Consider the following 115,000-nt stretch of genomic DNA (forward strand, 5'->3'; position numbering starts at 1 on the left):
TTCTCCGCCAGCTGCCACCTTATTCTTGCTTGCCCCGGGATTATCAAAATGTTCCGCTTGATTTGGTTTCTCACTTGCTTGGGGTCAGTACATGCACTCGTATTTTTTTTTCTCATCCGACAACGAGAAAAAGGATCCTCATTTGTTCGTGTTATGACAGATCTCACTATCCGGCATTCTGTCTGGTCTTGGCCTTAGTTGTGTTCCTCTTCATCTTCCGAATAGTTCCCCGAAAGGGGTTCGATCAGTTGTGGTTCTTTTTGGCAAAATAACGAAAACATACAATGCGACCACATACATGCATAAAGAATAAATATAACCAGTACGTGTAAAGAAAAAACAAATTCCGAGAGCTCTACATTTTCTGGGGTGTTTTTCCAAAAGAATGAAACCAATGCGCAAAAACCAACTTCCGTGTTCCGCAGCGGCGATTCATTTGCAGGACGTCCCCAATAAACCACCAAACGGAGATGATTAAAAACATTGTCCCTGCCACAGTATGGCCTATGAACCTTCTCATCATAGTGGCAGTGCTGAAATGAAGTTGGCTAAATCTCAGTCTCGAATACTTTAAAATACTCAGTCGTTATTACCGTGTCATTCAAATGCTTGTTCACATTATTGAGCTGAAGTGTCCTATCGACTGATGAGAGATATAACATTAATTTTCAGTAATCACAATATTTGTTTATTTTAATTATATGTAATTAATCACTTCCTATCAAGAATTAAAAGGAGTTTTCAAAGTAGTAATTTTCTGTTAGTTTTTTCTTTCAGTATTGTTGGATTGCCTTGTAACCAATGCGTACTTAGTAACTAATGACTGCCGTATTCTCTGTGAGCACCCTAATTCAGCTGGCTGCTTCCTCAAATGTTCACTTGATGTTGTTTCCAAGGTGATCAAAGGAACCGTTATCTATGCCGTATTTTTTGGCTTCAAAGAATATCAGCACGAACGTAATCAAAGGCTCCTATTACTGCCTCTTCACTTGCCTCGTCAAAGTCAGCCACACTTATAGCTCGTAGCAAGTTCACTGTCACTGAGTTTTAGGCAAACTTCATTCCAGCTCCGGAAACAAGATGGGAGGGTTCATAGGCCATGCTGTGGCAGGAACAATGTTTTTAACCATCTCCGTGTGGTGGTTTATTGGAGACGTCCTGCAAATGAACCTCCGCAGCGGAACACTCCGAGCTAAAGATAAACAGAACAGGAGAAGGCGATCCAACAGATTCCAACTCGTGTGGTATCGCTGCCCGGGTCCGACGCTCTCTAAAATTCCACTGGAGCCAATGATAAAAGTGGTCTTATCAGCAATCGGAATCTTGGTTGAAATGCCTTTTAACAACTCAGCGAAATTATATGACGAACAAGGCGAACTCATAACCAAGAACTTACGCAATCACGGACACGCACTTATGTACGGTTTCTTTGGGTTGAGCGGTATCGTAGATCTCATAATGTGGTATCGCTTTCTACCCCTTCCACCAAAATTCGACTTTCGAATTGCTTTTTTCTCCCTGTTTTACTTTTAAATTGCGAAATGACGGTAATTCATTTATTATGCATGCAGCAATTTCATACTCATTATTTCACACAAATAGTTTTTCAGTTTATGAATAGAGTCAGAACCTGTATCTTGCATAATAAATGTATGAGGCTGTAATGAAGTCTTACCGAAATAAATTACTTATTCCACTATTACTTAGTTTTTAGCCAGTGAAGTAGCGGGGCGAGGGGTAAGCAAATGAGACTGAACAAAGTCAATCGATTGATCGAATTATTTTATAAATGCAAATCTCGTGAATGATATTCTCAGGAAGAGAAGAAGTGTCTTTTGGCCAGTTTTGGAAGCTTTGTGAAGAATTTGAGAGGCATTTGCCGGATTTTCCTTTTTAATGTTTAATAAATAGAGCAATAACAAATTTCACCTGGCTCCCTTATTACAAATTCTCCAGGCCATGATTATCACAGTCCTCTCAAAACGACAAATGCATTCTCGAAAAAATGTACGGTCAAAAGGAAGGTTGGATACACTTGAATTGAGTGAGCCATAATTCGTGATATTTCTTCGGTGGAAGAAGAGTTAACTTGAGAAACAGGGAAAATATATACTTTTGCCTAAGATCGGCCTCTCTTCATTTTTGAATGATCACACGCTCACAGCTATGGTCATATACTGAAGAGGGAAAATGAGTTGTAAAGTCGATTTTTTTCCTTTTTCATTTTTTTTTCAGTCCTAGAGTCAAAATTAAATAGAAAAAAAATTGATAGGCACTGTTCTTGAAAATCTAGAGGCTTTACAGTGCAGTTCTTTAGTTTATTTAGGTATTTTTTGTTATTTTACATGCACTTATCATCCAAAAAGTAATTGGGTGATGTTAGGGCTAATACACTTGTTTGATATTTGGAAATCTAGATTCTTACTAGATTATTTCAGAGATCACTCTGTAAGTCAACAAACTTGACGAGATTTACCGTAAAAGCCAGCAATAATTCACTTGTTTACTGTAGGCCAGGGAGAGTCTACCCTCAGTATAGTAGCCGAAACTCCAAAATGTCAACCGTAACTTATTACCGTGAAGTTTTCATGGCTTTTTTTAAAATGACATTACTGAGCGGAACTTTACTATTGATGAGAGAATTAACATTCATTTTCAGTTAACAATTATTCCTCGAACCCGAATGGTCAATAGCCTATTAGGCCTTAGGCCCTTTTGGGCTATTGACTCAGAGGCCATGAGGGCGAGAGGAATAATTGTTTTAGTAAAATCCAACTAGGTGGTCAAAAATATCGAGAATAAAAAAATTTTAGCTAGTTAAAAGGTAGACTTTAATGCTTTTTTGCCGCCATAAAGCCGGCGCTTTTCGCAACTAGGGGGTTATAACATATAGCCTAGTAGTAGTCAACCAATCAGAACGCAGTATTGATAACAGACCACTAGTTGGATTTTACTAATATCAGATATTATTTGTCTACTTTGATCATATCGAGTCACGAGATAAACTAGATAATTATTCAGACTGGCAATTTTCTATTAATTTTTTCTTTCAGTATTTTGGTTAGATGTGTATAATGCCTTATACAGCAATGAGTACTTCATGAACACCCTAATTCGGTTGCTCGGCTGGTTACTCAATGCGCACACGTGCACATAGCTGTTTCCAAGGCGATCAAAGAGACCTTTAATCTATGCCATATTTTTTTGATTGAAAGATTATCTAAACATGCCCAAATGAATGCACTTTTGACTCGTTATTTGCCTCGTCATGGCCGGGCAAACTTATAGCTTGTAGCAAAGCTAAGAACCTCTTCTGGATACGCAGATCAACTGAACCGAATATATAGGTCACTCAAGTCAGAACAACTTCTTGCTTCACCTGTGACATACAGCAATTGGAATATAACAACAATAACTTTATTAACTTTATCTTCGACATGAAGATTTCAGTACCAAAACAATCTCAAATGAAAAAAGTAAAATAAAAGTTAAGTAAGAAAGAAAGAAAGGAACAATTGATAAAATATTATCATAAAAGAAAAATTACTTGGCTATCATACGCTACTCGTATGATAAGAAAGTTTTATTAGAGTTTGGATGTATAACAATTTAGAATAATTTCAATATAAGAGGTACTCAGATTTATGATGTTTTCATCGCTTATAGACATGATATATAAAAATAGTGCCTTGCAAGACATACTCATAAAATTACTGTTTATCGAGTATAGGCTCTCCAAGAAGATACCCCTAAATGAGAAAGTGATGAGTGGGTACATTTCAACAAATAGTGGAATTCATCGCCGATTTCGGATCTATTACAAAGGGGACAAAGCCTCTCAACTCTGGGTATCTTCTTGTAGCGCCCAGATTCAATAGGTAGCAAGTGGAATATAAGACACCCGGTGCACTAGTCATTTAAAAAATAGAAACCTTTTCCTGAATCCTCGCTGATTCTTGTCTCCAAATTGGATTATCCTATCTCAATATGACTGTACCTACCATATTTTTTTATATATATATTTCTTACACTTCAAAGAAAGCCGAAACAAAAGTAAAAATTCATTGAAAAACCCAGCTACATACACCACAAGCTCATAGCCCTAGCTATACCCTTTTTTTTCAGAAAGTAGAGACAAATAGCGGTTCTTTTTACTGTATATCAACAAATGTCTTGACCTTAGTAATCGAGGGGTTCGATCGAACCCCCTGAATTAAAACAGCTGACGTCTAAAACTTGTAAAAATATTGAATAATTGCTTACAGTCAATCTTAAATGCAATAAATTCTAACCAAGTTAAGCCTCTGCTGCTCAATAAAGCCCGTTGACTACGATGCGCTGGTTCAGCCTTTTGCGGGTAGATACCCCGAAGAATGTTTCTTGTTGATCCCGTCTTTGATGAAACACAAAATTGAAATAAGATGAAATGCAGTATATTTTTATCATACGTTTATAAATGCAAATCTGCATCAGGTTTACGCAGCTTTGTTATATTTTGATGCAAAAGGAATGGCATTTTAACATTAAAAAACGAGGTATCAAAACACGCTGACTTTGCCTCAGAATGGCGGAAATCGCGTTTCCGAGGCTTGAAATTTCAAAAATTTTTGGGCGAGGATGCCCTCGAACCCCCCTGCTAAAAACCTGGATCCACCCCACATAACCCCCATCGTTATTTAGGGTTAGTCCGCTCGGATTTTCTGATGATGTCCACCGTCTCCTGTTCAAGAATCTTTACCCCCTCCCATGCAGTCGATCGCATGGTTGACTTTGGACTGATTTTCCCAGACTGCTGGTGTTGTTTGTTTTTAGTGTTCGCCCACTCTAGTATATTACAGTATGTCAACTGTTAAACTATCCCTTTTTATATCAAACTATTATGGTTAAAGAAACGTTACTGTATTGTTTCAAGAGTTAATTGATCTCATTGTTTCTACTTTACTTTTCCACGCACACCCCCTTGGGGCTTAGTCACAAACCCTTCCCCACAAGAATTGCGTGACGAACCAATAGAACGTCTGCGTGGAAGGCTAACTAATTGTTAGCCTATGTTTTAGAATTTTATTTTATTCAGTTTTTAATAATTTTTTTAAACGACAACTACCACCTTTCCATTCAGGGGACGCTTGCCTACAAAAGCCACAGCAATGTGACCTTCCATGCTCACTGTAATTCCATGCACTGACGATACTCCTTCATCAAGCTGAATTATTCGAACGAGTTCGCCTTTTACGGTGTATATAGCCAGCTCCAGGAGGTCTCTTCGTTCGTAAGCAATAACTACGTGATCACCTACAGGGTGATGTGCGATGAAATAATTGGCTAAGAGTGCGTGGGTGCTGATATGAAATTCGGCAAGCTGTTGTCCCTCTTCAGTGAAAAGGTGAACACATGAATCCCGTGGGTCTACTATCATGACGCGACCATCACATGTAGCGGCGATATCTGTTGCACGCATGCGCAATTCTTCGCCAAATCTGCAAACGAACTCGCCACTCAGCTCATGAACATCAACAACGTCATCAGAAAGCATCAGCACTTTATTTCTGGTCACTCTTAGTCTGTTACGCCAAAGCCAAACCCTCCTCACAGGAAACTTGTGCTGCAGTTCAGCGGTCTTGTTAAAAACCTGCACTTCACTCTTCTCATTCTTCTTGCCCTTCAGTTCAACGTTAACTAGTAAATAGATCTGGTCGTCCATGTCCGAAGTGGCAACGCTCCAAATTATTACTGTTGCATCAGCGTCTTCAGATTTAGGTTTAAAATTGAAAACAAACTTTCCGTTGCTATCAAACACCTCCACGGTGTAAGTATCAAGATCTGGATCAACGACTACCATAAGGAACTGTTGCTTGGCGTTTATAGATATATCAATCGGCCACTTAAGCTTGTCCGGCTTCTCTTGTCCCTTGACCAGACCAAATGACCATTGTAAACAACAATTCTCTAGGCCTTGTTTCATCAGTGCGTCAACAACTCTCCCGTCGCGGAGTGGATCTACTTTCTCTTTCCCCGTATCAACCACAGGCAACGTCCACAGATTTCGAATGCCGCACATTTGCATGACATCATGGATCACACGATTCGCGTGACAGACTGAATAAATTATTTGCCTTCGTTCGTCTTTCTTAAAAAGAGCCCTCAATCTTAGTCCTCTCTCCAACTCAACTTTGAAACACTCTTTAACTGCTGGTACTTGGTGTAACTCAGCAAGGCAGACTCTACAAGCTGCTAATGCGTCGGTAGGATTGTCAATTGTCCTCAATATCGTCGCCATCAGGCGATATTGCATAGCTAACAGGCGATCAGGTAATTCCAAAGCTTCATTACTAAAAGCCTTTATTGCTTCCAATCGAGCTTCATTAGAAGTCTCCATCACTTTACTAAGCCTCCTCGTAGCGGATTCATCCAAGGCAATCAGTTCCAGTTTTCCCATTTCTTCCAGCGAGATAAAATTTGTTTTATCAATTCTGGTTTCGGCTGCAGCTTGGGTTTGTGCAGTTATCGTGCGATACTCGGTGCTAGATCTGACACTTTCAAACACTTCATATAACATCTCGATTCCTTCTTTAAAAAGACTGATACTTGCTAATAAATCCTTTCTTGCCAGCCCATCCAACTTCGACTTTATTTCATCGATTTCACGGATGATCAGTCCACGGAACTTCTGATCTGTAACATCACCCTCAGTCAACTTTTCTGCCAGTTTGTCTCTTCCTTTATTCACCAACAGGCCGATAGTGGCTTTAAATACGGCAGTTATCAGCGAAGACATGCTGAATGCTTTCGATAAAGGTCTTCGCCTGCGCTGATATGTGACTTGACTGTTTGGAATTTCAGTGAAACTGAACAGGAGGCAAAACAGAGAAATCGACTTACTTTCTTGCACGACGTCTTGCACGTAGGTAGTTCTGACGTGTTACATTTAGCTACAGACGTGACCGCTCTACGTTTTTATGCGCATGGATTGCAAACATTCCTAAGCACAGGTAGCTACGCCCCTGACCTTGACGATCTACGCACTGTACGCACGTACGTACCTGAAAACTTTGAGGCTAAAAAATAAAATGAAACAAAATAAAATAAAAAAGGGAATAATTAAAAAAAAGAAACCATAATAATTTAAAAAAACAACGACGGCAAAATTTCCTGAAATAAGTCATTTTTTTAACCTACATGACAGCTTTCTTGGCCGTCATGTAAATGACGCGTCACGCAAAAGCTTAGAAATTCAAGCGTACTCTATCACAAAACCAAGAACCCTTTTGAAGCGAAAATTTGTATGAAAATTAGTTTTCAGCTGCTGTAATGCATCGTGAAAGTAAAATTATGGTAGGATCGATAGTTTTAGGGTTGAATTTTAGTTACGTCATGTGAAACCAACAATTCTGTTTAACTCTACTTGATTCTTTGTAGTATTTTTTCTAAACCAACGTACAGTTTTTTTTTTTTTCACACCCGAATGTCGGTTTTTAAAACAACGGACTCTTTTTCCCACATCAGAAAGTCAGTTTTCATTTGAATCTTGAATGATATACTTGAAGGTACGTGCAGATAGCAAGCGAGATGGTATAAAACGTGTACGTGTTCCCAGCCCTGTCTTCGCAGTAGACAAAGTAGAGCGCTGGTGCTTCTGTCGGTCAAAAACAATGTTGCAAACAGCGGTAAAAAAGAGTCGCTCATTTGTAAATAAAAGTCTGAGATACTACCGTAGCTTGTTGGCTTAATTCAGTGTTAATTTATAAGACCATATTGATTGCTTTAGTCAATGAACCCAAAAAGGAGACAAAATCTTTTATAAAAAGACGCAAGTCAGTTCAAATACAGGTTTGAAATATAGGTTTTTGTTCATTATGCGCTTGATTATCCACTAAAATGCTCAACCGTAATGCTCCGTTGTTTCCACTGAGATGCTGGGTCTCCCCCAAAAACATAGGGCGCGGTCGAGTTATTAGTGACGTTAATTGTAGTTAAATTTTACAGTTGATACTGCGAATCGCCTTTGTTTTACTGTAGAATCGAGCAACAAGTCATACTCCAATGGGTGATCCTATAATGCTCCGGAAAACCGCTGAAGGAAATGATCGCGGACTAATAACAGCGGCTTGGCTCAGAGAGCTTCGCCTTTCAAATGCGTCGCCCTTTGGGAGACTACGTGCAGTCTCTCTTTTTTCTTAGTCCGTCAAGCAAAACGCGAGACATGCAAATGACCACGCGCGTATCTGAAGGCGCGAGACGGGGGAGGCATGAAAAAAGAGAGACTACCCGCCAAGCCGAGAGAATGGTCTTTCACGGTCTAGTGATTTTTTAGCACTCTTTCCAGCCCGCCCGGGAATAGGAGACTTACATGCGCAACATTGGGAACCTGCGCCACAGACGAAGCTAAACTCTGGTTAAAGATCAATGATTCCATCAAATTTTAAAACCATAATGTTCTAATTTAGGACACAATAACACGATCATGCATGAATCAGTACCAATAAGAGATGTCGGTATCTGTATCCAGTGGGGACTCCCCAATGGCACGGAACCCCCTCGCACCCCACCCTCAATCCCTAGGCCTCTAACTAAAAAAAGGCGCCTTACTCAGGTGACCAGCAACTAGGCAAATTGACAGCACCAAAAGAAGGGTTTTACATATGAAAACAGCTTACCTCCCACAGGCCTGTTTTGGCGGACTTGACGTCATGTATAACGCTCTATATCTTTTATTTTCCGTACACCCCCCCCTCCCCCCCCGCCTCCCCCCTTGTCCCTACCGCGAGGGATAGTTTAATAGCAAAGTGAAAAGAACATTTTCTACACTGGTACGATCTTCATATTTAGTTTCCTTGGGGATAAAGTCGACTCGCGTCAGAGTTCAAGTTCGCTAAAACCTAGCTACTCCTCCCTATAATCCATATAGGTGTATGCTGTCCTCCCAAACAGTACGGGTTTTGTGCCGTTTCGGTCTGAAAACGCCGGGGTGTAGGGTTTGCCCATTTTGGTCTAGAATCGGGTATGGTTTTCGAGGGAACTACGCGATGACGTATGAATATTCAGAAAGAAATAATACATGCAAATTTAGTACGATGGAATTGTAAGAAATCTTTTAGTTTGTGTTCTTATCTAAACAATGATGACAGGATTCCTGCCTATGCTTGGTTTGAAAATGGGAATGGATTTTAGTGGACAGATCTGAAAACAGGTGTGGAAAATGACATTTTTCTGTCTGAAATAGGGTCAGGACACTCGGAGCTGCTGGAGAAACCGGAGGCACATCCCAACCAAGAATTCCCAGGCGAAACTCTTCCTAGGGGTCCCCTGTCATTCACAAAATGATATTTTGTATCTACCCTGCGAAAGTAGGTTTCTCTCTTGCATGGCTTCTAACGTATACGAAGTCGTTCACGTCGCTTGTTAGTCTCGTATAAAAAGCACCACCAACGCGAATTACAACTACTAAAAGCCATGCACTGAGAGAGAAACCTCGGCTCGCACATGGGGTATTTAGTATCAAAAGAGAAGTCTTGACTTGTTTTTCTATTTTAATAAAGTTACATTTAGTTTCTTCTATTACGTTTCTTGAAATTCGAACCAAAAGCTAACAAAAACTAAAATAAATACTTTTTACTTAAAAGCACAGTGCTTGTCTGAGAAGAGCGCGATTGTTAAAGGAAGAGAAACAAAAATGAAAAGATAAACATTTTTCATCAAAATGTCTAGATTTGGTAATTCTGAAAGATTTTCTTTCTAATATAATGACAGGTTATTTGCTTCGTGGAAGAAAAGAAACCATTAACAGTTTACAGGATACGGCGGATTATTGAATCTACAACATTGGCGAGAGTAAATTATGAAACTTTTTCTTGTCATCAGAAACTGATTAAAAGTGCATGTGGACATGCGCTGGATGAGTTGCTTTTGCTCTGTTTCGTTTATTCGGCAAGTAGTGAATCTAAAACAAAGGAAAAAAGGGAGAATAAGTCTTTGCAATATGTATGATCCTCCTAAATTTTGACTACGATAAAACGGCTTTACATACAAGTAGTATTTTCATTGTTACAATAAAAACGGATTCTGCCTGCACGCAATTTGGTATTCTCGTAGCACCCCAGGACATTGTAGACAATCGAGTGGAAGTCTCGGGGGAGTCCTTTTGCCTAAGTAAGCCAGCTATCCCTTGATTTCAGTCTCTTTTGCCAAGTAACCCCGTTCTTAACCGGGGTTACAATTTTTTACCCTCCCACCTCCCCTTCGGAGACGCGTGTCCCCCTCTTCGTTCTCTGTCTTACGACCCTCTGCCTTTGCAAAATCTCGCTTCCTATAACTTAGTTTCGCGAAGGCAGTAAGTGTTGTTCTGAATGTGAAAATGGTTCTGACTATTTTCTTCCTGTTTCGTGGGATTTCAGGCGCGCACTATTTTCACACTGACTGATTTGATGTTGATGTTTTAATAAAATTTGGTATCCTTAACTAGGGGTCTGGAAAAGGGGGTCCTAAACTTCTGTCACATTCCCAATATCGTTTTCTTTCCCAATCTCACATCCGTTCCCAAATTTTATCGAATCCCGCTGCTCGGGTAGCAGCCAAATCCCGTGACCCGATAACGTTTCCCAAATCCCGCTCTGTATTTTGGCCAAATCCCGTATCCCGATAATGATCTCCGAATCCCGCACTGTATTTCAGTCAAATCCAGTGTCATGATAACGTTTCCCGAACCCGCTCTGTATTTCAGTCAAATCTTGTGTCACGATAACGTTTCCCGAGTCCCGCACTGTATTTTGCCCAAATCCCAGTCACATTTCCTTCGAATTCTTTCAAACAAAGTACATTTTTATTTTTCAACCCGTTCCTTTTCGTGCACCCCCCGCTTACTAGACTCTCACTATTACACGTTAATAAGAAGACCTCGTTACTTATGAAGCAAGAGAGAGCAAGATTTCAGATCTCATGTCCCGACGGTGGTCTTGTAAATGAAGGCTCTGTACGTTAAAAAAAGAAACAGAACGAAGAAGATTGAAGATAGAACGACTTGCCTGCTTCTCGCCCGTTAAACCAGAGTAAGAAGCAAATGAAATATCAAAATCCTTGGCAGCAGATCTCGTCGATGCGCAAGCATCAGAAATCGCAAATGAGTTCTTTGTTGAAGAGCAGAAGTCCTTCTCACATCTGTCGTGTTTGACGGGGCATTTAGACTTGAAGGATAACAATTTTCTGTAAATTGAAAAATCAAGGAAAGCTTGTAAAGTTAGGGATTTCACTAGTTTACAAAATGTTAAAAGTCGAGAAATTCCTCTGCTTTTCTTATGTTTTTCATATTTACGAGACAGTGCAATTCGAGCAGTTAAATAAGGCTGCTAAAAGTTCTAAACTAGGTATGTGAAAGGAGCATCATTTGTCAATAAGGGTATACGAAAGGGGTACATTTTCGGTCAAAAATTGTATATATTAGCAAGTGGTTGAACCTCAGGGCAGGGCCTTTCTGTATAAACCTTTATTGAGTAGCCCCTCCTCCCCCACCCTCCCCTCCTTCCCGGGACTTATAGCACTCCTATTGTCCCCCTTTGCTGCGCCGATTGACAGATATTCAACTAGCATGTTCATGTCTGACTTCTTTAGATACACTAATGCAAATCATTCAGCTCACCTGGGAAATTTAAAGAAACGTGAGCCACGTGACTTCTGTCTGTGTTTTTCACAGTATTTGCACAGGCATCCCACTTGTGGGTTTGTTTTGTGATCACAGTAACTGAGTTCGTCGCCGAGCGGAGGAGTTAGGTTGGTTTCAAATGCAGCTGGCTTCAATCCCTTGCGTTTCTTTTGCTTTTCATTCTGCTTTCTCTGTTTCTCCTAAAGAAAATTTAAAGTTAAGTCTATAAATTTAACCTCATATAAAAGAATTTTGATCTGTCATAAGGAGGTATAACGCCGTGGAACTGTGACGAGCAAGAATTTTGTTGAAATGTTACTTTGAGTTACGAAGATGAAAAGCGTTAGCCTAAATTTAAAAAAACAGCACCACTGCTTCCTCCCTCACAAAATGATATCTTAGGAATGAATGCAGGAGTTCCATACTTTAGACGATTCACTACCTAGATATAGGGTAGTTAATTACTGTGGTGCCGTATGGGGTAATATCAATAAGGGACTAGCAGACAAACTTCAAAAGCTGCAGAATAGGGCTGCTAGAATTCTCACCTTTTCTAACTATGACGTTCGCTCAAGTGTTTTGTTGGATGAGCTTGGCTGGGAAAGGCTAGAATATGTAAGACTTAAACAGCTGGCTGTGACAATGTATAAAATTCATAATAATCTTTCCCCATCGTATCTGAGGCGGATCTTTACCAACACCTCAAATGTACATTCACACAATCTTAGAAATTCTGAGTTAAATTATTATGTCCCCAGACCCAGAACTGAGTCTGCAAAAGGGAGCCTACACTACAGAGGATCTGTTCTGTGAAACAAGATTCCCTCAGAGATTAGAAAACTGCCTAGTTTAAATGTTTTTAAAACTTCAATTCATGGGAAAGATTTTTCTAATACACCATGACCCATTGTAACTCTTATTATTCATAATGTAAGTTTTTGTATTTTTAACATTATAGTCAATAGTTCTTAGAGTATTTTAGTTTAGTTTTAAACACGATTCCTAGGAAGACCATGTAAAATGATACGATTTCGTGTATAAATAAAGATTGATGATGATGATGATGATAGGTAGTGTTATTAATCGGATGAAAATTTGCCTTGACTAATCAGATGCACTTGACCCTGATGAGGGTACTAAGCAAAAATCAGCACCAAATATGGCTGTTTGTAGTCTACACTGGTTGACTGGTAGTCTACACTAACGCAAGAGTAAATTATTTCTGGAATAAACACCTACCATCAATTTTGCTCTATTCTTGTAAATTGAATTCCACTTATCATTTGCTTCTTTGCTGCATGATGAAGAACATTTCGCTCCCGCTCCCGCCGGGCTTGGAAGAAATTTCTTTTCCCCGATTTCTTCGATGCCAAGTTTGTTTTCTTCCGAAAACAGGGTAATTGTTGTTGAAGTCCCTTAAAGATTACAGAGGATGAGCTTTTGAGTTGAACAGCAAACTGAGTTAATTCGAATATCTTCTAAAAGCCTCGTTTCCCTTAGCTGTGTAAGTCATTAACATAACCTGTTTACGATAAGACGAGGACTCTTGTTCCCCATAGTTTGCGCGTTCAGTGTTAAAAAATTTCTCACTCGTCCCAGGTCCCGAATATCTCAGCCTCGTCCCCAGAACGAGGTCAGGAATATCTGAGAGCCTGTAACAGGTGGAATTGCGAATATTATTGAAGCCTTCATTCCGCGCACCGTTAAACACATTGACATTCATTTATTTCCTCTTTGACAAGGAAAGTAGTTACAGCGTGCGAGAACCTCGCTCCCAAATCAAGAGAAGCAAAAGAAAAAAAAGAAAAAGAGTGCGAAAAAAGGTTACGCTCACTATTCAAGTGCAGAGGCTGTGTGTAGTATCCTGTATTTTCACTGGAAATAAAAAACATCACCAAAAGACTTACCGCCGAGATCGGGTCCCATGGTCATCGTTAGGAGATTTTTATCGGCGCTAGTCAGGCCAGAAATCTCGAGTGTTGCGTTTTCGACTACCATCAAGCCATCCTTTCCCTCGCTGGTGACGTCAGAGATTTCAATAATCACCTCATCAACCTCTATCACGTCACTCTCCTTTTCACTTGCAGCCCCGGAAAGGTCAATAACGACATTTTCAAACTTCGTCACAACATCTTTGACTTCACCTCTCAGACCGTTTTCAGTGGTCACTTCCCAGTTATCCTTAACATCCCCAGTCAAACCGGAAGAATTTATGGTCACGCCAGGTGTGTCACTTGCAGTGCTTTCCACGAGCCGTGCAACGTGTCTTTCATTCTCTCCTTTCAACCTCATTGTTGTTGTTTCAGCTCTTGATTTCTTGCTTGCGTGGAGAACAACTTCATCTTCGTCGTCTTGAATTGTCAATATTACATCACCTGTTGCTGCCACAGGAGTTTTGCAAGACTCTCTGGATGAGCTACCACTCTCCGTTGCCAAGCAAACTGTCCGTGTTGATTTGTCAGAGGCAGAAGGACTCAAATCGGAGCTTGAAGAGAGCTTGGGCGTGGCCTGATATTTCAAGGGAGATGTTTCCAGGAGTGTCTGACTTTCTGCAGTGAGTAAAGAGGTCTCTGGTTCGATGGTCAGTGGAATCGAAGGCTCAGACGATGGAGCGTCAGTAACGACTTCCGGTTCAACGGTTGCTAAAGCTAGGTGGTGGTAGTTGAGTTCCGGTTTGGGCTCCAGAGCTTCCGTAGAAGTTCCTGTCGGTGAGGAGCAGTGGGTTTCAAGTTCTGTAATAATAAGAGATGAGGCTTCCGGTTCTGCTGAAGTCATATCGAGTGAGGAAACCGACGTCAAAGATGACGAAGATTGAGGAGTTCCAGAAAACAACGAAAACACATCAGATAAAGACGAACAGGTAAAGGACGTGTCCGGAGAGCTCAAGTCAGGTATATCAACATCAACACAGGGGTCGACTTCAGGAGCATCAATAACAAAAGAGACTGGACTGGGTTCAGAGAGATCAACAATGGTACGAGCAGTAGGTCCTTCAGAAACAGGATTTGAGTCAGGAATATCGATCACCACGCAGGAATTGTCCAAAGAACATCCAGAAACTGCCATCAAAGGTGTGGATTTTGGAGTGTCTGTTAAGGTCCATGGAGATTGGGCATCAAAGTGTGTTGCTGCCAGTTGGTAAGATGGCGGATTTGGTTTGGGTTTATAACTAGCAGAGTCCCTTGATGTCCGCATCCCGCAGTTCAGATTGGTCCTCTCAAAGATTATCTCTTCCTCGCTAAGCTGCTCGCTGAGGTTAGTCAGTGAATTGAAGTTCCAACCAAGGTCAGGATATTTTCTCCGCAAGCATCTTTTCTTACACATTCCCCTGCAATAACAGTTACGGAAAAAAAATAAGCTATTGTGGATGATGGCAAGTGTCAGGAGCCGGGTAAACAATACACTTGTAACAAACTGGTTGAGTAGACAGTGAGGGAGAGAATCAAACAGCTGCTAATTTCTCTAAACTGGGAAATAACACAGTGATAACACCTGGCGGAGGGGCTAGGAAAGAGATATTACAATTCCTTTTGTATATAAAGAATGCGCACGATCCTCGATATACAACATGCTATACCGTAGCGCAACCCTAGTTATAAAATCCGCCATTGAAGACGCGTGCAACACAAAACTATCAGCGACTTGATGCTCTTTCTTTTTGTTTGTAAGGCCATGACAATTTAGAATTAACTCATTGCTTCAGTAAACGGAATGTAAATATACAACTCCTACTGCTGAAATTGAGTGCATGGTGTGTTTAAAAAAAATTGCTGTTCATGAGAAATCAGTGCACTGTCAACTCGTCAATTCCTGTCTTAAACTACATCCTTATTAAACACTAGAAAACTGATAGGGAACAAGTCTCGACTAAGACAAATCTATAGAGAACCTCCAAATACGTCACACAAAGCGAAAAGTCGTTTAAATTCTCAACATACCACAGACGAGCTAGTCCAGCAAATATGAACAAAAACACCATTATAACAGCACCAACCGCCGCAAAATTGACAGAAGATCTCGACTCTCCTGGGTCATCGTCCTCCTCAGTATCTTCCTCGACATCGTCGGTACGCTGGGCCGCAGTTTTCTTCTTCTTGTAACGTTTTCGTTTTTCGTTTGGTGGTCCAGTCCTAGGATCATGCGCAGTCCAGCGGAGGCCAGGGGATGATATCTCATAATGCCCGCTTGGTTTGTGATGCTGCGCCTTGGAATCGGTGCCACTTTGTGTTGGGCGTTCATCCTCTGTCATCCGGGGTTTAGGAACATCGTGCGCATGCTCTGAATGATCGTTGTTTGTATTGCTTTTGTCTTTTTTATCGTGTTTTGCTGATTCAGCACCCTCTCCGTTAGTCTTCGAAAAGAACCTGTCATCATTCTCAGTCGACAAAGGTGTTAAGATCACGGGCAGTTTAACTTTCCTCTGAATTGGTACGTCTGGAAGGAAAAATACCATGTAGATATTATGTTAACAGCAGAAAAATTAATCACCACTTAGCGTTTTTTCAGGATAACACTTAAGACAGACAAAGGGAGGGAGGGTAAGAAAAATTTCCATTCAAATTCCAGTTACTGAAATAGTAGATAGCACTATCTACCTGATAAATAATTGTCCAGTGGATAAGTATTAGGAAAACCAATTGCGTTATCCCTTAGTTAGAGGTTTATCCAGGAAAAAGGTAAAGCGCTATCCTCCTTTGAAACAATTGGGGCCAGGGATCCTTTTCTCGAACGTCCCGATTACTGTAACGATCCTTTAAAGTTGTTGTTCTTGTTACCTTTAAGATAGTTTAATTAGTTTTTCATTTACAATGATAAAACTATCAGCTGGCTAAACAAAAAGACTGGTTTGTTAACTAGACCCGCGCGCGTTTCTATAGAGTTTTGATTTGAATATTTTATTTCGGGCCCGAAACTTTGGTCCCGTGTCGTCCTATCCATTTGAATCGTAAGTTATGGTTACAAGTTAAAGTATAGGTTACTCGTGTGTCATTAAGAAATGGCTCCTCACCCCTGTTCCTTATTGATTACTAGCTTTTACTCTCATTTTTTCTTCGTTTTGTTTCGCACTTCCTTCATCTCTGATTATAACAGAGCAGGGATGTAATTTTTGGTGCCGATGTTGCACCTTTTAAAGTCATATGAGCTTATTCAAATCTTTACATTTGGGAATTACATCACTTTTATAAAACTTCAAGTTCTCGATTTTTCTTTTATGGTCATTTAGTTTAAATCTAGTCATGTCAAATTAATCAGGGAATTATAAAGTCTTTCATTCCTTGGTAATAATTCAATGACTTTTCTCGCCTCAGTCTCTCTCTAAAAGCATTACAGTTCACAGAAAACAATTTATGTTCAAAAACCCCCATTCACTCCATACACCTTGTACTTAAAGTTCTAAATAGCAAACGGATTAAATCAAATCAAATGTCTTAAAAAGTGGTGTAAATTTAAATAAAAATAAATAGTAATGAAATTAATAGGTGTTACAAGTCACGCAATAAAGAGAATCCACCATTCAAAATGAAACTGACGTCCTTTTTTGACAAAGGAGACTCGCAAAGTTTTAAGTGAAAGGTTCAATCCCCTTTGAACCAGACCACCCCCCCCCCCTTACAAATTTCCTGAGACTCATTTCTTAATTCACCCGAGTAAGTAAAAGTATAAATCCATTAGTACTCCCCTTAAGAAAACAATTCTGAAAATATTTCTTGCCTGTAGCAGATGTTGCTCGCTCTCGATCGAACATAGACGTTTTCTTAAATGGCGCAGCTGAAGGTCTTACTCCGGTATGAGATAAAACACCAGCTTTATGCCTTTTGGCCAATCTTCGCATTGCGAGCTTGCCCATGGTCAAGATTTTCTCGATATTCCCGTTCCTGGGATCCATGTTTCCTCGTTCTTTACCAGTTGTTACTGAGCTCTTGGTGGAGCTGAGGTTGGTATGCCTGTGTCCTGCATACAGCGGAGTGGGACTCCATCTCTGAATAGACTCTTTATTGTCAGTACCCACAGAAACAGGATTCTTCCCTGCTGAAAATTTCAGAAGGCGTAAAAGAGTGAATATTTTTTGTGTATATACTGTACGATTAAGGCTCTTTAATATAGAAGTAACTTATTTATCGAAAATGCGCGAGGATGAAAGTTGGATTGGTAAGCCTTGTAACATGGTGCAACATTCATACGCACGTGCGCGATACTGAACCTCATGGTACCTATTTTAGACACAACAAAAGTTTTCTTGGGCAAGTCATTTTTCCAGAAAGTACTCCAAATAAACTATAATTTGTGCAGTAATTTCAGGGCTGGAAGGACATTTTGCCATTCAATACTGATGCTTTGCCATCTTATTTCAACGAACAAAACGTACAATACGTCGACAACAACGTCCTCGCACATCCAGCGCATTCAAAGTATCGATAAACGACATTTGTAAATTTGCACAATTAAATTAAAGGGAGAGTGACTCCTTATCGCTAAAAATTTTGCTGTTGAACAATAGGGCAAGATAAACCAATATGAATATCGTTTCCACTTCATCTTCGCTTTAGATTAAATTTAACGGAAAATCCAATGAAGTCTTGTAGAAGAATTACGTCATAGACTCGTGCGTATTCCATTTATGACGTCACGGCGGTTTAAACGCGCACAGGCGTCAATCTCGACCCCAGATCTCTTGTGCGGATAGTCGCCTGAAGTGTAAGCACTAGGGTCGAGAGTGAGCTCGCAAAGGATTAACTCGTAACTTAGCAACGGGACGGTATTAAACAAAGAAATAAATTGAGATTTCTTGTTTTCATTATTTCCTTGTAAGTTTCAAACTATCACATTGAAAAACAAGCTTATTTCATAAGCTCCTGCATTTGGCAACAGGTTCACCATTATGAGAATACCTCCATGAACTACATTGTTAAAGGGTCTGTAAGTTTGATTGATTGATTACAGTCGCTTATTTCCCCTCGGCGTCTCTTGTTATAAAATTACACATCCTACTATGTACTTCACGGTCTTATAAAAGGGAGAGTGACTCCTTACCGTTACAAATTTTGTTGTTGAACAGTGGAGCAAGAAAAGCCAATACGGATATGATTTTCCATTTCATCTTTGCTTTAGACTAAGATGAATATAGAATCCAATGAATTCTTGTAGAAGAATAAAAAACTAACGTCATAGACGCATACATGTTCTATTCTTGACGTCATTCTCGGTTTTGATCGCGCGCAGCGCCCTCAAGCTCGACCCCAGTTCTCTTGTGCACATAACCGCCGAAGCGTATAACCACTGGGTTCGAGAATGAGCTTGATCGCAAAGGAAGAACGCGTAACGTAGCAACGGGATGGTGTGAAACAAAGAAATAAATAAAGATTTCTTTTCTTCATTATTTCCCTTTTAACTTTCAAACCATCACATTGAAAAACTACTGTTATTTCATGGGCTTCTCAATTAGCAACAGGTTCACAATTACGAGAACTTCATGAACTGCATTGTTAAAAGGCCGTAAGTTTGTTTGATGATTGATTGCAGTCGCTTATTTCCCATTAGCTTCTCTTGTCATAAAAATTACACATCCTATTATACTCCACTATCTTAAAGGGAGAGTGACTCCTTACCGTTACAAATTTTGTTGCTGAACAGTAGAGCAAGAAAAGCCAATACGAATATGATTTTCCATTTCATCTTTGCTTTGGACTAAATTGAATTTAAAATCCAATAAATTCTTGTAGACGAATAAAAAACTAACGTCATAAACGCATACATGTTCTATCCTTGACGTCATTCTCGGTTTTGACCTCGCGCAGCGGCGCTCAATCTCGACCCCAGTTCTCTTGTGCACATAATCGCCAGAAGCGTATAAGCACTGTGTTCGAGAATGAGCTCGATCGCAAAGGATGAAAGCGTAACGTAGCAACGGGATGGTGTGAAACAAAGAAATAAATAAAGATTTCTTTTCTTCATTATTTCCCTTTTAACTTTCAAACCATCACATTGAAAAACTACTGTTATTTCATGGGCTTCTCAATTAGCAACAGGTTCACAATTACGAGAACTTCATGAACTGCATTGTTAAAAGGCCGTAAGTTTGATTGATTGATTGATTACAGTCGCTTATTTCCCATCAGCGTCTCTTGTTATAAAAATTACACATCCTATTATACTCCACTATCTTAAAGGGAGAGTGACTCCTTACCGTTACAAATTTTGTTGTTGAACAGTGGAGCAAGAAAAGCCAATACGAATATGATTTTCCATTTCATCTTTGCTTTAGACTAAATTGAATATAAAATCCAATGAATTCTTGTAGAAGAATAAAAAACTGACGTCATAGACGCATACATGTTCTTTTCTTGACGTCATGCTCGGTTTTGATCGCGCGCACCCGCGCTCAATCTCGACCTAGATCTCTTGTGCATATAATCACCAGAAGCATAAGCACTGGGGTCGAGAATGAGCTCGCAAAGGATGAACACGTAACGTAGCAACGGGATCGGAATGGTGTGAAACTAACAAATGAATGGAGTTAGTTTTTCTTTTTTTATCTTTTTTTCATTATTTTCCTTTTAAATTCAAAAGATTAAATTAAAAACTAGTGTTGCTTTATGGGCTTGCACTTTTACGCACTTGGTTTACAATATTATTATATGCATGGTGAAAAGGCCTGTAAGGTTGATTGAACTCAGGCGTTAATTTTTCTAAAGCGTCATCTGTTAGATAGTTTTACATCTTATCTGCCTGCGCTACAGCTATTTCAAATATTTCAAGGACGACGTAACGATGAGCACGGAATGAAATTTTTTAATAAATAAAATAATAATTACTTGTCAGTACTTAGACATCAAGACAAACTCGTCGGAAATTTATGCGTGTTGTAAACGCCAACAAAAAAGCGTTCATATACAGAAAAGACAAGGTTGGATTTAGAATAAGATTCGCGCTTACCTTTACAATCTTTGCTTTTCAATAGAATGAGTAGCAAAACCAACGAAAATATCGTTTTCCGTTTCATTTCTACTTTGGAAATCCAACGCATTCTTTTCTAAAGAATGGAAATTAAAGCAAACGTCACAAAAGCCGGTTTAATTATTGGGACTTCGATCGATTTTGCTCGCGCGCACCGTTACGCGCGCGTTGAAAAACTTATTTTCATGAGAACATGGTGTTGCTCTGGGCCCAGTTGTTCGAAGGCCGATTAGCGATTAACTCGGGGTTAAATTTAACCCGGGTTTCTTTCTCTTGTGTTCAAAAGCATTTTCTCGGATAATTTTCCCTGTTATTTTTAGAGCTTCCAATGATCAACTTGTAGACAAAACGAATTAAAACTGAAATACTTTTTAAGCTTTCAAATCTGAATTCAAATCTCGCACTAACCCTGGGTTATCTTAACCCTACTTATGAACAACTCGGCCCTGATCTTTACCGTATGAATTTTGAAAGGGCGGCTTGGCTGACGACGAGATCGAAGGGATTGGAACTAAACGTTTCGAACGTTAGCCCTTTCACTTTTAACTGTGCCTTTAATACATTTTCTTTACCACGCAACCTACTTTTTGCACGCGAATTTAGCAATTTCGGTTAGCTTAGAATTTCAAAAACGACAGGCTGGCTTAGTCATCCCAGTCAGTCCGAGGAAGAGCTTTGCCGCCCTGTTTTTCGTATGATCAAAAAGTTTACAATTAAGAATTCGGAAAACCAGCTAAGAACCTGCTTTCTCCGTGTCTCTACTGACTGGCACTTTACGTCATTCTCGTCTACCCTTTTTATATGTTATTTAGAATAAGGCTATTTTTACACCGGACCGGATAGCTTTTGCGCTGGCGCGAAAACCATGCCGTTATCAAGAACAGTGATTTTAGCGCGATTTTCTGTAACCGCATGGAGATGCACCGCGCCGATCTCGAATGAGGAGCGTCACATATCTGATTAGCCTGAGAAAACAGCCGACTTTTCACGACGCCACCACGAGTTTCCCCGCGAAATGACGTCTGAGAAACGAGCGCAGAAACTCTGTACTGATGACGTGTTACTACCCAGATCTGGGTACGCGGCACGACCAATCAGAAGCACCACTACTCAGATCTGGGTGAGATCTGAGTTCTCGAACTCTTGAAATTCACATTATTCCAAATGGTAGACTGGTCGTTTCCCTGTCTCTCCAATTATACTCTCTTGCAGTGTACCCAGCCTGCACTGACGGTAAGTTTTATACTTATACTTTTAAATAACAACTACTTTTCCAGTGTACCGATTTTCCATAAAAGCCACTGCAATGTTACCCTTCACGGTCACTGTAATTCCTTTTAGTTCGCGTACTGTTTCATCAAGTTGAATTGGAATTTTTCGAACGAGTTCGCCCTTTACAGTGTATATAGCCAGCGTCAGGCGATTTGTCTTTTGTTTAAAGGAAGCCACGACGAGGTGCTCACCCGTAGGGTGATGTGCAGTGAAATAATCGTCATCTTCATTGATGCCGATATTAAATTTGGCAAGCTGTTGACCCTCTTCAGTGAAAACGTAAACGCTGGAATCACCTTGGTCTAAAACCGTGATGCGACCATCACAAGTAGCACTGATATCCGTTGCATCCTTGAATACTCCATCGCCAAATCTACCAAGGAACTCGCCACTGAGCTCATAAACATCAATAGCGTTTGCTGTCAACATCAGCGCTTTTTTCCTGCTCACTGTCAGTTGAAGTCTGCACCGCAGAGATAAAACTGAACTGTTCCTCACCAGAAACTTGTGCTGCAGTTCAGCGGTATTATTAAAAACCTGAACTTCCATCTTTTGTTCAAGAGCCACACGCTTCTTCAGCGTGACGAGTAGATAGATCTTGTCGTCCATGTCCTCCGAGCAAGTGGCGATATCCCAAACATTTACTTCTACTTCTACATCAGCGTAATCAAATCTAGGTAAAAAACTGAAAACATACTTTCCGTTGTTATCAAACACCTTCACATGAGTACACGTATTAACCCAAGACAGGGTACGGCCTGGCCAATTGTCTGCTATAAGGAAGTGTTGCTTGGTGTTCGTAGCAATACCAACCGGCTCGTTCAGCCTGTCCTCCTCTTGACCAAATGACCATCGTACAGAAGAGTGCTTCAGGCCTTGTTTCGTCAGTGCGTCAACAACTCTTCCATCCCGCAGTGGATCCACTTCCTCTTTCCCCGTATCAACCAAAGGCAACGTCCACAGATTTCGAATTCCAAGCACTTGCATGGCATCATGGATCACACGATTTACGTGACAGACGGAAAAAATTATTTGCCTTCGTTTTTCTTTATTAAATCGAGCTCTTAATCTTACTCCTCTTTCCAACTCAACTTTGAAATATTCTTTAACAGCTGGCAGTTGGTGCAACTCGTCAAGGCACACTCTGCAAGCTGCTAATGCGTCAGTAGGATTGTCAACTGCGCTCAGTATCGTAGCCATCAGTCGATATTGCATAGCTAACAGGCGATCAGGTAAGTCCAAAGCTTCATCACTAAAAGCTTTCATTGCTTCCAGACGAGCTTCATTAAATTTCTCCAACGCTTTGCTAAGCTTCTTCGTAGCTGATTCATCCAATGCAGTAAGCTCCAATTTACTACTCATTTCTTCAGTTTCATCAATTCTGGTTTCGGCTGTAGCTTGTGTTTGTGAAGTTATCGCGCGATGCACGCTACTGGATCTGGCACTTTCAAACAGTTCATACAACAGAACGATTCCTTCTTTAAAAAGACTGATACTTGCTAATAAATCCTTTCTTGCTAGACCATCCAACTTCGACTTAAGTTCATCGATTTCACGGACGACCAGGCCGCGGAATTTCTGATCTGTAACATCACCCTCATTCAATTTTTCTGCCAGTTTATCTCTTCCTTTACTCACCAACAGGCCGATAGTGGCTTTAAATACAGCAGTTATTGGTGAAGAGTATGTTGCAGCTGAATGCCTTCGGTGAAGGCCTAAGCCTGCGCTCATACCGGTACCTGACTTGACTGTTCGGATTTTACTGAAACCTGACCGGGAAGCGAGACGTACACTTGATGGGGCCTGACGTGACCTCTCTGTAAATCATCGATCAGCCTCGTTCCCAGTCTTGCTCGGCGATTTCGGATGTGAAACTCTGATATATATAGCACGCACTGGCCTGGGTACGAGGCTGTGCCAACATATATTCACGCCACGCCTAGCTCAGAGGGTGTTTTTTAAAAGTCTTAGGCTGGTCTTAGGGCTGTATTCAAATTGACAGGGCAAACCTCTTTTCCTTGTCACGGACCAAAATTCCAGAAATCATTCTTGAGCAGCCTCTCCTAAGCGTTGACAATAGTAACCGGAAAATAATAATAACAACATAAACAACAACAACAACCACAATAACAATAACAATAATTTATATAGCGCTATTCAGCTACTCTTTCTTGCGCTTTATAATGACAGTCTGCTAACGTAAGAACCAACAGCTTAAAATACCGATATAAATATTGTAACTGATACCGTTGTTTTTCCTTTTTGCGGTTTTTTATGTGTAAATTTCTTTCTTTTTAACTAACAATTAACAGTTGTTTTCAGTCAAACACACTGGGAAGAGGAGCCTTTATATTATAGCTCACAAACGTTAATGATCGGCAAAGATCGTCATGGCAAGTATTCTTTGCCACCTTACTGAACCCAGGAGCCGGTTCCTGCTGAATCCCTTTCCCCGGGGAGGGGGTACCTGACCAATATTTGATGGGCATAGGTGAGCCGCTGAGGGTTGGAAACCCTGACCCTCGTTCTCTCTAAGAGGCTAGCCGCGCATAAACGAAGTTTTTTAAATCTCCTGAGAAAAAATGGCCAATGGCCGCGTGACCAAGATCTATCGGATGAGGTTGTTGTGATATCCAGACTTAATCAAGGTCGAGGTAACATCCGAGACCTTGATTATTTAGGATATCACAAAAACCGAATCTAGTAACTGTTTTATTATATATTGTTCTGAAGAAAATAACGACAAACACACCGTCGCAAGGAAAGTGATATTCAGGTATTTTTTATTGGAAATCATGCATTGCGCGCGCAACCTACAGATTAGTCAAACAAAACCAAGAGCCATTACGGCTCTTGACAAAACTGAACGCAAGGCTGGCTCTACAGCGAAGGGCTGATTTATTATAGGCCAATATTTCGGCTAATAAAATTAGCCTTCCTCAGGGCCAGAGTTATACCGAGACAAAATATTATAAGATTAGCAAGTTATCTGCTTGTACAGTAACTAATCTGTAGGTTGCGCTACTTTCTAAAATTAGCTGCATATACAGTAAACACCCTCCCCCTTCCATTTTTTTGCTCCCACTCCACCTTTTCGCGCTATAACTCGACTGGAAACGCTTGCTACGCAGTCTAAGTAAGAACTCAATCAGCCTGACCTCCGAAATCGTGTGTTCTTATATGTGGGTGTTTCCTGTATAGGCTCTTAGCCAATGAGAGAACAGATATTGAGTACAATGTATGACAACAATCGTTAGCAGGATTCTGGATTTCTTGAGCTAATTTCCAGATTTAAAAGTCCAGGATTCCAGATTCCACAAGCAAAAATTTCCTGGGTTCAGGAGCGATATTTGATGTTTATTTTGTTTTCATTCATTTCCGTTAGGGAGTGCGATTCTTAGCTTCTTTGATTTTTTCATAAAAAATAAAGAAAAAGTATATCTTTGCCTTATTATTCCCGGTGTAAATAGTTTTCACACAGTTTTTAATTATTAAGCCCCACACTACAAGATAGCAAATCACTAGTTGTGGTGACGTAGCGTCTTTTAAATTATGCTTTAACGGCCTGGAGAGCCACTCGATCTGTAGCCTGTTTTTGATGTTCAGATAGTGTAGTGTGACACGAAGTCAAAGAGAAGGAAAAACAAGCAGAAATGAGAGGGAGAGAACACTTTCACACCCTACCCCACCCCTCCCTGTTTTTCTTATTCGCATAACCTTGGCACCATCCCCACAATTTGAACGCCTGAAACAGACTACCGACCTAGAAAGCAGTGCAAACCATAGCAAGCTAAACACCCGATTTTAATGGGAAAGCGCCGTTGAACGGCGCGTTCATGGCCCGATTCACCGTGGAAAAATGGCCTGGGACAGGCCTTGGGGTTAGGGGATGAGCTTGAATGGAATTGACAGCGAGCCATGTCGCATTTATTTATCTATCGCATCTCGTCTCTATTATTTACTATTTTTGGTTAGGATCGAAAACCAAATAAAATTATTTAGTAAAACCTCTTTTAATGAAAGACTTTGGGAAATATCGTCTTTCTTGCTCTGCTTATTTCGCACAAAAGGTTTTGGAGGAAGTCAGCTCCCCTTTGCGCTGAAACCAGTTCAATCCACGTTCAAGGCCGCGTTAGGGCGATCTTTAGACCTGCGTGAGAAGGCCATGATTAGTCATGATTCTCTCGTGATGTCGTGACTGCCCTGAGTACCTTTGACGCCTCTGAGAAGATCACGAAAACGGAGACTCGGCTAGCAGGGATTGTCGTGACCGACGGCCATCGTCTAATTGTAGATCACGCATGGAAGTTTAAGTCCAATGTCTGTTTTCCTCTGCTCTGCACTGTACAGCCGCTGGCTGTTAAAGAAACATAGGATCGTTTGTTCTTCTTTTCCATACATGTGAGCGTCAACAAGAGAGGACATCCTCTCTTGGCTTCAGTTAGAAGCTACTACACAAAAAAAGGTTGCGAACCCGAGTGCTAACCATGGTAGAAGCCTTTTTACGTTCGGTTGCGCGTTGCTTTGAAATCCTTCCAGATGTATTTGTGCAAACAAAATTTGCAAACAGTTTATTTTATGGGCTCCTGCAAAAACTGATAATTTAAAATTCTGAGATTGCGGCAAAAAATTGCTGCCAAAAAATAAAGAAAGTAATAAAACTGATCGCATACTGTTGTAATCACCAAAAAAATCACCAAAAAGCATTTCTGGGTAATCTAGCCTCAGTCAAAACCAAAGTTTCATGTATTTTTTTTTATATCTTTTATCGAAAGCTGTCAAGGAAAACGGATAGATGAATTTCTTCAGGTGGGCTGGTTTGGTTTGCGAACAGCTTGTTTTTCGGTTTGGTTTAAACACCAGGGCTCAATAACCGCGGGATTACTTCGTGATGATGTAAAATGCCCCTTCTCCTTTTGAAATCCTTTGTTTCGTGCCTTGACAGCCGGATAGCCATGTCCCTGTCGGTATTTTTATAGATTTTATACTAAATTTGTTCGTCTCTTTCGCGATGCCGCAGTTTCAATCCAGCAACTTCGTGTTGTTTGTAGCCATTTCAGGTCTGTACAGACACCCCCTCTCCTAAAAAATCGGAGAAAGAGAGAAATGTCTGTGTCACACAGACCTCTCTCTGAGGATTTTTTTTAAGGGAGGTGGCGTCTGTACACAGCCTGTGTCTTATGTCGCTGCGTCAAGGCCATGTCGCATGTAGGAATTTTACACTTTAATACAGGCACTTAAATTGATATTAGCAAGTAGACTGAACTATATCAAAAACGGAACTTTGAAAATCTGCCATAAAGCATGAAAACTGATATGAATATATCGAACTTCTGAATTCTTTTCTAAAAAGATCCCGTAAAAACACATGATCGATAGCTGTCGATAAACGTAAGCAATATAAGACAATACAAGTACTGGTAAAACTCAAGTTTTTCGAGATATTTTTAATTTTTTCAAGCACAGGTGAAAAGGACTTGGGTGCCAGGCGATTTTGATTGGTAGAGATTACGCGCCATTGTCACAGAGAGCGTTTTGATTGGTTAAAAAATGACAATATTTTTATTGTGAAATTGACGTTGCTCTGCAAATTTCTTAATCAAACTGAGCGAACTGGAACTTGGATCGAAATACCGGTCTAAAAGTATGGATGATTTATAGCTCAAACTTTGTACGAACATATCAAGGAAGCAAAACGTGGATGTTGTTTGTCATTTTGTGGTAAGCTAAGATCCCTTATGGACGCTTGTTTTTATCGTAATTTTTTGATCATTAGCGGACGAGTTTGCGGGTGACTAAACTTAGGCTTATTATATTTATTTGCCTCGTTTACATTACTGATGATATTTTCCTAAAGTCTTTCAATCATCTTCGTCGAAAACAACTGCTCGAAATTGGCTGCATATTTTTCAATTCCACTTCTTGAAAAGAAATTGTTTAACTTTCATCAAAACCAGTTGAGACATAAATTGAAAATGCAGTAACTTGTCGTCGATCGTCGAGCTCAGTATCAGGAAACCACAACACTGGAATAATCGTAAACAAATTGGTGGAAGTCTTACACTGCCAACTATAAAACCCACATTACCGTATTTTTTACAAACATAGACATTAAAATCATTTGCATTTTAAGGACAGCCAAAAGACAGGTTTTAAGATTCAATCGATGCCATTTCCTGTCCGTGTACTTTACGTATTTCCTTTCGTCTGACAAAGGTTCCAGTTGCTTGGCTTACATACATCACCTCAAGACACTGAGCAAATTGTAGCTTTATTCCACTAACGTAGCAGTGAGTTTGTTATGGTATGTTCAAGAATTTCATAAAGTATCTGCCTTTTATTTTTTCTTGAATTTTAGAAAACTAGCTGTGAATTTGATAGCGCTGCCGACGTGTACGAACGTTTACTTAGCAGATTGAGAATGTTGCTTAAAAGAGTTTTTAAAAGCTACTACAAAACTGTCCGCGATTTCGCTATTTTGGGGCTTTTATAAGACACCAGGTTCATAACATAGTTCACTGTTACTTCGCTTTGCACAAAAGCTTAGTTCATTGACTATTTTGGTTGCTTGGCAGAAGCGAAGCTCATTTGTGTATATTATCGACTTGCAGGTAAGCACTCCCACTGTGAGCTCGGCGATGGGAAAAAGACGGAAAAGATAGACAGCGTTTAAGTTTTATTCTTAGCCCAGGATGCCTGTAGAAGACAAACGAGAGAAAGGGCAAACGTTAAGGTTGGTTGATTGTTTCGAAGGTGTGGATTATAATGATGATTTTGTCTTAAAATCTTGATTTGAAACGTCGCGTTTTCGGTTAATTTGCGTGATCTTTTTCCCGCAGTTTTAATTTTGCGGTGTTTTCTATTGAGCATAATTTTCGCGGTGTTCCATTCAAATTTGATGGTCATGTTTTCCCCAACCTTAAGTTAAACTGCAGTCCTATTAAAAGAGAAAATGATTTATGAGACAATATCGATTCTTAAGTATATACAGCAGGTAAACTTAGTTAATTTCCCCTTTACGTTGACCTTTCCATGTCGCCGGGAACGTGCCATTCCCAATGGACTTTTTCGGTTGCTAGTCAAGTCTAACAAATCGATTATCGCTCAATTGATCCTTAATACCAGTTTAAAATACACTGTACATTAGGATAGAAAAGTCACCTCGATGGATAACATTTAAGCTTATAACCAGAGATACAGTTTGTGTACGGTGTGTATAAGTTTTTATAGCGGCGACCCTGCATTTAAATTTTTGATATTGTGTAAATTCATTGTATGTATTTATCAACAACCTGTACTATCGATATAACCTACAGTTAAGTGGCCACTGATAAAGTGGATCCGTCTGTTTCCTCAAGGGAAGAACAACATTTTTCTCAAGTATCAGAAAAAAAGGTTTTGTTCCTAAAACACTTAATCCTTGCATTGTGGTAAGCGAAACTGCATTCTACATATTCAACGCGGTTCGCCACAGTGAACCGATCGAGCAAAGTACGAGTTTAATATGGGTGGTGTCTAATATTTTAGTAAAGAAAAATATAATATTTGCCTAATGAGTCTTGTAAGATACAACGAGTTAATGATACCTAAAAATAAAAATAATATCCTAACTTAAATTTTCTTTCCGATGCAGAGCAAAACTCTAATCCCTGTTCGTCTACAATGTAGTAAATTGTCTGCATGTCTACTTCTATGAAGAAAAACTTTATTATTTCAATCAAGCTCGAAAGATTTTCTGATTTTTACCTAATTTTAAATTTCTTGAATTTCGTGAAAATATTTCTGATCGTTTGCAATTTCTATTATGTTGTAAATAAAATTAGCTATTATTTGGTCTCTATGGCTGACATTCTAGTGTTCTACATTCCAAAGAAAACAGGATAGGAAAAACGCTGTACTTCCTCGTAGTTTGCACAATGTACTTGGTCAACTATTGCTGGGGAGTTTTACCCAAATTCCACCTGATCGTAAATTGAATAACTGTTTCACCAAGGGGTCTGATTCTTTTGTTCTTAGGGTCACATAATCAAAAGAATCAATCATTTTTGCATATAATATTATGTCTGACAATAATATTAGGTTTTTGTTTCACCTAAGACTAGTAGAATGTTATAAAATTAATGATTACACAATAATATTATTGTAGGAGGCACATATAATACAGTGTACTGTGGGGATACATGTATACATGGCTATAATGCAAGCACCCTTAAATTTGTTTTCAGGTTAATTTTGATTTAATCTCGGTTGATTTGTTAATATTCTTTGTGTCCTAACCCAAGAAGACAAAGGAGATTGAGAGTCAACTTACTAGTTAAAACGTTTTAACTTTAAATCAAATTTTACCCCTAACATTAATAATGATAATTTTTATAATGTTACCAGTGACATTGGACACAACTGAGTAATAAACCTGACTGTCATCACGTCCAAATTATAACAATTTTACACATTAGTGCCATGACAAAGCATTGTGTTTAGGAGAGATTATTCAAACACCTCGAGGCTAAATTACCCATTTCCCAATAAAATGTGCACAAAATAACGTTCAAAATTTGCCTGGGTATGAACATGTATTTGGAATCAAGTCATATTTAAGTCTTTTCAATTTTTGTTGCTGGTATTGTAAGTTGTTCATTGTTGCTTCAAACTACATGTTTGGTGATGTGTTGTAATTGCATCCCACTACTTTATAATTTCATAAGCTGCATAGTCTGTTGAACTCATTGTTCATTGTTCATTGCATTGACACCTCAGTTTTTGAACCGTGACCCTACAACCACAGTAATACAGTTATTATTGACCCCCCGAAAGAATATGGAGTCACGTATTAGTAGCTATATTGTGGAGTCATGCAGCGTTGCATGGTTGCCAGTTACTGTATTTTATGCATCACTTTGTTGTCGTGAACCTGGTGCTAGTCAAAGTTTCCCTTCTATGTATATATTTATGCATGCAAACTTTAATAGTACAAGTTGTTTTTAATTTTCTTAATTTATTTCTTTGCCCTGTACATGTATACCTGTACAGTGACTAGTTCTCAGCTGTGGTATGGTTTCCCTTTTTTAAATTTTTTACAAGTATGAAATTAGTTTTTTATTCACTTTTTTTTTATTCATTCATGATCACTGTGGTAGATTAGCTAATTGTATAAGTGAGCTTTGATATGAATTTATTTGCCTTAAATTACAGCTTTGCTGAATGCAGACAGTGTTTATTGTCACATAAATAGTTGCTAAACTTTCCACCGTCAATAACCATTTTTAAAAGTTTTGCTGCTGTGGTTGTTGTTGTTCAGTCTGTCAGTTTATTATTATCATTATTATTTTATCCTTAACACATTTGCCCCTGAGCCGCCCGTAACCGCCCATGCGGATCCACATCCTTTCTACCGCTTGTGACGTCATCCGTTTTAATAATCAAGGATAACTTTGCCTGCTAACTAGTGCAGAGTGAAGAGATCTTTCAAACCATACCAGAATCAATGAGCACAATTCAGTCAAGGACACGGGAGAAAAAGGCAAAAAACCATGTAACATTAACCTGAACATTTCCATGAAAATCTTGTACCACTACCCACCTACCTTTCCTTTCATTTAATCCTAAGATCCTTAAGGTTTTTACTAAAACCTCTCCTGCCAAAATGAAGCCCACTAAATGCCCAGCAAGACAAAAAAAAAAATGAGGCAAGAAAGGTGAAAAAAGAGGGGAGGAGAGAAAGCGAAAAGTAAAAGTCAAGACTGCTGTGTCACTTTTAAACCCAAGACTATCTCGGAATTTTTGCTCTCTGTGCATGCCCAAACTTTGCAAGCTAATATTTTTCATCTGGATTAGAAGGCTGTGAAGTTTACGACCTGTAAACAGCTTTGTGGTAAGTTTTAGCTTTTTATAGCACGACAGTGACCAGAAAACCACTTGACTGGCTTCAAAATGTGTTTTTTGGCAAAATCTCCTGAGGCAAATTGGTTATCCTGTAATTTGCTTTGTAAGAGATAAACAGATAACCTTTACATGTGCTTTACAGGTACTTCTCTATTTCTATATTTATTTATAAATATATTTATTTATTCAGTGCACTTTTATTTAATTTTCTTTTCTCTGTAGAGACAATGAGATGAAAGATTTGTCTCGGTTGCTGGAGTTACTCAACACACCAGCAAGCAAGCAACAGGTACATTGTTACTGTAATTTCTTTGCCAGGGAGCACTTATTTTAAGAGTTCATGAGAACTCGTTGAAACATGTCCATGGGTTCCAGATCGAATTGGAATTTGCAAGTGTTGGTTTTTAACATGTTTTAAGGACAGGGGAAAACTGGAGTACCCGGAGAAAAACCCCTCAGAAGAAGGGAGAGAACCAACAACAACCTCAACCCACATATGGCGTCGACACCAGGATTCAAACCTGGGCCACATTGGTGGGAGGTGAGTGCTCTCACTACTGCACCACCCTTTCTGGACCCCTGTACATGTACTTGTACAATTGAGACATTTTGCCATATAGGGCCTTTATGACATTTTGTCAACCTTAACAAGGAAAAATCAGGCTTTCCCGTCCCTGATGATTTGTATTGTACCTTGAGAAAATGTATAACATTGTAGCTCTGTTGAAAATAGGTTAAATACAAGATTTATATTTAACTGTATAATACCAAATTCCTTTCCTAAATCCTGGGACTTTGAATGAGTTTCAGAAGATGCACAATGTGATGATAACCTATAACAAAGAGTCTTTTGATCATTTCTATGTGCAGTTAAGTTATCAAAATAATACAGCCATAATGTATGTCTGTGTGAAATATTTTGAATTTGGTTGGTATAAGACAACTGAGAAAATAAAATTAATTCCGTACCCTTTCATTGCTGTACAGTACTCTAACTTATGAAGTCCCAACCCTTTCATTCACCTTAAGTCTGAAAAAGTACCCACTTAGGTGCCCTAAAGAGTAGGGCACTCCCCATTTACATGGCCAGGCAAACTGGTGGGCTTACCATTTGCAAATGGAAAACAAAATCCATGAATAGTAAATATAATTTTAATTGGTTTCCCAAATCATGTGTGCCATTTGCACAAATGAGATCCATTTACTGAAAACGGGTGCCTTTAAAAGCCGGAAGCAGGTAAGCAAGGTGACTTTGCACAAGAGGCGAATTTCCATTTGGAACATTTTGTTTAGAAAAACAGGACTACATGTAACTTTTTTAGATGTTCTGTTCCCCCCCCCTTCCCCCCACTGAAAGCATGAGCATGTTGCCCAATAAATAAGACCATCTCTTGGCAACTCTAAAAACTCTTGTTTTTCTTTATTTTCCTGTTGATAGCTGCCATCCATCTCATGGATAACGGATGAAAACCAAAACTCGACCCCTAATCCTTGGGCTGCTCAAACTCATGCTTTACCACACCAACATCAGTCGACAGAAGCACTGGCCTTGGAAAAGTTCAGGTATACGTTGCAGTTCAAATTTGATTTCAGGTTAATTTTGATTTAACTTAAGTTGATTCTTAATTTCCTTTGTCTCCTAGCCCTAAGAGACAAGGGAAATTAATAATAATAATAATAATAATAATAATAGTAATAATAATAATAATAATAATAATAATAATAATAATAATTTATTATTTCTGTTAAATATGCAAACCAAAGGAACAAATGTTTTTTTTAAACGTCTCTTTATTTATTAATTATTTTAATAATTTGTATAGGTAATAGCATGATTTGTAGTGATATTTGGCATAAATACCACGAGTGATATTTCATAATTGTTATAAGTAATTTCATGAGCCGTTAGGCCAGTGAAATTTGAGACAATTTTGAAAGATCACAAGTGTTATGTTTAAGGAATAGACCACACTTTCTATGGGTTTACTGGCATGATAACCCACTTGGGATGCTTGTGATTTACAAGCTTTCCTCGTGTTCTCCCAACATCCCAAGTTGGTTATCACACTGGTAAACCCATAGAAAGTGTGATCTATTTCTTTTATAAAATAACTTTAAGTTTCGTATGAGTTTACCGCCACAATAAACCATAGGTTTTTAACCAATCAGAACGCATATACCATCTTAGTTATTTTATAAATGCCAAATATCACAACAAATCATGCTATTATTTGTTTGATACTACTACCCGCAAAGGTTTGTAATTTTCACATGTCGGTATTTCAAATTAAGCTGAAATACCACTGCTCTATTCTAAGCCAATCAATTGCAGAAATTTCTCATGTAGTATCTAACATGTTAAAGCCAAATATATAAAATGTTTCTAATATTATCTGTTGTTCTCTGTATACACAGTTCCAGGTACCAGAGTGTCAGGAATTTTAGCTCACACACTCATCAAACATATTTCACTCAGGTGTGTTTGCAAGCCTTTATGTTTGGATCATCTCCGGTGTAATATAATTTCCTTGTTTTCTTTGTTTTTTGAAATATTGTCAGGGCTAGGTTCATTGTTAAGGATGCCTTGCTTTCTTTGTTTTATGTCAGCTGTGACCCTTACTTTGTATGTTTTTGGAACATCTGTCCACATTGTACATACATGTATATTTCTAACTAGCAGTGGTAAGAATGTAGACTTCATCAGCTATAAAAGTACTCAGTGGAAAAATCAGAGCTGTAAATATATTTATAGTAGTAAGCTAATAAGTCATTTATTTGCTACTCCGAGTTTCATGCTTTGTACGAAGCAATCACATTGCTTCATAAGAAGCATGAAACTTGGAGTAGCAAATAAAGGACTTAGCCTACGGGTGCTACAAACATACATATATATACATATACATGCATATCAGTAATTTAAGCAATAGAAAATGTTTTCCATGTTTGCATAGCCTGATATAAACACGAGAAGGGTTGGGAGAATTTGAGACAGTTATGCAAACCCAAGACGAAGTCGAGGGTTTGCATAACTGTTGAGAATTCTCCCAACACCTCGAGTGTTTATATCAGGCTATGCAAATACAGGAAAAGAGTTTTCTATTGCTTTTATAAAATAAATTTCCAAGAAAAAATGCAAAACTCTTTGTATGGCACTGATTAAAAGAGAAATTCTTACCAGTTGCAAAGTCTTTTCCACAAAGTCTTGCATGCGTAATCAGTTCTTGTTTTGCAAAAAGATGGTTTCCAAAATACGGACTTTTCTCGCTTAAAATGTCAGCTTAAGTGAAAAAAAATTGACACACTCTCTTTGTAATGATTTTCCAAGTTTCACCCGACAAAGGAATGGGTAAATAAAGTAAACTTGTCGAGTTTTGAACTCAACAGCTTTTTCAAATTCATGCTTGCGTGATTAGCGTGCGAAAAGCAAAACATCTTGATGCCACAGCCATGTTTACATACTCTCATGCAAACACTCCTCTCAGCCAATCAGAGCGCGTATACTATCTGAGTTATTTTATAAAAGTGATTTATTATCGTTGTATTTTAGATCTTTACGTCCCTAGTAAAGCAAAGAGTCTGTTGCCTGTAAGTATTTTCAGTTGATTGTATCATGTATATCTACATGTAATAAACTGTAATATGACTTGTTGCATGTTTTAAAAAAGTTTTTTAATGTGTACATGTACAGGTAGTTTGCCCATCAGTAAGCCAAAGTTGTTTTTGATAATAATGTAGATTTTGTAAACATGCATGTACAAGTTTAAGGTCGAAACGAAATTCAGGTTGACATTATGTCAGCCATTCCTGGTTGTTCATCTTGGCAATTCTTTTTCTGTTTTGCTTTCTCCAGGGAATGGATTGAAAGAGTTCCTCCAGAAAACATCCTTAGAGTTTTGATATGCCTCAGAATGTTGATGAGGGACACTACATTCCAGGTACATAATTTTTACAGTCACACCCACTTTAATCCCTGATTGTCACTACTTCCATAGCTCTACATGTACAGGCTGTACATTGTCTACGGCAGCTTGGCCAGTACGGGGTGTAGGTGGGGAATTTTCTCACATGAGCATTACTTTGTGACGACATGGTTCTTCATTCTCTGATAAATTTTTTTATATTTATTCTTACTAAATTTCCTGTGTACTCCACTCATACAGTGTACTTAAAGTCAATAAATATTTAAATGTATAATTTTTGGGGAAAAGTGCAAAATTATTGAATATTACCAAAATACAGCAGAGTCTCTCAGTTTTGATTTTAAAATAAAATTGAGTGCAGTCACAATTCCCTATAGGAGGCACCATTACATATAGATCAGGAAGATTTAACAATGGCAATGGCAATGACAGCAAGATCGCCAAATAGGCAAGACGTTTCATAAGCAAACAACACTCTGGTTGCTCATCAGACTTTTTTGTACATTTCTTAGAAATTTTAAAATACTGTGTACAGTGCAACACACATTAACGCTCACAAAGCCACATGGGATTAATCAGGTTATCAAATGTGAATCAGACAAACAACTGGAAATGTTGTACCATCTTGTGTAACTATTTTCTAATGTTTTTGGATTTTGACACCCTGTAATCACTGAAGAAAATCCAGTGTAATTGTTTAATGTTTTTGTTTTTCTTTAAATAGTATGAACACTGTACATACTTGGCTAATCACCTGTGAGCTAGCTAATCATAAGAATGTGAAAAGTATGACTTACTTGTGCGGGTTTGTACTTTCAATGAATATTGAGTTGGTATGAAATTTTCATCATTTAAGGTGGAGTTTTTCAATCTTGGTGGAGTCAAGATTCTTTCAGAGGTAAATTTCATGTGCACTCTACATGTACATTCACTTAGCATTATATTATTGATGCATTGTGTGCTATAAGATGCAGTGATGCAGGTATTAAGGCAGTTCTGAGGCTGGTGCATATATATCAAGTTGAAGCCCCAAAAAATTACCTTTGGTTAACTATCAAAATTCTGTTTTTATCCACTGACTATAATCACATTCCCAGTTATAATTAGTTTCATCTCTTCTGTTTCATTACTTTTTTTTGGTTTGCAACTGTTAATTAACAATGATGTTTGACAAGACCTTTCTCTATAATCTGGGGAATTGAGGCAAACAAAACACTGATAATTTTGCCTGGATAATTTGGGTTTGAAATCATGAAATCAAGAAAATTATTTGAACTTCAACAGTACATTGTACATAATGTACATTTTGAATTCCTTTAAAACTGCTGGAAATCCTCATGTTCCTTCTTAATTTGTTACCTTTACAGCGCCTACAGCTTCTGACTGAAAGTTATCTTGAGAATGGAGAGGAACCCTTCACAGTTGACATTTTGAAGGAAATGACGAGTAAATTTAATCCTTCCTTAGTTATTGTTATTTTTTTTTGTGATACAGTACTGTGAAAATATTAGCATTTTTGTTTTACAAGCTTCCCATTTTTCTTATGGGTTTATTATCTTTTTCAGACATTTGTCAAAAGCTTTCTGCAGATGTCAAACAGAGGGAGTGGCTTGTTGCCTGTTGTACTCATAAGGTTTGTATATAGTCAAACCCCACCCTGTGAGCAACGACCCAAATTAAAGTGCAGAGTTAGTGGTCGCTTGCAGGAGGTGGTTGCTTAATTCAATAGTTGAACTGGAGGTCTTTTGCAATAGGAAGAATGGACACATGTACTCTCTGGAGAGAATGTATTGCATGCAATAATTATTATTATATATATAATTATGTTCATGTAATTAAAAATGTAGTTTAAATCCATGTTGTCTCTAAAAGTTTCTCGCATACTCTGAGGCATAGTACATACAGTGTACAGCAAACACAACGATCAGAACATTGTCTCAGGTGGTCGCTTAGAAGAGGTTAAAAACAATGGAAAATTCTAAAACTATTATCCTAGAGTAAAAAGACAGTCATGGTTGCTTACTAGAGGTGGTCATTTACAAAGTTTTCTACTATAAAGCTTTACCTGGGAAAATTTAAATGTGTTTTGGATTAGTGGTTGCTAATGGGAGTTGATCACTAAGAAGAGGTGTCACACATGGATGTTCAACTGTACAAAAATTCCCTTCTCAGAGCTATTAGAAGAGAAGTGTTCTGTCACTCTGAAAATTGTTATGTTTTGGCTAGAGCATTGTTACACAGTGTAATATATTTTTCATTTGCAGGCTCTTGTTTTACTTCTGTCAGCCAGTGATGTTATGGTTCTTCACTGTTCTTTGTATGCCCTGATTGGCTTGGCTCAAAGGTTGGTTAAACTACTTTTCAACTTTTAAACCACAAGTTTGATTCCCTCAGACAGAACTAGTTAGGGATGTTCCATTGTAACATAAAACGTTTATCAGGGCATGAAAAATGCTGTCCAATAAACAAGGACTAGTGATGTCACTAGGCTAGCATGTTTTTTTATGAGTTGTCCGACAAGCAAGTAACATGCATGTGTCAAGGCAAAGTACTATGTTAGTGAAAAGGGGGGTTGTTAGAACTGCTCTGGCATAGTTTACCTCAGCAACAGCCTGCCCGAAGGTCAAGCATTATTTTTATTTTCATCTCACGCTTTTTTTGTGGCTGTACACTGTTTTTATCCACCTGGCCCCAGTTGTTCAAATGTTGGATAGCACTATCCACGAGATAGAAATCTATTCAGTGGATAATGCAGTTGGTTCCCCTAGTACTTATCAGCTGGATGGAAATTTATCCGGTAGATAGCGCTATCCAACTTTTGAACAACCGGGGCCTGTACATTTTTCCTAACTCTTATATTTGTGTCAATTTAACTATACTTTATTTTTGGTCATTAGTGAAAGACCACGAGCCCTGATTGGTGAACTGAACAGCACTGAGATACTGTTAAGAATATTGCAAGAATATGATATGCTCTCCAAAACGTGAGTTGTTTGTTTGCTTTGTTTCAAGCCAATAACTGCTCCATTGATAAATTAATTACTAAGCCACACAGTTTCCCCCAGATCTAAATGAACATTATTTTTGTAAAGATTAGGGCCAGGAGACACCTTTGGTGCTGTTTAATTATCTGTAACATGGTGACCCATACTCTGACCTACATGTATGGAAAGTAACCTGCATTTTAGACCTGCCACAAACATAATTAACAATTATTCCATGAGTGCACTTTGGATGTGAGGTGGTAGATGGCCAACGAGGCGCATAGCGCAAAGTTGGCTATAATCATCTCAAATCCGACAAGTGCAAGTGGAATAATTGTTTTATGAAAAACGCCCACAAAATATTGAGAATTCTTCCCGACTTATTTTGTAAAAACAACCGATTTTCAGCTTGTTTTTAATTTTGAGCAGATGCGTACAGTTACCATATTTGGACAGCATGGTATAATGGCTCATATACCATGATGGCTAAGCCAATCAAAGCTCTAGAATTGCATTATCCAATGATTCAGTTTTTAATAACAAAAAATATACATGCACTTTAAGTGCGATAATAAATCCAAAGCATTTGTATCTTATTACACCTTTGCTTGATATTTAAAACAAACGTAATTCATGATATTCATGCATGAAATAAAGCTACTGTACGTACAATTAAATAAAGGAGCCATTCTCATGGCTAGAATAAGTTCTATGAAATGCACTCTTTAGTTTCCCCAAAATTGACATTCCCCATTGGAAGGAGGCCAAACCCCCCTCCAACAACTACCCCCCCCACATCTTCTTTTTTTGGCTGCTTCATATGATCTACACGCTGTATTGTTTTACTGCCTACTTTAACTTTTTTCTTTTAGTTGGCTTTTACATGTACCTTAAATTTTTCTGGAGAACCCTGTAATTTGGAAATACTATTTTAAAAATTTAAAATGCATTCATTTGACTTACATGATGCATGTTGATTTTGTACTGACTTTCTGGTTGTCAATACCACTATTTCAGTCTGGCAGCTGGACTGCTTAGAATTTTGTGTGCAGACAGTAACATTAGGGAACAAGTGAAAGTGTTTGATGGGATTCCAATATGTCTAAGGTGAGAGTCGCATTATTATTTTGTAAACTCCTGCAACATGTAAATGCAACAAGCTTTTCTTGCCTAAAGCCCCTTTGAATCTCTTTTCTTCGATTTTAGAAAGTAATAGTTTTTGGTTAATTTATTTGCAGCCTACTTCACTGTGATAATCAAAAGCTTTTGTGGAATGTGGTGAGTAAATATTTACTATTATTATTTATATTCTTCTTATTATTATCATCATCATCATCTTGTCACTTGTAATAGTTTTACTTTCACCAAGAATAAAGGGTTTTTATGAGCTTTGAATGATGATATTTATGTTATGAATTGTAACAGAGATTTGAAACAAATTCTTTCCTCATCAAAGTTCAGGGTCCACTCCCAAGTTGTTAATTTTTATGTAAGTGTGTGTGCCAGTTAATCACTAACTCTATCCTCATAGTTTCCTTTAATAAACTGATTGTTTGGAAAATTTGTATTAATTTTTTTTGTTTGGAGTCGAACAGTGTTGCAAACTTGCCATTGACAAAGTCAATAGTTTCTTGCATGTGGTACAATATCAGGGTTTGTACGAACCTTGAAAGTCGCCTTGAAAGTCCTTGAAAATTGCAGTCGGTGCTGGAAAGTCCTTGAATTTCAATGCTAACTTTATAGTTTAAGTAGAACTCCAAAGAAAGAGGAGGAAACACAAAAAGACCTTCGGGATAAAATTACTCATGTTATGGAAGAACTAGAAAAGACATCGACTCAAGACTCGTTTTTGGCACTGAATAGAGTCATTGCAAAAATGGCAAATGTGTCCTTGAAAGTCCTTGAAAAGTCCGGAAAGTTTTTGTTCAAAAAAGGATACGAACCCTGTAATATTGATACCTTCATAAACCGACACCCGACTGAGAAAAAGTATGTGCTTAGGAGAGGTTTCGTTCGTACATACATGAAGTGTTTGTACGTTACTGGGCAAACTATCTAAGGAGGGTTTCGCCTACAAGGGAGGTGTACATTTGAGGAATTTTACCGTAAGATTGAACTTTCCTTTTTGTGTGATATAGGTTTGGATCATTGTTCAACTGGCAGAAGATGCAGACTCCAGTAATGACATCAGACTACTTGGTGGAATTCCCCTTCTCCTTGCTTTACTGCAGTAAGTTGCTCAGCAACAATTTCATGTGATCTCACGGTTGTCTTGTTTTATTTCTTGACTGGAATTCATTTTACTTTTTCTTTTATATTTAAATTTGGTAATTCCAGTGGGTTAAAATGACAAAAGCCCTAATTTGCACAAAAAAATACCCTGAAGGACTCTGGTAGTAGAAGGAAATGACGCTACCATACAAGTGGCCTATTCTGAGAAAAGATGACGGCCACTATTAATGTACCACTGAAAATGTACTTCAGAGAATTGTTTTTTGTTGTTTGTTTGTTTTTTTAAAAGGGTTGTCTTGCACTTAGAATAAGCCTGCGAAAACAGCCGTCTTCTCCCGCTTCTCGCCGCTAGAGACCAAGAGCGAGGAGACACCGCGGCTGTTTTCGCAGGCCAACTTAGAATCTGTGTTGTAGGTAAAATCCGTGCTAAGGTTAAACCAGCTAGGTTAACGTCCAAGATGGCAGGAAAGCATTAGTATTATCGTGCGCACTACAAAATATGCCTGCTTTGCAAGCTAGTTCTAACTCGCTTTCGTATCTATTACAGAGATCGCAAGTCGAGCACTGACGTGTTATATCTTGGTTCTGACAGTTCAAAGGCATCTATCAGTGCTGATGTAAGTGACATCAACGCTTTGATTGCGTTACTTTAAAGCATAAAAGTAGATGATTATCTTCCTCATTCCTTCGATATATGAAACCATCAGGCCTGGAAGCATAATCCTTGAGCCTAGAGATTGTGTATAGTGTTGTACTCTGTGGTCATAGAAATTGTGACGATAATAAAGCCTTAGCTTTACTTTAGAGGTAAAATAAAAATTGTTGTTGATTTGCAGAGAACAATTGATTGAACTTGTAAGTTGTTGATCGAAAATCCATGGTACCATTTGTTTCCAGCATTAATTTTTGTAAATGAGAAATTTGTTTTCTTTTTTTTAATTTTTATTTTTTGAGCTCTTGGCGGAAAACTGGTTCTTTGAGATATAGTTAGCAAGTCAGGCACTTGAAACAGAATTTAGTTTTTTAATTTAATACATTTTATATGTTTGTACATGGTTTTAGCCCGCAGATGTCGAGATTGGTGAAGAAACATTGTCTTTGAAAACTGGTAAGTGAGGATTTTCATTGTCATTCGTTTACAGCAGAAGCATATGCTTCTGTTTATAGTTAATAAAAGTCAGTTAAACTGTGAAAGGATTGAACCCAGCAGTCATTTCATAAGTAAGTTTAGCATTATCATCCAGACAGACGACCAATAACATCGCGACTTAATAGACCAATCAAGCCAATAACGATAGTTTTAATACCATCAACTAACGTGATACAACTCACTTTGACTCTGAAGATGACTACCGCACAGGTTGTCGAAACGTCAGTCCCTGTCAACAACAGTCCTATTCAGGACTACGTTGACTACGTTCACCCGGACGGTCGTGCTCAACTTACTTGAAAAAGAAAAAGACAAAGATGAACTGGTCACCACTTTTCCTGCTGTCTATTACGACTATTACGCTTGTCGTTTCTCGCTGGCCGTTCGCAACGCAAAGATGAATGCTTTCATGTTTCATAAAAAGCGCGAGAAAGAACTTCTCCGATACATTATAAGTAATCGTACAACAACAATTAATAAGTATGCATCCTGTCGTTTCCCGTTTGTCTTTAACACGGTGCTTAGCTTCTCTTTTATACAAAAATAAAATCCGCTCATATACATGTATCTTTCTCTTTACCAATATTTTTTAGCTGTTTGCTCTGCTCTGACTGAACTCGTTGTCAATGATACCAATGGACAGCAAATTGTACAGGTTGGTAGACTGTAGATTGTTCCTTTTATCAGTTATTTTGCACTGTATACTTGTGTTGGAATTGGCTGCATTGCAGTTTGTTGCATGGTCGCTCAATGTGCTTTTTTCTAACCTTCAACATTTTCTGTTAGGTTCATTTTGAGATAACGGTGACTGCTTTAAAGCACCTGTTCCCTCAACACATATAAAAAACCCCGTTTTTCGCAACTCCGATACAAACTTAGTCTGCTACACAGCCGTTTTTAGTGTCGACACTAAAAACGGCTGTGTAGCAGGCTAAAACAAACTCTGTATTTTTAAGTTCCCATAAGCGGCCAGCTCCAGTACCGCGGGACACCTTTTTCCCGTCCCGAGAGTGTCCACTTACAAGGGCTTCCAATGTACTTACCATTTTAATATGCCCTACGTACAACACTCCATGTACACACACCCTCCCTATCTTCTATGTTACCCACTGTTTCAGTGGACTTGGGAACCCTTAAATTAGGGATTCTATACTTTTATATAACATGCACTTGTAACGCCACAATGGTCGCTGGGTGAATCTTTCATACAAAGCTATGGTAGGAAACTATAGATTGTCCTACAGTCAGTTATTTTTATCATCATCATGCAGTGTCCGCAACGCTGGGCAATTTTTTTGTGACTACCATTCTAAACGCGTAGAAATATGACCGTAAGCTTGGTAAAACGGTTTAACCCCTTTTATTAAGCAGACACCCCTTATTCAGCGGCCTGTCACCATAGGGCCAAAGTAATTGCAGAAACAAACCGAAACCTCTTTTAAGCGGTCATCAAGCGCTTGATACGCTTTGTTTGACTATATTTCAAGAATATTATGAAGGAAAATATAGTCCGAGATAGAAAGTGACGAGACCGATTGTGGACCAGTAATGCTGCTCCCGGCGCGTGTCTGTTGCAAAATAAAGAGATATTTCTGCTAAACATAATGCTCATGTTATGCTAATTTCTGACGATTCTCTATTGAGCGGGCAACCTCCCGAGCGGCCACTTGTCGGTACCCCGGCAGTGGCCGCTTAATGGAGGTTCAACTGTAATTCCGTAGGCTCCCATTGGGTTCTTCGTGTGTAAATGACCTGCAAAACCTCTCATCATCTTAAAAAGGTGTTTCGACAAATCGGATTTGTAGTATAAAGAAACTCATGATCCTTTTCTTAACTTTCAGTCCAATGGTATTTATCTTCTGGGTTTGCTGATTTTGCCGCAAGAAACGTCTTCTTCAGAAGAAGCCGCTACTGTTGAACATCTGCAGGTACTACTTCCCTCTGTGGAGGTCGACATATCATATGTTGCCCAGGGCTTCATGTGTGTCCCGAATATTTGGCCTTATTAACTGAGATATTGAAGTTAATATACCGCTGTAAAAGGATTGAAAAGCTCAATATCTGCATTTTCCCAAATATCCACCTTTCAAAAAAAAATAATAATAATAAAGAAAATTATTGTATTCCATGCAGAAGGAAGGGGTAACTCAAAAATTTTTGATACAGCCAGGCTCCGCCCGAGATCTGACCCCTTACCCTTTTATATACCATTTTCACTTTCCACAGAGAAGCTACCCTTAATTCATATACTTTCTATTGACAAATGGTACCCCTTTAACATACTAATTTAGGACACTGCATCCCTTTTAATTGCTGTAAATGCACCGTCTTTTGGTTTAAATATTCGAAATAAATCACTAAACCAGGAATTTTTCTCGTCTTTTGCACCGACAAAAAATACGGCTGTTAGCACTTTTAGTTCTTTCCACAGACCGCGCTGACAGTTCTTATACTTCAACTAGTGAAATCCCTACCCTTTTATATACCTGAAGCCTGGAAAAGGTATCCCTCTCGGGCGGAGCCTCCCCAAATAGGCCATTATAGGGAGTACCTCTCCCCCCCCCCCCCCCCCCCCTGGATTGTATCTTCCCCATTTTTAAAACTGTTTGTTACTTTTTTTTTTTTTTGCAGAAAAGTGCTTTCAGAGCGTTGAGGTGAGTCTTTTTCTTTTTGTCAAGCTGAATGTTGGATCCACTGTGAACCTTTTTCACAGCATGATCAGCAGTCACTCTTGACTCGTATTCACTAAGAGCAAATTAGAGGATGTTAGCATCGACAACGAGTACGAGTTCTACAACGAGATCAGCGATTTTGCGTACTGCGCATCCGTTCTGCGCATCTCCACGTTTTCAAGTCGTCCTGTCAAGTTGCACTACGACGAGTTCTCACCAAAAACTCGAAGTGGGTAGAACGACTGGGAAGAGCTGGTTTTCAAAGGTAAATTCCGATCTTTTAATGCAGTTTCTTTTCGTTTCTAGCCTCTCTTTATCATCTTGAACATTCCTTATATTATGTTTTATGTAAAATACTGCTTTTGAAGTCGAGGAAAAGCAACCGAACGCAATATTTCCTACACAGTTCCATGAACTCGAACTTGGTGTCATCGCTAACATAGAAGCTGAGAAAACGACTTCGAGTACGTTGAAGTCGTTCTCGTTCTCGTACTCGTACTCGTTGTTGATGCTAACATCCTCTATTAATACCACCTGGAAAACAGGACCACGGAGGAATTCTGTTCAGTAAATGCATGAAATTTATGGTTGAATGTGAACAGATAACTAAGACTGATTGATTTCTCTGTAGGTTTCTTTTCAGCATGGAAAGAAATCGCCAGTTATTTAAACGGTAAGTATGGCATTGAAAGTTATTAAAAAATTTACACCCGACTTGAGTTAGAAATTAAGGACGACACGAAGTGATGTTCTGATTCTGAAATAATAATTTTTTTCTTCAGTCACAATAGATCGAGAGCGCGTGCATAACGCGTTCATAATTTTTATTTTTTCGCTCACCGCGCGTGACCGCTCGTGGTCTAAGCTAAGTGTGGTTTGAGAGGTTTTTTTCATTTTATTCTCGGTTTTCAGGTTGTTTCCCCCTGACTTGTTTGAGAAATTCATCGATGTTGGACATTATGTGAGAGAACTAAACAGCTACAAAGTCCTCGTCGACAAGATTTCAGCATTAACGGTAAATTTCAAGCACTATATTTACTAAATCTTGCTCGGTGCCTCAGCGATGCGTTGAAGAACTTTACCATAAAGGGCCATAGTAGTTATTCAATTACCCCGAATAAGCGCCTATCCCCTTGGCCATTGTATCAAACAAGCGCTCCTTTAGAATAAGGGCCTCCCTCCCCTCCCCCTCAAATTCTTAAATAGTTGGATACAAGAAGAATGCGAAGATGTGCTTATCATTGACGAGGAAGATCTCGAGGATGATGAGATCATCAGTTTTTTTTGGAGCCTAGTAGTCGACTCCTGATATTTTATGAATGCACATACCGATACAGCTATGTGTTAAGTGTTGAATGGAACAACGGTACGCTTGATTATTAAGCGATGTTTGAACAAACGAAAGACTATTAACATTAACTCGACATTTCTGTTAAAGATTTAGCCAAAAACAAAGTTACACTGCATTGAAAGGAAAACTGAATAAGCCCCTCCTCGATCAAGCGTCCTCCTTCCAATAAGCGCCGCTCCTTTTAGCCGTCATTTTGAATAAGCGCCCGTGCGCTTGTTCGGGTAAATACGGTATTTCCGAAATCGTGATTAGATAGATGGGCATGGGTGTTTTAAAATAAGTAACATTTGTAGGAAAACAAGACAGGACATCGAAGAAACTTGAATTCAATCTTGTCCTTTGTGCAAGCCGTTTGCTTGCTTGTGTGTTTGAGGATGATCTGCCTGGACTCTTACTCATTCGGCAAGTAGTCTTTTGTAGAACAAAGTTAAAGCAATTCAGTATCCTTTACCGAGGACCTAAAATCTGGAATTCGTTGCCTATTTCACTAATTAGCTCTCCTTCTATATTTTTTTTTTTAAAAAAAATTTAAAGAATCATCTCACTGATAGCCGATCTGTCGCTTAGTTTCCTGATCTTGCTCACTCTGCACTCAGCCATGAATTTAGTTCATTAGGTAGTTGAAGGAAGCCTTTTAATATAAGCTTCAAGCTTCGTTAGGCTTCCTTGTCACATTAATTTTATAATTTAATTAACAACTTTTGCTCATGTTGTGTAAGGTTTTGTGAGTGACTAAATGAATAAAAAAAATAAAAAATAAAATTACTTGAATGTTGAACGTAGCTTAGCTATGTTTTCGCTTTAAAGGAGGAGGACATCTCAGTGATAAGGAACAATATATTGGCAACCAATCAGAACAAAGCTCCCAGCCATTCCATTGGTTCGTATGAAGTGTTAGAGCTGCTTGGGTCAGGAGCTTTTGGCAGCGTGTATAAAGTGAGTAGGAAGTGCCCAGTCCTTACCAAAAATAAATAGCACGCGTGCTCACGCGTGCAGGCTCCGTTTTCCTCGCCCCCTTCTTCTCGCCGACGTTGTCGGCTCGCCCCGCCAAAAGGCATAATCTTCAAGAATTTTATTTTTTTCTTGCACTCTTCGAGTAGTCATCCTCTAAACGTTTTTATTCTTTTCCGCTGTTAGGTCAGAAAGAAGAATGCCGGTCATTTCCTGGCCATGAAAGAGGTATTAGTTAAATTTTTGTGTCATTTTGTGTGAAAGACAGTCATTTTAGTGCCATATTTGATTTCTCTATTTATTCTTTGTAGTTGTCTGTCAATAACCCCGCTCTTGGAAAAACAGCTAAGGACAGAGGAAAGAGCGTGGGAGAGATTCTTAATGAGACAACCATCATGAAAGAACAGGTACGAGTTCCACATCTGTTTACATTACTGAGTAGACTACGAGTAGTCCCCCATTTTTCCTCAGGGATAGTAGAGCGAACGAAACGCGAGCGCGCGTGAAAATCACCCCACGCGAGAAAGGTTATACGTGGTGGGGAGAGAGAAAAAATGATCTCATTTTCTCTTTCGCGCCGCGTGTCGCCTTTTCTCGCGTGGGGTGACTTTCAGGCGCGCTCGCGTTTCGTTCCCTCTACTATCCCTGAGGAAAAATGGGGGACTATTTGTAGTCTAATTACTGAGGGGCCTTAAAGCTACTACGTCGATGAGGGGCGCGAAAAAGTCACTTATTACTTAGGTTTGATTAGAGTAATCAAAGAGAAAGTCGTGGTCGCAGCATGCAATGAAAATCATTTTTACAGAAGCCAGCATTTACGTCCTCCACTTGCGTTCACCTCCTCCACAAAACGTGAAAATAAGCATTTTCACGCCGTAGTAGTGCAGTAACGAAAAAGAAACGTACAACAAAGCGTGCCGCACGTGCGTGTTTTGACATTCTAAACCAATTGCTTTTTGCCGTTCTCGTTGACGTCGCTGTCGTCGTTGCTTAAGCTCCCTATTAAAACCCCTGCAGTAGAGAAGTCAGGTGTTAACAAAATCAGTTGGGTTGTTCGTAAGAGACTTATACAATGGGTAGCATTATGCGTATTTTGAACAACTTGATCAGCACTGTACTCTGGAGTTATATTGATGTGAATCTCAGTTTTGATGTTTTTTCATCCCTCAGCTAAGACACCCAAATGTCGTCAAGTACCACAAGGCCTTTCAAGAAAGTAAGTAGTTTTATAATTTTTAAAATTGACGGCCACACGTCTACTCTTTCCCCTTTTGTGTTCCGGGCTCTGAGAACGTAGAGATGAGGCGCAAATGTAAGGCAAGCGAAAATATCAGCTCTCGTTTTATTTTCACGTTTGCGCTTTCTCAATTTCGGGTACCCGACTATCTCGGAGCCTGAGGCGTGAAACGTTACTACGAAAGTACATGTTTTCAACATGTCTGCCTTGGTGAGGTAAAAATAATTCGTTAGTGGGCGTTTGCACTCCCCAAATCAGTAACTTTCTTGTCAGCGAACAACATTTCATGGTGTGACCACTGAAACGAATAAACCTCTTCTTCACTATTTTGACATGATGCTATTTCTAGCTTGAGAAAGCAGCCAACATTTCGCAATGCCATCACTGGTTTCCCTTTAAAATGAAGACTGAGAAACGACTGCAGAAATTCCATACTGATGACGTGTCACTCCCCAGATCTGGTTTGTGCTTTTGATTGGTTGAAGCAAATTCCTCTGGCGGCACGACCAATCAGAAGCACTACCGAGATCTAGGTAACCAGTGGTGACGTCGCGAGATGTCGGTTGTTTTCTCAGACTATGTGATTTCATAACTTGAATTGTTTAACATAAACTTTTGGATAAATTTTCGGTGTATACTATTTTACAGAGGATAAGCTGTACATTATTATGGAGTTAGTCGAAGGTGCTCCTCTTGGAGAACATTTCAATTCCTTAAAGGAAAAGGGAACACGATTTTCCGAAGAGAGAATATGGCACATTTTTATCCAGGTACGTTGTTAGAAATTTCTTGTTATCATATTTATCCTCTCACTAGTTCACTCTTGTATTCATTAATTTTGTCATTTCATTCCCGTCATTCGTTTGTTCAGTCTGCAGTTTTTACTATCGGGGACCCAGTTTTTTTGTTCTCTTTCCATTTACCCTTTTCCCTCTATGTCCTCCTTTTTCTTTGCTGTATTTATTTATCCATTTCCCTGTTCATCGCTGGGCCTGCTTGTTTTAAAGTTCTTGTTCTTTATCATCACCATCTCACTCATCCCTTCCATCCAAACTTTCATTCTACATTTTTGTGAAGCAAAGAGTTTTGGTTACGCCTCGTCAGTATGAGTTACGTGCTCAATGATAACGTTGTCATCGCTGTTGTCACGTGGCATATAAGTGCTAAATTTCTTTTTTGGGGTGGTGGGGGATTGTGGGAGGGAAAAAGGTTAACCTATATTATGAGGTCAGTAAGATTTTGTTCTTGAGGCGTTCGAGCTCCTTTTGATGGACAGCTATAGTTAGCTCTCTCCTAACGGACACTTCAATAAGACGGACACCTAGAGTTGGTGCCTGGGATGCCTTTCTTTACTCCTTTTAGCTGACTCTTTATAAGACGGACACTTAGTACTAGCCTCAAAGGTGTCCGCGTTTGAGAGAGTTGAGTGTACTTGCATGACTGTTTCTTGGACAGCCCCCTCCCCCCCCCCCCCCCAAACCGTTCGAAACGTCTCGATTTATATACACGTGAATGCAACGTTCGGTTAAAGATAATTGACCTTATTTTTATAGGACCCTTTTGTGATAACAACGTAACTTTTGTTAATTTCTATCTTAGATTGTTCTCGGATTACGGTACATTCACAAAGAGAAGTTCATCGTTCATAGAGATCTTACACCAAACAACATCATGTTAGGAGAAAATGATAAAGTCACTATAAGTAAGACAAGTGCTTTGGATTCTGTGCTCTTCATTGTTGTCGTTGTCTTCGTTGTTCCACTAGAGGTAAATAATTGGTTTCGTTCTGTCTTTTGCAGCTGACTTTGGCTTAGCAAAGCAGAAAAACCCAGAGGCAAGCAAAATGACGTCAATGGTTGGGACTATATTGTATTCGTGGTAAGTGGGTTATTGACTGCGGCGGGATAAGCTCAGTCGGCAAAGCACTGGACAGGTCGCGGGTTCGATTCCCGGGGCCGGACCAATACTAACGGAAAATGAAGGTGCTGCCTTTGCCCTGTAAACGGGTGGACCTTCTCGTGGCTCGGATGACCACGTAAAATGGCGGTCCCGTCTCCAGTAGGAAAATAGTACATGTCCTCAATTCAATAGTACTTTTGTGCTAAATGCATTGAGACTCAAATAAGGTCCCTTTTTCCCTCTTAGCATCGGTGCTAAGTGTTTATATTTCATCATTTGTTTCAGTCCTGAAGTTGTCCAAAGCCAGCCTTATGGCGAGAAAGCAGACGTTTGGGCCTCGGGATGTATTCTCTATCAAATGGCGACTCTCCAGCCACCATTTTATTCCTCAAACATGTTGGCGCTTGCCACAAAGGTAAGTCAAGGACTGCACCATGCATGAACATCTTTCACCTACAGATAGTAGGTACCGTAAGCAACGACAACGTTGACGTCCCGGACGTCAGAAATGGCAACCGGAAGTTGATATTTTCTCTCTTTGAGTGCTCTGACTCGGTACATTCGTACAGCGGGATTTAAAAAAAGGCATTCAGATTCACTGTGTGAGACAGAAGCGTTTCATCAAGGGAGACATTGCTATTCATGGCGTCCGGGACATCAGTCCATCGTTTATTGGAGAATCATGTAAACAAGCGACGACTAAATTTTCTTTCTCTTTCTATACTTGAATATGGTTCTTAGGAATTCGTCGGCTTAAAAAGAGTTCGCTTTCATTTGACATAGTAAATGAGTTGGAGTAATCACGATAGAGATTGGAAAAACGCAAATTCAATTTTTAAGTGAGGTTTTCGTGGCCGTCGCTGTCTTGGTATTTCAAACTACCTATTGTTGTTCCATGACGAATAAGGAAGCGTAGTTGGTAATACAGTCAACTCTCGCCTTGCGGACACCTCGCTATTACGGACACCCCGCAAATACGGACAGCCGCTGAATCCCCGTCGAAAATTACAGACATTTGACTGAAACAAACTCCCGCTATTACGGACTCTCCCTATTACAGACTTACGGACACCTCTTGGTTTCGACTGCCAATTTTATTGTTCTAATTCTCGTTGTAACGGACATCCGTCAGTATCTTTCGACATTTGGACAGAATTATCCCAGAATTGATTTCTCCTCATCTTCTCTTCATCTCTGTTACTTTGGTTGAAAAGTGAACATTCCGATTCCCGTTTAACATGATCGTTCTATGAAACTACCGTACTTACTTGCAAAAAACAGTCGTGATGTACTTAATGTACATAAATTGGATTTTGTAGTACCGTACTTTATGGTTTTTGTGTACTACGTATTTTTCAGTGCCTGTTGTGGTGAGATGCAAATTCTGTTGTGCTACGATTTGTTCTGACGCTCTTTATATGCGAAAACTACACTGCAATAATGGTTCTGGAGACAATACACAATATAAATAAATGTGATTCCTCTAATATCAAGACATATTTCTTATATCCTGTTATTACGAACTCTCGCTATTACAGACACTAAACCGCGGTACCGAGGGTGTCCGCAATAACGGGAATTGACTGTATTAATAAAATTATAACTAGACAACCGTGACACGGCCTCTTTAGGCACCTTAAGATCCGACAACGGCGACGGTCACGGGAACACCATAAAAGCAATAGGTTTAATTAGCAAGACAACAATTTTGTAGACTACGAGTAGTCTCCCATTTTTCCTCAGGGATAGTAGAGCGAGCAAAACGCGAGCTCGCGTGAAAATCAACCCACGCGAGAAAAGGCCACACGCCGCGTGTCGCCTTTTCTCGCGTGGGTTGATTTTCACGCGCGCTCGCGTTTTGCTCGCTCTACTATCCCTGAGGAGAAATGGGGGACTACTCGTATTCTAACAATTTTGCACGTGCATCACTCTTTCTTGTACATTTCTTTGCCGTCGCTGCACGACTACTACGTGAAAATGCCTAATTTCACGATGTACAGAGGAAGTACACAAGCGACGACGAGATTTCCTCTCTCTTTCTGAACTTGGATATGGTTGTTAGGAATTCAACTTTAGGAGGGTTCGCCTACATTTGACAAAGTTAGTGACTTGGAGTAATCGCGGTGAAGATTGAAAGAACACGAATTCACTTTTTCAGCGACGTTTTCACTGCCGTCGCCGTCCTCGGATCTTAAGATCCCTTTTAAGCATCCACGACGGCGACGGCAACGAGAACGGCAAAAAAGTAAAAGGTTTTAGATTAGCAAAACAATGAGACTGTGAACAGTTTAGTAAAATGCGTTTTTTTCTGTGGTACAGATCGTAGAAGCTCAGTATGATCCCATCCCTTCTGGTCTATACTCCAGGAAGGTGTCGGAGACTGTTACAAGGTAAGATGTATGGGCGTGTGCTTGTCCACGAAATATCTTTAGTTTTGCGTAAAGCGATTGTTTTTGTTTGCTGTTCTGGGTATGATCTTGACTGACTTTCTTTCATCTAGGTGTCTCAATCCGAATCCAGAAGAAAGACCAGATATTGTTGAGGTAAGATGCTGTGCAGAGTCTTTGCAGTGTCAAACATTGCACTTGTTAGGCGTAAGAATTGATAACGTCCCTTTTTGTAGTCCAATTTGTCATTTCGAGAGGATCAAAATAGCCTTTTTCATTCTGTAATCAAGCGAATCAGTTTGAGACCTATTCGTTAGCTCTCTTTACAGTGGCAAGAAGTTTTAATGTTCAAACTGACTGCACGGCAAATATATAATTGAACTGAAATATGTGAAATGAATCATACCGGTATTTTGAACTGCAGATAAAGATATGAAATTGAACATGATTCTCGCAGTTAAATGAACAACCAAGGTGGTTATTAAACACTATTTTTTTTAACTTAAGGAAAACAGTTAACCGTTATCCATGTAGACCAAAACAGTGATGTTGTTCTGAGAATCTAGCCAGAATGTTTTCACCCAATTAAAATGGTTAGTACACGTAGAAGCAAACTAATTGAAAACTGCCAGTTCAAAATTGTTAGTAAATTTATGTATTTATTTACTTTTCATTAGGTTGCTGCTAACATCAGTGAGATCATGCTGGTTTATGTGGACAAGCTGCGATCAAATGAGATCAGTTTGGAAAAGAAATTGGAGAGAGAAAGAAAAAGAACGCAAAGGTTGGCATTAGTTCTTTCATAGAATTGTTTTAACTCCTGTAAGTGATGGTTTAAAGTTGATAGTGTGCGAATGCAGTGTCTATCGATAAACTGTAAAATAATTTATTGAACCCGATTGGCTGAGAGCAATAACACAGTGCAAAAACGAGGAAATATACCGAAATGCAAATATCTCTGAGAATGGAGCACTGTGACTGGCCAATAAACAAATGAAATTAACAAGAACCTATCAGGTGTCGCAACTCACGCGCAATTTTAACATGTATGAGTGGGCGGTATAGTGTCTCGTGGGTGGCCGTTATAAACAGGTTCCACCAGTTTTGACTGGTAAATTTTTCATTTTATTATTAAGGGGCAATCATACGACTTTTCTTGTTCAAGTGGAATGTAGTTGCACTTGTGTGTTTTTCAACAAGCCTAAATTGCACGAGACCAAAATTTTGTTAAGTTTTGAAAAACACACTCGTGTAAATTAATCCTTAATTGAACTTGAAGTAGCATGATTACCTATATGCTTATTGGACACTCCCTAGACCAGCTAAAGGTGTTGCAGGTAATCATAGGAATTCGCTTTGGTGGTTGCCGCCTTGTAACGCTATATATAAACTCTAGCAGTGAGAAAAGAATGTGACCACGTGAGTTCACCTTTTTGGTTTGACAAACAAAGCCATGTGACCTAAGTCGTCAACGTCTGGCGCTAAAATCAACTGTGACGCGTATCTTTGAATTCGCGGTCTACCTGTTTTGGTGATACTCTCGCGAAACAAGAGTTCGCTTTGTAAGAGCTGACCATATCAGTAACAAGGCTCTTATCAAATTTTGAGTAATGGTACTCCCCCTTTTGTTGCATTTCAGACATTACATCGAGGCGACTCGCAACATGCAAAACTATCACCGTCTTTTTTATGCTTCACAAGAACGCTACGACAAACTGGTGAACTTGTCAAGTAGTGGAGGTGCCGCTGGCTTTAGGACCGTGGACGCCACAGAAGGCAGTGATACTGTGTTTGAAGCTGCAAACGCTTTAGCTGAACTGAACTTAAACAAAAACGGCGTTCACAAGAATGGAGAGACGGAGTATACGCCTCAGGTGGACTCTGGGATTGATGTTGGGGATATTCTTGCAAATGGGAACCTGGGTTCTAGTGCCCTAAACGGGGAACAAAATGGCAGCTCAAAACCAGGCGGTAGCTCGTCGCCAGGTTCTACGAGGCGTCAGAGAACGTTAAAGCCTGTTGTTGATAAGTCTAGTAAAGGAACAGGTGAAAAATTTACGAGTAACAGTAAGGAAAGAGATAAGACTTCGCAGAGCGTTAAAGGCGCAGATAAAGCGTCAAATGGTAGAACTATTGTCGATAAAACGAGTGCGAACACTTCCACGTCTAATTCGCACGTTTTCACCGTACCCAAGCCTCCGGGTCCGCGAAAAGGCCCACGAAGGCAGCTCCACGTTGAATTTGCTAGCAGCAGTAAGGCCGGCACATCGAATGGTACGAGCACCGGTGGCGTGACGCATGGCGTGACACCATCCGCGACTTCAGCGAGTGGTTTAAGTGATATTTCATCCAGAAGGACACAAAGCAGGTTTGTCTGCAGTCTTCTTGCTATCGGCAAGGTTAGGTTAAAGGTTTGTTCATATTGGAAAGTGCACTTCGCTTATCCAGCTAGTTTACAGACACTTAACTCAAATAATTAGCAACAAATAGTCCAAACAGGGCATAACAGGATTAAAAACCCCAACTGGCAGGAGGCAACCAGTTGGCTATTTACAAGCGTGGCCAAGGATTTGAACTCGGGACGACCGAGGACAAGTCCAGCAAGTGGTCAGAGCGGAACTCGTACCCAGGACCGCCGGATTGCGAGTACAACGTTCTGATCGCTTGGCCACGCTGCCTCCCTCTAAACATTGTACATCAAAATTGGTGACAAAACGCAAGGTGCTACAATAGCTCTGCTATAAGACAAACGAAAGCTCATGAATAAGAAATTTTCCCTTTTCTCGGACTTCTTGTTGAAACGGTCTTATTGTATTCTAGAAACCTTGCCTCGAGGAATTGCAATCGTAAATTTAATGTGTGTTTTTAAATGTCATTCTTTTTATGGCTGATTTTTAGTTCCTCCGTTGAGATGCAAAGACGTCAAGCTGGCGGCCAACTTAAAGCAAGACCACGTACGTTTAGTTTCTCCTCTAAACAATTTAACACGTTGTTAGCTAGCTTCAGGGATTAGCCAGACAAAAACACGCGGTGAAGCGTCATGCTTTTACCACCACACTCATGCTATCCAGTGTCTTTGGAGGGGTAGAGAACTACAATCTTTTCTTCTCCTCCCCGCCTCCCCACACCAGTACTTGTGTATAGGTCGAGGATCAGAAGAGAACTTAAGTGCACACAGATGGTCATTATAGTCAATCAAAGATAACACTTTTCTTTCGCGATATGAACTAGCAGCGAGAGACGCATGCTCAATGAGCATCCTGTATCGGAACATGACAGACAAACGTTTTTTCCGGTGTGTTTGCGTCATCTCGCTCTATACATGCTTTCTATGGCGCTTGCGTTGCTCGTATGAACCAATCCTTAGTAGAACGAGCGCAACGTGCGAGGGCCTGGGGACGATATTACGTGAGCCTGAGTGTTAAACTCACTGGTATCCCAATAGTAGCCTAGTTGATCCAGTGGTTATGCTCCTTTAGAATTAGGTGCAAAGGTTTCTTAATTCTCCTGAGCAATAATATGGTTTTATTTTCAGCCACTGCTGCCGCCACTCTGAGTATATCTCCTCGTAAAGTTCGTCAAATAATTGATCCCATCTCACAGATCCTCAATCAACTTCATAAAATTATCTTTATAACGCAGGTATGTCCACTTCATTTATTGAACGAGCTGAGAACAGATAACTGCAAAACAAAAATGAAAAGCGATTCAACAATAAAACGTCCGGAAAAAATCTGATTTTAACCGTTTTACTGGTCATCAGATAGTCATTACGTTTAAGACTGGAAATATTTCTTCTACACTTTTTCTTCAACTCTTGTAAAGGAAAAGCATCGCAGAAACATTCTACTTGGTTACTACTCAGTAGATTTCAACAAAGTTTATAGTCGTTAGAAATTTGTCCACATAAAAACGATTTCTAGAAGATCTCGAAGACGTGGGAAGTGTTTGCACAATCTTTCTTCCCCCTCCCTCCTCCCCTTGATCAGGGATGGGAAAAGGGTGCGTTTTGGCCTTCGCGGGGTTGATCTTTGTGTTTTTCGAGAAGGGGGTCTCTTCAGTCCATTTCATTCTGTCCAAGATTGTAGTTTACAGGCACTTCACGCAATTTATGCCATCAAGCAAGTTAAATCGTGAATAACAGCAAGACAACTAAACGTAACAGGGTTAGAAACCGCAACTGGCGGGAAGCAACCCTTTGGCTATTACAAGCATGACCGAGGGGTTAAACTCGGGCTTTTGAGGAAAATTCGAACCCAGACATTGCCGGATTGTCATTACGTCCTGTGTGTGTGTGTGTGTGTGTTTTTTTTAATTTTAAACGCTTCGAATTGTTGTTATTTTTGTCTCTTACAGTTACCTCCAACGTTATCACCGAATCCTCAGAGAAGAATCGTCGAACAGTTCAAAAGAGCGTTATTTTCACCTCAAAACAGCTATTTTGTCAATCTCAAAAGCGAAGTAAAAAAGGTAAGCCTTTTTTTGTTACCAGCAAATGCTTTGCAAAGTTCGGGCGACAAAAAGGTTATTTTACTGATAACTGACTGAGTGGCAACTACTTTTCTATTTGTGCTTTTTAAGATCAAGTTGTGACGAACTTCTGATTTGTACTAAATACAATATCACTGCTAAATCAAACTCAAAAATCGCGAAAATAAATGAAAGTGATCTCCCAAAAGAATGATGTGATTTTTGAAACAAATTCTCCTTACTCCATTTTGTAATAACACTTGTTGATATTGGGGCTAACTTGAAGGTTAAGTTGCTCGAATTTATGATTTGATGAAGAAGTGCGCGAAATTAATTGGACACGTGTCATGATTACAGGTGATCGAGGGCTCACAAGAAGTGATCGATCTCAAGTTTGGTTTTGGTGATCCCTTGTTCCTGCATCATCTAGAGGACACAGCTGACAAACTAGGTAAGACAAGGGAGGGGTGGGAGGGAGGAAACCTTTTTTCTAGCCCGCGAGCAAGCTGTGTAGCTGGCGGTATTGTGTGGGTGCGAGATTAAAGTTTTGGCAGCGGAGCCGTGTTCCAAAAAAAAGGAGTAGGGACGAGGCGGTTGAAATACCGCCTGCCAGAAAACCCCGGTATTTTGAATGGTCCGCACACCAGTGTGCGGGGAAACGGATTGGTCGAGGGCCATACATATGTCAATCATGTTAGATGAGCCTTCGCGTATATTTCCCAATTTAGGGAGCAGATGGCAAACTGGAGAATACGTACATCAGTGGTACATGTAAAGTGATTGTGATTTCCGCTTTAGAAAGAACATAATTGATGACCAAATTGCCGAAATGGCGTCTTTAAACTTCACTGCGCTGGAATTGTCTTAATTTAGCCGTAAGAAACAAAGGTCAAAGAAAATTAAAACACTTTACAACTGCATCTGAGATCAAATCCTATCAGGGACACCTACAGAAGAATAAACCACCGGAAATGGTTACTCAGTATGCATGTAACAAACCAGCTTCATGACCTTTTAATCTTAAGTCAGTGTTGCAAAAAAAGATTTACTCAGTCAAAGTTTAGAATGATACATGCACTGTGTAGTGCTAGTAACCTTCGAGCGAGAGCCGAGAAAATAAAAAAAACCTCTGTTCAAGCAAACTCACAAGGTCACGTTTCACATTGTCACGAGCTTAGGAGTCGTGTTTAGCCTGTCAACGCTTATTTCTAAACTGGTTTCTCTTTGATTGGCTGATTTAATTGGGAACAGCTAACGTGACAAAAGTGGGCGGCATTCGAAAAATCATGGTTCTCTGGCAGGCGGTATTTCTCGCGGCTTCGCCGCTCGTGACGGCTCCGCCGTCAAATCTCACTCGACTATATTACAACGGCTCCGCCGCCAAATCTCACTCGACTACTACACAATACCGCCAGCTACGCAGGCTAATTTTACCATTTTAAGGGGCTAGCCAAGCGAAGTGCGCGCGAGATTTCTCCCGCGAGATCTCCCAATAGAAAGCTAACTCGTAGACTAAGTTTTTCCCAACTTCTTCAAGGTAATTGTTGAATCCATCATTGTATTTAAAATTGATACACCGACATCCCATCCCTCTTCCTGACTTGAGATTGCTTATTGTCGTGTCACTAAACCTGAGTTGTCGACATGGTTTGTTTGAACCTGAAATTGTAATGGTCAGCAACGTGTTTCCAAGAAATGAATATTTGCATTCAACTTATGTCTGCATCAAAGATTGTAATACTCAGCAATATCTGCATACGTGAGTTGTTGTACTCTAAACCTGAATTGTGCTAGTCAGCAACCTGTATGTGCACCCGAAATGTTAATTTCCACCCCTGAAATCACAGGGCGCAAATCAAAAGAAGTAAGACAAAGTATTCACTTGAAAGCGAATGGAAGAACGCTGAAATTTTGTGCAATCATGTTGCACAATGCACGCGTGTTGATCCTAACCTTTTGCTGTTTCGCTTAAACAGTGAATGGGGTAAATCTTGAAACTGCGGATGCACAGGAGATCGGAATAACGTACGAAATGATGCAGGTAAGGAAGTGCTTGATATATTAACAGATCGTAACTGTAATGTCTACCAACATATCAGCGGCACCCAACGACGGTTTCCTCCTAAATACATTAAAAACTTTTTAAAGGCTATCCAGAGTACTTTTAGATCTCTCTTTTACAAGGGATTCAGTATTATATTCCCGAAAATCTTGAATGCAATATAACGTATTACGAAAGTGAGAATTTTACTGATTTCTTTCTCCATCACATTTCGCCCGCGCGGTGAAATGTGAAAAATTAAACTTCAGAAAATCGTAGGGAATTTATTAGGTAAGCATGGACAATTCAGGGGAACGCTCATCTAGACATTTTTCGCCGTTCTCAAGTTATAGAAAATTCTAGACAATAACTGAAAAGAACTGTAAAAGAACTCTAAAGAAATACTTGTTCAGCACTAATATTCAACTCGCTATAACGTGACCACGTCCCTAAGATGGACACTTGAGTGTCCCAGTGGCTTCCTTTCACGTAGCTTCAGATCCTTTGAAGTTTTGTTTTGAGAAAACTGATATTGACCGATGTTCAACCTTGCTTCTAATTTTGCAGAATATAATTGAAAATGTTCTTATGGAAAGTGGTTATTATGATATGTCACCATGTGCCAGGTGAGAGCAAGCATATTCTATCTTACTTTTACTACTGTTATAGACAGCAGGTAGAATTCTCGTCAGTTTGGTAATACTTACTGGCGACACCGATTATTTTTAACGTACTTTTTCTTTACATGGATCGATACGTTCTTCAGTGAAAACTACCTGTTTTTTTTTAAACAGCGCTTTGCACTAATCACCCTACTTCATTGCTAAAAACCTATCCTCAACTCGTTTTCTTGCTCAATTGGCTCTCTCTGATTTTCACACTTCCTCTATAAATTTGCCGAATAAATGGTTCTTGACCAGGAGTATTACGTTGAGTAATAATCACGAAGTGTCCAGACTGATTTAGGTGTATCCATTCTAGTCACTATAGTTCTTCCATTAGATAACCCCTCTAGGCTCAATATTTCGTCGATTTCATCCGCCATTGATATGATGGAAAGCCATTCTGCTCCGATAAGCCGGGAGTTTACTGTGCGCAAAAGATAACTCTTTAGATATCCTAAATATCTAAGCACTTTGTGAGTGAGGCCTTACATGGGAGAATGACGCTACCAGATGTCCTGCCTAGTACCGGCTTTGTTGGTGGTAGGCATTGGTCTGCCATGACTGGCACACAGTGGCTGCAGGTTTATTTAAGCGCGCATGCGCAATAGTTAGAAATTTCTCATTTTTCGCCTTATACCAAAAGTGTGGTAGGCTGAATTTCATAAGTCTGAGACGGCTGAAATTCAGGGTACAACGTTTGCACCTGGTTAATTTTTAAATTGATTTCTTTCAGGAACCGGACTGTTCCTCTGGGTCCTATCGGTACGGTGCCGGCACCTGGTGTAAATTTAGGTCCCTCCAAGAGGGGTACTACGTCGTAGTCGATTCGTTTTAAGCAACTAAAATGGTCAAAAAAAATTAAACATTTCTTCCCCGATTTCTGCATTTCAAGAACCGCACACATCACTGTTGTTTTGCTTTGTTGCTGTTGTTTGTTTTTAGTCTAAATAACGGCTAAAAAGAGTGGAAAACTTTGTTTGTTAACAAAGACACCAACTGGATGTGTGGGTCGATATACGAAATTGGCCACCCAAAAAATTGTGTGAATGCGAGAAAGGTTTCTGTCACAGGATTCTAATATGTTGATGCCATTTTAGCTGGAAAACGGATTGTATTAGTTGTAAAATTTTGTACATAAAGGAAAACTAAGTTATTTTTATAGAAGAGGTGTATTTAAAAGCAATAGTTGTAGTGTAACTTTTTATCTTGTATATTTTGTTCTCCCATTTTAGTTCACGTGATGAACGCCTAGTGAACTGTTTCTTTCAAATTGACCACTCCAGAAAATACCATAACATGCCATAATGCTTTTCGTTTGTCACCCCAAAATTTTGCATAAGAATTGTTTTCAGTTTCTCTTGGGACAATTTTAACTCCCAAGAGAAACTGAAGACAATTCTTATGCAAAATTTTGGGGTGGCAAACAAAGAGCATTATGGTATGTTATGGTATTTTCTGGAGTGGTCAATAGAGTCATTATAATGCACGTGCATCCACGTGCATAGGTGTGCATAATTTATTTAAAAGGCTAATTCCCTGGTGAACATCAAGGGGTCTGAATTGGGAAAGCAAATCGTACAAGCTAAAAAGGTCTATTGGAAACGAAAAAGAGGGAATCAAAAATCGGCATGATTGCGTGCAGTAAAACACGCAGCAAAAACGTGCAACTTGTTTTGCCACATTGCTGCAAAACGAGTTGATATATGATGTTGCGGGTTTTACCAGCAACCAATCAAACGTGTCTTGCAACAAAGTTGGGTGAGGGGTGAATACTGACTTCTGATCGGATAAGATTACTCGAGAATATCAACATACACGCGAGTTACGTTAGTTAAGCCGATAAGACGCTGAATATGAAGAGATTTTGTTTTCAAATGTAGAACTATTCTCTACTTTCAGCGACAACTTTTGGCAAGACAGATTTGATTCGTGGGTGGTAAAACGCGCAACATTGCTACTCAACCTGTCTTGCAGCAATTTTACAAAAATAGTTTCACGATAGGCCATTTCCGAGTTCCGAAAATTCTCTCTTTCGAAACAAGGCTAACAGCAAAAACCATTCTTGTGAAACTTACAATCATCATTTTAATGTCAATGGCTTTGCACTCAGCCTCGCATTGAAACAGAGACTTGGGACAACTCTGAAATGGCCTTTTTCGCCCGTTTTACCGTACCTTTAAGGCCGATACACACGAGGGATTTTGCTCCCGGAGCATGCTCCAGGCTCATTTTGCACTTGTCAGTACACACGAAGGAGCGTTTTCAAGTTCGCTCAATTTGCTCCAGGAGCTTGCTCCCAAATATTTAACCGGTTAAATATCGTGGGGCATTTTGCGGGGTGGAAATTCTGCTCCCGAGGATGAATTATACCCATGAAATTGTTGGTACACACTGGGGAGCTTTGCTCCCGGAGAGCGTGCACCTGGAGCATGCTCCGGGAGCAAAATCCCTCTCGTGTATTGGCCTTTAATGTTATCGGTACATTTTAGAAAGTGTTATTTATTCCCTCAATCTAGGCATCGTTCTTATACGCGTCGCTTTTTGAAAGATGGTATTTGCAGTTTAAATGTGGTTGTAAATGTATGCATATGAAAATAGTCGTGTAGCACATTTTAATTCAGTCTCGACGTCTTAAATATCGTGGAGCATTTTGCAGGGTGGAAATTCTGCTCCCGAGGATGAAGTATACCCATGAAATCGTTGGTACACACGGAGGAGCTTTGCTCCCGGAGCGTGCCCCTCGAGCATGCTCCGGGAGCAAAATCCGTCGTGCGTATCGGCCTTAAAAGGTCATTGAGGTGTTGCTACTGGCGATGACTCACTGGCGAATCTTCGAATTTTCCCGCGCTTTACACGGATGATATGTTTTTTCTTCGGCTCTTATTTGTTCAGCGAATCCCATGCGTCTGCTGTGATTGGCTGGAGCTGATGCCCGCCTAGTTTTGGTTGTATGAACACTCAGTTGAAGGCCGTACTTAATTAAAGCCCGTTTGCACAGTGATTTCTAGTCCGTAATAACAGATTGAATTGTAAGTGTGCATGAATCTATTTTGCAACAATTGAGTGTTAGAATATTCAAATGGTATGAATTTGAGAGATTTTTATCTTAGTTAAATCGAGAGAATTGAATAAGAAATAACACGAGTGGACCAACTGAATAAATCTGGTGTGAATTTTTAGTAACGACGAAGTCAATATTTTATTTTGTTACTAAAACTAACTTAAACACTTCCTGGCATTCTCCTTGCACCTTCTTGGACAACGACCTAAACAGTAATAAACGCACTGTCTTCCATGACGTCACATTTTTGAGGACGCTCTTCTCCTAAGGCCTGTTTACATGGAGGTGGGGAACCCCAGATAGGTGAGGTAACCCACAGCGGGTCACCCCCCCCCCCCCCCCCTATCATGTAAACGTCGTGATCAAATTAAAATAAGAGATTATTCTCTATTTTCCAATTCCCCATAATACACTCTGTTTGCCCCCCAAATGTTGCATAAACCATTGTTTTTAAATGCTCCTGGGAGTATTGCATTTTCCCAAGAGCATTTAAAAACAATGGTTTATGCAAAATTTGGGGGGCAAACAGAGTGTATTATGGGGAATTGGAAAATAGTCAATACGGAAGGGCGGGTTACCCCACCGAAGCGGTTTACCTCACCTACCTGGGGTCCCCCACCCCCATGTAAACAGACCTTTAGTCTCCCATGCAGACGTTCTTAGGGCTTTGTCATGCGTTTCTTTCCCACGAAAACTAAAAATAAGAGCACTTTATTTGAGTGTCAGTGTATTGAGCATGAAAGTATTAATTGGGGATACTATTTTTTCGTCTTCAAGTAGAAACTGGACCGCCATTTCACGTGGTCCTCCGAGTCACGCGAAAGTCTAGCCGCTTGCAGTGCAAAGGGAGTATCTTCATTTCTCAGTTATCTTAGCCTGAGGTTTGGTCCGGTCCTGGGAATCGAACCCGCGACCACCCGCTCTACATCAAGCGCACTACTGAGCTTATCCTGCCAAACGAACTTGGGGAAGGAAGGCTTGATTACTGACAAAGCCATAAGGACCTCTACCTAGGAGGCTACTCTTCTCTATGAAGCTATGAAAAACAACAATCATGCATTGGTCCTTCTATTTCTTCTCCCTGATTAGCCAAGAGTCTGTTAGTACCAATTTTTTCACCCTGAATTCGCGTCATGGTTTCGCTGTTCAGATAGATGCAGTTATGGTGTTGTCTACACAAGTTCTGATTCACTTCAAAAGGTGGATAGCGCTATCCACCGGATAAATGACTACCCACTGGATAGCGCAATTGATTTCCCTAGCACCTATCCTTTGGATAGTGATTTATCCGGTGGATAGCGTTATCCAACCTTTGAACAACTGGGGCCAGAAGGCTAAATCACCCTTGCCCCTTCTACTTTAAGATGGACACCCCAAAGGTGGACGCCTCTGAAAATCCTGAAATGTTTTTGACAAGGCAGTCGCGTGTTATCCGAAACAGCTGTAACAGACTTGTCGCCAATCTGGCTATTTATTTGTTTTGGGAGCTAGTCAGGGTTACAGTTTTCCAAGAGAAAAGCCCTGGGGTTGAAAGTTGATTAATATTACGTCGCTCAAGGGTGAAGGTGCATACGATTGCCGGAGTCATGAAACGGAAGGAGAACAAGTAAGGGTGTTGGACTGGGTCACTGACTAGACTTCGCCAAGTACATTGGAACTGCGCAAGTGCATTTTGAAATTTCAATCAGGCTTCGGTTTAGACAGTGAAATTCGTGAACTAACTAATAGTGACTGGTGCAGATGATTTACAGAAAAGATAACAGCACTTGCTGGTAGAAGAGTGAACGACAAATGAATGAAGAACTTAGTTTCGATCTAGCTAGCGTCTTACTCTATAGCCTTCAATGCCGCAAATATTTGCGACCACCTCTCTCTTGCGTTTGTTTACCAGTAACCGGCACACCAAATCATTCGGACCCTCATTCATAAGCATAAAAAAGAAAATCTCTGGCCCATCTGCTAGCTCCTTTCTTTTTCTTTTCCCCGGTATTTTTTTTTTATCATTTCCTTAATCAGTTATTATTTTCTCGTGCCCGTGGCTCGAAAAATGGACTAGATGCTTAGTATACCGTAAAATTCCGAAAATAAGCCCCGGGGCTTATATTTTTGAAAGGCCCTTTTTGAGGGGCTTATTTTTGGAGGGGCTTATATTCGGAGGGGCTTATCTATGGAGGGCAATTTGCGTTTCAAAATCGATTGCGCTAACCTTATAGTTGGAAGTAAATTTACCGTTTTTGCTTTTTTTACTTTGTAATTGACGGCAATTTTCCAAGTACAAGCCCCCGGGTGGCGTATATTTGTAGGGACGATTTAACGAAGGGTGTTTTGCGTTACAGGTGTGGGGGGGCTTATATTTGGAGGGGCTTATACATGAAGGGGCTTATTTTCGGAATTTTACGGTATTATAGAAAACTGCTCCTTTTACCAAAACAGTAGGAGCCTAGGGTGGGTGGTTATAGACATCTTTATAGGCGGTGCCGGCTCCCGTTTTCTCACTCTCGACAACTCATAGGCCCAGTATTTTCATCCACAGAGTGAAAAAATGTTGAAGATTTTTTGAAGAAAAGTTGTTAAAACCAATTCTAAAGCTCCCGGCCGGCTAGAGAAAATGGCTTTGTCATCTTACTTTTGGCAAAAAACATTAATATTGGCGCCATCTGGGCCAATTAATAATTGTCGTCGATTCTCAGAGGAAAAACCGCTTGCCAGGAGCACTTTTTGACAGATAAAAAGTATCGCTGGCTTAACCGCTGGCAAGCGGCCTTCCCGTGAAAATATGAAGCCTGGCACGTTCTCCGGTTTGCGCCAATATTGCTGTTTACAATACTCTGAAGAATCAAGTTCGGACTCTTCGCTTCTTCCAAAGCATCTAGGATAAAGGCTCTAAGTTTGATTCTTCAAAAAACGCGCCTCAATTAACGGATAAGATTTTCAACGAAAGGACCGCGTGACATTCACAACACGTGGAACAGCTCCGTCACGCAAGTACAAGAGATTAGAGTCATTAACGTAAGCGACATCTTTTGTGTCTGGTCGAAAAATCCAGACAGCTTTGCCTTGAATATCAAGTGCCTTCAGATATCTTCCTGATGAAGGCAGAATCGGTGAATTTAGGTTACCGTTTCGTTAACGAGTCAGTGGATCAGGCGTTCAGGTATGGTTAAGCTTGTTACACATATACTCACCAATAATAGCTGAGTCATCGATCTCTTGTCCATCTGAACTTTGAACGATTTGATCGTTACATCATAAATGAATGTTCCTGCACGAAATTGCTATGTCATACGATGTATGGTACATTAAACGAACAACCTACTGCCTTTTTAGGCCGGTAAAACTCAAATTATCAAACGTAAATTGTAGATCGAGTTTACCCAAGATTGCATCATTTATACTGAGTCGAACGCGAGTTTTTTTTTAAATATTAAATCCGCGTTCTCAGTTAGCTTAGTCTTTAACATTTCACTCCCTTTACAAACCGATAGTCTTTTTTGTTAAATAATAAACAGATTACTTTTAATGAAAATGTGCCAAGCAATTGGTCGCTAACGTTAGTTACATTTTCGAACGCGGTATAAGAGAAGTAATTTTAAGACATTGCTAGTCTCAACAATATGATAATTAAGGTGGTCATAGATTAACGTCCCTTGTAGCCCAGATGTTTTTTGTTAATTGGCAAACAAAGTTTTTTCATGATGATCAGTTAATCGTACTAAGCCAAAACAGACTTTCATTCACCAACAACAGGTACTGTTTCTGAAATATTGTTTAAACAAAATGGAGAGCAGAAGAGCAGCCAGCTATTTCATAAACAAGTCAATCCGTGTAGATACCGGCTGAGCTGAGATGGAACTAATAACAAATTGAGACTGTAATAACGGGTAATAATTTATGTGTAGCCACGTCTATCGTATAATCACTTTCCTGTGTCAGAAACATTTTTGAAAGGAATTTGTCTAAGAGACGTGATAATCTAAGAAGATAGTGTTTTTTTAAAATGTTAAATGTTTTCACAGCATGTGTGCGTGGCATGTTATCACTTTCGGTTACTATAAGTTTTTCACTTTTCTTTTTGTTAAACTTTGTCGTGGATGCGGTTTTTCTAGTTTCGGGAAGCTGGCTTGTTCATTACAAGGATTCTTTCCAGTCATGACTTGGCAAATATCATTACTTCCGCTTTCTTCTGTGATGTGATACTCGAAATACTCCAAGATATCATTTCTTCCATCTACACGTCAGTCTGGTTCACCGTTCGCAGGAGGACTGAGGGGTTGTGCGAAGCGATCTTGCACTACCTAATCACTGTGCTACTAGAGTCTATAGACTTAAGTGGATGCGGATAAATCCGCCATTAAATAAACTCTTGGACAAAAAGGTTAGGCTTACTTTAATAATTTATTACAGCCATGTGAAAATTTTGCCAAGACTTTCCTCCGCTGATTCCTTTCTTTTCTAATTTTGTTGCAGTGTATCCCAAGAATAGACCTCATCAGTGTATTCTACGCAAGAAAACACTGTAAAAAGTAAAGCCCATGTGAGTGGACAGGAGAGGTTAATTTCTCGCGGCACTGATATACTTCTTACTTCTAAACTCATTTAATTGGTGACCTACGGGAAAGACAACCATTACTTTCGAGATGTGATAATGGCGTATAACGGTGTATCCTAAGGACTCTATTATTGCTTTAGTGATTCCGGAGAAATTCGTAAAAGTTTCACGGCCTGTAAATGAGAAATTCGCAGTGCATATTTCCACAATGAAAGGAGGAAAGTGGAAGGAGGCAATATTCCGTTAAATATAGGTTGTTGAAATATCGTTTACTTACGGAAACCGGTCGGTTCAGGGTTTTGGGCAAACTGAAACAAACTGGTAAAACTAATATCAAAGATGGATGTATAAGAATAGAGTACGAAAAACACGACTACGTTTTCAGACTTTCCGTTTGTTTCCGGCGAATTTTTCGTTCTACGAGAGACTCGAAAAGTTGTATTCACTTTACTTTCCATACGGATTTTCCCGCAAACTATTCGCCATTTACACATCTCCCACAATACACCAATTTTGTATAACCTTTGTTTGAAATTTCTCTTGGGTATTACAGTTTTTAGTAAAATCCAACTGGTGGTCTGTTATCAATCCTGCGTTCTGACTGGTTGAGCAACTACTAGGCTATATGTTATAGCCCACTAGTAGCGAAAAGCGCCGGCTTTTGGCGGCAAAAAAGGTTTAAGTCTAGCTGTAAGCAGTTAAATTTTTTTTATTCTCGATATTTTTGACCAACTAGTTGGATTTTGCTAAAACAATTATTCCTCTCGCCCTCATGGCCTCTGAGTAAATAGCCCATGAGGCCGAAGGCTGAATGGGCTATTGAATCAAAGCCCATTCGAGGCTCGAGGAATAATTGTTAAATAGTCGTCCCAAGACAAATTGAAGACAATAAGCCATGTTCTAAACGAGCGGGGAATTGTTTCGACTTATGACAGTGAGGGTTTTGAGGGACAGCAAAAACACACGGCGAACAGCAGCAAGCCACCTCTCAAGGTTCCTCTGACTGAAGAAGAAATACCTGGTGCGTCAGGGTCTTTAGGAATTCTGTGATAACGAAGGTTATTTACATTCTCAAAATGTTATTGCAGTTTTGAACACAGTACGTTTAGTGCGCCATGTTTGTTGATCTTCATCCTGTCCCTCAGACCAATCCCAAGAAGCTTAGTGGTCGCTTATCGTACCTGTACGTATTCGTGCGACTAGAAATTGCTCAGAATCGCCAAAACTTGCTCGAAATACGGGAAATTGCCAAAAAGTTGCCGAGCAACTTGTGGAAAGGCGCCCCTGATTCAGAGAATCGACCCTCACTGCGTCCTCTTCTCTACTTTCTTGTACGAACGATTGCTCTTGACTGTATTGTTCATATATCCTCCAAGGGCACCAATACTAACCCAAAGTTTTTATATCTAATCGCTACCGATGTCTCGCACTAGATTTAAGTGCAGACGTTTTCGTGAACCTCCGTTGCAGTGTTTCGGTTTTTGTCGCCTAGAAGTCCAGGTGGCGTGGACGTTTAGGCGACAAAATGCTTTTATTTTCATTCTAGATTGTTCAACGAAAAGAAGACTTGGGGGCGGTGAAAAACCGCAAACTGAGCTTGCCTTGTCAATCCGAGTACTTGACCGACCTTTGAGGAATCATGATTTCATCTCTCCAGCAAGGTAGCGTGGAAATCCTGGAGAAAAAAGCTCTGATGTTCGTCTTAACACGTGGACGTGCTTTGCGGGTCTTATCAGGTAAGAGATTTTACAAAGCGATCTTTTTATCGTAGGCGGACGGCTAGGGCCTTCCCCCCTTTAGCTCATCACCGATGAATAGCGTGAGCTAGATCATAGTGAAGGATCGATATATTTGCTGTTTTTAGTGAATTTATTCTGTGTTGAAGTCATTTTTTGGTGCCCTCACCCACAAAATGCACCTGCAGATTTATGAAGAAGATACCAAACAAATTACACCAGGCAGCACTGTAACCACGGAAGAGAAGTCACCAATGGTGCGTTTCCCTGACCCCAAACAATACTAAAACAATTGGAAGAATGACATGTCAATAGCTGGGACTATAGACCTTGTCACGGTTTTGGAGACCATTTTTTGACGAGTAGGCAACCGCGTGAGAAATTACAATGTTTGTCATGATAAGAATCTAATGTCGAATAGTTTTCGTAAAACGGCTGTTCTGAAAAAAAAAAAAGAATTGTAAACTAAAGCTGTACACAACAAAGGATCATACTAACAAATTTTGGGGGCCTTAACTGTGCTTAAATTTCTCCAGACGCTAGCTTGCTTTAGATTTTCCATATATTTGCCGCAAATTTTTCCCGGGAAATTTTAGTCGGTGGGAAGGGAAGACAAGTTTTTACAGATAAATGTACAGAAAATTTTGAAAAGTGGTTCTAGCGTATGTAGCTGTATGTAACGCCTTCAAATGTTCTCAGTAGAATTGTTACGAGTGAAGCTTTAGTTTACAATTAATTTTTTTTTTCAGAACAGCCATTTTACATGAAGTTATTCGACATTAGATTCTCATACAAACACTGTAATTTCTCACGCGGTAGCCAACTCGTCAAGATGGCTTCCAAAACCGTGACAAGGTCTATTTGGCCAACAACTGACCGTCCCCAGTAACGATCATAGACACAATTTGGGGACACATTTCGGCTACAGTCCCCTTCTCGTTTCGAAAGTGGCGAATAACGAACTACAAAACGCCGATAGGCCTACTGAGTCAGGGTTTATTCTAGAGCGCAGCCTTGGGGGATCTCCGCAATTTGGAAAAAAATGCCGCATATAATTTACGTTGCCGCGTCGAAATAAACCCAAGGATCAGTACTATTTTTTTTAAACAAAGTATTCGAAAACATCACTGACAACAACACTGATTTTACGGCGGCTCTGTAAACTTACTTTGGACCTTTATAGCCTCTTACTGTCTCAATGGCCTTTCTCTTCGTCGTTTGAGTCATTATTTCACCGGGCAAACATACGGGATTCTGCGGTAATTCGAGCCCAGGCTTTTTCAGTTGGCCAGAATGTTTCAAAATGGCGGCAAAGCGTCCAGCGAGTCCGTCCCATGTAGAATGTCAAAAGTCTCCAAAATCACTTCGTTTGTTTTTGGATTTGGTCTCCCCTTTCTCGGAACCCCTTTCTTGAAAAAGGGCCCCTTAAAATTACAGAAGGGGGGGCCATTTGACCCTCATTGGCCAGTTTCTAGAATAAACCCTGTGAGTTAGTCCTCCCTTTCCGGCATGATGAGGCTAAAGAGGCTTGCTTTAAAAGCACATGTAGTGAACCATTCCACCTCTTTAAAGACCTTTAGATTTGAGGAGGAGAACGACTACGAGATTTAACTTAAAGTTTTGTCGAGTATTGTGTAGTTCCAAGGATAACCATACCCCTCCACGGAGGGCGTTGGGGGTCTAAAGAAAAAAGGCCTTCCCTGTCGGGGGGGGGGGGGGGGGGGGGGGGAGGGGGGAGGGGGTATGGGGTATGGATATTTTCTGGAAGTCCACATTCTAAAAAAGCTTCACTGTACTTTTTTCACCTAAAAGGTTAGCACTGTTTTCCTATTGCGGGGAGGTGAAGCCCTCTCCCGATCGCAAAATGAGAAAACGTCTAACATTTGACAACTTGTTTCCACCATTACGACATTTCTGGTTAAACAAGCAGTAGAATGATGACGACTATCACGTTTTCCCGCCAAAATGACGTTAGTTTACGCGCGTGCACCCCTCAGTATTGAGAAAATCTCCTTCTCGTTGTCGTCCCCGTCCTAGAATCTATCTAGGTCTTTATTGAGATGGAATGGTTGACCATGTGCTTTTAGTGTTATCCTCTTGAGCCACACCATGCCAAACGTCACGATCTACATCTCAAGGACTGACGACATTTTGAGACAGAAAAGATAATTTATCTTTCCTATTGCCTTTGCCGCGATGGGAAACCACAGACGTTTTCTATACATATGTAGTCAACTCTCTCTGAAACGGGCCTGCATCGCTGTTAGGATAGGCACAAAGTGCCCGCTTATATAGAGACAAAGAAAATGTCTGACTGAGAACGACATTGACCAACAGTGGAAAGAGAACGTTGACTGTAGTCATTTATAACTACGTATTAGCCTCAGAAAACAGCCGAAATTTCGCGACGCCACCGCTGGCCATGGTTTCCCCGCGAAATGACGTCTGAGCGAGGAATGAGGGCAGGAATTCCACACTGATGACGTGTCACCACCCAAATCTGGGTAGTTCTTCTGTGTGGTTCAAAATTCGCTTCACCCAATCACAAAAACTACCCAGATTTGAGTGGTGACACGTCATCAGTATGGAATTTCTACGCTCGAACCTCAGACGCCATTTCCAGGGAAAAGCAGTGGTGCATCGCAAAATGTTACTTTTTTTCTCGGTATAACTGCGTAGTTTCTGGTAGAGCGGGAGTCAGTGTTGTGTCGAACTGCACTATGGGACTGTTTTGGGGACGCTATAGCTTCTTTCATCCTTCTTTTAGAGTTGCCCGGGAAACGTACTGGGTCAAAAAATGCCACCAAAAGCAGCCCTACAGAGCAACGGACTAATTTTGATACATTTAGGGCGAGTTCGATCGACCCTATTCTCGAATAAAACTCTAAAAATCACTTGTTTTGGCTTCAATTGAATCGTTAAATCTAGATATCTGGCTCCGGTTGTTCAAACGCTGGATAGCGCTATCCACCGGATAAATCACTATCCAGCGGATAAGTATTACGGAAATCAATTACGCTATCCGCTGGATAGTGATTTATCCGGTGGATAGGGCTATCCGACGTTTGAACAACCGCGACCAGGTAGACATTTGTAATTAAGATGAACGTAACATTCCAGTTTCAATTTGCCATCGAAGTCTGAGAGTTGTCACAAAATTCTGCCCGAATACGATCCATCAAACACACGCTAAAATTCACGGCTCCGAAGCTGGAATAAAAAAAAAAGAAATCACTTTCAGGAATGGGATGAATAACACATTTTCTCTGTTGTATTTCCCCGAGTCTCGGGGCCAAGTTGTAATTTCAATATATCGAATTGGCCTATTTGACGCCGCACCGACTCGCCCCTCCCCCGCCCCGCCGCCGCGACTCACCTCAGAATGGCCAGGTGGTGGCTAGTACCTTCAGAAAACTCCTGATTATTCCTCTAAAACCAACTGTTGTGCTTTTTCCAATAGATCAAGACAGTTGGCCCAGAAATTCAAAGTGGCCAGGATAAACCACCCAAACTTACAAAAAATGGAACCTGCAAGAATGTTGGAGTCAGATCGGATGGATGACCGTCAACAGCTTTCTGTAAGAAGAAAAAAAACCAGAAAACACAAACAGGATTATCTACAGGTAGGATATCACTGACATCATTTCTTAATACTTTGTCTGCTATGTACAGTGGTAGATTCAATCAGTTGCCATGTATATGGTCGGGCACATTTTTATAACTTCAATGTAGAGCGTTTTCACATGACATCAAAAACAATGAAAGGGCGGCCTTTTTGGTGTTTCAGACGAATCCGTGTGAGTTGAACTTGACTTTTCTTATGCACACGCTTTCTTTTGTTCCAGTAAATTTGCATAGATGCTGGCCACGTGAGTGAAAACGCTTTATTACTGCACAGCACAGTAGCTAGTTTTCCCTAAGAGGGGAGGACTCATATAAAACGAGTGGATGCCCGTCGGAAAATAAGATTTGAACCAACCTGGGGCGGGGGGGGGGGGGGGGGGGGGGGGGCTTTGTCTTTATTTGACCCACATTATAAGGGAGAGCAATCTGGTCGTAGTTCAGGCTTTATGTTACTCCTAATGGAGACTATACTCCAACATTGCCTAGCCCCTGTACGGCATTTTTCCAGGCTTTCTCGGTCAATGCATTTCGATGACGTATCCGAGGCGAAAGCGCGGGAATTCGCTTGGACCACGTGACCCGAAACATATGGATCGCGCGGAATAATGAGGCCTAGCGACTAGGCAAACTGCAACACAGTAAAGCAGCGTTTCAGTTGCTATTTTTATTTCGGACTTTCTTTCCGCAAAACCTCAAGTGATATCTTAAAGGGCAAAAGTGTTGGCTTTCCTCTCTGAGCACCTCAAGTGAGACTAAAATCTGCAAATGATTTTCATCTCGCTGAGAGAAAGGAGAGAATCCCCGTTACTTTCATACGGGAGTCCCTCTCCTTGATTCGTTTTTTGACTGTAGCTCGTACGACCGTTGCCACGTGGTTACACTTCACTGGCTTCCGATTTTCTACTGCAGTGGCGGTAAGCCTGCGAGCAAGCTCTCCTATCGCCGCTCGCTCGCGCGTTCTCGCGAGACACGTTTCACTCGCCCAAATAGGAGAGCTTGCTCGTAGGCTAAGTGGCGGGTTGATTACCAGCAGTTGTTTCAAGACCGGGCCCGAAATAGCCTCGGAAATTGAGCCTGGCTGCGGTGTAGTCAAAGTATGTTTTTTTCATGGATTTAACTACAGCTTCTAGGCGAAACATCTGTTTTAAATTACCATGTTACCTTCAAGTTGGTAAGAAAAAAATTGGCCAAAAAACACTATTTTTCACCCTGTATTGAAAAAATTAATTGTTTTGGAGCAAATCCAAGAAGAAGCACTGCGATTGTTTCCTTTTTTTTCCTAGCCATTTATTTTGGAAGTTTCGTGTACAGGTCTTGGTTTTAACAAGTAAACCTTTATCTATTCATAGTAGAACTAAACTCTAGAATTGTACTTTGAGTTCAGAACAGCAACGCATCTGGTATTTGGTGGCATTGGTGGCAAAAGGGTATTGCGGACACAAGCCACGCAATTTTCACTTCACATTTGAAACTAACACCACGGGTTAACGCGTTGGATGAATTCCAAGGAAAAAAACCTCACCGATCCTTTGAGATTAGACGAAATTTCTGCCCGCTAGCTGGCGGTTTTCTCTATTTATATATATAAAAAAAACGGCTAACAGAACCGCAGGATTTGAGTCGCGCCATACCGGCGTAACAAAGTGATCGAGTGTCTAAATTCCGTCGAACCTCTGAATTGTTTCAGGCTTTATTTTCAATACCATAGACTACGTGAGGACTGATGACTTTTTCATCTCACTAAACGCGAAAATTTCAAAGCTACGACATACTGGCGATTCCGCCAATTTAGTCTGTACAGATTTTACAGGGTCTTTACACAGTCGTGCAAATAGACTCAGTTTCGCCTTGTGGACACCTCGTTATAACGCACACAAGGGAGCCAACTACAAGGCAAAAATGTCGACATTTGGCTGACTGGCTGAACAAACTCCCGCTATTACAGACAACATTGAACACTTAGACTGCAGTAAGATTTAGTTTTTTTCTGTTTTTATCATCTTAGTTCTCTTTTTAGTTAGGTATTCACTCTTTCTGTTGCATATCAATTTGAATTCATTCTTCTCCACCGTCCCCTGGAGACCAACAATTCATCCCGTTACTATCTTCTGCGCTAATTTTGTTTTCAGTCAATCGAAATATAAAGATGTTATCTGTATAATCGATGTATAAAGTAAACTGAAGAGAAAGTGGAACTTGTTAAAAATCACGTTTAAACCTTTGTGGCCACACAACTGACTTTGCCTAAACGTACACAAACCAGAGCTTCTAGACTTTTTAACGAACAGCCTAATAATTGACGCAGTTTTGTAGATTTTACAAGTAACACGTTTTGTAAGGAGATTAAGAAATTTTTGCTTAAAAAAGTAGCTTAGACTTAATTTAGGTTTTACAGAATTTCCTTAAATATCGTCATTTGTAAATATTGATGTTAAAATTAATGATTGGTTATTTCTTATAAGTCATTGAAATTAAAATGTCATTAGCTTTTAGATAGTAATTATCATTTTTAGCAGTTATTGGATATGGCTGAATATGATGTGAAGAATTATTGAGATAGGAAGAGGCTTCACAGTGATTTTGTTACAAATAGTTATGGTGAGTCCTGGGACTCAGTCATCTTGTGAGTCCCTGTCCATAAACAATGAATCCCAGTTCAAAAACAAACAAACAAACAGAGTCCTAAATTGAAAATGCTTGGGCCTTTATGTAACCAGACAGTTAATCTGGAGACAGACACCAAAACTCTTTATTACAGTTTACTGATATTAAAACATAGTCCTTCTATATATTAAACTAAAATAAATATGCATCTTTAAACCACAGGCACAAAAATCACACGAACAGGATATTCCACCAAAAAAATCTTCAAATCGTTCGATCGTTCTTTGCGTCCTGCGGGACGCATGCCATGAATTATTTTGCGTCTTTGCGGATTTTTATGCGTCAAGGACGCAGGACGCAGAGGTAACAAAATCACTGGCTACACCCTCTTGATCTGCATAGTTCTTCACATCATACGAAAGCCTAATCCAATAATTGTTTTATTATTCATTCAAGATAATTCCTAGTGTAAAATCAAGCTAAATATGCTTAGCTCGATCGATGTTACGTTCTCGTTGTTATTTGCCCGTTTCTCAGCAAGTTCATAATATAAAGGAATGCTTAGTCTAGCAGATATTTAACAATTATTCCACGATTGCACGTTGGATATGAGATGGTAGATAGCCAACGAGGCGCGCCTCAAATAGCAAATGTCATCCGTCGTGTTGTATTCTTGCTGTTCTTATCATGTCTATAGGCAGTAGTTTTGTCATTTCTTCTTTTTCTTCGAAACGTGTAAAATGTTCAGCCATTTTGTCTTTCTCTACCAAAACAACGCAACCTCGTCCACAGGGCTTCTCGGATGCCGTCCCCTTTTCTGAAGACTATTCTGTACTTTTGACGTCATTTTTCGGATATCGCAACGTCTTCCAAATTTGGTCAACGCTAGCTGGTAATGAAGACTTAGTCGTGGAATTTGAGTCAATTAGAAATGGACAAAATATTTTGAGAGAATAATATTGTTTTCCATTTTTGTGTGGCAAATGAGGAGCGCGAGCCACCTCAGTGGTAACGTAAGTGCAACGTCAACGAGTATTAGTGTTAAGAGTAACCTAGTCGTGCTAAAGGGTGAAGACAAACTTTTGAGCAAGTGACACACCAACACAAACCCACGTCACGGCGGTCTAGCCAGTACCTGACGTATGCGCACAGCCATATCACCCGGGCAGCGGCAGCCATGGACATCTGTTTCGCCCTTATTAGGGTTCATCAGCATAGCATAGCCGTCGGGCCCATAAAACGCCTTGTTTAAACGCCCTTCACTGACTTGCTAAAAGGTGCAGTGTCTGGCTGAAGGGGAAGGAAAGAAATGGACTAGCTTTGAAGTTTTACGGAGAGAAAAAGAAAAACACTTAAAAGTGAAAGCCACAGATCATTGATTGGTAACACATTGGGAAATGAATTTGTTTTTTCTCTTTTTCTTGAGGAGCAAGATTGATAAGCTGGTGAGAGAACCGACTCGCTCACCACCATTGTGGCCTGGGTTCGAGTCCTATGGTTGGTCCTTTTCTCTGCCCCCCCCCCCCCCCCCCCACCCCGAGAGGTTTTTCTCCGGGTATTCCACTTTTCCACGGAATAAGCTCCTGCCTCTCCCTATTTTTTTCTCGCTCTCTTACTTACTTCGGTCCACACTCCACTTTTTCCTGAGGGGAGGGGAGGGGAGAAGGTCTGTAAAGAGGCTACTATCTGAACACCTGGAACGGGCTGCTTAAGAAAAGACAACCTTTTCAAACTCCAAATCGATCAGAAATGGCAATGAACGAATAACCAGCTATGTGGATGTGCTAGCTCTAAACCGTTATTTATTTATTTATTTATTTATTCATTTATGGTTATTTACTTTGAGAATCAGCGAAATTACCTTGAAGTCCATAATTCTCGTGTAGCTTTTACAGAAACTTGGGACAGTTCTTGGTTTTAAAAATTAAACTGATCTAAGGGAAAAAATTGTTACGTTTGCCAAGTACGACTGTAGATGGATGCGTAACAGACCAGCTAAGACTAGAATCGGTATATAGCGAGTTATATTTCCTTGGTCAAAGTCTACATAAGTATTCTGACACCGGATTATTAAACTGAAAAAGATAACATTTATACGATTAACCTATATGCTGAGTGACTTAACACTGCATGTTTGAGTTTTAAGGCCAAGTAGACATTAAACAGAGCCTGATACCATGAACACTTTGGTCGTTTTCCCACAAATTCGTTTATACGGGGATTCCTATACAATCGTTCCATACTAATTCTGCATACATGACTGTATTTTAATGTAGCCCAAGCTTGTTCAGTTTTCAGCCTTTCTGTAATTTGCAAAACGTACAACATTTTCCTACAAGCAACTTTGTAAATTCTGTAAATACAGAACTGAAAACTCACATGTAAAAAACTAGCATGCGAACTGTAGACGCATTTCGGTCGTCGCTTCTCGGAGGGAGAGAAGCGACGACCGGAAATACGTCTGCGGTTAGGTTTAGGCTAGTAAGAAACCTACATTTTCTAGCCTAAACAGGTTCGTCGGTATGCTTAGTACAAGTGTGGGCTATTTAGTTTCTTTTTCTACGGCAAACAAATAACATTGTAGCTCAGTAACAGAAGTTAGTAATGTTGAACTTTTTCCTTACACAAAAATTGCTTACCAAATTATTATTTCAGTGAACATGACAATAATAAGATCCCCAAAAATAAAAACAAAATAATTAATGTTGACTTGTTTTCCCAAGTGTACACATCTTTAATAGATTTTAGAAAATAATAACCTGTTTCAAATTCTTAGTTGTATAGGGGTATTCTAACTGGCAAATTTAAGCTAACAGGTTCTCAAACTGACTAGGTTTTACTTGCGGGTTTTTTAGAGCGGTTTTCATTTGAGTGTCGAAAAGTAATTGGTTTTGCACTTTCTACACGATGTGATTGGCTTAAAAGATTCGCGCCACCTTTTCATCCAATCAGAAGTAAAACCAAAGCCAATTGTGACGCGCTCGCATGCATTTTCCCGCGCTTTGCGTCAGCCACATGTAATTACTTCGAGTTTTGATTGGTTCAATGTACTGTCTGTGTCCTATGTGATTGGCCAGAGTAATTACTTTGGTTTTGGTTTTACGACACTCAAACGAAAACCACTCTATTCTGCACTTATTTGACTTGCAAGTTTGAAATATTAAGCCATTTCGGACTTGTCGTTTTTCAAGAGCTTTGAGCTGAAATGAGAGTCACCTAAACGTAGCCATATCAACCTAAACAAACTGGAAGTATGCAGGATACATTATCATTTTAGGCTTATGATCGAAATGAAAATTCTCCTTTGTAGTTGCTAGGCATTCCCTGTGAAGTTGCTTTTAAGAATTGAATGGCCATCAAATCGCTATACCTGAGAATATTTTTCATTTTATTTTATTCCCCGATATTGTAACGAGGCATTGAAAAATGGCAATGATGGATTTTAAAAAAAAAACTCAACGGATTATTAAATGAGGATACTTTTTCTATGACTCCCGTTTTAGAATTGCCTGCCAGTGGTCATCCGAGTTACGCGAAGGTCAAAACGTTTGAGGGCAAAGGCATCGCAGTATCTTCTACCTCAGTTATTTTAAGACCCTCTAGCCCCGGAGATCGAATCTCCGACCTCCTCTCCAAAGACCTCCCAACGCTACCCCCCCCCCCCCCCAAAAAAAAACAACTAATTGTTACAAAAGAGCCAGAAATGAAGGGAAGAGGGACAGACCATAGGGAAAGTTATGCGGGGGAGGGGGGGAGTACGACCCCTTCTTTTCTACTCTGCATTCTACCTAACCCCCTTGGGCTACTCTTTGTGCCAATAGCCAAAACACCTCGTCGTCGCCTAGCAAAAGATCCTGTAGCAAGTGGCTTTTACTACACGCACACACTCAATTGTTTACTTTGCCACTGATCACACAAGCTTCACATGCACAATGGCTAATAGATATTTAGTGTCCGGTCGGTTCTTTTTCAGAATCCTTTGAAGTGGTCATCCCTGAATGATCTTGGACACTTGCCATTTCGCTTGGCAGACAGATACTCTGAAAAGCCTGTCTGAAAATCAATAGTTGGCTTCCTAGCAACCTTCAAAAAGCAAACATAAGTATCTGAAAAGCGCCCACGCCTCTTCACACTCGTGTTTTCCCCTTCTGCGAGCCTTCGACGATCTGTTTAGAATTCCAATAGCATAAGCAGCTTCCAAAGAGGTAAAAGCGTCGAATAACTGACATTCTTTGGATCAAGAGTTCGATTACACATTAATTGTATTGCGGCATTCCTGGCATACTCGTTCTGCTGTTGTTTGTTCCATTCGAAAGGTCAAGCAAATTAACTTCAAATCTAACCTCGATTGGACTTCAACATATCGGCCCATTCGGAATCTTCAAATTAATCAATCCTTGCTTCCTTCCCGTTCAAATCCCTTTCGCCAACTAATGCGATTTAGTATGAACTAACAATTCCCGCCTTCGCGGTCGAAAATCACGCAATGAATGTATTGCTTTTGCATGGGCATACTTCAACTGTAGTGAGTATTTTTCTTAACAATCTTGCATATTCACTTTTGTGGGCTCCTCGTTTCAAGAAGCACTTCAAATAATAGAAGTTCTGTTGGTTTTTTACAATACTTCGGCCTTCAAAAGTTCCGCAATTTTTTGGCGCTACGTTTCAATGTCATTGACGAGGTCACAGGTTCTTTCCAGTGTATTTTTAAATGATATTATGATAATAATAATAATAATAATTTCTGTCATTACTACTAATAATAATTATTAATATTATTATATCTGTTACCCTTATTGTTTATTTCTAAAAATATTTTTCCATTTATTCAAGATAACTGGGGTCGAAAAAATTTACCAAATCCGCTTCCCTTTTTCACATAACAATTTTGCTTTTTTTAAAAAAAAAAATTTGGTTTGCGCCTTTGAAAATTAAAAAAAATGAAATATCTTGATATATTTTATAACGTTCCACTTAAATTATTTCCAAGTTGAGCGCTTCAACTTCGGCCTTTACGAAACACTGAGCACGCGGTCAAATATCAGTTTGTAAATTAGCAAACGAATTGTTGACATGTCAGTGATTAAAAACATTATTTTTTTTCTTACAAGTTTCTTACACTCCGTAAAAGCAACTGACATTGTTTAATTATTAAGCGGGCTTTGATAAATTTGTTTCCATTCTCATGAAATTGATCGTTAGCGTGTTTTCCAGTCCAAGGAGCACGTGTTTGATGGTCCGCGCGCATGCCTATTTGCCGCATCTCACCTTTTCACCGCGATCAGCCAGCCCAGTGACTGAAATTTTTATGATAGAGGCTAAAGGCGATAGTTTGCCTGCCGACTTCTGCTTGTCGTCCCCCATCTCTGGCACTCAGCAGACTGCCCGGCTACTCTGTGATTCGGCGCTAGGTAGAGAGCTCTTTCAGGTAAACTGATTACGGTATATTTATGTGCAACTTACTTTGCAGACCAATAACGCATTGCGTGAGGTTTTCTACAATTCGCATGATCTGACGAAAGCTAGTGAAGCCGTCGTAAGGAAACGCACCGCGTTTTGTTGATTTTAAACCTCCTAATTCAACGAGGTTTCAGATACGAGCTTCTGTTTGTCTCTAACAAAGGTTGACACTAATCTAGTCCACTAGAGAGCAGCTAATCGAAAATTGCAGTAAACTCCTTCAATCTCCGATGCGCCTTTCGTGTTTAGAACATGACTGTGTTTAGCTAAAGATCCGTTTGTTCGTTCCAAGAAAGCTCTCTGCGAAGCATTCGTTTGACAACGGCCTTGATAAAGTTTCCAGTGTCATACGCCTACAATTCTCAAAGGCTTTAAACAATGTTTGGGAGAGGGAAACTATTATCTTATTCACTGGAGACTCTACGCAGATCATGTACGCGATCTCTTTAGCGTGTCTTTTTGTTTATACTCTTTTAAATGAGCTTCGAGCTAGAAGATTCATTCAAGGTTGTTCTCACCGTGTTTATACTTCCAAAATTAGCCTTCGCCTTAGATCTGAAGAATACAAATTAGTCCGAAAGAAACGTACGCGAACGTAATTCATTCACTTTATAGAAGGACGCTCAATGAACTTTGTTTTTGCTCATAGCGTGACTGGCGTATTGTTTGTAATCTATTTCACTCCCTCCATTTTAGGCGCGAAAAATTCCAGTGCTTCTGTAGAAGAAGTAGCAACGTTTTTGGGCGATGACTATCAGTGTGTGTCCGTGTAGTCACTTTGTTCAGGGTTCCGGATGAGTACAATGTTTACTTCGGCAAGAGAACGCTACTTATGTTGGCCAAATATGACTAGAATGCATCTACACGCTTAAAACAAATATGTTAACCCGAGCACCCTTAAAGCGATCTCGTAAGCCCGTTTTGCGCGGCTCTTCGTCGATTCACCGCTTTGCTTGTGCCACTCTTTCGCTATATAACGAGTCGTTGTAGAGTTTGTTTAGATAAATTCGATGGAAGGACATGTTAAGCTTCCCTGTGTGTCACGGCTAAGTGGTTTCGCTCTTTTGTTTCTCAATTCTTTCGTGTGTGTTATCGACCACGCGACGGTTATGAAGGTGCGTACGGCACTGGCGGACGGGACCAAATTATACCCTGGCGACAATAAACAAATGGAAAAAAAAAAGCCAATGCTCTTGAGCAACTCCAATCACTCATTGCTTTTTTCGTGATGTATCTATCGACGGTTTGGATGTACCTATTAAGGATGTCATTCAAATAAATCACGGACTTGAAACGAACTTTCTTCAATTGCTTTTTTGCGGACAAAAGAGAGGAAGGAACCTATTCGTGTGTCTAAGATTGATTGATGCTAGTCTTTTGTTTTAACTAGTAACAAACTCGTGTAAATACACTAAATCAATTAAGATTTTGATTTAGCGATTGCGTGAGGACTCGACACTGTAGCAATCAAGTTTCTCAGCCATGCCTTAAGGAGTCAAGCTTCTGAGTCAAAACTGCCAAGTCCTTCCTACCGAATATTACCAGTGTTCCAATTTTTGCTTTTTCATGAAATTTTGTTAGTGAATTTCGCAGAAAACAGTTGTATATTGGTTTCGTGATCAGCCGGCGTCGAAGAGATGAGCTTCTTACGTGCAAGTGCAAAGAACAGCAAATTGTTAACAGCCCGCCTGTACACGTGGGTAGAATTGTTTTCCAGTTTGTATCGCTCGCAAATATCCCAGGAGTGGGCTACTTTAGTGCATAGCACTAACTGCATTGTATCTCTACTGTGCTATGTTTAAAAACCGTAGGTTAAGGACTCGAAAACCCTGCTGTACAGCTCAGAGTGATGTATATGATGAATAGGTCAGTTTTGAGAGATCAGTTCATATATGTAGCCATGAGTGGCTATAACTCCAAACAGAGGAGCAGTTTAAGTGTTCGTAGGAGAAAGAAAAACAGAGGCACACTGCTACAAATCAATTGTCATGAGCGTTCATTTGAATGTACCAACCACCGTATATATACATCGTAATTGATAAAACGCTTGTATGAGATGCAGTCTGTCAGTTTGAATACGCGCTACTACTGATGAGTCCATGTATCTACACTCTACAGCTGCCTCCTATAGGTAGTGCTTAGAGTAATGCTTAAGTAATGCTTAGTAATTTATCATTACATGGACAAGCTTCCATGTACGTTTACTAGTTTAAGTAGAGACGCGATGTTCAAAAGACATAATTTAATACCAGAATTAATGCTTGAAAAGGTCATACAACTACTTCACTTCACGATGTTTTGAGAATAATACCAAAAATGAAAACTCCTACAGTTTTCTTGTAATCTCAGTGTTAGTTGTTGGATTTTCTTTTTCACTTCAATAACGTTTTGAAGCATACATTTGTAGTGGTGTGATCGTTTGGAAAGGCTATTGTAATTGACAATGTCATTATCACCATCATCACTTTTCATGCTAAAAAATGATTGGAAGAAACACAAACAACGTGCAACACTGTCAAGCATATATCACGGTACATCTTCGTGTTAACCAAATCCTTCCAAAAATCATTCCGTCTTGTCTGGCTATAAAAGTACGTTCTGTATATTTGAGTTTGTTTTGTGTCCCTCTGCACAATGACCCCGTTCTCAACCAAGCTAAAACAGCTGCTCTTTTTGGCCTTTGATTTTTTTATTTTTAGTATCACTAGCTCTGATTGTAAACAATTGATGTCCGAACGTCCTCGGAGATGAAAAGTATCTCGCGCAATAGCATCACAGAGTACTTTCTTACTAAGTTATTTCATGCTTGTAAACTATTCGGCTGTTCCATTCACCTAGTAGTTACTATTTTTGTCAGAAACTTTCGAGACGATTTTACACGGATTTAGTAAGATTTTACAGATTGATCGTTTTATTTTGACGAAGTTTTCTCGCTGATGGTTTGCCTATTTAGTTCTTGTGTTGTGGTTGCGTTTCCTTACGATGAGTATTTCGTTATTAAAAGATTTTAAAGTTGCCTCTGAAAAGAATAACGTAGCCGGGATTGGTAATAACAGATCATTAATATTATCGAAATGTGTTAGGAGCGATAGCCGGGCAGATGGATTTAATTTTCCGTACAAAAAATAACGCAAGTTTGTCAACAATAGTGTTATTATTTTATCCCAAAGCTTACTAGAATCTAATCTTGAGCTGGATCGCTAAATTTCTTTTTTCAAGTATTATGATTTCTTTATAAAAGTATGTGCCAATTTATTTATCATATTTTTAACGATATCGCAATATATTTTATATTGGTACTGAAAGGCGTAAATCCTTTCCCGACAAAACAGAAAAGACTATTCCAGGAAAATTCGTCATTTTTTGTTTAATCTCATGTAAAGTTCTCATCAAATGCACTGAGAATTACAGCAGATGTCTGCTGCACGCAAGCGGGCTATGAACTAATCGTGTACTTCATTCACGACAAATCACTGTGGTAGGCCGTAACATGGACTCTCTGATATTTATCGCAAAATTCGAAACACTCCAGGGAAAGCTCTTAAATATAAGCCGGTGTTTTATCTGAGCCTCGCAGAAGGATTTCTTCAGCGATAACAGCTGTGCTAGTCCTTCTACATTTTGCGTGTCCTTTGTACCGAAATTGTGACTGAATCAGTGTCTAGCCCAACTGCACTCAACGTGGGGTCTTTCCGGCCCTTTTTCGTTTCAAGCCCAGACATTTCATCGAAGTTGCTGAATCTGTGGATAAATAAATCAAATTAAACTGTTCAGTGGTGTATAAGTAAGTTCACCAAATCACTAGTGCACCAAGAAATCACTTCAATATGGCGCGACACTCTTTGGAATGGTATCAAGTGAATCTCCAATTAAGTCTGATGTCTCTTTAAGCTCTAGTCTCCAAGTACTCACAATAATTGACCCCATTAATGCAGGGATGTGTAGAAAAGGAGTGTTTTGGGAAAAGCAGTATTAATAAACATTTAGTTTTAAGTCGTTTGTTGTGAAGCACTTGTATGCCATCAATACTAGATTCTGCGTTACGAATCATCAGCTATAAAATGACTTTTTCGTTCGGTGTTTTCTCCAGAACTACAAAATTCATTTGGTAACTGTCTGGATTATAAATGGCACCGCATAGAGTAATTGTGCATTTTTAAATTTATATGGATGTGAAAATCACGAACCTGTACATATAGAAACAGTTTTATTGCTGTTGTACCATTTAGAGTATCATCTACAGACAGAGAACGATGAATACCGTAACACTAAACACCACATGGACTGCTCAATGACTGGCGTTCATCTTGAACATCTACAGACTCGACACTAATATACCAGGCCTTGTGAATCGAAGGACAAGACCCGACGTGACTTAAGCTGAACTAAGGTGAATGGCATAGCCGCGTTATTATGGAGTTAGTATAACGATATGCCAAACGGGGCGTTTATTCTAACTAAAACATAGCGCGCCTTCAAATAACTGTTGACTGAATAGACAGCTTTCATCAAAACACATCCACACACTCCAAACTAATATAAAACGCCTTGTGTAGCATCACCAAAGGACTTCTCATCCTAATTAGCTTTTAGATGATCTAAACTGAGTGGTACAGTCAAATTTGAGAGTTAATCGAAGATCGCGGCGTGGAAAAAGCAATGATGTTAATTTCAGAGTCGCGTGCGTTGTCTGGAATGCTAATTTCATTTGGAGATTACTCAGAAAACGCACGATCCTACGTTCATAACACTTCTGTAAAAAAAAAAAACTTTTTTCATATCGTGTATTTGTAAATGTGTAATAGATCGACTGCTAATTGAATTTTCCATTTATGTCGTATTTTCTCTTGGTAGATATTGCGATAACTTCATTACATATTAGCAGACGAAAAATCTCTGCATGTTTGTATACTCTGTTAATAAACCATGAGATTACCTCTTTATTTATTGATCGATCACACTAGTAGAATTTCATTCAGTCTCAAAAGTTACTAGCGCCTCGTAAAGCATATCGTTCATTAGTTAAGGAAAGGACTGTCCAATATAGCGTTTACTTCAATGGCCCACACTAAAGAGAATTCATTTATACACAGAATTTAACTTAACTCTATTCGGTTGAGCACCGTGAATAGCTTCACCGAAAAATAAGTGCTTAAAAGCTTTCATTTAATGTAATGGTGATTTTAGACCACTTGGTACAACATGAAAAACAAGGCCACAGCAAAGTGCGGATCGGTAACTTTTATATGAACACGGAGAATTTCATCCACAGACTTAAAAGATAGAACATCTACGGCGTGGAAGGAACTACTTCCCACGCAGTCGTCCATTTGATGTTCCGTCATAGTCAGTTTGGGATTTCGTTCACGAACTTAAATTGAGTTACTAACCGCTGGCAGTTTACTACGTCGTAAACGGCTCCACAAAAACACTTTGCTAAGTAGCTCTAGTTTTCACATGATGCTACCTTAAAATCATTGCATTCACAGGCCGAAAAGTTTAAACCAGCTTTTGCAGCATGGTAAGCAGGGCCTCTGCAAAGTGCTGCTTTCGGCAGTATAGTCATTTGAATAATGACACAATATATACAACATCAACGGCTCAAACATCAAGTATTGCTAAAGCCAGCTTTCGTTTGATGGTGAAGTACAATAGCATTGTGCTAACAGTATCACTGGAGAGTGCTACTAAGTGGCCTTTATTTGAGTGGTGATAATTTGGAAGTTCTCTCTCAACTCAACAGACTTGAACGTTACAAGCAACAACTTAGGCAAGATTGAATAAAAATACCTCAACGAAGTACCGCTAATTATCTTTCATTTGAATAGCCAGAGCCAGGATTTTATCCAAACTTAAGAAGCAAATTGTGGGACATCGCTGTTTTACAGTCAAGGATGTGTTGTTGAAAACTTTCATCAGAGAGGATTTTCTTTTTAACAGGCTCCTCGAGCAAGCTTATAAGCTGCCCTACAAGGAAACGTTTTCTTGAGGTTGACACATTTTTATTCGACTGTTCAGAAGTTTAAGCAATTTTCTACAGCTTAATTACCGGCAACACAGTAAGAGGGACGCCGCTTAAATGATTTAACCTCCTCCATAGCGTAATTTTCATGTACACCGCATACTGTTTATCTCAAGCTTTCTTTTGGTAACATTTACCGTAAGATTTCATATCGTTTATTGCCCTTTTCAGATAAACTAACTTAATACCATCTTACAGCTCTACTGAAAGAGGGACACCATTCAACTTGATTAACCTTCCTCCATAGCGTAATTTGTATGTAGTACACCTCATGACTGTTTAACTGAAGCTTTCGTTTGGAAGGATTTACCGTAAGATTTCATATATGAACTAGCTTTACTATATTATCCTACAGCTCTTATAACTAATCGAAACCTAGATAACCATAAAACCAGCTACAACCGCACAGCTAACAGCACAACAAGCTGTACTGAAACCGCAACCTACGCCAGAGCGTTGGATATTTGAACATAATTCAAACGCCTGTTATAAGCTCTTCATACATCATAAAATAAGTGTGATAAACTAGTGCTCGATAGGCGAGATAGTCAATAGTTTTAAACTGCCATGTTATATCCATTATTACTAAATAAATCGTCATATATAAGATGCTTACCCTTAAAAATATTCTTTAGAAGAACCAGTTAATATTTTTTTCCGTTTAGTGAGCCATTAATCTGTTTTGGAGCTTTTATGCCTTATCTTATTTCTGGCTGGTGCATTCTACTGAATCTCCTCCTTTTTCGGCAGCCAGGGATCGGAAATGAAGTTTTTCGGTGTTCTCACTTACGACCAGACGACAGGTATAATATTGTACTACATGGCATTCTTTTTACGACGGAAAGTTGATCTTCCTCTATGACAAGACACAGTTAAAATGTTGTTTTGGGCGTCTTCGCTCTCAAACCAACAGCAGCAACACCCTCTTATAAAATAACAAAGAATTGCGAACAATTTAAAGTAATCTCTCTTGCACTATTAGTGTTACAAATTAGCACTATGCGTACCCTTTTTAAAGGTTGCCAATTTGAAGTAGGGACGACTCTTACATCGTTAGATTCTCGGCTTGTTTTGCCCAATGACGTATTCAGAAGAATAATCATGCGACCTATTTAGTTAATTAAGTTTTAAAAGAAGTGCAAATTGTTTGAAACGAAAGCGACATACATGTAGTTTTTTAATACGAGCTATTTTCTTCTGCATAGGAGCGCGAAAAGGATTGGACTTCAGTTTGGTCTGTGGTAATCTAATCCTTTTATGTTTGTTTTGTTTAGCTCACGGCCGGCCATGAAGAGCAAATGCAACAGACTTCTTTAACACTACCGCTTGGCAAAAAAACGTGACAAACAAAAAAAAAACTTAACACCGACGGCCGCGAAAGTACGGCTTAGTAGCTTTGAATTACACTATAACACTAAAGGACTTTATAGTCCACAAACTATGTTTACTTCGCAACCAAGGGGTATAGTATTTAAGTATCACAGCAAAAAGCTACCCATCGAGGGGCTGTGATTTGATTCGTCTCTTTATGCATTTTAGATGGTCACAAAACCCTTATGTTTGAAGCTTAAAGAAATTCCTGCAGTTGCGAATATATGATTTTCATATGTTCATTATTTCATGAACTAAAATAAACATATACGGTTTTTTTTGTAAGTTGTGAACAGTACATAACTAGCAGCGTTTGATATATTCAGAGTCTTGGAGAATAAACACAGATACAAACATAAATTCACTTTCTTCTGCAGCTGTTCTACGACACGTTACGTTATCAACGCAACTTTTTTTTAGCTGGCCTTAGTCTGTTAACAACTTTAAGGAGAGAAACACCAGTTTGAATATGCGATAATTTCATATACAGAAATACCAGTTATGTTTAGTAATGTCGATGTAACAGCTTAGAGGAATTGAAATCAGGATTTTGAAGTAGTTATACACGCTGTAAATAGAAATGTAAGATATTTCGCTGTCTTGTTCACTTTCTCTTTCAACTAAACAAGACCTGTTATTGCTACGGTGGTTTTAGATCCATATGTGTCAAACGCAATCATATTCCGAGACAGCTAATAGAAAAACCAGGTTGTTAGTTTTGCAGGTCGGTTAAGAGAACATTCTAACATTAGTTGTGTAGGTGAACAAAATTAACAACTAGTTTGACTTTTACTGATTAGTCAATTTCAGTGTGGCTACATATGAGAATAAAAGAAATCAGGAAACAGTTGCACAACCTTATTCTGTTGGAGCTTAAAGTAAGTGAATTGGCCTCGCTCATGATCTTAGTGTTTTCAAACAAGTTTTCCGAGTTAAAAATCTTTACCTGATGTTTCGTCATTCGCGTGCAGTTGTTCGCGCCAGAAAAGCTCTGATTTGTTGTATCAAGCTCGATTATCATCACTAAATTCACACCTCTACGCGGCTGCTAAAGACAACTTCACAAATATTTAATGCGACTTGATATGGTGGTAAACGAAAACGAATAGATTTCAAAAGGAACCTGCATCAATTATTTACAAAATCACTCCGGCGTTGCGAGCGATTCCAGAGGGTCTCTCTTTGTCCTTCCGGCAAGTTAACGGTTTAGCACGCTTTGCGCTTCGACGCATTCTTTCCAGCCTGCTGTTTCGCTCGTGGAAATGAAAAACGGATTCTGATGCCCACCGCTGGGAAATGAAAGGTAACGTTATGGCGCGAAATGGGTTACTTCTTGTACGATGAATGAATGAAGTGTGAAAATATTTTGGGTAGTGAATGGACCACATCCTTATGTTATAGATCTCTTTAGAATTTAATACTTTGTAGCTGTTTTGCGATTGTTTATCAGATTGCAGAGATTTACATGTTTTCAATGGACGCCCTTTTTCCAAAGGACTTTCCAGAGAAGTCATTATGCAGGGCGATAATCTTTTAATTTTTTTTTGCCTGTCGCCGATGAAAGGGACTGTTCAATACAGTTCATTGATGGAAGTTTGGATTGCTTTTTCAGCAAAAAACAACGTAGGAATTCACAGAATACAAAATTGTGGATACTGTTTGCGATTGTTTTCGTGTGTTGTGGATCAATTCATGAATGGGCGCGAAATCAGCTGTAAAGAAATAATAAATGGAAAGTCGCTATTCAGAGACTATCAAAGAAAAGCGCTCCTTGAAAATGGGTCCGTTAAGTGATTTGATTAAAGAAGTGCTAACTCGCTTTACATATATTTGTCACTGTCTTATACCTTCGTGTACGTTCGCGTGATCTTTTTATTTCCACAAAACAAATGGCGATCAAGTCACAGTCTCTTCTTGCAGTTCCAAACCAGTGAAATCTCAACCGCATGTAAAAATCATTTTCCTAAAGCGTGAGGTTCAATGAATATCTTTCCTTTGTTACATTAGCACTGATGAGAAATACAAGTAAACAAGCCCAATGCGTCCATCTGATTGGCTACGAGCTTGTCAAACACAGTTTCGCCGCCATTTAACAATAGCCGTATTGTCATCTGCCGTAAATGTACTTCACAACGTCGTTAAGGAGAGGACACAAGATTTCCAACTTTTCTGAAGCCACCGTGTTCGTACAATGGTAGAACTCTTTACCCAAACGATAGTTTACAAAATCACATGTTTCGTTGCCAGCGGGAGACCCGACTATATGGCGCTAGCGAGCTTACGATAAATGATTTACCGATTAACGTCCCCCACTGCAAAAGCCTTCCCGCTGGGGTGTTCATTGGTCGAACCGAATCACGTGTAGCTCACCGAAGAAAAGGCCGCAATTAGTTCCATTGTGAATTGACGAGTTCACCCGTACAAGGAGTTTGCGTGTTGCAGTTGAAGTTGAGGGGTTAACCGGAGCTAGGGGCAGTGTACATAGTGTGTGTGGCGGGAAAGCATATCCTATGTCGTCACGGCATTGTATGTGCTAGTCGCAATCGCCCACCCCAATCGATGTCTTGGCAGTAGACAGTCAATGAATGACACTGGTAAAAAAAAAAACGGCTTTGTATTGATTTTTGCGCAGGGAAAACCAAGCGATGTTGTTATCAGCAGAGCACGGTGCTGCAAACGAATATGTCACCACGTGTGTTTTGTTTACGTTCGATAAGATTCGCTCTTGGTTTTACTATCGAGTAAAGTTTCGAATTGAGAGAATCGTGTTCAGCTTTCTCATCTATCATAGTAAGCATATGATGCGCCTAGGAGCAGTGAAGATGTGAGGTATTGGTCCTAGAGATCTGACGGGGATAATAGCTTGATATCAGCGAAGTGAGCGGCAGTTTAATAACATGATGGCACTTATACGGCCGCTCGAGTCGTACCGAAACAAATCCAATGTGCGCCGCTTGTCTAATGCTTCCACGCGCCAAGTTTGGGTTTTCTTGCTTGTCCTAACAAGGTCCTTTCCGTTGCTTTACTTTCAGATTCAAGGCAACTGGAATGACGAGGTTCCCGATCAGTTGTAGGATTGTAGGCATATAATGAGCGATCCATTGGTTCAACAGCAAGAGACAGGCACGATGACAACTGATCGCACAGGCAACAAGGAACGCACTCACGCCGCCAAAGACGGTGAATCGCACGCTTCTCACGACACGGCATCGGCGCCCGATCACTCAAACAGGGAGCTACCCGAGGGAGAAGTTCTTGAGGGGAAGGAAACGCAAACAGCGGAGGCTGAAAACCGTAACAAAAACGGGCAGGAAAAGGATGACAAGAAGGTATCTTCCTCTCGGATTCTTATCGTAACACTTCATATCCGCGACGGCGGCGTCATGCGAAGGCCGCTGGATTTCGTCCTCAACGCATATAAAAGCCATGCTAAAAAGTTACGGCGAGTCCGTTTGGCAGTGTTTTGGTGTTTGAATTTTTGATAGTTCGCGTTCGCGATGAGCTTCATGAATAATGAAATCTTGCCGATGATTGTAGGTTTATATGATCGCGTGTTACGTTCTTTGGATTGCCGCGAATTCCCACATTCCCGCGTTTTCGGTGTCAATTCTGTACACATCTTTGTAATCGAGAATTCTTAACCTGGTTTACGAATTTGAGCGCCGTAGATTTATTGCGCGTATTTAGATCGATTCTACAGTGATACGGTATTGTTAGTGAGATTCTTTTGTGTGAAGCAAACATACGCTGAAAGCTCATTTCTCGAGTCACAGTTACTGGTGCGGAACTGCGAGCATTGTAAACACGTCGCGCAAATCGCGTGTCCTTCGCTTTTGATAGCGTCAAACAAAAAAAAAAAGGCCCTGATTGCAACACAGAATCGTAAATTACACTGCAAAAACTATACAACGCTCGGAAGCTAATACGCTTTTGGTTTATATCCCTCATCGCGCTAGGAAAGTATAGCGAAGTACTAAACGACCAATCTCACAGTTTAGTCTTAGCTGGAGTAGGCTTTTTCTTTATTGTGCGACAGACACCCGTTTCTTAATAGCGATCGCCTGATTTCGCCATTGTAGCCTCGCTCCAGGTCGACTTATTGTCGAGCGTGAGTTAAATATTTAGCACGATGAAAATGAAAATAAACTCAGCTTTAATACAACTTTTGTATGCAGGAAAAGGCGATTATAAACTGTCGAAGTCAGTGAATCTATTTCGTTCTCATGTGGCGACGGCAATTTCACTACGGCAGATACGGCAAGGCTCGTTCGCGGCAGCCATCGCCATTTCTCTCTGTCAGTGATTTTGATCAATGTACAGAAACTATTACGGCATGTTTCAGAAACAAATTCTCGTGCTCGGTTTTCACATGAGACGTATTCGCAAGCTGTCCTCACAACAAAAATTGATACCCTTGACGGACCGCTAGCCGGTTAAGGAGCCGTGAACTCATTTATCTGACGGAAGCCGATGCAAGTCTTGCCACGATAAATAAAAAAAAAAGAAGTTGTGCGTGACTATCTCTGGAGGCCATCAACGAGATGTTCATAAATGCTAATTTACATTCTGATCGTAGCTACTGTAGTTTTTGATGGAAATTTCACTTTAACAGTCGAATAACATTTCGGCTTTGTAAGTGTGTTTCAAGGAATTTTGTGTTTTTTAACTTCGGCGGAGTAGTGTGATTGAGCTTATTAAGACAGTTATTTACAGAAGCAGCATCTACGATGTGCACGAACTAATTGACTGCAAATTGCGCTCAAAGCTTCCATGATGTATGTACAACTCACTTTGTCAATAAGACATCGGAAGCGCTTTGTAGTCACGGGAACTTCTGTTTGCAAATGAATCGCATCGAAAAAGAATCTCGCCGCGTTTTTCAACTAAAAAGTCGTAAACTGTACGTGCGTTTTTCTCTTAAAACTGTTTCAGAAAGCCACTATAAAGGTTTTTTTAAATGACGGTCAAATTGTGCTTCTTTTAGATTATAACAGTAATATTAAGTATTTTGAAAAGATTTTCTATAAGCTGTAGCTAAATATATGTATGTCCTTCATTCATTCAACACGCGATCCTCATAGAGGTATTTCAAGTTTCACATTTGGTTTTTCAGACTTTTTCTTGAGTTCCACTGCTCCAGACTTTTTAAAGTAGTTGAGAACACGCGCATTATTTTGTACAAATGTTTTTACCCAAAAATGCTCTCTTCTAACTCGCTACTGGAACCAAGGTCTCAAGGGCAAAACACTTTTTTTTACAAGAGAGTTTAGTCTACCTCAAAGCTATTTAATAAATCACAAACTCAGTACAAACTAATTATCAATGACCACCTTAAAGTTATCTCTTCTTGTTTCATGTTTCGTGCTAAATTCACGAAAATTACAACCTTCGTTCAGTTGTATAAGGGTGACTTTTAGCGCTAAAGTGTCGCACTGCTTGAGCGAAGATAAAGCTCTAAAAACGGCGCGTTTAAAGAGTAGGCCTTTGAAAAGAGTATGATCTAAGATATATATAGGTTTTCTTTGGATTTGGCTGGTCGTTTTATAATTGATTTTTTGAAAACGCGAGATTAATGCAAATGAATTCAATAAATATAGTTGAAATGTTTGAGCTTGTACACGAAAATTGAACTGTTACTATTGAAATGAAAGTTGTTGAACAGTGATTCGAACAGCGATCCTAGCTTGCGCTCTTTTCTTTTTTCACAAAAGAGGCGCGTTTGTTTCCTTTGAAAATGTCCGTCATTTCTACTTCTGTTTCTACTTTGATCTGATGTATTTTAGATGACAAGGCCGCCTTCAAGTTCCTCGGTCTCGTGGTTCTGTGTTTGTTTAGTAAATGAAGTTATCTCACGTTGATGGTCCATTGGCTAACTCTTTTAAAAAAGGTTTAATAGTAATGTTCCCAAAACAAGTGTTGTGTGGAGGAAGTGTTGTTTTTTTAAAATGTTACGATAAAGTATTTCCACCAGCATATTTCTGTCTTCGACTATTTTATATAATTGTTATGGATAAACGACATCAGACTTGAGAGTTGTTACTTTTTTACATAATAACAGTGAAGAGGAAAATCGACCTTACAATTTCAAAAAATTAGGAAGCTCGATACATGCAGATAATATAAAAAAGTTCAAAAGGAACATTTTACCATCTTAGCTTGGGCAGTGTAAACATCATTAAAAGCTTATAGCATTTGTTTCCATATTTATGTTGAACTTTTCACTTAAAAGTCGATATCATATTTAAGCACTTATTTGGAATGTTTAAATTCATGTTATGTTTAAAAGAAACAACCATATGAATGACAAACCAAAAGTGATGTTGTTCACTCAGTGTTTTTCAAATGGAAATAAGTCAAATTTATTCTTAACAGTCATCTCCTTCCAGTAGTGTTTAATGTCTGTGTACTTGTTATTTTGGTGAATATGTTAGCGGTCAATTTGATGCAATCTTTTGAAATTAAAACTACTTGTTTAGCATTTGCATGTTTTCTGTTTTTAGTTGATGTCCCCACAGTTGTTAAACTTTGTTCTGAAAAGAAAAAACTAATCCCACAACATTGCCTTCACTTTGGGAAAAATTAGCAAAGTTTCCTTTTGCCCTTCCAGGAAAAGAAGTCAAAATGTTAGGAAAAACTCCAAATTCCACTTAATTAAATATGGAAAAAACACCAAAAAAAAGTAAAATTATGGGTTAGTACCATAATATGAAAGAAATGCTAGTCGAGAGTGGTTTCATTGAAATGGTCACACCGTAGGATTTCATCCAGAGACTCAAATGTTAGAATTTCATACTAATAGTACCATGTGAAACTACTTACTGAAGGTGTTTCATTTGAAGGGTCGCACCATATGATTTCATCAATAGACTCAAAAGTTAAAACTACATACTAAATACACCGTAAAATTCCGAAAATAAGCCCCAGGGCTTATATTTTTCGAAGACCCTTTTTGAGGGGCTTATATTCGGAGGGGCTTATCTACGGAGGGAAGTTTGCGTTTCAAAATCGATTGGGCTAGCCTTATAGTTGGAAGTAAATTTACTGTTTTTGCTTTGTTTTACTTTGTAATTGAGGGCAATTTTCCAAGTTATATTTGGAGGGGCGATTTAAGGGAGGGTTTGTTGCGTTACCGGTTTGAGGGGCTTATATTTGGAGGAGCTTATAGATGGAGGGGCTTATTTTCGGAATTTTACGAAATAGTACCTAAGTACTACTGAAGAGGTTCAAGGGTCACACCCTAGTACTTTATCCATAAACTCACTTGGTAGAACTACATACTAAATAAATAGTACCGTGTGAAAGTACTGTTGAACAGGTTTTATTTTAAGGTCTCATCCACAGACTCTAGAACACCTCACATTCTTGACGGTAATGCTTAACTATCTTTTTTTAAAACTTAAAGTAATACATTACTGAGAGTTGATAAATGGTTGGGATTATAAGAACAAATAATGATATTCCTTGATTTCTTTTGTGTTAAATTTTGTAGGGTTCAATGAGACAACAACAGCAGAATCAGAACAGGAAGAAGCAGCCTGCTAACCTTCCAAAAATGGTCAGTGTCAAACTGAAAGTTGATTTTTATATTTTAGTTAATGCTTTGTTTTAAAGTTAAGAAGTTAGAGCTGTCTTGTTCCGAAGTGGCCAAAATATCAGTTTCTTCACTGTTTTTGTCCTTTTTTAATCTTTATCCTTTTCTTTTCTTTCTTTTTTTTTTTTAATGCTTCAGTTTTTTGGGATGTTGTTTATATGAAATGAGGCAATTTCGTCACTGTTTTTTTTTTACTGCTTTAATTTTGGAATGCTGTTTATATGACGTCAGCCAGCCTGGCCTAATAGTGATGCAGTGGTGAGATCACTTCCCTAGTCCCACCCACTTAAATGTGGACTGTGTTCTAATCCCAAATGTGATGTTGTACACTCCAGTTTTTCGGCCCAGGAATTGTAGACAAAAAATAACCACTGTGTGGATGAGCTACCTCTTAATCATTTTTTTAAAACAATTATTTTATTTAATTACTAATTTTATCTACAGCTGTAAAGGAACAATTTTAGGTTGCTATAGGTTCCCCTTTCTCTTTCATGTACAAGTATTTTTTTAATGTATAATGCTTCCCACATTGAGCTTTGATATCTGAATCATTTAATAATTAAAATCTATAATTAATAAAAAATTATATTTCCTTGAATAAAAAAATTAATAATACTTAATAATAACAATTTAATAATTTAAAATTAAATGAGGTAATTTTTTTAACTAGTGTATCAATTAAAGGGTAGGGCGTAGACAAAGGCTGGTTACTCTGAATAACAGACCACTATGCCTTTTTTAAATCTAGATACTGTCAGCTTTCATTTAAGGAAGGGTGGTAATAAAATATTAGTTATCTGGTATGAGCAAGTTGATTGGGCGTTGACTGGGGTGTGGTAGAGCCATTAGAGTGCTGGACTTGCAATTTGGAGGCCCCAAGATGAAGTACCGCCCTGACCGCTAGCTGGATTTGTTCAAGGTAGTCCCAGTTCAAATCCTCGGCCATGCTTGTAAATAGCTAGCTGGTTTGCCTCCGGCCATTTCGGATTCTTAACCCTGTTATGTTTAATTTTTTTTAAATTAATTGTTTCAGTCATTTGCTCAGCCCCACTAGCATAAGTGCTATAAATACTCCCGAGGGTAAACAAAGGAATTCTTCTTCTTATTATTATTGTATTTATTAATTTTTCAATTTGAATTGCAGCAGCAGCAACAAAAAACTTACCAGAGTGGACGAAACATTCGCTCTAGTCCAGCTGGAACGTGGCAACCATACCCTTCATGGCCCATGGGATTCACATCAACGCGCTTTCCACCGACTGCCGCAATATATGGCTATGCACACCCAGGGGTAAGAGCAGCTAGCAAGACAGTAAAACAAGAAGGAACCTACGAACTTGGTCATTATAGTTTGCTTAAATGATGGCAGATTTTTTCACCCCTTCCCTTGAATGTTGATTTACACATGGTATACAGCTGTATATTTTAGAAATTATGCAACAAACACGAAGTGGGTCTCCTTTCTCAGGGCTTCAAAAAAAACTCGAATGCCAGCTTGTCCTTTAGGGCAAGCAGCTCTTACTTTTTGCTTGTCCGGGGCCACTTCTTGTTCATCTTAGGGCACTTTCCATTGGTCAGAACTGGACAGGCTGGATGAGTCAGTTAGCAAATGAAATTGGCTTTTTCCAAGGGTTTTTGCAGAAAAATCATCTCCTACCTGCACACTAAAGTGTATTTAAGATTTGACTGATCTGTCTGGATAGTTTTGATTAATAGTGAAATTCTCATTACAATGGGAAGGGTCTGGCCGGTCAGTTCTAACAAATGGAAATTAGCACCCTTAATTAAAGATTTTGTTACAGGATGACTTGTCTGGACACATCTACTTGTCTTGGACTACCATATGGGACTATTTTCGAGCCCCGCCCTTGATACATGGGTGAAGTGAAGTGGTACTGTTGACCCAGGCTCAAATTGTAACCAGGGCTCCAGTTTCTTTAGTTTAAAAGCACTGTTTCATTTTAACTAAGGCACCTGAAAAACCTGAACTGGGTTGTTCAAAGCTAGGTTAAGTAAACTCAAGGTTAATATGAAACTTAATTTCAGAGATCTAAAAGCTTAACAATTTGATGATGGGATGCTCGAAAAAGAATTGAGAAATTTATCTCCGACGGTGTGCGTTTAAACAAAAGGAAAAGAGACCCGGATTAAAATTTAACCCAGGGTTAGTGCCAGTGGGCCTCCAAACAAGTGGTCCCTGAGGTCTTGATACACAAGAAAGGATATACGACAAGGGAAACTTCTTTGTGTTACACTGCCACCAAGCTGAAATTACAGTTTGGGTCTGGCTTATGTAAGGGCAAATACAGCACTCTTCATCACGTGTGGTGGTTCACATACACTTGTTTGTTTTTATTGCTACTGCTCACCTTTCCCAGTGTGTTGTATCTGTACTGTGTACATTGTTTGAGTGCCAGTGGTTGGGTTGTAGACCCAAACAGGAAATTGAGGTGAAGAAGGTAATCTCATAATCTTCTGTCTGAATGACAAGCATCCTCCAGCTTGTCCTAAGCCGTAGTTTAAGACTTGTATCAGCTTCCACACTTAGAGCCATAACCATGGAATAACACCGGGGATTGGAATTCAATGAATGCCATGCATGTTTCTTCCATCAATATCTAACTTGCAAACAGTAGTTAGTATGTGTTAATGTGAGAACAGTGAAATGCATAAACGACAAATTCCCTCCCCTTGGCTGCTAGACCTGTATTAAGTAACTGTAGATCTGGTGAGTCTAGTATGTAAATTAAAAGGACAGGAAGGTGCAGTCTCTTCTCCAAGCTGATGAGTTGGCCTTTTCCCTTTTATGTCAGTAACCCCTTCCTGGTGTCCCTCCCATCCCTTGGGGCAATTTCTGTTTGGTGTCCTCATTTAATTCTTCCCCCAGAGGAAAAAGAAATATAAGACTACATGCCAGGGAGTTCTCATTTTGGATGGTCACACCCCAGGATTTCAGGCACAACTTTCAATATTTTGAGTTACTGATTCTTGTGTTCATAATTGACGCTGGGAAGGAATTTCTCTCTGAAGGTATTTCTTGACTGTTTGCCAAACAGAATGAATAGTCAATGTCTGAATGAATGCCAAAAGGTGAAAGGGGTGTTCAGCTAGTGGAGGTAATCCCATTGAATTCTGAAACTGTTTTTTTCTGTCTATGGATTTTTGGTTGACAAGGGATAAGAGCAGAGGGTTTGTGATGGAGGAACAAAGTTGTCAGCAAAATATTTTGTCTCACCATGCTGAGTTAAAGGATCAAACATCACGTTCAATTGATATCGTGATGTAAGAAGGCAGGGGTGGCTAATCTTTTGACCCTGTTGTATTTAAATAGAGGGGACTGATACATATTTAGCAAAAAAATCAAGTAGCCTTTGTGAGTGTGCAGACTGACACAGTGGAGTTTTGTTGTGTCTGTTTTTCTGTTTCCTGCATGTAGGTAGCATTCAAAACAATAACATACTTTCCATTAGCAGTTATCAGCTTAATTAACTTTAGTTTGACATTGAGCAACCACCTGTGATCATTCAGATGGTAATTTTTGTGAAAATAATATGAGCTGGCAATTATCCTGAACTAGGCAATGAGCCATTAATGGACACATATAAGAGAGCTGTCACTTTTGAGCATGAAGAGCAAACATTCAAATAAAAACCTCCCAAAGGAAATTAGAGTGATCATTGTATCAAATACTTGGATAGGACTAGCTTAAGCAGGATTCTGCAAGGTGCCACCTATTATGCTAGCTAAGAATGATCATGACAGAGGAGTAAACCATTGGCTCTAAGACATTTGTGATGGCATTGGTAAACTCATCTTGGTTGTACTCAGCACCTTGGACGCTTTTCATGCAAGAAAAATTCTGGTTAAAAATTTCAGAAATTCTACGTGCACATGCAATGGAGTGGTTGCACAGACCCGACCCAAACCACCGCGAGTTTGGTTATTGATCTTATAAGCAGGAGACAAAAGAGCGGTACTGGGGGCAGCAATTTTGTCAAATGAAAAGAGGCATTTCTGTCCGACTGACCGAGATAACCCAACCAGACAAAGTGGACCACCTTCAAAGCTGGTTTCGAATACTCCGGTAGGACCAAACCATTTGATCCATTGGTCCATTCCACTTGATGTACCAACTGAAATTTCCAGAATTTTGGGTTAAATGGAAAGCACCCCTTGTCTCGGTTAATAATTTTGTCATTGCTTGACATTATGTGGGGGTCTTCTACTACAAAAGGATTCCATAGTCTGGGGAAAGTTCCAGGCAAGTCATCCTCTTACAATGATCATTAACTAAGACAAGCAAGAAGAGGCCCTTAGGAAACATGACAAAATAATGACTTGAAAAAGTCTATAATATGAATAACTTCTTTTAACAGCTGACAACAAAATGGTTTGGCCATGTTATGATTTTGTCAGGGGCACCCAATGAGAATATAGTTCAAAACCACTTAAACATAGCATTGTTAAACGTATTTTAGTATTAAAACGGTAGATATAGGCATATTTTTATCCCCGAAAAATTTTTCACCTGTTCGGATTTCCTAGCTGAAAGTCTAGAGATTCGAAAATTATAGGGATCAAAACTTACCTTTTCGAAAATTTCAGCCACAAAAAAGGCTCCCGAAAATTCTAGGTGAGCTTTTAGGGTAAAAATCCGTTAAAAATGGGCAATTATACCAATTTTTAGATGTTCGAAAATCCTAGGAGAGGTAGGTAAGCAAGAAATTTTACGGAAAATGTTCCAAAAATTCTAGATCTCAAAGCGTCTTCCGAGCAGATATTTTCCGAATTTTGACATTGGGTGCCCCTGATTATGTCAACTCCAGTTATTAGACCCTCTTACAAAATCACTGTGATTTTAATGCTTCTTCTGTTTTATTCTATATGCAGACATATAGCATACCAAGTAGTCCCCCTCCGAATTCTTCTCACCAGAGAAGCTTATCAGCTAGTGACAGTCAAGATGAATCAGAAGAGAAACTTAGCAAAACTAATCTGTACATTAGAGGACTTCCACCAGCAACCACTGATGAGGATTTAAATAATTTATGTAGTAGGTTAGTGAGAGATTTACCGTTTACATCTAATGTATGTGTACTGCATAATGTTTATTAATACCTGCCAACACTGGCAGACAATATTATTGTTGAGGTGTAGGTCTCACTCCTGTGCTTGAAAACTTTGATTTAATACCTGCTCCATTGACTAAAGATTTAAATACAAAGGTACAGAGGTGTAAATTCTTATCGCTAACACTGCTGGATTTCTGTGACATTGATCAGCTCAGCTGCATATTTTGTAATTTCTTCACTGAATGTCAGCAGACTGCTTTGAACCATACACTTATTTAGAAGTGTCCAAAGACAAATGAGATTTTAGTAAAATGCTGAAAAAGAAATGGTACTGGAAACTGGGAGTGAAGGTTTCATCTAACTCGGTATGAATGCCCCCACCCTCTCCCCTCCTTCCCTCCTTAAAAAAATCTGTTTTAGTCATAAACACTTAAGCTATATAGCAGGTTTTCCAGACCTTGCATGCATGGTCATAGTCCATGACCAAGGCAGCAGCAGAAGATCATTATGAAAAACTTAATTTACTTATCCTTTTGTTAAAACTGTGGGAAATTCACCACTGAATCTATACTTTGTACATGAATACTCATTCACTGTATTACCCACTCAAATCTTCAACCAGCTCGATTGGTATTTTGAAGATTTTATAAAATAAGAAATAATTGGTTAGCCATAATATTATTCTCTGTCCCCACTGAACTAGTAGTTATTTAAAAAATGCCATCTGTAAAGAAACGCCAAGCAGAGTAGCTGGCTGATACTAACCAAGTAGGCGGCGATTTTCACCGGCAGCTGGCTACTTTTGTCAACCCTGCACAAGGGATCCTTGGATCCTTTCTAAGACAATACAAAAAAGACATAACTCAAAAAAACCTTTTTAGGACTTTTGCACATCAGTAATATATTGTTTGATGACAAAAATAATCATGACATGAATGCCTGATGCCATGTTTCCAGGAAATATCTAATACTCCTCAAACACCCTCGCCCTTCCCCCACAAGACCCTGTAGTGAGGTCACTCAAAAGACAAAGCCAAACTCTAACAAGCAAATGCGAAGTGAGGAGTTGACAAAAGCTTGATGGGAATAACACTTGCAAATAATTACTAAATGGCACAAGGTTAGGAATAGTGATCCAGATTTTTTTTGGCACTGTCTGTGAAGCTGTTTTAGTTTGTCTTGGCTGGTGGTTGGCTTGATACCCAACACCTTCCATAGGGGAGGGGTGAAGAACTTTTATAGACCAAAACTAATGCATTTATCAACCCTCTTTGCTCCACAGATATGGAAATATTATTTCAACAAAGGCTATTCTAGATAAAAATACAAATAAATGTAAAGGTAAACCATTTCTTTTTGCTTTTGTAATGTATGCCAGTGGTATGAGGGTGATTAATATACCATCTTCAATTCTCTGTTCACAGACATAATTTTTTATAAAGATGGACACTTCTCTAAAATGGACTACATGAGTTGTGTCAGAAGCCCATAACCCGGAGCAAGCAACTTCCATGCATTCACGTCACAGCATTTTTATGGACCAGTTTATTTTTAGAACGGTTTTGGCATGAATTTTGAATACCTTTTAAATTCCACAAACCAGTCAGCAAAACCTACAGACCTAAAGATGACATTTTTTGACAATAATATTTAGTTTTCCTTTTTGATAACTTATACTTCAAATGTACTCGTAGACATGGTGGAGATTCTATTTTCACGGGAAAAAGTGCCCTAAAATGTGTCTTATAATAAACCGTAACATAGGTCTAGTGTGGGAGTTGCTCGCTCCAAGTTATGAACTCCTGCTTGTGTAGAGTTGTCAAGAGAGAGGGCAAGTTTCACAGGAAAAAATAACAGATTCCCATTTTTGGATATTTTAGGGTATTTAAAGAATACCCACAAAAATCCCAAATTTGGAAGAGTGAGACAAGTCCCAATCAGGGAACTTGGTTGGGAATTCCCTGGTTGGGACTTGTCTCACTTTGCCAAATTTGGGATTTTTATGGGTATTCTTTAAATACCCTAAAATATCCAAAAATGGGAATCTGTTATTTTTTTCCTGTGTTTGAGACATTCAAACAAAATATTAAAACTGTAAATCTGATCACTTTCAGTTAGAAGAGTTTTCTTAATATGTCACATGTCTTTGGCAAAGCAGAGAAACAAATTCAGAAAGTATTAAGAAGGAATCCATCAGGAAATTGAGTAATTTTAATTTTCAGTGGACAAAAACCTTGTACCAGAATAATTTAAACAATATCGCATTGTTTTACATTTTCCAAGGGCTATAGATGTGATTAGTTAGCTGTAACAACACTAATGGAAATTTCTTGTGACATCTTACACTTGAAATTTTCAGAATTTTACCCGTGTTTTCACAATTCTTGTGAAATTTGACATTATTTTCTCGGGCTCCCATGAGAAATAGTCTTTCGTGTTATTACAGATAACTAATTATATCTATAGCCCTTGAAAAATGTAAAAATGAATGTGATATTGTTTAAATTTTTCTGGTACGAGATTTTTGTCCACTGAAAACTGAAATTAGTCAATTTCCTGATTGATTCTGTATTAAACCACTGCGATTCTTCAGTCACTTTCTTTGCTCTATAAAACAGGCCTGTCTAATACAACAGATACATGTATTTATCTAATACTTAGTACAGCCACTCTCAAGAGTAATTGTCCTAGTTGGTGGCCCTCTAGGGGGTGGGGGTAAGAGGGGTATGTATATCTCTAGTCTGAATATCAAATACAGTCTTTGAGGAGTAGGCCATGTCCCTGTCAGTATTTTAACCCATCTTGTCTTGTTGTTTGTCACCATTCCCTCTTGTCTTGTGTCGCTGTTTCAAAGCCATGTTGCTTGTCGGAATTCTACCCTAACAGGACCTGTAGTTAGAGTTGACTGTATTCATTAGTGGTTATTAATATCAGTGACCTTGAAAATTGTCGGTGATCAGACATTATATTGAAGGTTATTACATGGTTTGTTATTTCAAACAGGATATGGCTTTGTGGATTTTGAGTCCCCAGCTGTGGCCCAAAAAGCAGTGACCGCTTTAAAAAGCAAAGGAATTCAAGCACAGATGGCAAAGGTATTCAGGGCTTTGTGTCCTCTTAACTTCCTGTTTCTTCAATAATTAATAATCTTTTACTCTCGTTTGAACATTTTTCTCAAGTCATTATAAAGCAACATTTTTCTAAGATTTCTCCTCTTGTTAAATGCTATAAATTGAAGCTATACAAATTAATGTACATGCACACAAAGTAAGTTATCATAATTGACTGTGGGTCGGTCTCAGTCAAAGTAAAACTTGCTCAATAGTATAAGTAAGCTCAAAAAAGGGAGCAAGTCTTTCATCATTTCCTTGTTCTTAATAACAGTCACACTGTGATAATTCACCCACACATCTTACATACATGCCGCTTTTGTTTAACAAAGTGTATTGTTTGGCTGCACATGTTGACAGTCTGTTATTAATTTTATTAATGTTGAGTTAACTTAATTAACCTTGACATGCCTGTGAAAAGAACTCAAGCAACGATACACTTTATTTACTACACTCAATGCAACCCTTAGAACCTTGTAATTCAATTTTGCAAAATCGTCCTCTGGGGAACATGGAACAGATAAATCAATGGCAAAACTCAGAGTCTTGCTATTTTTAGAAGTATTACCACAACAAAAGAAACTACTCATTGTCTTTCACTTGAATGGTCAAACCACAGGATTAATTAACAACTCTGAAAATGGGACCACCAACCCTTTTTCTAAAAATAACACATTTCCTGTAGAGGACCTGACTGCACTGCTCTCTTTGAACACCTGGTAGTATCAACTCACACTCTAAACACCTTTCTCCAGTCTTCACAGCACAACTGGAGAAAAATTTGCTTATTGGGTAGTGATGTTAATTTTGTGTAGTCTCTACCAACAAAAACATTGGGCATCTGCTCAAGTGCAAAAACTGGGCTGTTTTAACCAGTTTTTACAACAAGAGGCTGTAGATAACATTTTCTCAGGGTTATTAACTTTTAAACAAGTTAAGTTCAACCATGCTGAGGAGAATTGCAATAAGTAAGAAGCAACATAAAGATAACAATAATACTAACAATATATCATTCACACTAGGTTACTTTTCGGCTGGGTTTTTGTATTGGAATAGTTTTGTTTTTAACCTAGAGAATAAGTTTAAAAGAATGCCTTTTTGGAACCATACAAAATTGCTCTATTGGCATTTACATCTAATTTTGATTTATAACCACTTATTGCCAAAAGGTGCAATTATGTGTTATGAGCAGATGGCACTTGCATTAACTTTAACTTTGTGCATTATTTTTCCCTCCTCAGCAACAAGAGCAAGACCCTACCAATTTATATTTTCTTTATCTTCCAAGGGATTTTGATGAAGCGGTAAGTTCAACTGGATTAGTTACCTGGGAGAACACAATTTTAAAATGTGATTTGTAAAGTACTGCTTGCACTGTGTCAACTATAGAGCTTTCAAAGAATTTGAGTTTCAGATCTCGAAACACCACAACAATAAAGAAAGTAGAAATTGATTAATTAGTCCTTAACCCTAAATTGTTTGGGGGTTATTAACATCATCTTCATCATCATTATCATCATCATCAGTAGTAGTAGTAGCAGTGGTAGTGGTTGTGGCCCTTGTGGTCATTATCGTTATCAATCATCGGGGGGGGGCAGAGGTGAAGGTCCTAGTTTCTTTAAATGTCTTTTCATTAGCAATGTCACCAATAGGTTAGATTGTGATTATTTTAATTGTTAATGTTCTTGCACTGAACAGAAATTAGAGGCCATGTTAAGAAGATACGGCAAAGTCATATCAACTAGAATATTAAGAGATACAGATCATGAGAGTAGAGGGGTAGGATTTGCAAGGTGAGTATTATTGTAGTATTTTCAGTAAAATTAATATGACACCTCGAAAAAATTGACCACTGACGAAATTTGATAGCTGAAGTCTGACAGCACATGAAACAAACCTCTCTGTTTGTAGTTTTGCATGAATATTTTTGCTTTCTGTTTTTCCACACAATTATTATTTTCTTTGAATTTGTTGTTTATCAAATTTAATTAATATGAGTGCACAATACACCATTGTAGTTCTTCACATACTAATACATTAAGTTCCTGTTCTTTGTGAACCACAAAAGTTCAATCTTAAAAGTTTCCACTGCACAGTGTTTTGTGATGGTTTTATCAAGATGATTAATTTATTATTTCTATTTAACCACTTCTAATATAACTGATCATTTTAATTTTAAGGATGGAAAATACACAGATTTGTGAACAAATTATTAAAGACTTTAATGGAAAAAAGATTCAAGGTAAGATTTTTTCTTTTGAAAGTTACAAATACGTCTACAAAAAAAAGCCAACAAGAAATGGCAATCTTGGCAAATAGGTTCTTGAAAGAGGGGATGTAGTTTCACCCTTTAATTTGTTACTTATCTATGAGTTTTCATAGTTCAAAAGATAGAGATAGTTTGAAATACCAACATTGCATTACACAAAATTAGTCAACACACCTAAACCACAGAGCCTACCCAGGGCTTGAAGTTAACTTTTTAGTGCACTTGCAAAATTTTGCTGGTAAGATTTTTTTCCACTAGCAAACTGGTGAGACCACTAGCAAATTCTTTCCCTTTGTTTGGAAGACATGGATGATTCTAACTTGCAAGAGTTTGCTAGTGGATATTTTTATCAAAATCACTTGCATTTTGCAAGTTTGCGAGGTTTTTTTTTTGAGCCCTGGTATCCCACATGTAATAGTTAATTTGAAATAAATGTCATTTTATTGTCCCATTGCAGGAAGTATTGAATCACTTGTAGTGAAGTTTGCCGATGGAGGTCCCAAGAAGAGACAGCAATCTCAGCAAAACCATGGTATAACTATAAGCATTTACTTATACCCAACAATATTATTCTCAAAGGTGATGTGTCTATAGGCAAATTACTTGCTAATATATACTGAGCCTGAGGAATGACCTATTGTTTTAGTGTAAGAAATGATGTAGTTTTAGGGGCTATTCACACGATACCAGAATGAATTTCCAGCTCCATTTATTTCTCTGTATTTGTTGACATGATACCGAAATGACATTCGTTCTCATACAAGTCATTCTGAAATGAGTTCATTCTGGTGTTCAATCCAAATGAATTCTTGATCTGGTACGAAATTTCATTCCTGTATCAATGTAAGCTGAAACAAACTTTTTTCCACAGTGAAAATCACAAATCCTGTAGTCTAGTGCAAGTTGCACATGCATATCTGATCTGGCATGAACACCATGTGAGCAAGAATTCCTTAAGCTGAGCTGGTCAATTTTATCATGTGAATGCTGTATGAACTTTACTCCGGAACAAAACTCATTCTGGAATGAAAGTCAGCCAAGTATCACATAAACAGCCCCTTGAAGCTAATTTTGACGCTTGTTTTAGCTCGCTTACATGAAGGTGCTAGTCTACTGCTAATCAGCTCTATTCCATGAAGGTTATTTGACTAATGACTTTATTTTTCTGTTGTAATGTTATTTTTTTCTAAGATGCAATTGTTACGAATTTTGATGTAATGTTCTTCCTTGTTTTCTTTGTAGTAAGGTGTGTGTCTCATTAAATCTTTATTGCTATTATTTTTAGCAGACAGTTCATGGCCCATTAGCAGACAAGAGGTGAGTTTTTCCTTTAGATCATAGCAAAGCACCCCAGCAAACTGAAAGGTTTTTTGTCCATAACCCAATGTTGGAAGCTCAGAGCCAACAAAATGTTCTTTAACAAGATAATTTTGTTACATTAAAAATATATCTCCTTTCATCTTTGATTTGATTTTTTTTCTAGGGAGTACCACTTTTGGGATATGGAGATGCACTTGTCATGCAAAATGGGTCAGTACTTACAGTGATTAGAGTGAAACTGCATCACCTCTGTTATAAGAATTGTCCTCTTAGAGGACTGACATGTGATTACTGGTAATCATTATTAAACTGAGTAGCATTGTCCATGTGAAATGTTTGTAATATTAACAATAAAATTGACAATGAATACTATGAAATCTTTTCGAACCTATCAAAACAAGGTGGCAGGGCAGTTTGTGAGGTCTGGGTTGAGGTGGTCTTACTGAATAACTTACTAATGGACTTACACACTCTATGACATAGTGCTTTAACTTGCTTTAAACCAGTAAGCACAAAAACTATAGATCTAAAGCCATTCCCACCCTGAAATACTTTAGCATGTAATGAACTTCATCACGTAAACCACTTCAGTAGTATTTTCACTGGCATGGTATTATCATACTCATGTAGAAAATACAACAGTAACTTTTGAGTCCACTGATAGTATCTTATCACGTGGCCATTCAACAAGCAACAAGATTAATGTCACAAAATTGAACTTGCCTTATGTCAACGTTGCCTAATATAAATTCCTTGATATTTCTTCAGGTCCCCAGTTAACAACACAGCAAGGGTCACACATGCTACAGTTCTTCAAGGACAAGTAAGTGCCTCTGCAATAACAATAATGTCTGCCCTTCCAGTGTATAATTATGTTGCAGTTAATTTTTTATTTCAGTTAATTTTTATTCTTCCTTTGTTTTAAATTTATTAGCATACATTACCATACCCAAAAACAATGGAAAAATAACAATTAACAGAAATAAAAAATTAGCTACAGCATATATATTATTCTTGTGCACATGTCTCACTATTACTCCACTGTTGTGTTTTTTTTTGTTAGGGTGGAGCATTTGTCCAGACAAACATTCCTTTAGCCTACCAGCTTGCGGCAGCAGGAGGCGGCAACTGGCTTGCAGCGCATCAACCGTACATTCATATGCAACATCAATTACAACCTGTAAGTCCTAGGTACAAATTCTAAAACGAGAGCTGCAGATGGCCTGCAATTGCATGAAGCCTCAATGCAGTGAGGCCAACTGTTGGAGCTCTCTTACATGAGTTTTGTATTTGTTTTCAATTCCTATGAAAACAATAACACATCATTAACTAGTGAGAATTTAATTTGATTTTTCCCTTAATCTTGTGCTTGGTAATGTATGATAATAAGTTTGAAACAATGACTGAAGTAAAATTGAACCCAAAAATATAACTGAACCACAACATGCCCCCTGACCCCAGGGCCAGTAATGTACCTGAGCTGCTCGTAAGGTGTTTGCTCATTGTTCGCAGAAAGCAATAACACAACATTCTATATCATTATTTCCCATTGTTTCATGTTATGGTACCAAACCAATTGGCTTTTAGGGTTAAGAGAGCTACCACATGACGCCCCCGCCACCAAGACACTAACATTTTAAACTCACCTATCTTTTCTTCCTTTCTGTTGTACCCAGAGTCAACTAGCAGCAACAGCAGTAACACCTTCCAATCTTGAGCACAATGTTGGCCCTATGCAGCAGAGCTCAGTCCAGCATTTAACCAATCAGATGAACCAGTTACAAATGTCAGGCTCGCAGTACATCACTAGTCCTGTTCATAGTACGTTCTCACAAGCGTCGTGGCAAATGATGCATCAACACGGGCAACATGCACATCCACATTACATGACAGCTGAGGTGAGGATGAAAAAAATTGCAAAGAACTGAATGAGTATGTAAATCCCAACTTTTTAATTTTCTCATTCAGAATTATATATTTACGAAAGGGAAGCAATAGAAACAAATTAGGTTTCCACTGTCAGTGTGGTCATTTTCAAGAGAATTTGAACTTAAAAATAACCATTGTACAAGCAAAATATAAGTCATTTCTATTGTTTATCCGAGCAATAAAATCACTTTCTGACAGCTTTTTTGATTCATCGCCAAATTTGAATATTTGTTCTGATTCTCTTGCCCTGACAGCAGAGATCATGTGGCCTCACAGTCTTTTAATCTTAGAATAGAATTATGGTAAACTAGCAATTGGGGGGACAGCGGGGGTCCAAACCTCCCACTTACCATTCCTTCCATTCCTGGCTCTCACCCTTTACTCTTGGCTTCCTCCCTTTTAGCCCTTTTTCAATTAATGCAAAATATTAAGCATCATGTTGCATAATTCCACCATATTTCTCCTGCTTCCCATTTTCTCAGACCTCCCATCTCTGCTCCCCCCCCTTTTCCGTTCCTTTCCCATTCCCTATTCTCCTGGTATCCCAGCCCCTGTCCTCCCTCACCAACAAGGACTGACAATAACCACTGCAACATTATGATTTCAGGAGCATTCAATTGGGACCTCCCATGTCACCACAATCTCCTCCTGCCTCCCATACCCCTTTCATCCCCTATTCCATATATACCAGCTCTCCTGTATGGGTATCCAAATCTCCCGCATAAAATCGGCTTTTGAGTATTTTTGTGTTATAGTTTGAAGTTTAGCCCCTTTTTTGAAAATAGTATGGTTTTGGGGGCATTTTTGCATGTATTTAGTCACTGACAAGGACTATTTCGTCATTACAATGATGAATGCAAATTTTGATGGTATGTAATTCATGTAAGACTTCACATAATGTCCTAAGCAATTCCCATGACTGTCATAATTTGTGGGCTGAGGAGGGGGGTGAGTCGTTTGTTGACATTCAGGGGGGGGGGGGGGGGGGGGTGGTAGTGCAAGAGATACAGTCTCCAGATTTAAGATCTCCAGAGCTGAGATTGTCATCTCTGCTATTCTCCCAGTCTCCCAGCACCTGTCCTCACTGACAATACTACTGCTAAACTATGATTTCAGGAGCATTCAATGGTTGGAGAAGGAGATCCTCTTGGACCTCCCATGTCACCACAAGCTGCTGGCCTGCCACAGCATTTGGCAGATCACACTCAAACTTTAGAAGATCACAGAATGGGGAGTTATACGTCACCTTATCAAAGGTAATGTTGAACTTAATGTATTAAAACTGTAGCCTTCTGAGTCAAGATTTTACTGCGCTTTTCACAAACACGCGAACTCTAAAGTTCAAAAGCCGCCTTCGCAATTGCGTTTTTCGCTGCCGTCAATCATAATTATGATCACAAGCAACGAACCTTGAAACACAAAAACACACAAAACGGATCGAAATCCACCAATCACAAACCACAAACCTTGACCTTTTGAACCCATTAAAGTAAAGTTTTGTTTCCTAAGAGGTCCGTTAAGATGATTGACGGCAGCGAAAAACGCAATCGTCAGTTGGCTTTTGAACTTCAGAATTCGCATGTTTGTGAAAAGCGCAGTAACAGAAAAATTTAAATTGACACTATCCATTCAACCTTAATCGTGTTAGAAGTTTGAATTACTGTGTTTTTTGAGGCAGAGTTAGATTGTTCCTTTAAACTGTTGGCTCCAATTTTTTACCTATTTTTCTTATTATCTCATCTTAAACTTATGTTGCATTTGTAAATGACTTTTGTCGTGTAATAATTCTTAAAGTTATAGTCCGTAAAGATTGTTGTTGTTGATAATGGAAGATGAAACAGTTATGTCGCCTTCATTAACTGGTATCACCGGTGTAATGACAATCTTACAAAGAAACATTTGACCAATTAAGATATGTCAGTGATATGTCATTAAAAATTTATTTTGTTTTTCTTTCAAAGAAAATGAAGTTGGGAAAACGAACCAGGAAGCTGCGAATTATTTAAAGTAAGTTAAAAGAAAGGGCGGTTGTGGTAGAATATCTTCCTTCGAACTGATGAATGTTTTTTCCCCTCATTTCAAACTCATTATCCGGGTAAAAAGATATAATTATTAAGACAAGTTTGAGCTTACCTCTTAACGCTTCGGGACCTCTCGCTGTTTCTGTGATTCTGCCGCCATTTTTGAATCCCACGCACAAATTTGGGCGAAAAGTATCGTGGGTATTCTAGTTCCCAGTTCGCAACCGTTCCTCTGAAGCTTCACGGGACCGACACGGTACCCGAATCACGGGACGAGGGAAGCGGTGCGGGGTGTGGAAGGGTGTTGCTTTTTTAAAAGCAAGAGAGCTGCTGGACATCACATTTCTGGCAGGTCTAAGGTCTCTAGTTTTAAAATAGGCTAGACCCGGCCAACCTTGAACTAGGATACCCTTGCAAGACTTTTCCCAATATCCAGCTCTCTCAGGGGTCGTTAATTTTATGTTAGCCATGTCTTCGCTATCCATTCTTGTCAATAAGCAGGGTCATAAAAGGAAGCACGCATAGGTTCGAAGAGGGTAGGAACATGTTTTAAGTAAACCCCAAAGCCATACTTTATTTGATTCGTTCTTTCAGAGGTCTGGGTGGTTGGGTCGCACGAGAACACTGGGGTTGGGTGGGATGGTAGGACGAAAGAGTCTGCCTTTAAATGCTGACCTCCGAACTCGACTCCGTTTAGATCCTCCACAATAACAGGCGAGGAGCCAAAAAACAGATGGCACAACAACATCCTCGTCCCCAGGGCTTTTCCGGTAGAAGATGGAAGGGGCGGAAAAAAGGAAAAAGGCCTAGAGACGAGGTTGGCACAACCAGCCATGCGTTTTATAATTAATTAGAGGTTGATCCTTTTTTGTAGGTTGACTTAAAGAACAAACCTCAGCCTGTGAAATCGAGAGGAACTTGGAAGATGAATTGAGTAAGATTCAACAGGTCGCCTTGGAATCTCATTCAGAGCAGGGCATGGTGTTAATTTATCTTAATAGAACTCAGTTTGCTCCTTCGCTGTTGTTTTAAAACAAGATGTCTATTTTTATGGATTTGCTTTAAAAAAATGCGCCCTTGAAAGCTGTTTGCTTTACCGTGTGAAAAGATGGTGTGCGATCTTCTCCAAGGCCATGCCATATTTCTCTTTCTCTCTTTGCTTCAGAGGCCTTGAGGTGTTACTTGGCAGTTAGGAAATGTGTCAAAACATTTGGATCAGACGTGAAGGTCTTTTGGCATTTTCTAATCCAACTATTCCAACGGGAACTGGAGCCGAAGTACGTCCCACAATTGTTTCTGGAATCGTTATTGGGGACGGTCAGCTATTGGCCAATTTCTTTTCCGTTTCCCTGGTAACAGTCCCAGAGGTCGATGCGAAAGTTCACCCGGCCCAGGTTCCATCTCGTTTAAGAGACCTTTTTACCGATACGGCGGCCATATTGAATTAATTCGATTTAAGGAGTATTATAGGATGCCCAGAGGGCATGAGCACGTTTCGTTTGTATTTTCGAGAGCTTTTCGCGACATTTTTTCTTAACGTTTTCTTAGAATAAGATTGTAATGGGAAAACAGATCCTTGTGCCGTGTTTGGATGTAATAGTGATCGCCTTTTTCTAGTTAAGTATTAGAAATATGGTCTTCCACTGCATATTTCTCGGGAAAAAGGCAATCATTATTACATCCAAACACGGCACAAGGATCTTTTTTCCCATTACAATGTTATTCTAAGAAAACTTTAAGAAAAAATGTCCCGAAAAGCGCTCGAAAATACAAATGAAATGTGCTCATGCCCCCTGGGCATCCTATAATACTCCTTAAATCGAATTATTTCAATATGGCCGCCGTATCGGTAAAAAGGTCTATTGTGTATTGCAAAATGTTTTAAAAGACTATTTCAAGACCTTAGTTTTTTAAGCGCTTTAACACTGGATCCTATTTTACGTGAAGCGTGTAGTTTTCTTTCTGGCAATATTTTCATACCTTCAGCACCAAATTCTTTTCTATCCTGTCAGTGAAAATCTAAAATTGTTCAGTGCAAGAGTTTAAAAAATACAAGATCGATTGTTGTCAGACAAAGTAACTCGAAGTTGAAAGTCCTTTATGCGAGAGTTTTGTTATGAGAAATTTTTGTAGTGTAGTTGTATTTCCCATTCGAATAAGATTGAAGAATTATTTTTACGCATTCTCGTTCAAGCTGTCATTCTTCTACTTTGCGCTTCTGTCATTTCGGTGATATTTTCGTAACCAGGCCAGGCCATGAGTTTGCGACGTATTTTAGAGCTCAAGGATTTTTTTTCAAGTGGAAAGAAAAAGGAAATTATTTTAAATTGTGTTCTCTGAGTTTAGAACAAAAGAATCTATTGTGATCTTTATTTAATTCAATATAGCAATTATTACGGTGTTCAGAGATTGATGTGCCAAGGAACGAGTGTAGAATTTAGCTTTCATATATTTTCTCTCCTTTTTCGGACGCTTCGTCTCTGAAATTACTGTCAATAAATCGCTATTCTTATCTTTTTACTTTATGAGAGAAAGAGCGTGATTTGTACAAATTTTAGGGGCTTTATGTTTAGTGTAGAAGTAGTCAGCCGTTTCAGTGATTAGCTGAGGTAACCGAGGGTGAGCGAAGAAATTTACCAAAAAACCTTTTTCCTATCCTTTCAGTCAGCGCAGTGAAGTTAAATTTTGATTGGGATCTGTGAAAGATAAGTAGAAATTAGATACATCCGTCAAAGACAATTTTCGCCGCCCTTGGGATTGTTTGTGGAATGAATCATTGTTTCAGTTTACATCGCTTCTTTTTCCCTCGGATGAACTGGGAAGATATACGGGGTCCTTTTCCATGAATTTTGGCGTAACTCAGCCGAGGTCCCCGATCGACGAAAACTCTATACATAGCTTTCTTCCCGAGAATTTTTTGTTCAGGTCGTTGCCTCGTAAAAGATCAGAATGTATCGTTTAGTTTTTTGAGAAAAAAAATTGGAGTGAGAAATATTTCTCAAATTTTATTGTACATAATACGGTTGTCGAAATAGCGAAAAAGATATCGGGCTTTTGTGAGTATTTAGTTCAGTCGTAGGATTTTTAGTTTCTTGATATTTTGTACAAAATTGTTCGTGTTCAAAGCAGCCGGCTCAACTATTTCCTGCCCTATTAAAGTCATTTAACCAGTGGTACTACTCAAACAGAATTACTTTATCCAGTCAAAAGAGAGAGAAAAAAAGGATATGTATCAGTCAACTTAATATTTTGGAATTCCAGTTCATGGAACCTTTATTTATATCTGTTAAAAATGTTTACCTGATTTCATTCATCCGTGTGTTTCATAACAAAAATTTTTGACATAAGAAAACCCGTAGAAACAAAACCTGACTGCGTTCATTTTAGTTAGACCTTGTTCAAATGTAACTGAGATTTCGCTTAACTTTCCTACAACATGCGCGCCACGTTCTTACAAGTCCCATATTTAAATTCCACACTGCACCTTTCTTAGGATCAAGTTAGGTCTCTGGGAAACTGCCCACCCACCCCTCCCCAAGCTAACATTAACACTTACTTCTT

The 115,000-nt window shown here is 39.3% G+C and overlaps 4 protein-coding genes across 12 annotated transcripts; 2 read left to right on the top strand and 2 right to left on the bottom strand.

Moving 5' to 3' along the window:
- Positions 1-3,395: 3,395 nt before the first annotated feature.
- LOC140930885 (uncharacterized) lies at positions 3,396-6,921 on the bottom strand. The gene has a single exon (XM_073380596.1). It carries the CDS (start codon positions 6,773-6,775, stop codon positions 5,090-5,092), a length of 1,686 nt encoding a protein of 561 aa, XP_073236697.1. The 5' UTR covers positions 6,776-6,921; the 3' UTR covers positions 3,396-5,089.
- Positions 6,922-21,684: 14,763 nt separating this feature from the next.
- LOC140929581 (uncharacterized) lies at positions 21,685-23,646 on the bottom strand. The gene has a single exon (XM_073379332.1). The coding sequence runs from the start codon at positions 23,588-23,590 to the stop codon at positions 21,842-21,844; it is 1,749 nt and encodes a 582-aa protein (XP_073235433.1). The 5' UTR covers positions 23,591-23,646; the 3' UTR covers positions 21,685-21,841.
- An 8,274-nt stretch (positions 23,647-31,920) lies between these two features.
- LOC140930886 (serine/threonine-protein kinase Nek10-like) lies at positions 31,921-61,010 on the top strand. 2 transcript variants are annotated; one of them, XM_073380597.1, is made up of 39 exons: positions 31,921-32,030; positions 33,180-33,304; positions 34,157-34,217; positions 35,289-35,326; positions 35,592-35,676; positions 36,518-36,559; positions 37,029-37,107; positions 37,227-37,294; positions 37,926-38,005; positions 38,559-38,645; positions 39,663-39,752; positions 39,884-39,923; positions 40,784-40,875; positions 41,425-41,494; positions 41,940-41,985; positions 42,621-42,682; positions 43,869-43,955; positions 44,659-44,681; positions 45,331-45,372; positions 45,612-45,714; positions 46,858-46,986; positions 47,188-47,229; positions 47,313-47,408; positions 48,172-48,217; positions 48,887-49,008; positions 49,838-49,940; positions 50,038-50,116; positions 50,423-50,552; positions 52,457-52,527; positions 52,638-52,680; positions 53,202-53,308; positions 54,164-54,892; positions 55,423-55,478; positions 56,060-56,166; positions 56,881-56,994; positions 57,352-57,445; positions 58,971-59,035; positions 59,603-59,661; positions 60,434-61,010. In XM_073380597.1, the coding sequence occupies exons 1-39, from the start codon at positions 31,974-31,976 to the stop codon at positions 60,519-60,521; spliced, it is 3,657 nt and encodes a 1,218-aa protein (XP_073236698.1). In that variant the 5' UTR covers positions 31,921-31,973; the 3' UTR covers positions 60,522-61,010. The 2 variants fall into 2 exon arrangements, with proteins under 2 accessions (XP_073236698.1, XP_073236699.1); XM_073380598.1 differs by lacking the exon at positions 45,331-45,372.
- Positions 61,011-68,923: 7,913 nt separating this feature from the next.
- On the top strand, positions 68,924-112,708 carry LOC140930887 (RNA-binding motif, single-stranded-interacting protein 2-like). 8 transcript variants are annotated; one of them, XM_073380599.1, is made up of 20 exons: positions 68,924-69,046; positions 72,507-72,669; positions 91,160-91,456; positions 95,617-95,682; positions 96,863-97,009; positions 100,609-100,775; positions 102,073-102,131; positions 103,794-103,885; positions 105,142-105,204; positions 105,599-105,693; positions 106,081-106,142; positions 106,627-106,701; positions 107,455-107,486; positions 107,653-107,699; positions 108,258-108,312; positions 108,553-108,669; positions 109,166-109,387; positions 110,535-110,674; positions 111,380-111,425; positions 112,314-112,708. In XM_073380599.1, exons 3-19 carry the CDS (start codon positions 91,217-91,219, stop codon positions 111,384-111,386), a joined length of 1,686 nt encoding a protein of 561 aa, XP_073236700.1. In that variant the 5' UTR covers positions 68,924-69,046; positions 72,507-72,669; positions 91,160-91,216; the 3' UTR covers positions 111,387-111,425; positions 112,314-112,708. The 8 variants fall into 8 exon arrangements, with proteins under 8 accessions (XP_073236700.1, XP_073236706.1, XP_073236705.1 ...); XM_073380605.1 differs by having other exon boundaries at positions 107,458-107,486; XM_073380604.1 differs by having other exon boundaries at positions 96,866-97,009.
- The last annotated feature ends 2,292 nt before the right edge of the window (positions 112,709-115,000 follow it).

The sequence above is a fragment of the Porites lutea genome, chromosome 3 (genome assembly GCF_958299795.1).
Source record: "Porites lutea chromosome 3, jaPorLute2.1, whole genome shotgun sequence".
In the NCBI taxonomy this organism is placed as follows: domain Eukaryota; kingdom Metazoa; phylum Cnidaria; class Anthozoa; order Scleractinia; family Poritidae; genus Porites; species Porites lutea.

Bases quoted from the DNA above. Each gene is read 5' to 3' on its own strand.
- LOC140930885 (XM_073380596.1), bottom strand. From the start codon at position 6,775: ATGTCTTCGCTGATAACTGCCGTATTTAAAGCCACTATCGGCCTGTTG.
- LOC140929581 (XM_073379332.1), bottom strand. From the start codon at position 23,590: ATGAGCGCAGGCTTAGGCCTTCACCGAAGGCATTCAGCTGCAACATAC.
- LOC140930886 (XM_073380597.1), top strand. From the start codon at position 31,974: ATGAAAGATTTGTCTCGGTTGCTGGAGTTACTCAACACACCAGCAAGC. The intron at 47,230-47,312 runs GTATTAGTTAAA...TATTCTTTGTAG, and splicing joins ATTTCCTGGCCATGAAAGAG to TTGTCTGTCAATAACCCCGC. The intron at 48,218-48,886 runs GTAAGTAGTTTT...ACTATTTTACAG, and splicing joins CCACAAGGCCTTTCAAGAAA to AGGATAAGCTGTACATTATT.
- LOC140930887 (XM_073380599.1), top strand. From the start codon at position 91,217: ATGAGCGATCCATTGGTTCAACAGCAAGAGACAGGCACGATGACAACT. The intron at 107,700-108,257 runs GTCAGTACTTAC...ATATTTCTTCAG, and splicing joins GCACTTGTCATGCAAAATGG to GTCCCCAGTTAACAACACAG. The intron at 108,670-109,165 runs GTAAGTCCTAGG...TGTTGTACCCAG, and splicing joins TGCAACATCAATTACAACCT to AGTCAACTAGCAGCAACAGC.